The sequence below is a fragment of the Hyaena hyaena genome, unplaced genomic scaffold, assembly GCF_003009895.1.
Source record: "Hyaena hyaena isolate Hyena2069 unplaced genomic scaffold, ASM300989v1 scaffold_40, whole genome shotgun sequence".
Classification (NCBI taxonomy): domain Eukaryota; kingdom Metazoa; phylum Chordata; class Mammalia; order Carnivora; family Hyaenidae; genus Hyaena; species Hyaena hyaena.
Window position 1 is genome coordinate 983,795 of NW_024080672.1, and position 143,493 is coordinate 1,127,287.

General features: G+C 43.0%; 4 protein-coding genes and 2 long non-coding RNA genes across 14 annotated transcripts in view; 3 read left to right on the forward strand and 3 right to left on the reverse strand.

Moving 5' to 3' along the window:
- The first annotated feature begins 27,879 nt into the window (after positions 1-27,879).
- On the forward strand, positions 27,880-58,163 carry NFE2L3 (nuclear factor, erythroid 2 like 3). The gene is made up of 4 exons (XM_039229917.1): positions 27,880-28,474; positions 52,298-52,471; positions 55,809-55,892; positions 56,582-58,163. The coding sequence occupies exons 1-4, from the start codon at positions 27,914-27,916 to the stop codon at positions 57,821-57,823; spliced, it is 2,061 nt and encodes a 686-aa protein (XP_039085848.1). The 5' UTR covers positions 27,880-27,913; the 3' UTR covers positions 57,824-58,163.
- A 4,060-nt stretch (positions 58,164-62,223) lies between these two features.
- On the reverse strand, positions 62,224-72,370 carry HNRNPA2B1 (heterogeneous nuclear ribonucleoprotein A2/B1). Of its 6 annotated transcripts, XM_039229865.1 has the most exons (14): positions 70,154-70,180; positions 69,293-69,328; positions 69,085-69,195; positions 68,765-68,911; positions 68,239-68,449; positions 68,014-68,115; positions 67,852-67,932; positions 67,128-67,190; positions 65,760-65,879; positions 65,387-65,509; positions 64,619-64,701; positions 63,546-64,462; positions 63,111-63,248; positions 62,226-62,569 (listed from the first exon to the last, which is right to left on the reverse strand). In XM_039229865.1, the coding sequence occupies exons 1-11, from the start codon at positions 70,163-70,165 to the stop codon at positions 64,640-64,642; spliced, it is 1,068 nt and encodes a 355-aa protein (XP_039085796.1). In that variant the 5' UTR covers positions 70,166-70,180; the 3' UTR covers positions 62,226-62,569; positions 63,111-63,248; positions 63,546-64,462; positions 64,619-64,639. The 6 variants fall into 6 exon arrangements, with proteins under 6 accessions (XP_039085799.1, XP_039085796.1, XP_039085800.1 ...); XM_039229869.1 differs by lacking the exon at positions 70,154-70,180 and adding an exon at positions 72,153-72,370 and having other exon boundaries at positions 63,111-64,462; XM_039229866.1 differs by lacking the exon at positions 63,546-64,462.
- A 488-nt stretch (positions 72,371-72,858) lies between these two features.
- On the forward strand, positions 72,859-84,548 carry CBX3 (chromobox 3). Of its 2 annotated transcripts, none has more exons than XM_039229872.1 (6): positions 72,859-73,184; positions 74,656-74,707; positions 77,472-77,614; positions 80,304-80,466; positions 82,562-82,656; positions 83,217-84,548. In XM_039229872.1, the coding sequence occupies exons 2-6, from the start codon at positions 74,684-74,686 to the stop codon at positions 83,341-83,343; spliced, it is 552 nt and encodes a 183-aa protein (XP_039085803.1). In that variant the 5' UTR covers positions 72,859-73,184; positions 74,656-74,683; the 3' UTR covers positions 83,344-84,548. The 2 variants fall into 2 exon arrangements, with proteins under 2 accessions (XP_039085803.1, XP_039085802.1); XM_039229871.1 differs by lacking the exon at positions 72,859-73,184 and adding an exon at positions 73,347-73,458.
- Positions 74,146-106,578, reverse strand: LOC120230305. 2 transcript variants are annotated; one of them, XR_005527970.1, is made up of 4 exons: positions 106,556-106,578; positions 102,617-102,738; positions 74,607-74,671; positions 74,146-74,186 (listed from the first exon to the last, which is right to left on the reverse strand). It is a non-coding gene; the product is annotated as an uncharacterized LOC120230305 (long non-coding RNA). The 2 variants fall into 2 exon arrangements; XR_005527971.1 differs by lacking the exon at positions 106,556-106,578 and adding an exon at positions 103,403-103,456.
- A 17,554-nt stretch (positions 106,579-124,132) lies between these two features.
- On the reverse strand, positions 124,133-126,926 carry LOC120230325. Its single transcript, XR_005527977.1, has 2 exons — positions 126,693-126,926; positions 124,133-124,330 (listed from the first exon to the last, which is right to left on the reverse strand). It is a non-coding gene; the product is annotated as an uncharacterized LOC120230325 (long non-coding RNA).
- A 169-nt stretch (positions 126,927-127,095) lies between these two features.
- SNX10 (sorting nexin 10) overlaps positions 127,096-143,493 on the forward strand; it is a 71,253-nt gene continuing 54,855 nt past the window's right edge. The window contains exon 1 of one of the 2 annotated variants that reach the window (XM_039229891.1): positions 127,096-127,253. The gene's annotated coding sequence lies outside the window, so the exon portion shown is untranslated. The remainder of the gene's footprint in view (positions 127,254-143,493) is intronic. The other variant, XM_039229889.1, reaches the window with a different exon arrangement.

A 143,493-nucleotide genomic window follows, 5' to 3' on the forward strand; every position in this document is an offset into this window, starting at 1 on the left:
TATTTCTGATTTTTTTTAATTCTCAGAAAAGAAAAAAAGTGTTTTCCTATTTAATGAGGATTTACTAAGGAGATAATGGAAGCTTTTCCATTAGAGTCAGGAAAAAGACAAAGATCCCCACTCTCTCCCACTGTTCTTTAGCATTACTTTAGAGTTACTAGCCAATGTAAAAGAAATATAGAAGTACTAAAATTGGAAATAAGGAGGTAAAATTATCTTTATCTGCAACGATGTGTTATAAAATTGGAAAAGCACACAGAAAATCAACAGAAGAACTATTAGAAGTAATAAGAACATTCAGTAAGATGACTCTCATACACTCTTGGTGACTGGTACATGGCTCAACCCCTTGTGGGGGAGTAGGGGGAGGGCAGGGATTTGGACCCTCTCTAAAAACTAAGTGTGCACCTAGTCACTGAGTCTGTGAATTTCACTTCCAGAAACGCACCCTTCAGATACACGACCCCATAGACTGAGAGACTGATGGCACAGGTACGTATAAATACTTGGATATTTTATTAGAGTATTTTTCACAATAGCCAAAAGGCCAGAAACCACTTGCTTTTCAAGAAGCTGCCTATACATGTATGAGGTGGTATATGATATAAGCATAAAATGCTTTTCAAAGAATAGCCAAGGAATCGGCCTCCATGAATATCTCTAAGGAACAAAACCCAGAAAGGATAAGACAGCTTTATTTTTCATCGCATGCCTTTTATATGGTTGGAATGTGCCATGGGTCCACCCCCCCCACAAATGTACGCCTTTACATGATTTACCTTTTGTACTATGTGTAAGGCGTTTCCAGTAGATACGTTTATTTTCACGAAATCCTTGATCAAACCCAGAGACTGATTTCCGGTTCAAATAGGAGGATGGCCTTTGTGCAGCTAAGGAAACCTCCTCGTTGACACGAGGGGGAGGGAAACACACTTTAGTTTTTTAGTGTTGTGTTGTCCTGGTTGGGGTTGCACTTGCTACGGTTTAGTTTTGTTGCGGATATAGAATTGAGTGTTTTCATCTTGATAGCTTGGAAATGGTATGACTGTGTTTCTACTCAAGGGACCTTACAGGTGAGTCTTCCTTCAGTGCCGTGTCCAGATACCAATTCACATCACTGAACATGCAGGATTCTGCTGGCACGGGACCCAGGACCAACCCGCTTCCCTGAAGGTCTTCAGGGACCCAGCCAAACAGAGTGACATCACCCAGAGAACTTAGTCCAGACCAGGCTGGCAGAGGGGCGGGGGAGGAGCTCCTCCGGTGGCTGTCCCACTTCATCTGGCTGGCTCCTTAGTTCACAGTGATGACTTCTCTGAAGTTCACATCTAATGTAGAGAGAGGCAGCAAAGATTTAAGGACATGTGTCCTTAAAAAAATGTACCTTTAACGGCAGTAACATTTTAACCTTAGAATTACTCAAGATTTAACTACACTGATCAGTTCCCAAACCCCAGTCGGCCAGAGAGAAGATGGGTTGCACCTTTAAATGGGAAAATTCCCAGGCCACACCCCCAGGAACTCTGCTTCTCTGGATCTGGGGTGAGACCTGGGAGTCTGTATTTTTAAGACACTCCCCGTGTAATTCTGAGGGGCAGCCAGGCTTGGCAAACACAGATATAAATTATTCAGTTACACCCAAATTACTGTGAATCGTTTAACTGTCTAATAAATTTTGATGTGACCCTTTCGGGGGGAAAAAAACATCCTAAGACGAATTGTTTTCGTAAAAGAATTAAAGTAATCCTCAAGAGTGAGTAAATTAATCCCAGTAAACACATTGTAGTTACTGCATTAAGTAAAACTTTTGTCTGCCAAATCAATAATGAAATAAGCAGAGAGAGGACATTTTAAAGCCTGCAGGAGATATAATTCAAACACTAGCCTAGATCTGATAAATATTTTATAGACAGTCAATTTTACTTCATTCTACTTGAGAAATGAGTAAGGGCCTACGAGCCTGTTTGGCAACATCAGGTTTTTAAAATCGAATTGGAAGCAGATAGGGTTAGTTACACTAATGTGAATTTCTCCCTCAAGGTAACTGTTAGCAACCCGGTAGCTAAGAAACACCTGGTCACTTTCTGTCCTCCGGGTTGGTCGCTTCACCTGGTCTTTTGGCTCTGCCTCTGAACTTCGGAGTGAGGACCATCTTTCACCGGGTTGTGGCGGGGAGAAACCTCTCCGCTCTCCAGCGGTTTTCTGGTACCTGCAAAACCAGTTCCTGGTCCTCCCTGACTTCCTCCTGCTGAGAACCTCGCAAAACCTCGGGGTCTCTTCATTCATCAACTGACTGAACCACAACAAACGTGTCTGCTAACAGTGGGTGAGTTTGTGGGTTCACATCCACGGAGGGTGAAAGTTGGTTTGGGTTTTGTGTTTGTTTTTGTTTTTTCTCACCCTGAATTTCCTCTCCTAATGAGTCAGGTGTTTTGTAAAGGATAAAATCAAGCCAGCCTACAAGGCCTTCAGGGGTTGACAAACATAGGGAGAGATTCTCTGGGTTACAAACAAGGAATAGAGTCTGTGAAAATTTAGGTGTTTCCGGGTCTCAGAAAGTTGCAGGACAGGGCTGTCCAGCTTCATGTGAAAATGTACTCGAGAAACTGGTCGTCAGAGTTAAAGCTGAGATTTTTCTTCTAAGGGAAACAGTAACTTGAAAAGAATGGTTCCCCCATTTCCCTGACTCGCGTCACTGCCCGCTGCTTGCAACGGGTGATTGAGTTGGGTGTCCAGAACCTCCGCGGGATTTAACTGGGATTCCACAGCCGGCCTCTAGAGGTCGCACTTCCTAAAAGAACTTGGACTCTCCCGGAGGCAAGGGGAAGAGTTGGCGATGTGCCCAGACCCCAAGGTTAAACCCTCTGAAAGCCACCCTTTTGGAAAGAGTGTCCCTAGAAGAGAGGAGAGGAGGGCCGTGTGCTTTATTTCAAGACGAAACTGGAAGGTGAGGACAACTGCACAGGGGTGTGTCCCGCCACTGTCCCCAGCCCACCCTCCCTCTACCCGCGCCCCCCCTCAGTGTAGACTGTCCCCTGCTGGCTAGAAAGAGCACTGTGGCTTGAAGAGCATTTCATATTGCGGGTGGAAAGAGAAGGGTCTTTACGCAGGAGGTTTAAAGAACAGGGTGAGGAGGCTCAGTGTCTGACTGGGACCAAGGAGCGCAGGGACGCAAAAAGCCCAGCAGCCTTCAGATCTACCCACCACCAACCAGAAACGGGTTGGGACGGAGGGTTAGGACGCCCTGCTCAGCACATTTGCACCTAAGAGGAGAGAGGAAACCAACTAAGAGGGGGAACCGCGGAATCCGCTCTCAGTACCAATACCTTTATTATTATGATCTCGGTTCTCAATTGTCCCTCCTTGGGCAGAGGGGGTACCGAGAAGAAACGGGTAGATACAGGTTACTAATGCATTTCTCATATTTCTGTATTTATCATGCACAGGAATACATGACTGAATAGATTGGATACAAAGAGTGCATGATTCTCTGAGATTCATATGAGAATTCTTGTGTGCAAATTATGTGAAAACCATATGAAAATTCAGAGCCTTGGCTCTTTAATAAGCAAAACACATTACTGCAAGTTGGTCAATGCAACGTATATCTCCCTTTCACGCATACGGGTTTTTTTGTGCAGTTACTGGAAGTAGAATATTTACGCTGACCTCCAAGAGTTTTATTTTAGATGAGATGACAAAACACGCCCATCTAAAAATTTCAGATCAATGTGAGGTAGAGGGGAATTGGAACCTGATGTGCAGATGTGGATGAAAATCAGGATGGTGATCTAGAGAAGGAAGGCATCAGTGGGAGCTGGGGCTTCCGCTCCAGTAAAAGATTTCATGGAGAAGAAGCAGAACTTCCAATGAACTCTGAAAATAATTTGGTTAAGTGTATATGGGCATGGTGATGGAGGAAGGTTGTTGGAGAAGCAACTACAAAAGTACAGAGGGCAAAGTATGGAGGTTCCTTAAAGATTTAAAAATAGAACTACCATATGACCCAGCAACTCCATGTCTGAGTATTTATCTGGAGAAATGAAAGCACCAATTCTAAAAGATGTATGCACCCTCATATTCATAGTGGCATTATTTACAGTAGCCAAGATATGGAAATAACCTAAGTGTCCATCGATGGATGAATAGATAAAGAAAAGTGGTGTACCTATATATAAAGCAATGTTATTCAACCATAAAAAAAAAAAAAAGAGTGAAATCTTGCCATTTGCGACATCATGGACCTCAAGGGCATTATGCTAAGTGAAAGAAGTCAAACAGAGAAAGACAAATACTGAATGATCTCATTTATACGTGGAATCTTTTATTTCATGTTTATTTATTTATTTTGAGAGAGAAAAGCCAAGCATGAGCAGGGGAGGGGCAGAAAGAGAAGAAAGAGAGAATCCCAAGCAGGGTCCGATCAGCACAAAGCCCATTGCGTGGCTTAGTCTCACGAACCATGAGATCATGACCTCAGACGAAATCAAGAGTCAGCCACCTAACCACCACCTGACCCACCCACACACCCCTTATATGTGGAATCTTAAAAAAATAAAATAAATAAATCAAGCACATAGATTTGTGGTTGTCAGAAGTGGGCGGTTGTGGGTGAGCCAAATGGGTGAAGGGAATCAAAATGCACATGCTTCAATTTATAACATAAAGGTACCACATGGTGACTATAGTTAATAATACTGTATTGCATAATTGAAAATTGCTAAAAGAATAGATCTTAAAAGTTCTCATCACAAGAAAAAAAGTTCCGTAACTATGGATGATGCCAGATGGTAACTAGACTCCTTACGGCTATCGTTTTGCAATATATACAAGTATAAACTCATTATTTGCACATCTGAAATTACCATAATATCATATGTCAACTGTACCTCAATTTAAAAAGAAAGTACAGGAGCGCCTGGGTGGCTCGGCTGGTTAAGCGTCCAACTTCAGCCTTGGCCTTGATCTCAGTTTGTGGTTTGGGCTTCTCGTTGGGCTCCATGCTGAAAGCTAAGAGCCTGGAGCCTGATTCAGATTCTGTGTCTCCCTCTCTCTATGCCCCTGCCCTACTCACACTCTGTCTCTCTCATTCTCAAAAATAAAAATAAATATTTGAGGGGCGCCTGGGTGGCTTAGTCGGTTAAGCGTCCGACTTTCGCTTAGGTCATGATCTCGCGGTTCGTGGGTTCAAGCCCCGCGTCGGGCTCTGTGCTGACTGCCAGCTCAGAGCCTGGAGCCTGTTTCAGTCTGTGACTCCCTCTCTCTCTGACCCTCCCCTGCTCACGCTGTCTCTCTCTCTCTCTCCTAGAAATAAATAAAAAACATTAAAAAATTAAAATTTAAAATAAATAAATAAATAGATATTTGAAAAAAATTATTAAAAAAAATAAAAAGAAAGTATAGAAGCAGAATGAGAGGGGCTGTGCACGGGGCAGTGAAATAGGTGTCTGCGTGTTGCTCTCCATAGTCCGTGACAATGACAAGACTACCCCCTGCTCACTTTACTTCGTCATTTAAGTTAATCTCCCTTGCTTAATCTTAATCCCCCAAATTCCCAACCCCTTAATCCCTTAATCCCCCAAATTGCCATCCCATGTCCTTAACATACTCACGTGTTATCCTTTTACGTCCTCAAAAAGCCCTATGAGCCAAGAATAGAACAGCTCAAAGGGGATCCATAACATGTCCAAGGTTATGGAACCCCATTCGACGTTGGCTGAGTCCGGAGCCTGTACCACTAACTTCTACGCAGTTGTATACACCAGTGGCCAGGTGATGGGCAGCACCGAGCTGCATGAAGCTCTCAGATATGTGTCCTTGGCCTGCACAGTGTTTAGAAAAGCAAAGTGGCCAGACGGATAGGCTGCCTGCCCAACCAGCCTAATTTCTATTCTCCTCCTCTCCTTGCTTCACACATTTGTGAGACCTTGCCAGGCAGTTGTACTTGGGATCCTGGGTGACACAGAGGCAGGGGAAGGGGGGAGGGAAAAAAGCCTATTCTTGAAACTCTTCTAAAAGAAGACATTGCAAACAAAAGACAAAAGAAAGGAAAGAGAGATGACAAGTCTATAAGGTTTTTTGAAGGCTGTCCTTCACCATCAGAATCCCCTGGGGAACTTGTTAGAAATACAGAGCCCTGGGTCCAGGGAACACCTACTGAATCTTGGAGACGGCCAAGGAGTCTAAATTTTTTAAAATTTCTTTCAATCTTTATTTATTTTTGAGAGACACAGAGCATGAGTAGGGAAGGGGCAGAGAGAGAGAGGGAGACACAGAATCTGAAGCAGGCTCCAGACTCTGCACCATCAGCACAGAGCCCTGACGCAGGTCTTGAACCCACACACTGTGAGATCATGACCTGAGCCAAAGTCGAATGCTTAACCGACTGAGCCACCCAGGTGCCCCAAGGGGTCTAAATTTTTAATGAGCTCCCAGGGGTTTCTGATACACATTTGTGACTTGAGAACTATGGAATTATACTCGTTCCAGAAAAATTTCTCATGTTCATCTATTTTTCTGTTCTTGCAAATACAACTCTTTGCCATATCTACTAGAAAATAGTATTCACCAGTCAGTTTCACATATGCCCTAGAAAAACCTTCAATCATTTAACTTTCCTTTCTCTGAGCACTTTATCTTTGAGCTTCTCCCCTGCCAGACTGAAGTCAGCCCCAAATCCTTTCTTGACCTGCCCTAACATCAAAGGGCTTCATTGTAATCCAGCTCATCTGAGCCATTGTCACCATTGATTTCCGGTCTGTCCTTGCCAAGGAGCTGGGCAGTGGCACCGAGAATAATTTTTTCACACTGACCAAAGATCAGGGTTCATGAGCCACGAGACATTTCTGGGGGCCACAGGCAGTAACTTAACCGCCTCCTGCTCATCTCCTGGGAAAGGTGGGCAAGAGAAATCTCTCCAAGGCCCCTGGGCAGTGGGGGTACCTATTCCCTTGCCCCTGACTTTGGGGGAAAAAACTTTCCATCTCCATACATTTCCTTTGAAGTTCAGTATGCCTGCAGAAACCTTCCCTGCCCGCCACACCCATAAACTCCTATCCATCCTTCAAGCTCCGGCTCAGAAGTAGTGACCGTCAAAATAATAATCATAATTCAGTGTTGCCCCTTCTATTCAGTCCTACCTTGCTGTCATTTCCCCTTACGGCACTCATGAAAATCTTTAATGATGTATTTCGTGTTTATTTCATGCACATCTATGCATCCTACTTGACTGAAGGCCACATGAAGGCAGAGACCGTTTGCTTTGCCCGTCCTTGTATTTATAACCCATTACTATGTGTGGCTCATAGTAGGTACTCAATTTTAATATTATTGAATGAATGAATGGATTTACATTTATTGACTGTTTTCAATGTTGTCCGCCTCTGGGCTAAGTGCTACTGATACCTGGTCTGTTTTAATCTTCCTGACAACCTCCTGAGGTAGGTATTATCATTACCCTTTGCGAATAGATAAGGAAATTGAGGTTCAATGAGGTCTCAAGAATTTGCCACACAGCTAATAAGTGGGGACCCTTGGATTCAAATATGGCTTTGTCTACATCTACAGTGCAGCTCTCAGTCACAATCCCATACACTTTGAGTAACTGCAAATGGTGAGGGGGATAATTAAGACTAGGATAAGATAAGCATTTAAAAACCTCTAAATGAGCAAAAAAAATTTTCAAAAAAGGATAATACTCAGTGTCGGTGAAGATGTAGATCACTAGGCATTCCTGATACACGGCTGGTAGGCATATATATTAGCAAATCACTTTGGGAAAAAGGTTGGCAATATCTAATAAATTACATGATACTTACACGATAGCACAGTATATATAGTAACACATGAATAAGCTGGTGCGGCTACTGTGGAAAACAGTGTAACAAATCCTCAAAACATGGAATTACCATATGATGCGGCAGTTCCATTTTGGGGTATGGACTTGAAGAGATATTTGCACACCCATGTTCACAGTAGCATATATTCACAAGCGCCAGAAAGTGGAAGCAATTCAAGGATCCCTCAATGGATGGATGGATAAACAAAACGTGCTGTGTGCATATGCATCAGTGGGTATGATTTAGCTTTGAAAAGACAGCTGTGACACAGGCCACAATATGAATGAACTTTGACAACATCGTGCTAAATAAAACAAGCCAGACACGAAAGGCCAAGTATTGTGATTCCGCTTATATGAAGTTTCTAGAGTAGGCAAACTCAGAGACAAAAAGTAGAATGGAGGGTTGCCAGGGGCCGGGGGCAGAAAGGACTGGGGAGTTAGTATTTAATAGTTACAGAGTTTCAGCTGGGAAGATGGAAAGTTCTGGAGCAAGATGGTGGTGACTGTTACACAATTATGTGAACGTGCTTAATGCAAGGGAACTCTACACTGAAAAATGGTTTCAGGGTTGGGCCACGTGGGTAGCTCAGTTGGGTAAGCATCTGACTCAATATCATCTCAGGTCACGCTCTTACAGTTTGTGGGATCAAGCCCACATCAGTCTCCGACAGCACAGAGCCTGTTTGGGATTCTCTCTCACCCGCTCTCTCTGCCCCGCTCTTGCTCACTCTCTCTCTCTCAGAAATAAATAGGGGCTCCTGGGTGGCTCAGTCGGTTAAGCATCCAACTCTTGGTTTCGGCTCAGGTCATGATCTCATGGTTTGTGAGATTGAGCCCCACATCAGGCTCTGGGCTGACAGTTCAAAGCCTGCTTGGGATTCTCTCTTTCTCTCTCTCAAAATAAATAAAATTTAAAAAAAATAATAAATAAACTTTAAAATGGTTTAAAGGTAAATTCTATGTTAGTAAATTTTACTACAATAAAAAGAAAAGTGAATGAGCTGTATATTTACTCATTCTCCTGTCGATGGACTTTTTGGCTATTTCCAGTTTTGTTTGTTCATTTGTTTCCGTTGCTATTGCTGACAATGCTACAACGAGCATCCTTTGACACATCTCATGTGAAGAAAGTGTGTAGAGTGTATACCTAAAACAAGAAATCACTGGGTCAACTTTTCTATGCCACACTGTTTTCCAAAATGGTTGTACTACATTTTGCATATATGTCATAAAACTAATGGGTAAAAGATGCTCAGGAAATGTTAAATAACAGTCAAAAGGAGATAGGTGAATCTCTCAACTTACCCATCTATCTAGAGGTATACTGCCCAGATGGGGTGCCTGGGGGGCTCAGTCAGTTAAGCGCCTGTCTTTGGCCAGGTCATGATCTCGTGATTTGTGAGTCTGAGCCCCGCATTGGGCTTTGTGCTGACAGCTCAGAGCCTGGGGACTGCTTCATATTCTGTGTCTCCCTCTTTCTCTGAACCTGCCTCCCCAACTCACACTCTGTCTCTCTCTCAAAAAATTAACATTAAAAAAATTTTTAGAGGTATACTGTCCAGAAAAGGGGGCTCCAACCAGACTATCTGTGCTGCATTTTAATCCTTTGCTGGGCATCCCTTTTAAGACCATTGGCTGATTGATGCTAGCTGGTGGTGGACCGCCAGGCTGGCCAGAGGTCTGGAAACTTTGAAAGTGTGGAAAGGTTGAATGAGAGGCGTGCTGGTCTGGAAAGCACTCATGGGCATGTTGGAGAGTGTGATTGAGAAGTCCAGCTACTCTGTGCTTCGCTAAACCACTGCTCTCTTCTCTCTAGGAAATTCATCCTCTTTGATTAAGTGAGTAACCTCAGAAGGAGTCACATCCACAGAATCAGCCTGGAAAAAGGAAAGGGCAAGTTAGGGGGCACAAGAAACCTAACATCAACTAGCAGAAAACCTGTCTTATAAACATGGATTCATTCTGGGAAGTTCCAGAGAGTAGGTCCAGTGGTTAGGTGCCACAGGGGAACTGTGTAAACAGAGCTGGGTAAGCACCTGCGAGATAGCTTCCCTGTGAGGTCTTGGGCAGGTCCAACCATCTAGATTGTCAGAGATTCCAGAACAAAAGGCCGGGGAGGCCAAAGAAGATGACAGTGGTCCTCTCCTGCTCTGTGATAATGATTAAAATGCATCCAAATGCTAGGCAGCCTGCCCGCCAGCAATAGCATTTGGTTTTAGATCCACTCAGTCAATATTGGAGTTGGGTGTTCTAACCCGTTCTGATGTAAAATCACGTACCAGATTAGCCCTTTTAACAGAAGTTGTGGTCCCTGGAGAATTAAAACTGCTGCCCAGGCTTGGGTTTTACTACTGATAAAGTAACCCATGCACTCCACTAATAAAAAGCAGTTTAAAAGCAGATGCATATAGTTTTTTTCTATTCTGCAGACATGTCATCATCTGCCACCTCCCCTATAAACAGTCTACCGTCTTTTCAAGTTTTTTTCCCCACACACACTTTAAAGCACTTCCATATTCTGCAACCAAAGTGTTTCAGTGGCCTCTTATGGAAGCCCACAAGATACTGAACTTAAGGATTCATATAAACAGCCACCGACAGTTGCCTTTTGATACCGTACAATTAACAGTCATGAAGAAGAGACTGCAAATAAGTCAGCCAATTTCACGTCACTTTAAAACCGCTGAATGTAGATTAAAGGCCGCTGAAAGGTTTTAATCGATAACTGACTCCAGCTCACGAACAGCATGAGAAACGTCACCATGATGCTGATGCTTTTCCTAAATCTGGCAATTTCTTTACAAAGCAATAATTAGATCAGTGAAAATTAGCTAGATTTATGTGAGTTGCCCCAATCTTTTCAGCAGCCATCACGAACCCCAAACCCCACCAATACACTTTAAAACGTCTGCAATTGGCAAATGTTGAAAGGTCGGGTCCACGCTCATTTATTTTGCAGGGAAGCCAGCTATTGGCCCAAGCGTCCCCTGCCGGTAGGAGAATGGCTTCAGAGAGTCTTCCAGAGCTGAGGTGAGGGCCCTGTGGGCTCTCTTTGTCCCTTTGCTGACACCATGTGAGGTCACCGTGAAATTCTCTGCTTCTGCTGCCGGCACTGGCATCAGGTCAAACGTGGCTCCAGTGCTTCAGTGTGTGCTGAGTCAAAACAGGTGCAGGGATGAAGTGACCACTTTGTACCCACATTTGAATAGTTCGGCTCCTGAGCAAGCTGGCTCAGGTGTACTTCCTCCTTTCATTTGCCACCGGTTTGCTCAGCCCAGGACCGGTTGTCTGCCCAGCATGGCCTGAACCGGTTGCTTCACTTCATCCTTGTCATCTGACGAGTTACTTACTGACAGCGTGTTTGAAGCTGACTTCTCCTTCTTAACAGGCAACGTCTTTCTGCTATGGAATCACTTCTCCCTTCCGAGCAAAGGGCCTGGGGCACCAACGAGCCGTGGCCCTGAGCTTATAACCGGAGACTGTCATGAAAGAAAGGCCATAGGAGCATCTCTCCAGCTTGCTTTCTTTCAGAGAGGAAGCCCAGGGAACGGAGATGGGCAGGCCTCCCTTAGAGACCCAGTAAGGGAAATAAGAAGCTGATTCAGAATCGAAGAACTTAGCAAGGAAAAGTGAGATTGTCCGCATTTCCTGCTTTCCAAGTGGGCAGTACCAAATGCATACCTCTTTTTTAAGGTTAATAGTGATTATGAATTAGGGGCTGGCTTGCAGACTGACCTGGGCTGAGGCCGCTGCCGACGAGGGAAATCCAAGCAGTCCGTTAGGGACATCAAGGTCTCCTAGACGCCAAGGAGCTTTGCCTTTAACACACCAGACAGCTATGTGGCCTCACAATGGAGAAGTCTGAGTCCAGGGCCGGGATCCACGAGGCTGGTCCGGAGGTGGTGCTGAGAGAAGGCAGAGGCAGAAAGGACTAGAGGCCCAAGATCCCGGAACCCTCTCATACACCAGCACGGGGCTGAGGACGGGCTCTAGAGAGGACATGAAGGGGAGGATGAGGCACTGGCAGAGTTAGGAAGCGGTTGCTTCGACATTCTCAAAATAATTTTTTTAACAAGAGCCAAAAGCGTATTTCTGCAGCCCAAAGTGGAAAGGATTTTTGTTTCTTCCAAAACAAAAAAAAAGGAGGGGGTAGGTAGATGAAGGAGACAAAGGAGTCTTGGTCTGGTATTAGCCAGTTCTGTAAGGAGATGAAATGGACCCCCAAGTCACCATGGGGGTATGGAGCTAGAGCCCTGGGCTGGGCAGGCAGGGGAGGGTGGGTGCTGAAGGGCCATTTTCCTCCCCAGGAAAGCTGGGCCCATGGAAGAGCAGAGCCTCCAGCTGTGGGAAGCCAGGCAGCCCGTTGGCCTGAAGGCCCCTGGACCACGTGATGTGTGGACACTCAAGCTGCCTATGCCTGGCAGTTTCCAGCACACTCCCTACCCCACCTTCCCCAAGTTATTATCAAGAGAAAGGAAAGATATGCTTAATAGTCCTAGGGAAGGTTTTCTCTAGAAGGAGCCAAATTTTCTTTTCTCATGTAGAAAAGAAGAAAAAACAAGCTGATGGGGAGCCTAGGTGGCTCAGTTGGTTAAGCGTCTGACTTTGGCTCAGGTCATGATCTTGCGGTTCGTGGGTTTGAGCCCCGTGTTGGTCTCTGTGCTGACAGCTCAGAGCCTGAAGCCTGCTTCCAATTCTGTGTCTCTCTCTCTGCCCCTCTCCTGCTCCTGCTCTCTCTCTCTCTCTCTCAAAAATAAATATTTTTTTACATTTTTTTAAGAAAGAAAAAACAAGCTGAGTCATCAGGAAAAAAGTTATAATCTTATACTTAGTTGAAACTGTAGTGATTATTCTAAAGAAAACAGGGGAGAGACACACAGGAATCACTAGAGATGGAGGCCAGGAGGGGCAATTGTCAACATCAACTTGGCCACCACCCCCTTAGAACCAAGACCACAGCAAACCATGATCTGGGCCGATTGCCACCGAACTGTAACCCTCTCTGTTGCAAACTGCTGGGGTGTCTGGTGAGGGCGGGCACCATCTTCTGCTTGTGACCTCAAAAGTGTGGAGCACATGGTCCGCACCCTGTGTGGCTAGTTGACTGGTAAGGGTCTTTTACAAGCAAATGTATGGGTGAGATGTACTAAAGTGGACAGTTCTTCCTAAAAGCCACATGAATGGAACACTGTCAAACCTCTGACCCTCAGAAAGTCATGCAAGGAATCTTCTAGATTCTCCCTCCCTATATCCTCCCTTGTCTAACCAGTCTGACTGTGCCAATGGTGAGACAGCATCCGTGGCAGTGTGACCCGGGGAAACACAACAGGGGACCACCCTGCCCAGGGCCGGGGGCCGTGTGGAGTAAAGTCGCCAGGGACAGAAAGAGGGACCGTGAGTGGCCCTGGAACCCTCGGGTCACCTCAATGCAGCATTGTCCTGAGGTTTATCCTGACGGGAGGCACCCCAAGGCTCCCACAAACACTCTAGGCAGGAGGCGATAGTGACATTGATATTGTCTTGCTTGGTTTTAGTTTCCATTCCCAGGGACGTAATCTCAATGTAGAGTTTCCAGGGGGATGTTCTGCTAGAAATCTTGCCAGTTCTGCCATCCAGGGCTTTTACAAGAATTCAGTCAGCCTGTGGCCCCTGAGGGAGGCTGCCTAAAGATTAAACAGGCTTCTTTGCCGCAGAACTTCCGGCGGGGGGTGAGGGGGACGCCATTTGAGTGGGTGCCGGAATTTGCAGCAAGAGGGTCTGTTGCATGTAGACTTTCCCACCCTTCTTGGCCACCAACCCCTCTCTCCCCCACTATCTTCTCCTCAAAGAACCACATGAACTCAGTTGCCCAGCACAGAGTTGCTTTAATATTAACTGAAAATAAAGGATGAGACCACCTCGACCTCTATGAAAAGCATGCTGTTGGAACCCTATTAGAATAGGCAGTGATCATCAGTGGTGCCTAAATTCCATAAAGGTAAAAGCCGACAGGCAATGTTACTGTGTATGGATCGGGCTGATGCCCACTGAGCCCACAGATGCACCCGAATATCACAAAAAGAGGCACGTCTAGGTGTGTACGTCACAGAAGGAAAACAGGCGTTCAAGCAAAAGCTGGTACGCGAGTGTTCACAGCATTGCTATTCACAAAAGTCAAAAGGTGAAGACACCCGAACGCCCATCAACTGAGGGATAAATAAATACAATGTGGCCTATCTGCTCCTCCCAACTGGATTCAGCCCTGAAGAGGAAGGAAGAACTGACACTTGCTACAAAGTGGACGAACCTTGAGAATACCATCCTAAGTGAAAGAAGCTATTCTAAAAGCTCACATATTATACGATTCCATTAGTATGAAACACCCAAAATGGAAAAATCCCTGGACACAAAAAGCAATTCGTGGTTGCCAGGGGAGGGCGGAGGGAGCGATTGGAGAGCGGGTAAAGGGTTTCTTCTGGGGATTGATGGAAAAGTTCTGGCATTAGTGATGGTTGTACAACATTGTGCACGTCCTAAATGCCACTGGATCGCACACTTTAATATGGCTTAAGTGGTAAGCTTGATGTTAGATGTATTTTACTACAAAGAGCGAAGGAGGGAAGGAGGGAGAGAATGCAGCGAAGGAAGGCATACCTTTTACACGGGGTACAGCGGGCAGTCCACAGCACCTCCTATGAGATAGCCTTGCCAAAAAAATCCAACTTGATTATGCCTCTGGGCTACCAGCTTATAGGAAAACAGGAGAGGGGGACATTCAACAACTCCATGCAGATGCATTCAGCAAAATACAAAATGAGGGCTGTCTAAGGAATAAATCCCCAGGTATCTTCAACAAATAAAAGATAAGGGGGGAAAAAGTAGGAGGGTGGACAGGCAGAGTATAAAAGATTTACAAAACGCAGCAGCCGAAAGCAATGTGTGAATCATGTTTGGGTTCTGATTTAAACAAGTTAAGTATTTTTTAAATTTTTTTAATGTTTTATTTATTTCTGAGAGAAAGAGAGACAGCGTGAGCAGGGGAGGGTCAGAGAGAGAGGGAGACACAGAATCTGAAGCAGGCTCCAGGCTCTGAGCTGGCAGCACAGAGCCTGACGCGGGGCTCATACCCATGATCCGTGAGATCATGACCTGAGCCAAAGTCGGACCCTTAACTGACTGAGCCACCCAGGCGCACCAAGTATTTTTTTTTTTTAAGTATTAAGGGACATTTGATTACTGACTGCATTTTTTTTAATGATATTAAGGAAGTATTGTTAAGCTTGTAGCTATGATAATGACATTATGGTGATGCCAAAGAAAGATTTTATTTTTAGAAATACATACGGAAGCATTCATGGATGAAAATATATGTTTGGGATTTGTCATAAAGGAATTCTGTACAAGGAAAGGGAAGAAAATGGATGGCAGTTTAGAAGAAACAAGATTATCCATGAATTGATCATTGCTGGAAGCTGGGTGTTCTAATTTTGTATTAAGTTTGAAAATGTCCATACAAGAAGTATTTTAAAAATACGTTGCTGAGCAACGAATGAAAAGAAGGACCTAGGGGCGCCTGGGTGGCTTAGTCGGTTAAGCGTCCGACTTTCGCTTAGGTCATGATCTCGCGGTTCGTGGGTTCGAGCCCCGCGTCGGGCTCTGTGCTGACTGCCAGCTCAGAGCCTGGAGCCTGTTTCAGTCTGTGACTCCCTCTCTCTCTGACCCTCCCCTGCTCACGCTGTCTATCTCTCTCTCTCTCCTAGAAATAAATAAAAATTAAAAAAAAAAAAAAAAAGAAGGACCTAAGTCTTGGACATGGGGTAATTTTCTAATGATCAACTCTCTGGTAGATGTAGGATGTTCAGATTAGACCCAGAAATTGTATTACTGGGATATTTATATTTGCTTTCCATCCTTCCTGTCATATTTGGGGGGGGAAATACCATTCTTGTAGAGCAGGGTGGTGTCAAGGAAAACAAAAATAAAAGCATTTTTTGAGGGTTTGCTCCATCCATGTATTAATTTCTTTTTTTTTTCTTTTCTAGGAGCACCTGGGTGGCTCAGTTGGTTAAGCGGCCAACTCTTTTTTTTAAAATTTTTTTTAATGTTTATTTAGTTTTGATAGAACACCAGGGGGAGAGGAGAAGAGAGAGAGGGAGACACAGAATCTGAAGCAGGCTCCAGGCTCTGAGCTGTCAGCACAGAACCCAACACCAGGCTCAAACCCATGAACCGTGAGATCATGACCTGAGCCAAAGGTGGTCACCCAACTGACAGAGCCAACCAGGCACCCGAGTTTTGCAATATTTAATGGAAAATTGAAGTAACTTAAAATGTCCATCCAAAGAAAACATACCAGCATCTTTTTCTTCATTTATTTTTTATTTACTTAGTTTTTGAAGAGAGAGAGCACACACAAGCAGGGGAGGGGCAGAGAGAGAGAAGGAGACACAGAATCCAAAGCAGGCTCTCTAGGCTCTAAGCTGTCAGCACAGAGCCCAACGTGGGGCTCAAACCCACAAACCATGAGATCATGATCTGAGCTGAAGTCAGTCGCTCAACTGACTGAGCCACCCAGGGGCCCCTTAAGAAGCCGACTCATGATTCATGATCTTACTATTGGTGAGTTCAAGCCCGGAGTCAGGTTCTATGCTGACAGCACTGCTCCTGCTTGGAATTCTCTCTCTAAACAGACAAACAAACAAACAAAAATGTATTTATTTTGAGAGAGAGAGAGCATGAGTGGGGCATGGGCAGAGAGAGAGAATTCCAAGCAGGCTCAGTGCTGTCAGCACAGAACCCGACACAGGGCTCGAACTCACCAACAGTGAGATCATGACCTGAGCCCAAATCAAGAATTGGAGGTCTAACTGACTGAGCCACCCAGGCGCCCCTGCATGTATTAATTTCTTATTTACAATCCTCTAATAGCTTCCCATCCCACTCAGATTAAATACAAATTCTTTACCATGGTCCATGTTGTCCAGTATGATTTGGCACCAAATGCCATTTTCCCTTCCTACTACACGGGCTTCCCCGTTATTTTTTAAAAAAACAGTTGGTACTCTCCTGCCTCAGGGCCTTTGCACTCACTATTCTCACAACCTGGAATACCCTTTCCCCCAGCTGTGTGGTTCTCTCCTTTATCCCCTTCAAGTCAGACTTTCCCTAGGCACTTCCTTAGGTAACACAGGCATGTGCTCTCACGCATATAGCACCACTCACCTCTCCTTTATCTCTTTTCCCCTGCTTTATTTATATCTTTTAGCATTGATCACCCTCCCTGACAAATTACTTGTTGATCGTCTGTCTGGCCCCAGTGGACTGCAAACTCCAACAGATCTGGGCATTGTTTTATTCATGAAAGAGTGCCTGGCACATAGTAGGCGCTCCTGGATTGGCTGGATCTAGTTAAACTGGGCCAAGATGTCAGCAGGGCAGCCAAATGCCTTGTGGTGAGAGAAGACATAGTCCGTTCCAGCGTACAGCAGGGATGGCGGGAGGGTGCTGGGATGACTCTTTTTGAGAAGAGTGAGATTAGATGAAGGCCCAGCTGAGGGGTGGCAGCCTCTACTGGGGGATCGGGGGGAAGAACTTGGAAGAGAGCTCAGGGGTCAAAAGAATGCTACGGACTCATTTGCTACAGATGGCTCCAGGCTCTTAAATGAATTTGTTTCCAGGGGCGAGCCAGCCAATGCACAGATGAATAAGCCATTCTGAGTGGTAAATAATCCACTGGGCAATCATGTGTGGGAGGAGAACTGGGCCCTGCTAGCTGTCGAATGTATTTTGAAGAATCTCACTCCTGCCCACAGTGACCTCTTGAATTGCTCTACAGGCTGCTGTCCAGAGGAATCTGGGTTTTTCTCTAAAGGAATCCAGGTAGCTGATACCCGCCCCCGTCCCCCTTTAGCATCCAGGTCAGACAACTCACACTTCAGAGGCTGGGCTTGGTGGGTTATGCCTCCACCCTAAACTGCCAAGGAACTGAATTTCCATTTGTCATAGAAGAGAGCCGTGACCTTATCTGCTTGAGAGACAGCATGGCTGAAGTCGCAGAGCTAGGAGAGGGACCCGTGTCTTCTCAGCCTCTCACTTCCTAGAAAGCCCTGTGGCAAAATAGCGTGTTAGTGATCTGAGTATTTAAATCAACAAGGTGGTCCTGCTGATTACAAAGTAGGAAATACTTTGGGAAAATAAATAACCCTTAATTTACAGTTTTGAAAATGAAACACAGCTCTATACTTCCAGTTTTTTCTTTAATTTTTTTTTTAATGTTTGTTTATTTTTGAAGGAGAGAGAGACAGAGTGTGAGCAGGGAAGGAGGCAGAGAAAGGGAGACACAGAATCGGAAGCAGGCTCCAGGCTCTGAATTGTCAGCACAGAGCCTGATGCGGGGCTCAACCCCACAAGCCGTGGGATCATGACCTGAGCCGAAGTCGGATGCTTAACAGACTGAGCCACACAGGCGCCCCTCTATACTTCTAGTTCTTACATGGCAAAGTGTTGCTTGCCATCAGCCAGTTTCTGATCTGTAAGCCACCTCGCGGAATTTCAGTGTCAGCTATGCCAAATAACATCCCTTGGCTGTGAAAAGATTTCCTGGCAGGCTCTCAGAGACAAGGACAGATGGCATTCCGTTGGGGGTACTCCCAGCTCTTTGTTTTAGCAAATATTGACACTTTTGTGGGAAACAGATCCAGATCCTAGTTCTTCCTAACTCATCTTGGCAATCCTGAAGGTTTGGAGCCAGATACGTCCATAAAATTGGGACAGTGCACTTGCCACATTAAAAAAGGCATCTATCAAGGAGGGTAAAGTTCATGGTTAATCAATGCTCATAAAAGTCACAAACCAGTAAGCAATATTCTGTGATCACAAATCACTTTCGAACAGAAAAGAGAGGGGATAGGTGGGGAGAGGGAAGACAAGTGAAGAAAAAGCCTTTCCGAAAAAAATTCCCATTACTGTAGAAAACGTTTTTTTAGGATCCCCAAAATATGTATAAAAAAGGGTTTATTGTGAAGTTATAAAAGTGGAACTATAACAACAATTCTTCAGTAGCAAACTGTTCGACTAAATCAAGATACATTCATATTAGAGGATATTTTGCAGAATATAAAGATGATGGTGTGGAGCTATATTTGTTTCATAGGGTAGATGTAATCAATAGAAGTGTTGTTTTTTTTTTCCAGGCATGGAAACCAGTTTGTTACAAAAGCAACTTATCTTCACAAAATTCTAGAACTCACATAAGTTCTATAAATTATAAAAATAATTTTTATAAAAAATATCTTATAAAAGCAATTTTTATAAAATATATTTTAAAATATAAAATATATTTTATAAAAATTGCGAGTGTGTGTGTGACAGAGAAAAAGAGACACCTAACAAATAGTTATTATCTTTGGGTGGTGAAACTCTAAGTGATTTTAAGTTCCTGTTTCCTTTCTGTATTATCTGTCTGTGTTGTTTTTACCAGGGGCGTATATTGCTTCTATCATTAGGAAGCCACAGAGCAACTTCTCCGGTAAAAAGCCTGAGGCTTTTAGGGGTGCCTGGGTGGCTCAGTCAGTTGGGTGTCCGACTTCAGCTCAGGTCAGGATCTCACAGCTTGTGGGTTCAAGACCCGCGTCGGGCTCTGTGCTGGCAGCTCAGAGCCTGGAGCCTGCTTTGGATTCTGTGTCTCCCTCTCTCTCTGACCCTCCCCTGCTCATGCTGTCTCTCTCTCTCTCAGAAATAAATAAAACCTAAAAAAAAAAAATTAAAAAAAAAAAAAGCCTGAGGCTTTTGCTGGAGCCTCGCTGCAGGACTGAGGCAAAGGACAAAGGTCAGTGCAGAGGGAGCCTGAAGGTGAGACATGGGGACGGAGTAAAAAGGGTTCAACTGGCTTCCAAGCCAAGGCTCCCACCGCCCATCTGTCCTTACCTGAGCAGGCCTCCTGAGAACCAATGTCAAACCTCTCTGTTCCAGCGTCACCCGCTTCCATACGCTGGCTCTCAGGTTACCATGAACTTGGTGCTACCCAGAGTCTCCTGATCTTTACTCAGGAAAAATTCCTTCCTATACAATAGCAAGAACAACGCCAAAAAGAAGGCAAATAGTAAACTTCCCTGCATTCGTTTTCTAGAACTGCAATGGCAAATTACCGCACAAAAAGCTTGGTGACTTGAAACGGAAACGGAAATGCACCTCATATGTGGTTCAGAGGTGAGATGTCCAGAAACCAAGGTCCTGGCAGGGCTGTACTTCCCCTGAAGGTTCTAGGGGAGAATCCTTCTCGCCCCTTCTGCCTCCTGGTGGCTCCTGGCAGCTCCTGGCTTGTGGCGGCCTTGCTCCCATCCCTGCCTCTGTCTTCACACCGCTTCCCCTACTCCGTGTGTCCTTTTCTGTCTCTTGTAAGGACACGCTCAGAGGATTCAGGGCCCACCCTAATCTGGTATGATCTCGTCTCCATCCTCACCTTATTATATCTGCAGACACCCTATTTCCAACTTAGGTCACAGTCTGAGGTTTGGGGCGGAGGTGAATTTTGGGGGGACCCTATTCAGCCCACTCCAGTATCATAGACAACATTTGTTCAGCACGCAATGACTCGGACTAGAATTTACCTTTTTAAAAAGGAGGCGGAAGGCAGGTAGGGATTGGCAGGAGGCTCAGAGTCGGTTCTCTATGGCCCAGAAAACCCTGCCTCCGTCTTGTAGTGTGACAGTCAGGGTGCCGCCTAGGAATTAAGATCAGATAGAGATTCTGGAGTACGGGACAATCGAACTAGGCATCAGAGAAAACTAGCAAAGACAAAGAAATGCAGGAATGGTTAATGATGTGCATTCGCAAAGAGAACATTATCACTGCTATCAAAAGTACAAATATCCTTGAAGGAGATGATCAAGTAAGTGAGAGAATTCAGGTGCTAAACTAACCATCAGTTCAGATAATTAAAAAACCCCATCAACTTTACTAAATAATGATCAGGGTCATTGGCCTCAAAACTAGTTTCTTAGTGTAAAGGGGCACCAAATGGGGTCTCTAGAATCTGGATTTAGATTGATCTCCAATCGGGGATTCTTAGGCTTTCCATGTTCTGGATGATCAGTGACTTTCCCCACAACCCAAGTTGTGTGCAGTTTCCCTATCATCAAACCATGTGAAGTTATAGACTGAATATCAATGCATTAGATTTTCCAGATGTCATTACCCAGTCACGTGCACTAACAAACAAACAAAAAAGTAAGGAAGATGCATCACAAAGTCAGAGAGACACATGTACACGTTCCCCTTCCCGTCGGAGATTTAACCAAGAGGAGAGTGGTTGCTTCTCCAAAGCTACGTGGTGGTGCTTTTAGGACCAGAGACCTCCCAGTCAAATGAGAACATGAGTTTGATAGTAACCAAACATAGCTCTCCGTTCATTGCCAAGACTTTCAGAGACATTGATGGCAAGAAAGGAACTTAGAAACCTGTCAGGTTCAAGTTCTCTCTCTGTGCAGGTAAGAGACCCAAGGTCCAGATATGTAGGTTCCCCCTTCCAAAATGACTTGTGTGGGCCAAACTAGGATTAGAGTCAGGACCCCCAAGCTCTCTTCATGATATGCTGTGAACATTCTCACCGAGTAGCATTTCTTAAACACCTAGACTGTCAGGGTAAAGTGCTGCCCTACTTTGAACAAGCCACTCTAGGTTTGTGTTAGTGTATTAAGCCACTGTGAGTGGCTAAAATAATATCTTCAGTCAAAAAGAGCTAGATACCAAGGAGGTACTGAATGAGGGGTTTCTAAATGAATAGAATGCAGAATAAGACCAAGGGTCAGTGGCTCTCCAGAGGTGCCAACCACAGACAGTAACGCTCCCCTCTTATCTTGGAAACGCCACAGGGCCCCACCTTCCACCTTCCAGCTTCCTCTGCTGCTAAGTTGGCCATGTGGCTGAGTTCTGGCCAATGGAATGTGAGTGGAAGTCCTGGGTGCCACTCCCAGGCCTGGCCCATAACCCCCCCCCCCAACACACACACACACACACACACACACACTTAGTCTTCACTCTCTTTCTTCATCACCAGCTAAATGGTGAAGATGCTGAGGACTGGGAAGAAGACAGAGCCACAATAAGGAAATGGCCTGAGTCCCCAAGTGACCCAAAAAAGTACAGATGCCCCTTACCCCAAACACTTTTTTGAACAGTGAAATACAATGTCAACTTTCATTGGGTTATGCCACTGAGATTTGGGGGTCATTTATTGGAGTGGTTAGCCACCCTGATTATGTTTGTGTGGGTGTTAACCAGAACCAGGCCCACAATATTTTGGGGCTAGGCACTTCGGGTGTGATGGACAGGACCAAGGTTGGCAGTGCTAACTCCCTTTGCTCCCAAATGTGAATTGGTGCGAATTCGTAGATTTCTCATTCCGGGCTGATCAGCCTCACTCTGTCCCCTATACCTCGCTTCATGATTCCCTTTCTATTGTCTGAGTGTCTTAAACACACACACACACACACACACACACACACACACACACACAGCAACTATCAAACTCTGAAACTTTAACCTGAATATAAGAATTCTCATTCACACTACAGAGATGAGGTGGGAGGAAGCAGAGCTCCTTAGATTCTGAGTTTCCTGGCATCGGCCTAGTCTTAAACAAACCTATTTCTCGCATGAGGAGTCTTAGCTTCCCCAATCAGCGGTGTGCATTTCATCCTAACAAGCCTGTAAGTTAGAAATCAAAACTGCCTTACATGCAGGATTGGTTACTTTTGTGTAATAGATCAAAAGGGAAGAGCATTATACAATTAGGTATCAGTTGATGCATCATCACCAAGTCTCGTACAGATAGCAAATGAGGCCATTCATATATCTACTTTGCAGAAGCCTTTGGTAAAATGTCTTAACTGCAGAATCATTTAAATTCTAGTGACTATTATCTGTTTGGAAACTAGCTATGCTCAATTCTTCCTCCCAGATAAAATGACTTCTACCTTAACTCATGTCTTGGACTTTTATATTTTTTTAACGTGTATTTATTTTTGAGATGAGGGGGAGAGCACAAGCAGGGGAGGGGCAGAGATAGAGACACAGAATCTGAAACAGGATCCAGGCCCCAGCTGTCAGCACAGAGCCTGACGTGGGGCTCGAACCCACAAGCTGTGAGATCATGATGTGAGCCAAAGTCGGAGGCTTAATTAACCGAGCCACCCAGGCACCTGTCCTGGATTTTTAATAGGCTATTTTGCTTAATCCTGGAATTTCTACTACTAATTTAAATTTCCTGTGGCTAATATTAGCGAAACTTTCAAAAGAAGGATTGCAAAGTTGTAAACTGGTTTCTTTTTTGCTGATTCTGGATAGATACTTACAAGGAGTTGCCACAGAAGACAACACTGGAGCTCAATTCACAGCAGCTCTTGACGGCTACGTTTTCATAGTAACTATCCTCCATGCCAGGTTACAATCTTACATTTAAGATTGGGGTAAACTAGTGCATCTAAAGACCAGGATGTGCTACTGCAATGCTACTTAGTAGTTATAAATTATTCATTGACTATATAACTTAGTAGTTATAGATTATTCCATTGGCCAGAACATTAACCACATAGCACAATTACAGTTGCATTTTCAGTGTTTCTTTCCCCTTGTCTGATGTCCTCTTCTGACACAAGGTGTATTAGTTATCTAGGCTGTGTAACAAACTACCCCAAGATTTAGTGGCTGGAAAGAACATTTGTTATCTCAGAGGTTTTTTTTTCTGGGTCAGAATGTCCCACTTTGCTACATCCTTTGGCTTGAGGGTCTTTCACAAGGTGCAATTGAGATGTCATCTCCGACATCAACTGGGATAAAACCCGTTTCAAAGCTTTTTCAAGAGACTGTTGGCAGGCCTCAGGTTCTCCCTGGCTATGGGGTGAAGATGTGAGTGCCTTGCCACATGAGCTTGTATATAAGATACTCACAACATGGTGGCCCTCTCCAAGAAGGAGAGAGTAAGAGACGGAGAGAGAAGGTAAGTGCTATGGTCTGAATTTTTGTGTGCTTCCAAAATTCATGGGTTGAAACCTACCCCCCAAGATGATGTTATTAGGGGGCATGACCTTTGGGAGGTGGTTAGTCATGAGGATGGAACCATCATGGATGAGATTAGTGCCCTCATAAGAGCCGCTGAGAAAGTTTCCTTGCCCCTTCCACCAGGAACTTGGCCAAAACCCACTTGGCCAAAACCCACCCATGTTGGCACCTTGATATTGGATTCCCAGGCTCTACAACAATAGACTTATGAGTCACCCAGTCCTATGTTATTTTTTTTTTTTATATATAGCAGCCAGAACAAACTCAGCAAGCAAGAAAGAAGCCACTGAGTCTTTTTATAACCTAACCTCGAGGGTGACATCCCATCATTTTTGCCATGTTCTATTTGTTAGAAGTAAACACTAGGCTCAGCCCACACACAAGGCAAGGGGAGCATGGAGAGTCATCTTAGAACCTGCCTACCTCACAAGAATGCCATTTAAGGCAGTGCTTTGCAAACTAATCCTGGTGAAGGAGCACCTATCTCCACCCCACCACCCCCACAACCAATCTGTTGTATGTCAATACTTTTTGAAAATAAATACTCATTTCTTTTTCTTAATGTTTTATTTATTTCCGAGAGAGAGAGAGAGAGAGAGAGAGGGAGAGGGAGAGAGACAGCGTGAGGAGCCGAGGGTCAGAAAGAGAGGGAGACACAGAATCTGAAGCAGGCTCCAGGCTCTGAGCTAGCTGTCAGCACAGAGCCCGACACGGGGCTTGAACCCGCGAACTGTGAGATCATGACCTGAACCGAAGTCGTACGCTTAACCAACTGAGCCAACCAGGTGCCCCTAAATACTCATTTCTAAAACAAAACAAAACAAAACCAAAAAACCAAAAAACAAAGTTATGAAAAAGCAAACCCATTTATCATGTGTTAGATGTTGCAAAGTGTCAAACTGCTATAAAAACTTCTAAATCCTCTCGATTCTATTACTTACCTCATCTGGACTGGGAACAAATCATTTTGGGGACCGGTGCCAGTCTTGGACCATCCTTTGAGTAGCACCAGTTTTAGGGTTTTAATAAATGCAGGTGACTTTTCAAGGCTTTTACAAGACAATCGTTTGCACTTCTCACTTGGCTATTTCTGGATGGTGGGATTCTCGAAGTTTTAAAAATTCTCAGTAGAAGTCATTCCTTCTGATCTCCACTCTCTCTGCAAACCTAAAAGTGGGGTCTTTTGTTTTGATTAAATTTAAGAATATGTAGGATTGATTCTGAGTTTCCTGTTGAAGATTTTAACTGCAGGGCCCTTTAGGGGCCCTCGTCTTCACCAGTTTGTAAGCAGGAATTAAGCCATTTTTGAATGAAGCCATCTGACAGATAATATGATTATCCATGCACTTATTTATTTATTTAAAAAAAATTTTTATTAAGTAATCCCTATACCCAACTCGGGCGTCAAACCCACAACCCCCAAGATCAAGACTTGCATGATCCACCGAGTGAGCCAGCCAGGCACACCTCCATACACATTTTTGAAAATGAGGGATCAACCCTTTTCCCAACTAATGTTAGAAAGTTTGAGGGCCCTTCTGGATGCTAGTCTGTTACTCAGATCCCTGAAAACACTTCTTGAGTGTAAATTCTCAATTCTACGGCAAAAAAAATTTTTTTTGGAGCACCAATTCTGTGTGGAAGGTTCTGGAAGATATGACTTTGAAGAAAGCCCCATCCCTGTTCTCCCCTGGCTTATAGCACTTCCTTAATGGTCATGTACATCTCAATATTTTCACACGTGAGTACATCCTTTTTCTTGTTTCTAGGTGTGTCACACATCTATATCTAATCGCCCTAATGAAATCATAGACTCACCAAGCATAAGTACCAATTTCATGTCCTTCAGTCTTCAGTACAGCATCAGGTAATTTAGTAGGTCCTTGAAAAAACTGGAATTCAGACATTAACTGAGCCCAGAACCTGAATCCCCTGCCCAGGGGACTAAGTGCTGTGAACAAGGCTTCTCTCCCAAACCTCACTAACTTGGCGATCATCTTTATTCTTGCCTCTTTGTCATCCCCCAACCAATCCTTCAAGTCTTAAAGCAACTTTTAAAAACATTTTTTTAAACATTTATTTATTTTTGAGAGACAGAGCACAAAGAGGGGAGGAGCAGACAGAGAGGGAGACACAGAATCCGAAGCAGGCTCCCAGCTCTGAGCTGTCAGCACGGAGCCCGACGTGGGGCTTGAACCCACAAACTGTGAGATCATAACCTGAGCCGAAGTTGGACACAACCTACTGAGCCACCCAGGTGCCCCAAAGCAGAAGCAACTTTAAGAAGTCTGCTTCTGCCTCCCCGCCCCCCCCACCCCGTTCTCGGTGGGATAAATGAAATCTAGTGTGAATTTTTCCACACTGGGCCCAGAAGAAAGAACCATGTTGAGAAAGGGGCTTTTAAAAACAAGTCTTTCTTGCTCAACTCCTTACACAATTGCTAAATCTCAGTTGGTCATCCCCTTCTTCTCCCTCCCCGCTCCAAGGAAGGGAGTGAGGGTTAGCCAAAGCTACATTTGCAGGGCCCAGTACTGAACACCACGTGGGCACAGAAGTGAGCCAAACAGGTGTGTTTGTTTGTGCTTTTTATCCTCAAAAATTTACAATGGGCAAATGAGACATCTCCTCCACTATAATACAAAGTGGAATGGGCCCAGCGTCGCAGTGTGGGAGATTAAACGGGGGAAGAGACTAATTCCAAATGGTGAAAATTCAGAGGATAGATCTTTGACATAAGCCTTGGAGGCTGGGTAACATAAATAATGGGTAACACACTCACAGAACACTTCCTATACCAAGTGCTGTGGTTAATGGTCCACATGCATCTCATTTAGGGTTCACAACAAGTCTCCTGGGGAAGGGCTATTATTAATCCCACTTCACAGTGAGGAAACTGAGGCACGGACAGAGGCGAGAAATTTGTCCAAGGTCCAGGCTAGTGAGCGGTGGAGGGGGTGGATTTGAACTCATACAAGGTAATTCTAGGGCTGGTGCTCTTAACCCTCACTTAAGGAACAAAGGAGACCGAGTGGGAAGGTCTAGCAGTGTACAGGGCTTGCTCAGGGAACAGTGAGGAGTTGTGAGGCTGGAGCACAGGGCCTGGAGGGGTGAGGTGGGGGGTGGGGAGGAACAAAGGTTTGGATGGAGAGCTGCTTGATCTCAATGGCAGCTGCGGAATCTATATGTCAAACTCTGGGCTTTACAAAGACTATTTCATCTGACTTCACCACGTCCCTATTGGACAGGTACTATTATTCCCATTTTACAGAGAAGAGAACTGAGGTACAGACAAGCTAAGTAACTTATCCAAGGTCATACGACTGACTGGCTGATCCTGGGGCCAGGATATGAAAGCAAGTGTCGTACTCCCAAACCCACTGTGCCAGCCCAGTGTTCTCACGTGGATGGAAGCCCTTTGCATGCCGCCCAGTGTCTGCTTTTCCCCTCGTTTACATATCCTGTCTCTTCCCACCCACTTTACCCCTGCCCCCGTACCCCCAACCCGCGCACTCAGCTACAGCAGCCAGGCCCACGGGCGCTGGGTTGGGGCCACCTGGTGCCCAGAACAACTTCTACTCCCAGAAAGCTTTGCGTTCCCCTCACCCGAATAAAGAACCTTTGAGCTGGGGAGCCCCGCCCCATCCAGGCCCCTCCCACGGGCGCGGGCCCGGGGACGGCCGTGGGCGTGTCCCCGGCGGCTGCGCCCGCGGCCCGGGGCGGAGCCTAGCTGGGGGGCGGGGTCTGGTCGCAGCTCTGGGCTGCGGGGACGCCGGGCGGGTTGGCTCTCCCGGCAGGTGGCTCCTCTTCCGCCTCTCCTGAGCCCCAGGCACAGCGCCTGCTGCCGAGGGAGCGTCTTTGTGCCCGGCTCCGGGAGCCCACGACGGCCCCTGTGCGCCCGCGTCCATTGTTTCGCTTCTTGGCCTCTTCCGGGCAGGTGCCCGCAGAGCGCGGGGCCCGCACGTGCCAAAGCCGCGGCCGCAGCAGCGCAGGAACCCGCGGGCGCCTACAGGGGCGTCCCGGGGCGCGCAGCGGGAGATGAAGTACCTGAAGCCTTGGTGGTCGGACGGCGGCGGCCTCCTGCACCTCACCATCCTGCTGAGCTTGGCGGGGCTCCACCTGGATCTGGACCTGGACCTCTACCTGCTACTCCCGCCGCCTACCCTGCTCTGGGATGAGCTGCTGCTCGCCAGCGGCCCGACGAACTCCGCTTATGCACTCAGCCCCTTCCCGGCCTCGGGAGTGTGGGGGCGCGCGGACCAGTTGCACCCCAAAGGCCGCGAGCCGGACCCCGCGGCGGAGCCCGCCGGCCGGCTGCTCCGGGAGGTGCGCGCGCTGGGGGTCCCCTTCATCCCGCGCACCCGCGTGGATGCATGGCTGGTGCACAGCGTGGCGGCTGGGGACGCCGACGGTGCCCACGGGCTGCTCGGCGCCGCCTCCGCCGGGGGAGTCGGCGCCAGCGTGGACGACAGTAGCCAGGCTGCGCCGGGGCATGGCGGGGACCCCCGAGTGGCTGCGAGTAGCCCCTTGGCCGCCGGGGAAGAGGAGAAGGCACCGGCAGAATCGACGGCTCAAGTGCTGGACGCCGCAGCGAGCCAGGTAACCGGAGAGCTGGGACTCGGGCACGGTGCTGGGGGAGCTGGCCAGGAGCCCTGGAGTGTTGTGACGGACCCAGGGAGGGAACGCATCCGCTCTTCTGCCACCCTCGGTCCCTGGGTGGTTGCAGTTTCGAGACCACTCTCGCCTCCCCCTTTTGTGAATCCGAACAAAAGCTTGTTAGGGCCGTGGCTTTTGGGTTTTTTGAGAAAGTGGGTGAAATCATCTGTTTGTTTGCAGGGGATACCTTTCCTGTGTATGATGGCTGTCAGGGCTAGTTCGGGGCAGTGGAGGGGGGAAGGGGTACTGGTCATTTTCTTGCCCACGGTCTTCGTTCAGTACCTCGTGTACACGGAGATGTTTTTCCGGAACCTGGTTCCGACCCGGGTGATCCAAAAGTGGCCTTGGCCACCAGGAGGACACGTTTCTCTTAAGAACTCCTGCTCTCGCCTAACGTGATGGGCCCTGCCCGGATTTTAACCCCGTTGCAGTTCGTTTTTGCTGCTTCCCTGAATGAAGAAGCCGAGGTCAGTGTCAGTGTCAGACGGTTCTGCAGTGACCTGACCATCCTGGCGCCTAAAAACCCTCCCCCTCCTGGAACATGTGTAAAGAAAGCTGGTACGCTGCCGGTCACCTAGTGACTTAAGTGCTCTTTGGTGTATGGGTTCAGATCCCTTGGATTAACTTCCTTTTGAAATAGAGTTCACCGAGCTGGATTGATGCAAGTATCTATGTGGTGCTCCCACTAGCTGCTGGAGTCTAAGGACGCTCAATACCAATTTTCACGAAACCACCTTGCCCAAAGTTCCTTCAAAGGGACCTTTTTAACAACCGCTTGGCCCAAATCTTAGTGTTAGTATTTGGTATCGATCAACAGGTGTTCCCTGGAGGTTGTTTTTGTGGCGTGCAATCTCAGGCGCAGTGGGAACTGGGGTAGACAGGTTTGTTTGCTGCGCTTCAGAATTGCCCTATTTGTGTAGGCAGTTGCCAGACGAGCTTAGCTTCTCCACCCTCTCCCGGAGGGGTCATTGTGCCGAAGTGCCTGTGATTCACTGTTATGCAGATCCGATCCCTTCCTCTTCCTGAGGCCGGAACTTATGGGGTGGGGGTTAGTGCAAGTCTGAGTGGGCTCCTGTCGAAAACAAAACGTGGAAGGTTCTTCCCACTCACTCATCCAGGCTCGGCCTTCACCTGAATCCTCTGCCTCCTAAGGGGTGGTGCAGGGGCCTTTCCTGTAGCGGGGGTCGTGGGGATGGGGAGGGAAACCCAGTACTCCCTCCTGTAGCAGATGGCACCAATCCCTCCCCTGCTTAATGTCACCCGCCTGGCAACGCAAACCGGGGCCCGGAGGGAGGTGAAGCTGTTCGCTGTGCGCCGGCTCCCCTCGCCAGCATTGCCTTATTTAGTCTAGGCAAACCTGCATTAGGGAAAGCTGTGGGGGGCTGAGGCTTGGCTGCACCTCCACGAAGGCCTGGAGCCCAGCATTCCTAGCGGGGAGAATGACGTTCATATGGGGCCATCCTGGTGCTGCCTTCCCCAGCCAGCACGTATGGACCTGCTGGCCCGCGGCCGCTGCCAAGGTGCCCAGCGAAGCTCATCCGGGTGATGATCAGGTGTTGAACACCTTACGTTTTCACAGCCAATTCACCGTGATTAGTAATGCTTTATAAAAACAAAATGAAAACGCAAGGAGCTTCTATTTGGTTGTAAATTTGTATGTTGTCGGTAATACCTCTTTATTAGTAGTAGTAGTATTTTGAGACAGAGACAGAGCATGAGCAGGGGAGGAGCAGAGGGGAGACACAGAGCCTGAAGCAGGCCCCAGGCTCTGAGCCGTCAGCACAGAGCCTGACGCGGGGCTTGAACCCACAAATCGTGAGATCATGACCTGAGCCGAGGTCGGACGCTCAACTGACTGAGCCACCCAGGCTGCCCCTATTATTATTATTTTTTTTTAATCAACCTTGTGAGGCAGGCAGGCGGGGCATCCTTCTAAATGATTTGTTCTAAAGGAAAATAGAGGTCCAGCAATGTTAGGGGACTTGGGTAAAGCCACACGGTTAATTGGTGCCAGGAGTGCAACCAGAGCCTGAGCTCCCTGGCCCCCAGACTAGCATTTTACTTAAGCACCTGTGTGTCTGCACCCAGGTTCTCCGAACAAGCACACAGCTGGGATGGGGTGGTGCCGCCCACTCCTGACCTCAGCACCAGCGCTCTCCAGTGCTGGATTGACTTTTTTTTCTTTCTTTTAATGTTTACTTATTTATTTTGAGAGAGAGCACAAGCAGGGGAGGGCAGAAAGAGAGAGGGAGAGAGAGAATCCCAAGCAGGCTCCTTGCTCTCAGCGCAGAGCCCAATGCAGGGCTCCATCCCATGTACCTCGAGATCATGACCTGAACTGCGAGCAAGAGTTGGATGCTTAACCGACTGAGCCCCCCAGGGGGCCCTAGATTGGCTTTTCAAAGCAGATTGTACCATGCATAACACTGAGGTTACAATTTTGAAACCACCACTCTGTGGAAAATGGGCTGGGAAAACGGCGTGGGGTTTTCGCAGTCAGAAACCTGGGGTTAGGGATATTGCTTCCTAATATGGCCTCCTCCAGGTTCCTTTAATCATTCGAAGCCTCAGCGTTTCCCCTCTCAAGTGGGAGAGTAACACTTCAAGGTTTGTGCGAATTAAACGGGAACAGCATGTGGGAGGGGCCAGCGCCATGCCTGGAATATAATTGCTGTTCTTTTCTTTCTGCCTCCGTTCTCAACCCACCCTCCTTAGCCAGTCCCCACTCACTTTATTTCCTTGTGTCTTGTTTATAAGTCTGACCTGGTTGTTTGTTGGCTTGTTGTTAGGAGGGTGTGGTGGTGTTACGGCCACACTGCCTGGTTTTGAATCACAGCTCTACCACTTACAGCTCTGTGACCTTGGGCCAGCTTCTTTGCCTGTCTGTGCTTCACTTTCCTCACCTGCACAGTGGGAATAATAAAGGTGCCCACCACACAGGATTGGGAGAATCCATTCATTCCATGTAATTGGCTTAGACGTGTGGGGGTGCCTGGGTGCCTCGGTTGAGCGTCCAACTTTGGCTCTGGTCATGATCCCTGGTTCATCAGATCGAGCCCCACATCGGGCTTGCTGCTGTCAGTGTGGAGCCCGCTTTAGATCCTCTGTCCTCCCCTCTCTGCCCTTCCCCCACCCTCGCAAGTTGGCTACTGTTAACTTCGAAAAGAGGGAGTGTTTTGTCCTACAGGAACATCATAAGTTTGTTTTGTTTGTTTTCAGTATTTTTTAAAGTTTACTTATTTTTGAGAGAGACAGGGAAAAAGGGAGAACACCAAGCAGGCTTCCCTCGGTCAGTGCGTAGAACCTGATGTGGGGCTTGAACTCACGAACTGTGAGATCATGACTTGAGCCAAAATCAAGAGTTGGATGCTCAACCGACTGAGCAACCCTGGTGCCCAGTTTTGTTTGTTTTTAAGTAGATAATTCCAGTGGCTTATTTGACTCGTAGGAGATTCTGGTCTTACAGTATAACTTTCCATAATTTTTGTACATATGCAAAAATGTTTTGGAGTAGGGGGTTTTCCAAGTATCAGAAGAAGTACTGCTTTGGTTTCACTTCTTAGTGGGGCTAATCATTATCTGAAAACAGAACCCGGAATTCCCCAGGGCAGACCTGCTTCCCTTCATAACCACAGCCATTCACTCACAACCCATGATGCACGTGTTTTCAAAGTAATGCACAGGTTAAGCAAAGAATGGAACAGTTTTTGCAGAATTGAGCATATAGTTGGCCTATGCTCAGCCATCAGTATTTCAGAGAGCTGTCTCCACTTTGAAGCTTGAGAGGCTTGTGGTCATCTTGATAATGGGTTTCAAGCCCCCAGGATAGGGACCCTGTACTGGGTGAGGGATCCAGCGGGACCTCGTGGGTTGGACTGCCTTTCTTTGGGTCACAGGAAGAATCTGATATAATCAATCCTTGCTTTTAAGGGTAAAGAAAGAGAAAGAAGCTCCTTGATTGTTAAAGTAAAATGTGTTTTTCATCTCAAAAGCAGAGTTAATCAAACTCCGGTGCCTCGGCAGTCGCAGAGAGATGAAATCTCAAACACTTGGCTTGGTTTCAACTCACACGTATGATACAGAAATAGTCTTATACCTTCATACATCACGGTATAATCAAGTCTCAGAGGAGGCTCTTTGCTTAAGGATGCAAAATTCATCTTAAAAATTCATCTTCACAAGGCAGTCTCCCTATATGCACACCTGGAGCCAGACTTCCGCTTTTATGAGGACACCGGGCACATTGGCTTGGGGTCCACCCTACTCACCTTAACTAATTGCATCTGCATTGACCCAATTTCCAAATAAAAGCACACTCTTAGGTACAGAGTTATGACTTCACCATGTGAATTTTGAGGGACACAATTCAATCCATTACACAGTCACCACCCCTGTTTTCCCGGCAACTCTTGGGGTGCTCAGCTTGCTAAACAAGTAGGCTGCCACAGTTCCTGGAAGCAGCTGGTCTCTGTATAGGATCATTTGCTGCAGGACTTGGTGGAAGCCCATAAGCAAACCGGGGGTGCTTTTGCTGGCTTCATGCGCGACCAACCCCCAGGAATCTTACTTCAAACTTTTCCTAGTCAATTTTTCACCTCAGTGTGTGGTTTATAGAAATATCACCTCTTCAGTATCCCTTGTACGATTTCTCTGCTTCTCAGCTCAAATCAGAGCGCACGGCCTGGGGTTGAGACTCCGAGGCAGGCTGGGCTAGTGGTCAAGTGTACTTGATTGTGGAGTTGGACCTGAGGCTGGGCTGGCTGTAGATCTCGGCTCACTGCTGGCGGGTTGTATGATCTGGGGCACACTTCTTAACCTCTCTGTGCCTTGGGGTCCCCTTATCTGTAAAGTGAGGTTGTGAGAGTACCTTAGGGAGTTGTGAGGGTTACATGAGGTCATACAAATTAGGGTTGGTACACAGTACGCTTCGGTCATGTCTGCTACTGCTGTTAATTCAGCTGGGGCTGTAATGCCCCGGTCCCAATTTATTCCTATTCCTTCTCTTGCCAGGGACAGGTTTCCAAAGCTCACAGTCATCTCTTCACTTTCATCTGGGGAAGCCTCCACCCTCTCATTACCTACCCACCAATTCCATCTTTTGTCATTCGAGGCTCCCCATTAGGCTAGTGTGACCCAACTCCCCTGACTGCCCTGGCTGAGCTCATCTCCCACTTAGGCTCTACCTGTGGCCTACTTTCCACCAAAAACTTTCTCCCTTTGCCCCGGCCTGCCCCGTGCTCTCCTGCACCTCACTCTGTCACCTTTGACCAGACTGGGGCCTTTCATCCTGTCCAAGTCTTTTACTGGACTCCTCTCAAGTATCCTCACCCCCCCTGCAAGCATTTCCTGTCCTTTCCTTTGAGCCTGGTTGCACTGTGCCATGTTTCACATCTGGGCCTTGGCATCCTCTCCTTGGAACCTCAGTGTCTTGAGCTTGGAAACTGAATCTTCGCTAGAACCCGCAGGTAGCACCAAGGACAGGGTTAAGGGCAGAGGCCGGTACAGCCTGCGTCTGGATGTTCAAGCCTCCAGCACTTCCAGGAGGCCGTGAGCTTGACCGGGTCTCAGGCCATTCAAGGCTAGATAGAGTCCTGATGAGAAAGTAGGTCAGATCTGAAAACCCAGTTGGCCATCTGACCATGTAATGCCACTTTGAGTGGATGGGGGCTATAGAAAGCAGACTTTCAGGTTGGCATTATAATTAATCAGGTGGTGAAATTTAGGATTGCCTAAAGTGATAGAGCAAGTTAGTGACCTTGCTCGGAATAGAACAAGTCACAACTGTCAAGCGCTGAGTAAACCATCCCTCCCACACACTACAAACCTTCGAACTTGGGAAAACAAGCTTCCCCCGTTTGCAGCAGCCTTTCGATAGGAATACTCTCAAAATCTAGTTGTTAAGGATCTGTGTTAATACTCAAATCCACTTCTGGGCAGCCGAAGCTGGTTGAGGCTCGGGCACACCCCCGGGTTGGGTTGGTTTGAGTTGCAGATGGTGGCTGGCGGAGTACGGACAGTGACACAGAGGCAAGGCATGGCCTTGTGAGGTTGGATACAACTGGCTTCCCACCAGCATCAGCATTCTTCAGAGAACAGAAACAGTAGGATAAATATCTGTGTACCCATGTGTATACATCTATTTTAGTTTCTTAGGTTTATTGATTTATTTTGAGAAGGGGAAGGGCACAGAGAAAGAGAGAGAATCCCAAGCAGGCTGCTGTCAGCACAGAGCCTGATGTGGGACTTGAACCCACAAACTGGAGATCATGACCTGAGCCGAAATAAAGAGTCAGATGCTTACCCGACTGAGCCACCCCCTCTATATGTTTTAGAGATTTGTTTCAATTGGCTGATGCTGTCGTGGAAGCCGGCAAGTCCCAGCTCTGGGGTAGCTGGAAACTTTGAGCAGGCGCTCATGCGGCAGGTTCGAGACATGAGGCAGCATGTCGTCTTCCTCAGGGAAACCTCAGTTTTGCTCTCAAGGTCATCCTCCAGCTGGTTGGGTGAGGCTTACTCAGATTATCAAGGTAATCTTAAAGCCACTTGGTTGATTGTAGGTGTAGCCACAAGTGCTGAATACTCTGACAGCATCACCTCTGTTAGCGTATAGTTGCATAACTGAGTACAAGAGCGTAGCCACTCCGACACCTGAAACTAACCATCACACCATCCCAGCTCTGGCTCTTCCTGGGCAGCCTATGGGAGCCTTACTTTCCAGATTGTGGAAGGAGGATATTAACCTCTTTCTTGGAGTGTTCTTATGAAGATTAAGAACCCTGTATGTTAAAGGGCTAGTATAGTTCCTGGCATGCTAATAGATGTTGAACAGATGATTTGTTCTTATTGCCCCGAGCTGGGGGTCAGATCTCCAGGAAACTCCTGTCCTCTGGAGGCCAGTGGCAGACTGCTAGGACATGTGGGGACCCTGCTCTGCTGGAAATGGTTGAATGGATTGGAGATGTTCCAAACTGAGCAGATCAGACTGAGGGAGGACAGTGATGGGCAACTCAGACATTTGAAGAGCTGTTATTCTAAGGGAGGTCTTGGAATTGTTGAGGATGCAGACCCTGAACCTGAAGGCTCATCTAAAGGGAGAACTTTTGGGGGGCGCCTGGGGGGCTCAGTTGGTTAAGCGTACTACTCTTGGTTTTGGTTCAGGTCATGATCTCATTGTTCATGAGATTGAGCCTGGCATCGGGCTCTGTGCTGACAGTGTGGAGCCTGCTTGGGATTCTCTCTCCCTTTCTCTCTGCTTCTCACTTGCGTGCCCTCTCTCTTGCTCTCTCTCTCTCTCTCTCTCTCAAAAATTAATTAATTAATTAATTAAAATAAATAAATAAAGGAAGAACTTTTGTTTGTTTTAGGTAGGCTCCATGGCCCATGGGAGGCTTGGACTCACAACCTGGAGATTAAGAGTCACCTGCTCTACCAACTGAGGCAACCGAGCACACTTTTCTTAGCCTTTCTTTAGAGTGGAGTTCCTCCAAGGGCCATCCAGAGACTGTGTCATTTACTAAGTTGTATGTTAAAATGTAGATTTGGGGGGCCCACCTGACCGGCTGAATTAGAGCCTCTCAAGTGGGGCCTGGGAATCTGCAGTTCATGAGACCTCCTGATGATTCTTGGGCTTCTCTCCCATGGCTTTCCAATATCCCCCCCCCACCCCCCACAGTGGAAGGGGTGCCTGACCGAAAGCCTGCCTTTCTATGAATTGAAGGCCCAGAATGGCTAAAGGAATGGGCAGCAGGACCTGGGATGCTGTTTCAAAGCTGAAGCCAGATCTCTAGTTCCTTGCTGGAGGATGGGGGACTGGCTTGACAAAAAGCTAATAATGAATGCAGAACGACAATGGACCCTTGAACAATCAGCTTAGGAGTCCTCGCCCCACTCACAGGCGAAATTCCACGTGTAACTTTGACTCCCCCAAAACTTAACTACTGCTAGCCTATTGATAACATGAAGGGTTGATGACACATATTCTGTAAATTACGTGCCTGACATTCTGTATTCTTACGGGAAAGGAGGCTAGAGCAAAGTGTTAAGAAACTCATGGGGAAAAGAAAGTATTTACAGTACAATCCCGTTAAAAACTCCATGTATCAGTGGATGTGTGCCATTCAAGCCTGTGTTGTTCAAGGGGCAAATATAGCTTGCACATGAATGCAGTTTAAAGCTGGTGCTTGAGTTCTAAAGCAGGCAAAGCCAAGGTAGAAGTACGAGAGTGGGCAGGCGAAGATGTTCGTGTGGCAGTTGAGATGTGAGTTAAGTGGGTGCCTCCATTTATCCAAATTATACAGCGAAGTTTCATGCATACCTGCCAGTGTAAATCCTAGCTAAAAACTGTGGTAGAATACTTCTGCATGGAGGCATGGAGGGACTGACGATAGAGAATGGCAGAGTGCTGACAGTCGCTGAAACTGGGTGAGGGCTACATGGAGCGTTTACTGTGTTCTCTTTTCTGCTTATTTTATGCGTTTGAAATTTTCAATAGTAAAAAAAATACAAAAACATCATGCATTTGGAGGCCCACTTGGCCTGTCTTGTCTGCTGGGGTAATCCAACATTAAATAAATGAATCGGAAATGAATTTCTTTTTTTTCTAATGTTTATTTACTGGGGGGGGAGATCATGGGGCAGGGGCAGAAGAGAGGGAGAGAGAATCCCAAGCAGCCTTAGCGCTGCCAGCGCAGAGCCCGATGTGGGGCTCAAACCCATGAACCATGAGATCATGACTTGAGCCGAAATCAAGAGTCGGGTGTTCAACCGAGTGAGTGCCCAGGCGCCTCTAAATGAATTCTACCGCCTACCTCGCCACTCCCCCCAGGGGGAGGTGCTGCTTGCATGGGAAACAGCTCCTCTTAAAAATCAGCTTGTGGGGGCGCCTGGGTGGCTTAGTCGGTTAAGCGTCCGACTTTCGCTTAGGTCATGATCTCGCGGTTCGTGGGTTCAAGCCCCGCGTCGGGCTCTGTGCTGACTGCCAGCTCAGAGCCTGGAGCCTGTTTCAGAGTCTGTCACTCCCTCTCTCTCTGACCCTCCCCTGCTCACACTGTCTCTCTCTCTCTCTCTCCTAGAAATAAATAAAACATTAAAAAAAATTTAAAAAAAAATCAGCTTGTGAGTTGGAGCTCACACCCCAGTGTCGTAGGCGTGGAAACACTGTTATTTTTACCCCCAACTTCTCCTAGTGGGCATTCGCAGCACATAACTTCGTTTCAGCCTTGGGGAGCATTCCTGCCAATTGTATCACAATTCTATCACATGTTCTCATGGAAGAGTTTCAAACGTATATGACACGTGGAGAGAGCGGCTATCACAGACCAGGGTGATGAGACTTCCTGTCTCTGTTATCTGGCTTTAGCAGTTGCAGTTCCGGGTTGGGCTTGTTTTGTCTATTTCAGCCTCCACCCTACCCCCCGACTTTGTGTCTGGTGATTCCCGTGCCAGTTCTCCGCAGAGACTTCTCAAGAGAGGAGAAAAAGCCCAACCTTGTTCCTGTCTGACTCTTCCCACTACCGTCACTGACTCAGAAAACCTTCTGTAAATATTTCCACGTATATCCCTAAAATCTAAGGACCCTTCTAAACATAACCAGTGCATGACCATTAACACACCTAAAAAAAAATCTATAATTTTTAATAGTCTCCAAATTTCCAGTTGGTATTCAGGTTCCCGCAAACATCTCATGAGGAGTTTTTCCATAGTTGGTTTGTTGGACTCATGATCCGAACGAGATCCGCACACCTCCCACACCTCGCATTGTAGCCAGCCGTGTTGGTGCAGGGGAAGGTGATAGACAGACGGGAGTGTCACTTCCGGGTCTGGAGTGAGTCCTCCTCTGCGTGGCGCAGTGTGGAGCAAGTGGACGCCAGCATGGGCAGTGGGGGTGCAGTCGGGGCTCCAGCAGGAAGCACAGTTTACCCTGGGTGGCTCAGAAGAAGGGACTTAATGAATGACTTATGGGAACAGATGGGGACGTTAGACGACCCAGAGACTTCCAAAGGAGAGGGGTTGAAAGAGTTGCTGAAGCCAAGTGAGGAGGGGGGCATCCTCAAAGGTCAAGGTGGGGAGAAATGCTCTCACCTTTCCTTTTTTTGCGCTCTCCAGTCTCGTACTTCTGCACCCCGCCCCCCGCCCCCACTGCTGAACCCAGCTGGAAGCCAGCCAGTCTGCTCAAAGCCCAGAGTTTGCAGGGGACAGCTTCTGTGGGCACACACTGATCTGGGGGGACAAACGAGAACTGGTAAAGTGGCCACGAGCCGGCCATGAAGGACAAATGCCTGCAGCCACATCCTGGTTCTGTCACTTAAAAGCTGTGTGACTGAAAGCAAGTTGGTTACCCTCTCTGGGCCTTAGCTTCTCTGTAACAGGAGATAACAAGAGTACCCACCTCTGAGCAACTTAAATGAGATCAGGTATGTGGTGCCTGGCCCACAGCGAGTGCTCAATAAATGTGAACTATTATTATCATAAACTGCTATTAAAAACCACCCAGGCCAAATAGAACACAGCCTGTCTTTATCTGGCCCCTCCATTCTCTCTAGACCTGATGACTCCAGCTTGCCTCCAGCCTAGAGATGGGCCTCAGAATTCTTTGGCCTTCACCCCTCTCCCTCTGATGTCATCCTTCTCATAGGCACCACACTGTTCTTTGTCTTTGAAGGTCCATCCAACCCTAAAGGTCAAAGCAGGTCTCAGTCGTTCCTCCCCCGGAAGCATAAATGAAAGGCCCAGCAAAGCCAGCTGCAGCTGTTCACAAAGGCCTTTTTCAGGGTCAGGCTCTGCATCTCAGTATTGAGGTCCTAATACATTATAGTAAGTATGGGCTTGGGATCACGCGGCCAGTTATTAGGAATTTCAGGGACTGAGAAAGAAGAGAAAAGCCCAGCTCTGCTCCTCTCTTCCCTTTCCCACTGCCTGCACTGACTCAGAAAATCTGCACGCAAGGCTCTGCAGCTTGACACTGGTGGCAGAGGGGGGCTCCTCAGTGGTTTAGTCAGTTAAGCGTCCTACTTCGGCCCCCTGTCATAATCTCACAGTCCGTGGGTTCGAGCCCCATATCGGGCTCTGTGCTGACAGCTCGGAGCCTGGAGCCTGCTTCAGAGTCTGTGTCTCCCTCTCTCTCTTTTTTTTTTTTTTTTTAAATTTTTTTTTTTAATGTTTTATTTATTTCTAGGACAGAGAGAGAGAGAGACAGCGTGAGCAGGGGAGGGTCAGAGAGGGAGGGAGTCACAGACTCTGAAACAGGCTCCAGGCTCTGAGCTGGCAGTCAACACAGAGCCCGACGCGGGGCTTGAACCCACGAACCGCGAGATCATGACCTGAGCGAAAGTCGGATGCTTAACCGACTAAGCCACCCAGGCGCCCCTTCTCCCTCTCTCTCTTGACCCTCCCATTTTCTCTCTCTCTCTCAATATAAAAAAATTTAGAAAGAAAACATGGGTGGCAGGTAAATTACAGCTGGAAGACAGGTATCGTAAGTTTACAGCCCATCAGGAAAGAAAAAAACCCAAAGACTAGGTTAAGTGTGAAAAAAGAAAACCCAGAAGCCATGGCATTTTAGAAACAGGAGGACTGTTAGCTTAGAGGCCCAGGTGACATGGTTGTGGACCCAGGGGGAGGAAGAGAAGAGCCATCTCCTGGCGGAGGACTGTGGTGGGGAGGACCTTTCTGGCAGGCGCCGATTTGGTCCGAGTCGTTGGACTTGGAGCTGTGATGAAGTACTCCAGCTCACAAGTTTACGATGGCTTCCTAAGGCAAGCGTGGAAACCTTCTTTTTTCTTTCTTTCTTTTTTTTTTAATTGAATCCCAGCCCCACAAGAGTAAAAATCACCTGCACACAAATAAAAAGTAACTTAATGACGGGTTTGACGTACCCACTCTTTAAATGAAGAGCACGGACCATAAATCTCCAGTACCTACAATAGTACTCGTAAAACACATATGCTCTGTGTCTCAGCGCCATGTCACTGAGTTGAGAAAAACAGGAAGAGAAGAGAGCAAAGATCATAATTACTGGCACCAGGGTCTGGTACTGCTTTCTCTTGACATTCTGATGGAGTTGCCAGTAGTTAGTCATCAGTGGCAACTCTTGAGAATGAAAAAGCTGTAGAAAGGAGTAGGGATTAGTGTAACATCTTAAATGTACAAAGTGCTTTTTCTCAGCTAACTCCTTAAAATGTGAGTTAGTATATATCCTTCCATTTCACAGACAAGGAAACTGAGGGTCATGCAGCTGATAGGAGTGGGATGAGCCTTTTTCACTCGGCCATTTTTGGATCCGAGCCCTCCATCGGGCTTTTGAGGTGCCTCGTAGGCTGTGCAAATTAGGACACGTGCTGTAAGGCCTTTTTGCTTTCTAAATAGAAATGTTATATCGAACCCTCTACCCCTCCCTGCCTTGAGATCCCACCAGGATAAAATTGCTAACTGTGCTGACACAAATTGGGACCTCTGGGGAGGGGACTCCGAGGCCAAGTTCAGTGTGCAGGATGATGATAAGGGAGTGACTCTGGGCCCTACAACTAGGGAAGGGAGGACAAGAAAGCGCGGCAAGCAGAGGTCAAGATTCTTTATTCGTCCCTGGTCAGTCGTGGGCTGTGGGCGCCCAGGGAAGGGTGTGACCCTAGGGGAAGGGGCTGTCAGCCGTCGGGGCGTTCTTAAAGGCACAGCTGGACACTGTCTGCCCGCCAGCCCTTTTTTGAGAGCAGTCTGGGTTATACAACCCCATGTGTATCACCCCGACCCCGGGGAAGATTCTTCTCATTCATCACTTCTCATAACACGTTTCCGTTCACTTTATTATAATAGCTCGCAGCAAATGATGGCTGAATGTATAAGTGAATGAGCAGCTAAGAAAATACTGAGCACCTAAGGCAGTGCGTGTTCAAGTGTCTCTCTTCGCCAGGTCTTTGGAGTTATATTTGCCATCAACATTCTTGATAGTTAGCCGTCTCCTCCGTCCCTGGCGGCCTCACAGATAGGGTGGCCATTTGGGACAGTCTTGGTGCCTGTTGTCCAGCTTAATTGTTAGTAGCACCCTCTTACCCTTTCAAAAAATGGACTGGTTTGGGTGATAAATTGTATAGCCACTTACTGATAGACCCTCAGAGGGGCAGAACTGGAAAGGGTCCTCTTGGGAGATGAGGTGGGTACTCAGCACTGAAATGAAGCGTCCCAGGTCTCACCACCTGCCTCTCCTGCCTCCCTCTGTGGCCAGAGAGGAAGAGAAAGTACCTGCAGGAAGCACAGCTCAGATTCCGGCTCCGACCGTGACCTTTCCTGCTATGGCTCCCCTGGCTAGCTCCAAACGCCTCCATCCTTACTTGGAGTACTTGGGAATCCTTTCACACATAGACTCTGCCACCAACCTGGATCTAGAGCCCTGCCTCGACTGTCTTCCTGTCACCACTTGCTTCATGGGGACATTGAAAGCTCCATGACTATTGCTGCTAATGAGCTGCATTTTTAACCTTTTAGGTAGCAAGATATTTTTTAAATGTTTGTTTATTGAGAGAGAGAGAGAAAGTGAGAATGCAAGCAGGGGAGGAGCAGAGAGAGAGAATCCCAAGCAGGCTCTGTGCTCTGAGCACAGAGCTTGATGTGGGCCTCGATCTCCTGAACCATGAGATCATGACCTGAGCTGAAATCCAGAATCGGATGCTTAACCGACCAAGCCACTCAGGCACCCCACCGTTTAATTAGCAAAATATTAAGAAAGAAATCCAGAGTAAGTGGGGGGTGTGGAAGTGGATACATTCAAATACCTCTGATGATGATGTAAATCAGCCCTTTTTGGAGCGTTGGTTGGCATACCCCACGAAGGAAGCTGCAGACGTCATCAGCATGATTTCTTTAAAAACTTAAAAACTATAGGGGTGCCCCCCTGCTTGGGATTTTCTCTCTTCCTCTCTTGCTCTCTCTCAAAATAAGTAAAGTTTAAAAAAAGTAAAAGAATATAAACTGTGGGCAAAATTCAAGAATTCTTTTCAACTTCCCAACAGTGAATTCTGTTACATAAAGCTTCCTAATTCTTTTTTCAAAACCAGCACAGCAGTGATACCAAGACCCCAAAAAATACATCAGAGAAATCTAAGAATCACTCTTCTGCACGTTCATGCAGAGTATTGAATAAAATATTAGCAAGGGATACAAAAAATGTAGATGTAAAAAGCACTTTTTTCAATGTATATATTAATTATCCATTGTCGCATAACAAATTGTCCCAAATTTAATGGCTTACCACAGCAGAGAGTCACTATCCCACAGTATCTATGGGTTAGACGTTCCGGAGCCGCTTGGCTGGGTGGTTCACATTCAGGATCTCATGAGGTCATAATCAGGGTGTTGGCTGGGTTGTACTTACAACGTGGAGGCTTGATCGAAGCTGGACGATACACTTCCGAGATGGGTCCGTTGTGGCTGTGGCAAGAAGCCTCAGTTCTTTGCCAGATAGGGCTTGCCATAGAGAGCGGGCAAGGAAAAGCCAGTGCCTTCACCATCACTTCCCCCGTACTTGTTAGAAGCAGTTCACTAGGTGCGGCCCCCATTCAAGCAGAAGGGAATTAAGCTCTACCTCTTGGAGGAAAGAGTGTCCAATGATTTATGGGTACAATTTTTAAATCCCTTAATTTTTTAAAATTAATAATTTATTTTTTAATTTACATCCAAGTTAGCATAGAGTGCAATAGTGATTTCAGGAGTAGATTCCTTAATGCCCCTCACCCATTTAGCCCATCTCCCCTCCCACAACCCCTCCAGTAACCATCTGCTTGTTCTCCATATTTAAGAGTCTCTTATGTTTTGTCCCCCTCTGTTTTTATTTTATTTTTGCGTCTCTTCCCTTTATGTTCATCTGTTCAGAGTCTTAAAATCCTCATATGAGTGAAGTCATATGATATTTGTGTTTCTCCAACTGATTTTACTTAGCATGATACCCTCTAGTTTCATCCACGTAGTTGCAAATGGCAAGATTTTATCCTTTTTGATTGCTGAGTAATACTCCATTGTGTGTGTGTGTGTGTGTGTGTGTGTGTGTGTGTGTGTGTACCACATCTTCTTTATCCATTCATCCATTGATAGACATTTGGGGTCTTTCCATACTTTGGCTATTGTCGATAGTGCTGCTATAAACATTGGGGTACATGTGCTCCTTCGAAACAGCACACCTGTATCCCCTGGATAAATACCTAGAAGTGCAGTTGCTGGGTCATAGGGTAGTTCTGTTTTTCCGACCTGGGCAGGTTCACCGCTCCTTAGGCAGCCTGGTTGGTCTCCCGCTCCCGGGAAGTCACCATATTGACGCTGAACTTAGTGCGGACACCCGATTGGCATAGTGCACTACAGCCCAGAACTCCTCGTCTCAAGCGGTCCTCCTGCCTCAGCCTCCCAAATAGCTGGGACTACAGGCGCGTGCCACCGTGCCTGGCGGGTAGTTCTATTACTGTCTTCCAGAGTGGCTGCACCAGTTTGCATTCCCACCAGCAGTGCAAAAGGGATCCTCTTTCTCCCCATCTGCACCAACATCTGTTGTTGCCTGAGTTGTTAATGTAGCCATTCTGACAGGTGTGAGGTGGTATCTCATTGTGATTTTGATTTGTATTTCCCTTATGATGAGGGACGTTGAGCATCGTTTCATGTGTCTGTTGGCCATCTGGATGTCTTCTTTGGAGAAGTGTCTGTTCATGTTTTTTGCCCATTTCTTCACTAGGTTATTTGTTTTTTTGGGTTTTGAGTTTGATAAGTTCTCTACAGATTTTGGGTACTAGCCCTTTACCCGATATGTCATTTGCAAATATCTTCTCCTGTTCTGTTGGTTGCCTTTTACTTTTGTTGACTGTTTCCTTCGCCGTGCAGCAGCTTTTTATTTTGTTGAGGTCCCAATAGTTCATTTTTGCTTTGGTTTCCCTTGCCTCTGGAGACTTGTTGAACAAGAAGTTGCTGCAACCAAGGTCAAAGAGGTTTTTGCCTGCTTTCTCAAGGATTTTGATGGCTTCCTGTCTTATGTTTAGGTCTTTCATCCATTTTGAGTTTATTTTTGTGTATGGTGTAAGAAAGTGGTTCAGGTTCGTTTTCCTGCATGTTACTGTCCAGGTTTCCCAGGACCATTTGCTGAAGAGACTGTCTTTATTCCATTGGATATTCTTTCCTGCTTTATCAAAGATTAGTTGGCCTTTAAATCCCTTTAATACTCAATATCCATTTCTACTTTTTTTTTTTTAAATGTTTTATTTATTTCTAGGAAAGAGAGAGAGAGACAGCGTGAGCAGGGGAGGGTCAGAGAGAGAGGGAGTGACAGACTCTGAAACAGGCTCCAGGCTCTGAGCTGGCGGTCAGCACAGAGTCCGACGCGGGGCCCGAACCCACGAACCGCGAGATCATGACCTAAGTGAAAGTCGGACGCTTAACCGACTAAGCCACCCAGGCGCCCCTCCATTTCTACCTTTTAAAAAATACCCTTCAGGGATGCCTGGGTGGCTCAGTTGGTTGAGCATCCAACTTTGGCTCAGGTCATGATCTCACGGTTCATGTGTTCGAGCCCCGCGTGAGGCTCTATGCTGACAGCTAGCTCAGAGCCTGGAACCTGTCTTCGAATTCTGTGTGTGTGTCTCTCTCTCTGACCCTTCCCTGCTCATGCTATCTCTGTCTCTCAGAAATAAATAAAACATTTTAAAAATTTTTAAAAAATACCCTTCAAAAATAAGGATAGATCTTCCCACCACTAAATCCTTAAGTATGTTCTTGTATCTACTTACTCCTTCAGATCTTGAACTAAAGGCTCTAATTTTACTTCTTTCTGAATCAGCCCCACCCCACCACTTGTACTTCTGTAGTCCGTCCTCTCTTGCCTTCGGTGGGACCTTGCTTTATTTACTGTTACCCTCCCTCCTAAACCATTCCCTTACAAAGTTACTATGGTTTCTATCATCTCTAAAACCAAACAAAACACTGCTCCATCCATTTCTCCACTCATTTCATAGCCAACATTCCTGAAGAATTGTCTGGATGCCGTTTCTAATTTGTCAGCTCCCATTTACTCTTCTATACAGTATCACTGGTTTCGACCCTAAATTGATTTATTTAGATTTATTTATTTATTGAGAGAGACAGAGAAACAGAGAGAGACAGAATCTCAAGCAGGCTCCACGTTGTCAACACAGAGCCCAACTCAGGGCTCAAACTCAACGAACCGTGAGCTCATGACCTGAGCCAAAATTAAGAGTCAGATGCTGAGCCACCCAGGCATCCATCCCCTAAACTGATTTTTCGAAGGCCGCTAACAACTTTCTTATTGCTAAGTCCACTAAAGACTTTTCCTTCCTTACCTTGTGCAGCTCGCAAGCAGCATTCAACACCATCAACCACTCCATTCTTCTTGAAGCACTTTCAGATTCTGAGGCATTGCTGTCCTTCGGGCACCCTACATCTCGCTTCCTGTCCCGCTCAGCATCTCTGCTGGCTCCTCTGCCTGACCTCGGGATGTTGCAGTTCCTCTGGACCCAGAGCCTAACCCCTTCCTCTTGCTGGAATCTCGCTAGTTCCCGTAGGGTTTTGTCATCGCTGCTGGTGTGGATGTGTTCCCAGTTCTATAACTCCAGTTCAAACCTTCGCTGTAAATTCCAGATTCTCATCTCCCCTTTGTAATGAGGCATTTCTACCTGACTTTTCCTGTCTCAAATTTAAACATGTCCAAATTTAACAAGAACTCACTGTTTCCGCAGCTCTTTCCATAACTGTCCACCAAGTTTTTCAAGCCAGAAATCTAGGAGTTATTCTTTTTTTTTTTTTTTTAAATGTTTATTTCTGAGAGCAAGAGAGTGCACATGAGCTGAGGAAGAACAGAAAGATCTGAAGTGGGTTTCACGGTGACAGCAGTGAGCCCGATGCTCACTCCCAAACCTTGAGATCATGACCTGAGCTGAAGTCGAATGCTTAACCCAGGCGCCCCTAGGGGTCATTCTTAATTCTTCTCTTTTCTTGATCTTCCCTTTCTAGTCCATCAACAAGTCCTGCAAATTCTCTCTGCACAATATAGCATGGATTGTTTTTCTCTTTCTTCACCACCACCTTCTTCCAGATTGTCATCCACTTTCCCTTAAATTATTGCGGAAACCTCTCCCCTGGTCTCCCCACTTCTGCTCTTGTGCTTCTGTAGAGACTGGATGGGAGGATGGGAGTAGCGCCAGCATCTAGTACAGTGTTCGGCACTCCATATGTATTGATTGAATGAATGGCTAAAAAAAATGATTGCTGAGTCTCAAATAAAAGTCCATATGTTATCCTCACTGGTGAGTCATTAAAAGCATTCCCACTAGGGGTGCCCATCTGACTCTTGATCTCCGCTCATGTCTTGATCTCAGGGTTGTGAGTTCAAGCCCCAAATTGGGCTCCATGCTGGGCATGAAGCCCACTTAAAAAAAAAAAAAAAAAAAAGCATTCCTATTAAAGTCATGAGCAGGATGAGAATGTCAGGTATGGTGGGCTGATTTAAATGTGTATTTGATCTCCACCCCCCTTTCTAGCCCAGAGCTCCCCAAACTCTTGGTTTCCTAAAAGTTAAGAGCAACGGGAGCAGCTTTTGTTACGATATTTGGTCTTTTGCCCTTGGTTCTTAAAATAGTTCCAGAGCCATAAAGGTAAAAGGAATGTCTTGTTATTGATCACAAGCCCCTTGCAACCACTCTTGATTTATAATGAGGTGGCTTTTGTAAAGTCCCTGAAAGTGGGGTGCCAAGGTGACCACCCCCTACCCCTCAGACCCCTGGGGAAGCAAGAGCAACTGGAGATTCGGCCGTCACCAGTCATCAATGATTCAGTCAATCACCGATGATTTAATCTATCATGCCTACCCAGTGAAGCGTGCATAAAAGCCCTGAGGTATGGCATTCAGAGACCTTCCGAGTTGGTGGACATGGGGAGTTGCTGGAAGAGTGGCACGCCCTGGGTGTGGAACCTGTGTGCCCCTTCCCGCATACCTTGCTCTGTGTACCTGGTGGTTCCTGACTTATATTCTTTTATAATAAAATGGTCACTTAATAAGTAAAATTTTTTCCTGAGATCTGTGAGCCCCTCTAGCAAATTAATCAAACCCAAGGAGGTGATTGGGGGTGGTTCTGAAGCACCGGTGACAACCAGGACTTGCACTTGGCATCTGAAGGAAGGTGAGTGGGCAGTCTTGTGAGACCTAGCCTTTAACCAGTGGCATCTGGCACTCTCTTCAGTTAGGTAGCATCAGAATTGAGTTAAATTGTAGGACACGCTGCTGTGTTGCAGAATTGCTTGATGTATGGAAGCACACATCGAGTGTCACATGAAGTAGTGTTGTAGTTTGTATCAAGAGTAGATACACTGAGTGTGCTTTCCTTGAATCGGCTGTCACCATTATTATTAAACATACTAGAAGCATAACAAAAGTAATTAGGCAAGAAAATGAAAACATGGGGGCGCCTGGGTGGCTCAGTTGGTTTAGCGTCTGACTTCAGCTCTGGTCATGATCTCTCGGTTCATGGGTTCGAGCCCCGCATCGGGTTCTGTGCCGACAGCTCAGCGCCTGGAGCTTGTTTCAGATTCTGTGTCTCCCTCTCTCTCTGCCCCTCCCTTGCTCGCACTCTCTCTCTCTGTCTCAAAAATAAACATTAAAATTTTTTTTAATTAAAAAAGAAAATGAAAATATGAAATTTAAATATTGGAAAGGATGGAGTGAAAATAATAAAGCAATTGATACGGCTACTGTATACTTCAGGAGGCAAATACAGACTAACAGAAGAATTAACGGAAGAATAATTCTGGGTCAACTCTTTGCTGTTGCATTGACCAAAGTGATTTTGCCATGTATGGATTTTTAGGGTAACTCTTTAGTGAGATACAATCTCAGACTTTAAAAAAGTCACAAGAATAGCACATATCCTTTACTCAGATTTACCTGTTGTTTGCACTTTGCCCCATTTGACTTCTCTGTTTTATAACTATTGCTAGCTCTCTCTACAGAATTCTTTTTGTGGTGAAACAATGAAGAGTGAATTGAAGCTGTTTTGTCCCTCTGGACCCAAATGCTTGTGGATATTTATCAAAATCAGGAAATGAATCTAACTCGAAGACCATTATCTAATCTGTCCATATTCACATTTTATCTCTGATCACAGAAATGTCCTGTATAATACTTTTTCCCCCTGGATCAACATCTCACCCAGGGTCACACATTGTATTTAGTTGCCAAGTCTCTGAGGCACCTTTCATCTGGAAAAGTTCCTGTCTTGGATTTCTTTAACTCTAGATTTTGGAAGAGCATCAGTCAGTCATTTTGTAATATGGCCCCAATTTTTATTTGATGTTTCTTCATGACCATGTTGAGATTTAATACCACAGGAATACCACAGAAGTGGTCATTTATACTTCTCCGTATCATATCAGAAAGCATATGATGTCATGTCAGCTTATTTCCATCTTGTGATGATGGATTCTACCACTTGGCTTAGGTGGTGTCTGCCATGTTTCTCCTGTAGTGTTATTTTTCTCTTTGTAATTAAGTAATCTGTGAAGTGATACTTGAGACTATTTAAATACCTTGTTTCTTGTCAAAGTTTTACTCTTTCATTTTAGCATCCATTGATGATTTTCTAACCCTGTATTAGTTGCATTCTACTGTAAGAGGTCCTTTTTCCCCTCATTTACTTGTTTATATTCAAATGGACTTGATTCTTGTATTTAACTCTTTATTTAATGAGTTATTCATTATTATAGGATTTTTTTTTTCCTGCTTCTTATAACATGAGTAGTGACCATACAGAATTTCTCTACCTTCAGTTTTTCTCTTCTGGAGGTTTTAGGCAGGCCATTACTACTCTGAGTTTTCCCCACCAAAAAAAAAAAAAAAAAAATTAAAAAAAAAGCCTTCACAGACTAAAGTCGGCTTGGTTTCTTTATGGGCTTCCCCCAGGCCTGTATTTGCTACCTGTTGCATCTCTTTTGTTTGTAGAACTTTAGACTTAACATATTCTTCTGTTTGCAAGTCCACATGTGTCTATACATGTTGTATTAACTCACATACTACAGATTAATGAAAAGAACCTTGATCATGCAATTTAGAGTTTAGAAGTTCCTAAGTCCAAACAGCAAATTTGTAAGCAAAGTAAGCTGCCTTAGGAATCCATAATCTTGAATTAGATGATCTTCAGGCTTAACTCTCCCTCAAAATAGACATTTCAAAAAATGGCAAGAGCCATTAAAAGGATCATGACCGATCACCTTTTCCTTCGTTCCTCAAATTTAGATAGGACTCAGCATTGTAATTGCAGGAAAGAGCAAGCCAGTAACAGTTCACCAACTGGAAGTGGATCCCTACCAACCTCTTCAGATTCTGTGTCTAGGAATTCATCCATCCAACAAAATATCTACTAAGGGTCTGCCATGTGGCAGGCTCTGAGGTAGGCAGTGGGCATGCAGAAACCAAAACCAACCTCTGCCCTCAAGAAATTAGCATTCTGGTGAGATAGATGGCAAGTAAATGTGGGAATGTATCCACTGGTACTAAATGCTATGAAAAAAATCATAAAGCAAGGGAAATTGATATTGATGGGAGAGGAAAGGTGCTATATGCATATATACACGTGTATATATACATATGTGTATATATACACAAAGTATGTATGTATGTATATATGTATGTATATAATAGAGACCTGAACTTCAAAGCCATGTTTGGGAAGTGGGGGAGGGAGCAGAGGGAGATCCCTACAAGCAGAAGGAACAGCAAACACAAGCTAGCAAATGGGAAGGTACCCAGTGGGCCTGAGACTGGGCCTCAGGGTACTGCCGTGTTTAGAGATGGTGAAGATGAAGACTCAGCCAACGAGAAGTAGTTGGTGTGGAATAGAGAAGCTACTTGGATTCCAGGTGAAGAACTTGTTTCCAGGAGGAAGTATTGATGTTTCCAGGAGAAAATGTTGATGGGGTCTGGTAAGGAGAGCGTGGAGAACTGACTGGGGGAGCCTCAAAAGGTCAGAGCTCAGTCCACTGAACAGAGAAGCCAGTACACCAGTGGGCCACTAGCACATCAGCTTCCTAAAATTTTCTTCTCATTTTGATTTCTCTCCTTGCTTCTGGCATGTGTAGATCTTACATTCCTTTGATCTTCATGTGTTTTTATTTGCTTGCTTTTTAAAATTAGCATTTCTGTGCATTAGAGTATGGGAGTGGTGCTGCTGTCCTTGAGTTAGACCAGTGTACTATGCCTGCTGAAAGAGAAAAATTAAAAACCGATCCTTTGATGGGGCACCTGGGTGGCTCAGTCCATTGTGTCCTGTTGTTGATCTTGGCTCAGGTCATGATCTCCCAGCTCGGTAGATCAAGCCCCAAGAATTGAGCCCATCGAGCTGCCAAGAGCCAGAAGCCTGCTTGGGATCCTCTCCTGTCTCTCCCCATCTCTCTCAAATACACTTTAAAAATAGGAGTGCCTGGGTGGCTCAGTTGGTTAAGTGTCTCACTCTTGATTTTTGCTGAGGTCATGGACAATCTGTTTCATGGGCTCAAGCCCCACTTCGGCTCTGTGCTGATAGCAATGAATCTGCTCGAGATTCTCCTGCCCTCCCTTTCTGGTGCTTCCCTATTCGCACTTTCTCAAAAAGAAAGTTTTTTAAGACTGGATCCTTTGAAAGAGTTTGAAAAGCTTTGATGTAATGTTAGAAGAGGGGAAATTGTAAGCTTTTAACATAATGAAAAGTATCAGTACACATGTTAATAGTTAACTCTTCGGTCTCCAGTTAAATTGAAAAGTAGGACTCATGTGAATAAGCAAGCGTAGTTGAAGATATCTATGGAGGGGTGCCTGGGTGGCTCAGTCGGTTTTAGCTTGGGTCTTGATCTCACAGTTCATGGGTTCAAGTCCTGAGTCAAGCAGGCTCTGTGCTGACACTTCAGAACCAGCCTGGAGATTCAGATTCTGCTTCTCCCTCTCTCTCTGTCCCTCCCTCCCCTGCTCATGTGGTGTCTCTCAAAAATAAAAATTTAAAATATTTAATCTCTGCAAGTTCTACAGAAAGGTAGTAGTGCCTACGGTATTAGTGAGGGTAGATGTTATAATGAACAATGCCAATATCTCACTGAGTTAACATGAAGTATCTATGGAGATGTTAGTCTAAGCTTTGTTGTTAACTTCTAAATTTTTCAAAATAAAAATGTTTACCAATTTTTCTCCAAAAATTCTTAACGTTTATTTTTTTGAGAGAGACACAGCATGAGCAAGGGAGGGGCAGAGAGAAGTCACAGACTCTGAAACAGGCTCTAGGCTCTGAACTATCAGCACAGAGCCTGATGCAGGGCTTCAACACACGAACTATGATATGAGATCATGACCTGAGCTGAAGCCGGCCGCTCAACCGACTGAGCCACCCAGGTGCCCCGTTTTTTCCCTAATTTTAAAAGAAATGTTTATTGTAGGGCACCTGGATGGCCCAGTCATTTGAGAGCCACAGTCTTGATTTCAGTTCATGAAATCATAAACTGAGGTCATGATCTCACAGTTGGTGGGTTCGAGCCTGGTGTCAGGCTTGCTGCTGACAGTGTGTAGCCTGCTTGGGAGTTTCTCCCACCCTCTGTCACTGCCCCTCCTCCCCTTCTCAAAATAAACTTAAAAAAATAAATTCTTTGATACTGAAATAATGCAATGCCAAACTTACTTTTTTTTTTAATTATCAGAGTATTATGCAGTTTTAAAGGTTTGACTTATTTGGGGAAATAGATTTCTACTTGGCACACTTTTGGCTACTTTCACAGGAAAACGAGGTACTCAGAGAGAGACCTCAAGAAGCAGATCACATCTCCCAGAATGAGGAAAATGAGCAAAGACTATCAGCCCAGGAGAAAAAACAGTATAAGAATGAGAATGCAAGTGAACTTGCAGATAAACCTGACTGGGAGGCAGAAAAGACTACTGAATCTAGAAATGAGGTAAGCATGAATATCCAAGCCTGTTTTGGCTGTAAGGTATATTTTATGGCTTTGACAGTGTGTCTCAATAATGAATTCTGCATGTAATGCCCCCTAGTATAAGCAAATCAGATATATGAAACGATGTATTTTTTATGATTGTAGAAGTGGTTGTTTGATTCACAAAGGAACCAGCCTGTAGAATCAGTTCTCTCATTAAACTCAAGATTGTGTATACACACACACACACACACACACACACACACACAGACACACCTGTCCAGGAAGTTGACAGCACGTTTTGGGTCTGCCATAGCCAGGAACAGTAGCCTAGCATGCTAATCTAGCAATCCTCGGCCAACGATCTGCAGAGGCACCCAAGCTGGCTAGGTGTGGACACTCAGAACTTGAAGGCAGATCACCCCTCAGTACCAGGTGGGCCTTGGGCTCAAATCCTCACTTGGTGTGCTAGTATGCCACGCTGAATTCAGAAGCCCACTTTGTACCTCTAGCCTGGCCCAGTAAGAGCGCCTCTGGCTGTTTTTTAACCATACCCGTTCGCTTTGAGTTTATGTAAAGATGAATCCCAGAGGCCAGCCTCAGGGTGGGTTCTTCCTACAGCCTGTGGCCTCGCAGTGGGACCTACTCATTTCTGCTCAGCCCTCCTGGGGCTCTCGTCCATGAGCCTGGCAAATACTCCAAAGACAGGCCTGGAGGGGCCTCAGACCCCACAGCACTTTCAGAAGGCGTACCTTTGCGGGTCTTGCTCTGATGGCCCGCTCAGCCAGGTGTTGCCCCAGACAAGGAGCCATGTTTGTATTTAACATGGAAATTTAAGGAGAATTCTTGCACTTAAAGTATGGAATGTGTCTATTGTGCAAAATCTATACGCAGTTATACAAAAAAATTAACCAAGTCCTTTGAAACCAAATGTCTCAAAATTGGTCTTGATGATTTCTTAAGTGTTGTATACAGGAAGACTGTTGCATGGATTTCAAATGGATTTAAGGCCTTCAAATAGAAGGCATGTGTCAGCACAACTGATGCGATTCTGAAGAGAAGTGAGGGTGTCTTATTTTTAGAGGTGAGGGCAGGCTTAAGGGAAACACCACAGAACAGGGAGACTCCTAAGGACAAGCCACATGAAACCATTATCCCCATCAGGGCAGAAGGGAACCTGGGGAGAAAGAGCTCAGTTGTCTCTAAGGCACAGTTGTCACTCCTTCCATCTCAGATCTTTGTCTCCTGTGGGTCCAGGAGGGGTTAACCCCTCTGTGCCATCTCCAGGGGGCAGTGAAGAAGAGGGAACAAGCAAAAGTTTATAGAAACAGCTTACTAGCCTGAAGGGTCAGTCCATAATTCATTTTAAGCAGAATGGGCTTCATACCCTTCCCTCACTGTTCTAAATATTAAGGCTTTTCTGTTAAGTAAATAGCATTATTTACTAACCATAAAGGATTTTCACAGGAATGCAGATTTGTGGTAAGACTCTTTCTCACACACTCGTGACCATCTGTAAATTTTGGTTAGTAGCTAGGCAGGACACAAGGCCCAAGTTTGGGGTCATTAACAGAATAGGACACTCCTAAAATTTCTTAAGAAATGAATCATCTTAATAGTCACGTTAGCAAAGTCTTCTCCCCACAAAGAATGTGTAATTTGATAGTAAAAAGAAATCTTTTCTACCAATTTAGCCTAAGCGGTCATATAGCATCCATAGAAAGACACAAAGCCTTGTATTTGTTATGTTATGGACCTTGAAAACAAGGTATTTGGTAGAAAAGGAAACCAAGTATTTTGTATAGACTTAAAACACTTCAGTCTAACTAGTCTGAACCCTCAAAAAGGGAAAACTGTAAGTAAATATTTTTCAGGTGCATAGCAGAACTCAAAAGCAGGAAAAGAAATTCTAGATATATGCAGTCAAAGAAGGGACTCAAATCCAGAGCTTAAGAGGTAGTAAGACCCCAAAGCCTCCCCCAAGGAGGAAATGGATACAAATTTTAGGACCAGAGTTGTTTAGGTGGGAAATGCATTCAAGTCCATACCTGGGTGTACCTAAGTTCCCCACCTAGAGCCCAGAATTTATAAAGGCTCTTATGTTCAAGAGATACGGTCTAGGACAATCCTAGCCACCACCAAGGAGACAGCAAGAAAGCAGACTATCCGTCCTTAGAAATCAGAACCCCAAATGGGCCCCAAGGTTTGATTTGGAGCCTGAGTGCACTACCATTGCTGTCAGGAATACTGAGCCAAGAAAGCAAAGGATACCAAAAATGATCCTTGCAGAAAAAAGTTAAAATTAACAGGAAGTTGGTAACAACTCTTGGTGTGTGGGATTCCCACAGAAACCAGTCACAACAAAGATAAATATAAATATAAAAGGGGTACCGGGGAGGCTCAGTTGGTGAAGCACTGGACTCGCTGTTCATGGGTCCCACATCAGGCTCTGCCCTGACAGTACAGGCTACTTGGGAGAGTCTCTCCTTCTCTGCCCCACTCTTCAGTTCTCTCAAAGATAAACATTTTAAAAGATCTTAATTTTTAAACGAGAGACAGCATGAGCAGCGGAGGGTCAGAGAGAGGGAGATACAGAATCCGAAGCAGGCTCCAGGCTCTGAGTGGGGCTCGAACCCATGATCCAAATCAGTCTGAGGTGAAATCGGCCACCTAACTGACTGAGCCACCCAGGCGCCCCTAAAAATTATTTTTAAAAATAAAAAGCCCCAGAAAAGACTAGAAGCATGAAGGTGAAGCAGCATTCAGAGTGTTTATGGCAAAATATTTTAAAAATTAAAATGTTAGGACTCAGATTAAATCCCAAGCAGAGTAAATAAATGAATTAAAAGCATTACAACAGCAATTTTAAAGGGAAAAAATCTTTTCACAAAATGACAGACAGCAAACCTATCAGTAGCAATACATGCCTTAGTGCAGAACATTAAACCTGATCTTAACATAAATCACTGTCAAAAATTGAACTGTCAAAGGAGTTATTTCAGTTATAAACTTGAAGGCAGAGGATGAAGCAGTGACGAGTGAAGTTGGCAAAAGCATTTGGATTAAGTCTAAATATGTATTTGACTTGTAAAAAATTACATTAAGAATACGAGGCAAAAGATTATATGGAAGGTGGTTAGGGAAAGAATCGGTGAAGTTGAGTTCAAGGTGCTTGTTTAAGGATATTAAAATACTGAGTACTGAAAGAGTCCGCTCTAAAAATTCCAAAATAGGGAGCAAAACCCAGAATGGAGAGGAGACCTGATTATCCTTTCAAGATTGAGCCCAAAGCCCCATGCAACCTCCTCCTTCAAGCTCTGTAATTTAAATGAATGGTGCACCTTCATTTTTTTCCTAGAGATATCTAAATGGGACAGACACTGCTTTCTCTCTGGAAGACTTTTTTCAGTTGCTTTCATCACAGCCTGAAAATTCACTGGAGGTAATTGGAAACTTGACTTTTATCCTTGTAGGAAAATCTGCACTGATCTGTGAGTACATTTAACCTCTTTAAGCTGGATGACAGAGTTTAGAGTAATAGCACAATAGGATCTATTGCTTTTTTATTAAATGCAGATTTAGGATTACTTTTCATAGTAATACTTCAATTTTGGAGAATTAGCTAAATCATGTATGCTGTTCCTCCTTCTAAATGGTCACAAGGGTAAGTGAATCAGAATGGCAGTAAACATCAGACATACCAAGGCATATATTACTTTTCTGGTAGCATTTATGTCTTGATTGTACTATATACTAGGATAGTCTACTTTACCTTAAAAACTATAAAACCTAGCACCCACCAGACTTCACTGTTAACATCCATGATGTCCCAGTGTAGATTTATTACCAACAGCTAGGTTGTTGCATCTAAAAAGCAGCAAATTACAGTTAAGACTATAATTAACATCAAGACTGGCTTTTAGTACTATATAATCAAATGTTCTATTTACAAGATATTAGAAAAAGCAAATCTTTCCCCAAATATAGCATCAGTCATGTTTTTTGAGCTCATATTGCATTTTTATCTGCCTGGATTTAGTAACAGGTTTCTTATAGAGAAGTTAGGTACTAGAACTGCTATTGATATAGGGTATGTGTGGTATGTTTAAAGTTTTTCTCCCCCCTTTTCAGGGCCTCTCACTTGGAGACATTCCTCCAGTAAGTATCAATGATGGCATGAATTCAACATATCATAATGTAAATTTTAGCCAGGCTATAAGTCATGATGTGAATCTACATGAGGCCATGTTGCTGTGTCCTGACAATACGTTCAGAAGAAATCCAGTAGCAAGGACTTCACAACCACAAGAATCATCTCTGCACTTAAATTCTCATATTACCAGTTCTGAACAGACCCTTTCTGGGACTAATGGGACAGGATTTCTTCCCATTGTTGGCAACCAGATTCCTCATCTAACAAGTGAGGATCTTCTACATGACCTTGATATGAACATATTTGATGAGATAAGTTTAATGTCTTTCGCCACAGAAGGTTTTGATCCAATGGAGGTTTCTCAGCTTTTTCAAGAACCAGATTCTGATTCTGGGCTTTCCTTAAATTCAAGCCACAATGGTACCTCTGTCACCAAATCTAATTCCTCCCACTCAACGGGTGAAGGAGGTGCTACAGGTTCCAGTAGCGACCCTGACTCTCTTTCCCACCATGACTTAGAAGGGGCTGTTGGAGGCTACTACCCAGAATCCAGTAAGATTTGTCACATGGATCATAGAAGGGTTTCTGGTTTTCATGGGGATCTTGCATTTCAACACCTATTTCATAACCACACTTACCACTTACAGCCAAGTGGTCTAGAATCCACTCCTGTATCTTTATCACAGTATGGGAAGTCACAGAAAATACGGGGCAAATACCTCAATGACACAGAGAGAAACTTAAGCCGTGATGAGAGGCGTGCTAAGGCTCTGCATATCCCTTTTTCTGTAGATGAAATTGTTCGTATGCCTGTTGAGTCTTTCAACAACATGCTCAGCAGGCACTGTCTGACAGATTTACAAATGTCACTCATCCGTGATATAAGAAGAAGAGGGAAAAATAAAGTTGCTGCTCAGAACTGTCGTAAGCGCAAGCTGGACATAATTTTGAATCTCGAAGATGATGTGTGTAATTTGCACGCAAAGAAGGAAATTCTTAAGAGAGAACAAGCGCAGTATAACAAAGCTATCAACATGACGAAACAGAAACTGCATAACCTGTACCATGATATTTTTAGTAGGCTAAGAGATGATGAAGGTAGACCTGTCAATCCAAACCAATACACTCTTCAGTGCAGCCAAGATGGAAGCGTTTTGATTGTACCCAAGGAACTGGTGACCTCAGACCACAAAAAAAACCAGAAGGGAAAAAGAAAGTGAAGAGAAGAAATTTGAAAGCGATCTATTAATATACTTCACACACAGAGTATCAGCAACGGATACAGTCACAAACCATTAAAACTGCTACAAATTTTAGCACAAGTGTTCTATCTTAAGTACTGCTACTTGACACTCAGGGCTTCAATTTTGTCAAAGTCCCAACTTCTCATGAAGTCCTACTATGTCAAGTGAGGTTCTTAAATACTATTTACGAAGAACAGGGTAATGAATACTGTCCAGTCATTTGGTTGCTTTTTCTTTTTCAGTAAGCTGATCACTTCAAGGAGCTAACACTGGATGTGTTTCTTTTTAAATGTATTTTGGTTTTTATAAAGGACTTGAAATGCAACCTAGCCTTAATGTTTTCATTTAGTTAGCTGCTTTTGCTTGACTTTTATGAAGACAAACTGTTGTAAAAATCTTACTTGAATTTATGAGAAATTAGATAAGCAAACTTACCTTAGATATTCTCCACAATATCCACATATATAGCCAACAGAGCATTTTGTTTTTGAAATTAGCACATATTTATCAGAATCGGGCCAAATTAAAGTCTGTATAGTATACTAGCTGGCCTCTCAAGTCACCACTTCAGCCTAACAGCCACAATCTCTAAACCAACATGCCAAGAACAAAAATGTAGCTTCAAAATCCTAGATTACATTAGGCTTCAGTGCCTAAAGATTTTAAGCATACATAGAGCAGAGCTATACCTGCATACAGAGAAACAGAGCTACCTGGGCAAGTGAGGCCAGCCGATAGAAATGGCTGCACATAGAACATGGCTGTCTCCCTGCAAAAGGCTCCCGTGTGAAAACATGAAGTCACACAATTCAAATCCAATGTAGGGGAAGTCCATAGAGTATGGGCTTCATAACCAAAAAAACCAGAAATACCAGAGTCACAGAACTTCTCACCAATCCTATAGATTTTAAGAGCAGATTTTAAGGGCAAGAACCCCAATCAGGCTACAATTAAGTGCAGAGCCAAGAAAGAGTTTTAAACTCACAACTGGTGAGATCACCACTTGAGCTGGAATAAAGAGTCCCAAGCTGCCCCCATCCCTAGAAATTTAAATGGCATTTGAACTGAAAACTCAATGAGCTTATTTCATCAGTGAAATGTTCAATTCAAGGTTTAGGAAAATCAAGATTAGTAATTTACCAGAGTACAAGTAGAGTACTACCTTGGTTTGCAGAAATGCTTCTAGGTCTGGTCAGTTTTGTACAGTAACTTAAAATCTCTTTATAGACTGGCTTTTTACAAGGGAGCACACCTCTGATTGTAACTTGATCCTTGAGTTCAGCTGTAGGGCACATTTCCTCAAAAATGATGTCAAATCTTCAATCTGAACTTCCACATTACCAATTTACCTGTGGGTTTTGAAACTACAAGTACCATTATACACTTAACAACAGACTGGGCATGGTCCTCAAACAACTGAAAATACCAAACATGACAAAACTACACTGGAACATCAAATGTGGGTAAATAAGGAACCTAAAGGACTCAAGGTATTCCCGAACTGAAACTTTATATGCTAGTTTGATCTGGAAGGTAATTGTAACCAAAAGGTAAAAGCATCAAACTTCCGACAGTTTTATCTAATTTTTCATTGGTTCCTAATCAACTCAAACGAAAGTTACAATGGCTTCAAAGCATGTAAGTTTTGAGTTGCTTACTGTCCCACAACATGCCAGTTTCAGCAATGGAAATCCTACACCAAGATTTCAGCCTAAACTCCCTTGTAGATTAAGACCTGGATACCCAAAATTTGACTACAATGTTCCTGCTACCTAGTCTTAAAATGTAGGTTAACCTGGAGTTCAGAGAAAAAAAAAAAAAGTTGGAGAAAAGGAGCAATCTGACCTACTTAAATATGTCAAGTTGTAACAAACTACGTTTACTGGGTATAACTTGATGCAAAGAAGTTATAGCCAATTAATCTGATCCATTTCCTGTTTATTAGTCCAGTAAATCTAACAAGCTATGGCTCAGGAGACAGAACTCAGTTAAACTGAAAAACTACATGAAAAAATTTTAAGGGAGGGGGTTTATGAACGTTATACCTCTCAACATATTTGCAAATGTTTGGTACAGGGCTTATGAATGCAAACTTTAAGGAGATCAGCAAGGCCCACACAGTTGAGAGGAGTAATATTTACTCTTAAACATCTGGTAGTTTGTATGGTTTACCCTTGGCTGCTATGAAATACAAGTTTTGGTAAGCACATCTGGATACGGCCCAGCTCACACCCCAGCCTGACTTGGATGTAAGGTTACCTTCTTTACCTAATGAGAGAAAAACAAACTCAAGTCATTCCTTCAATTATAAAGCTGTAAGAAATCTTATCAACCAGATTCTCATCTTGTTTTCAGAATAAAAGCTACCCCATTTCAAAAGTAGCCAGAAACAGGCTGCCTTATTGATTGAACACCTTAGAGGAGAAATTAGATTCTCAATAGTATAGTGCTAAACCAGAGAGTCTGGATTTGGGTCCCGTGTCAAGGGTGGCTCCTGTTTGGCAGTAACCAGAAGTCAGAACACAATTTGCATGCACACAAGTCCCAGAATAGAGAATGTTGGCCTATACAGTACCCATTATTAGGACTTACGTGCTTTAATGTCTTCAGTGTTGCCTAAATTTGCTCATTACTTGGGATAGTGTGCTTACCTCACTAGTTTGACCAGTCACCAAAAAAGACGACCTGTTACAGCTAGTAAGTTATCAATGCAATCATAGTGGTATGGTACTCAAACGGGATGGGGAATATCAACCATCTAAGCATTCATTCCAAAGACCACAGACATACCTAAAATGTTGGCAAGAGTGTATGTATGTGCTTTTTGGTATATCGCGAGGTGTTTACTACTTGGCAAGAAACCCATACTTATGAACTAGTAATTGTCATTACTAAGGTACCATTATAAGGTTCTTTTAAAGCTTCCTTGAATTAACTCAGTCCCTAACCACTTAATACAAATGTTAAAATCACTCAACCTGCCTTTGTACACCAGACTAGGTTGATAAAAACTTTATACACAGTAGTAAAATCCAGTTTCAAAAGCTTCCAGTCAAGAGAAACACTCTAGTGTGGGAGCCAGCCCTCAATCTGGCTCCCAATGTCAGCCTCTTCATAACCCTAGAAATAAAACCCTTCAAACCACGTTATGACCATTAAAATGCAAGGCAGCATTACTTCCCAACAGTGATCTTATTTGGAGGCTTTTGGTTGCTCTTGGGAGAACTCACTACCGGGAAAGGGAACAGCTTGTATCCACATGCCAGTCGTCAGTTATGCCCTAATCAAAATTTTCCTAACTGCAACCTTGAGCTTCTGACAGTCACAGCTAGTTTCCAAGTTGACCTGCAAATACTGTGTAAAGTTCGTTGTCGCTCTAAAATACGGAGATTAAGGGTTAATGAAGCCTGATTTAGGAATATGATATACAACATGTATGAAAGATTGTGATTTCCCTTAGGTAGAAAACTTACACAAAAACTGCCGTAATTCTTAAGGTTCTTCTAAAAGTAAACCGCTCAATCAACACAAAACATGGGGGAAATGACCACTGATTATTCAACTTCACCTACTTAGTTGCAGTAAGCCAGTTTGAGCTTGAGGTGCAATTTTTTCCCCTACTTAAGCGGATTAAGGGTTGGGTACTCAAGTTTGTGTTACCATACCAACTTGATTTACCTTCAAAATTCCACTTCCTGGTAGACTTGGGCTTTTCTAAAATCTTCAAAAACATTTGCCTAATTTTGAAGTATTCTGACAAGTTTAGTCGATGAACGCAGCTACGGTTTTAAACAAAACAGCTCATCTTCTGTTGGCCATCAGTTTGACTTACCTGTGGGATACCTCATTATCAAAACCAAAAAAAAGTTAAACCAATCTTCCTAGGTACCTTTCCTGTTATCTTTGTTATTTCCGGTAAATATCCAAGGCACTGCTTGTTAAATTCCATCCACCATGTTTAACCCTTAAAAAAGACAACCACTGAAACTAAGTTTAAAATGCATATAAAGCTAATTGACATCTGAGAAGCTAGAATGACAGATTTTTGTCTCAGCGCCTTGCACTTATTTGGGACCACTCTAGTTTAAAATGTTTGTAAAAACGCCACCAGCAATATTAAACATACAAGGTTAAAGCGAGAAAACTAGAGCAGTATTCAAACGCTGAATGTACAGTGTAAAAGAATGGCATTTTATTAGGGACAGCCAATAATGTCCACAACGCTTTTCTTATGTAACTATTAATACTGAAATAAAAATGGCAATATGCATAACTTTGTGAAACTGCTTTAAAACTCTAGGGGATGGCAAGCTTTTAAACAACTGTACGTTTATAGAACAAGATTCACACATTTTATGTGTAAACATTACACCAAATATTTGAATACAAAAGTGTTTATTTTATAAACTTTATATTTAAAATAGAATTTTAATCTGTCTACTCACAAAACCTAATTTAAAACATGATACATTTCTCTCTCTAGCTTATTTGATGTAACTCTTTTACAAACAATACTCAATTTATAATGGTTTTGTATTAAGAACCTGTGCTAAATGAACTTTGTATTTTATCAGAAAACATTTCCCTTTAATCTTAAAGTGCTTTTTTTTTTTAAATGAAGGCACCAACAAGAACTACTTTCAGATGGTACAGTATTTCTTATTTCTTGAAGACTCTGTGGTTGACCACTTCTTCATTAGTTACCTGCAGCAAGACACCTTCCTGCCAAAGGAAAAAAAAAGTATCTGAAGAAGTTTATCATGTTTGTCCAAAGAACCTAAATAACTTCAGTGGTGGTCTTAGGATCAAAGAAGACTCACTGGTGCATACAGTAGAATAAGCCCTGATTATCACATTCCTGAAAAGGCAATAAAGCCAGGCAAATCAAACTCTTGACATTTAAGAAATGAATTTCAGCAGCCAACCTACATCTCTCCTATAAGGTAGGGGATTGGAAAGAATTACATTTAAACCTAAATATTTAGTACTTGATACATACAGGATTTATAATGTAGACACTTCATAAATATAAACTATCATCTGAAAAGTTTCAACCATTTTACCCTACCTTCTCCTGAGCCTGATCCTGATAAGCACGTAAAACTAGGAACAACCATATAACAGAAGAATAAAAATGTCTTTATTTTTAATAAAAACCACTAGAGTTCACTCAAAATGCTTGATCCAAGAAATGTGAATACACATGGGTGTAATGATGGGTAATTTCATGATTTATTGAACTTGCAGCCTAACTTTTACCTACCATTTTACTACCAACACCACTGAAGGAACCAAGAAAAGCTTTATTAATGATCACTTGGCTTGCGCCTCAGCTGTTGAAATGAAGCACTTTACAGTCTTTGTGGCAGCAGAATATACTTGTCCATGGTTCATATCAATGCTAAATTCCAGCAGGGAAAAAAATAATATGTTAAGCACCTGAATCTTCATAGAGGGAGAAGGGGGTGGGAAAGAAGGGAAAAAAGGGGGAAAAAAACAACCAAAATAATTTAAGTAAATGACAGATTGGAAAACAGGGTTTATAAGATTATTGTCTTGAGTTTATAAATTGTTAAACTCAAATTTATAGCTATGTTAAACTACATAAGAACCACTATACTGAAAGACCATTGAAGAGCAGTATTAGTTTATCTTTTGGGGAGGAAAATTAAGAAAGGAAAAGTAAATAAGATCTTACCTAAAGAAGTTTAACTGATGCTTAGAACTATTTTGCTCTACACCCTCAGCTTTCGTTGTCATCCTTATAAACTACTGTAGTTAAAGCTTTGTAGAAACAGCACAGTTTTTTAAGACTGGCTGAACTTAGTAGCCGTCAAGAGTTCTCTTGTACTAGACCTGTATCCCTGAAGAGTACCTCGCTGGGGTTATTTCCTTTCCTTGCATTGAAGAAGCAGCATCTAAAAGATCTAAAAAGGTGTTTCTCTTTGCAGAGATATCCCTTAAGTTATCTAGATAATTTAATCCTGATGAATTGCAGACAACACACTTATATCTGACCAGCATTTATCTTACACAAATATAACAACAGCTTTGCAATGGACCTTAATTATACTACCCACTCCTTAACTTATTTAAAATAAAAAGTCTATAATTACACAATTTCCTTTAGAATTATTTTATTAAATCATAAATGTACAACAGCTTCTTAACTCTACACACGCACTTAAATTTTTTTAAAGGAAAAACGTTATGTCTTATTACACCATGATCCTGGCTAATAGCTTTTCAAAACTTTGAGAAAAATCTTAAAAAAGGTTTCACATGTCACCTGAAACTTACAAATTTAACATTATCAAAGAAGGAATGCTTCTACACTCTTACAAAGACCACTAGAAAGAAACAACAATTAAAAAGCTAAGAAACTGTCTCAAAGGCATTTTTTTTTACAATCCTTCCTCCACAGTAAGGTAATGTTATTAAATAATCCAATCCATTCACAAAATGGCTCTCTGCATCTGCTCTGGTGTCTTCTGCCATATCACTGCATATTTATGCATGACTGAGATAAGAGTTTCCTTAACATTGTTATTTCGATAACCTGAAGCTGTTCTGTTACCTCTGGGCTCTCATCCTCTCCTATTTATACAGTGAAGCCTGTTTCAACAGAAGTAAAGAGTAAAAAAAAAATAGGTTATGAAATTATTCATCTAACCAGATTTTAAGGAAAGATAACATGATCCTAAAAAGCTTTTACTCCTGGCAGCTAGATCTCCCAAGACAATAATAAGATAAAACTCAAAAACTACTTACCCATGGCAAATAGGAAGAAGCTCAATATCGGCTTCTCCCTCCATAACCCCCACTTCCTCCACTGCCTCCAGGACCATAGTTTCCTAGAATTGTTAAAAACAGCAAGAGAAAGCAAATTTACTCCCATTTTCTGTGATCTGCCTAATAACTATCTGCAGTTGTATTCTATTTTATGGACATATACTTCTTGAAACAAGCAGCTCATAACCTGTTATCTGCTTGTAGTCAACCTATTATTTGGCCAACTTTATCCCAATTTATCCAGACTCAAGTAGTTTTATGTTGCCCTTTATAGTTGAAAACATCATACTGCTGCTTAGTCATTATAATTAGATAGTCATTATAATTCTATCTACCACAATCATTTGGTGTCAGTACGGGATTAAAAAAAAAAAGGCATATCAAGCATAAGAGGCATAAACTAATTGGTTTGGTCCTACTGAAAGCTTTCTGAAGAGCTTAATACTGTGAAATAAAGATTTGTGACTTAACTTTCAAAAAGAGACATAAAATTTTATGTAACTTGCAATATGCTCAATTTTATTTGGCTTTTTACAAAGTAATCAGCCAAAGACAAAAGCCCTACCTGCAACGTTTAACCTACTTCCCTATATCCTCAATAGTTTATGCCAGTGAACATCCAACCCACCATTTTAGTTAACACTCTAATAATGGAAATGTTACTCAAACTAGCAATTAAAGTATCTTCCATTACGATAAACTACTCTTTTAATCCCACAAAATAATTTGAACAATCTTATAAATTACCTCCACCATATGGTCCCCCCATGTTCCTGCTACCACCAAAGTTTCCACTCTTCATTGGACCATAGTTAGAAGGTTGTTGGTTATAATTTCCAAAATCATTGTAATTTCCACTTCCATAATTTCCTGTGGTAAAAAAATCAGGAAAGTAGGCTTTGCATAATGACTTTCAAAATAACACAAACATTAAACTAGCAATATATGCTAAACACTTTAAATTTCCGATAGAAACAATCAGAATAAATGCAAAACACCTATCTACAACTCTACATTTAAGGCAACTATTGACAACATTGAAATGAAAAATCTTGCTTGTTAAAAGTCATTATAATTCCAATCCAAATACCCACATAAAGGTTGCAGGTGAATTTATTACCTCCTCCATAGTTGTCATAACCACCTCCGTAGCCCCCACCCTGGTTGCCATATCCAGGTCCTCCACCACCATATCCTCCTCTTCCTCCTCCATAACCAGGGCTACCTCCAAAATTGCCACCTATTATAAAATAAGCCTTTAAGTAATTACTTAATACTTTCAATGCCATTTGAACTGTCTTATCACACCCATTTCCAACTTTCCAAAACACACTCTTATAAGCAAGATATTTCTTCTATGAAATCTCTTCTGTTAATAGCCTCAAGGGCAGAATAGAATAACTATGCCTAGTAAATATTTAGAGGCAGGGAGCACCTGCTCACAACCAACAAGGTAAAAACCTTTATAGAGGCCAATACTGCAATGCTACAGCTGTTCTCCCCTAACACTAAAGATACTAAAAATTCTTACAGGTATTTTCAAACATTTGTATTTTGTGTAAGGGTTGTGGGAGCAGGCGCAAACAATAGGCACAGGGCAAGCAAGATTTAAAAAAAAAAAAGCCACACTGGTCCAAAATCTAAGTTCCAAACATGCTTCCTAATAATTGTCATGTGTCTTAAATATGCCCACTACATCCTTCTGAGTAGAAATGGGGGGAGGACCAGAAATTAGCAAATTTGCATCAATTTCACAAACTTACAATGACTTCAAATTATTTAAAAGAACTCCTCTTTCTCATAATAGCAATTAATATTTGGACTTCAAAGCAGAATTAAAACAGTTGAGATGTTCCAGTACTCTATTACGCTTAAGGGATGGCAAAAGAGCAATTAGGTCTATTACCAGCTAAAGTTTTACTATCTCATTCTTGACAGGATTATTTGTGAGCAAATGGGAACATTCCCGTACTCCAACAAAACAATCTAATGCATCACTTGTCATGTAGCAATGGCTCACAACTTTAGCTAGGCCCGAGAAAAAAACTGTATTTTAAGAAGTTCTTTTGGTAACTTTTTACAAATTATCCCAGGGGACTTAAACTTGCTAAAGGACTAATTAAAACAACGCAACTGCTCTTACATAATCTTCCTTTTACATACCGATCATGTTTACATCTAGTGGTCTGCAGTTTTTCAGGAAAATAGCATATACCCAGTTATTGTACTTGAGGAACAAGATACAGTATGACAGCAGCTTTAAATTCTGATTTAAAATCCACATAATAATTTTGCAACCTGTAGTACCACCTACAAGCAAAAATATCCTTTCCATGAGGTAAACCAAGATGCAAATTATAGAATAGCCAAATAATTGAAACACTATCACCTAAACCCTTTAGAAAACGCAAAACATTAAAATTTCATGTTCATACTTAACTGTAAATAGGGTTTTAAGTCACATAAACCAAATGTGAAAGAAACTGACCTCCAGGTCCTCCTCCATACCCATTATAGCCATCCCCAAATCCACGACCACTTCCATATCCATCTGTTAGAAACAGGAAAAGTATTATTACTATATCTGATTTCTCTTCCTGCTTCCCTCTACTCTTTATTGCCTCTGAATGAAACTAGGAACCAACCCTCCTTGTGGCACAACACTGGTGCTTACTAGTTTATTCTTAAAATACAAAACGTGTACTGAGATCTCAGGAGAATAATGGTCTAAACAAGGGGCTCAGATCTGGCAGGTCTCAATTTAAGAGACCTTGGATGGGAGCAGCAACTGTTTTTCTGTTGACACCTCATCACATTAGTAATTCAAATAAATGAATTTGAAACCTAAAGCCAAAAATCAAAAAAACCAACTGAAAAAACTTTTTAAAGCTATACACAAAAGCCTCCACAATACTTTCACTGCCGACTCAGGGGGTCCCTCACTTTTTAAAGTAGTTGCAGTTATCTATCTTTTTAAAAAAGTTGATCACCCTAAAAAAGATCTCTGCTATGGACTGTTCTGGATTAGGATATAAAAAATTATGTTTCTAGAGATCTCTTACCTGACGAATTCAAAATATCCTACCATAATACAATCTACTTAAGCCTTAAAGAGAATTTTAAAAACTTAAGTTGGATTTCCTGAATCTAATTAAAACTTGTTTTTTTAAACAAGCACATTCACCCTTCTAACACTTAAAACTTGAACTTACCAGATCCTCCTCTAAAGTTACTTCCTGGTCCTGGTCCAAAATTTCCACCACCACCACGAGAATCTCCAAAACCGAAGTTGCCTGCAATAAATCACCAGGTCAGTAACAAGCATCTAATCAAATAATTCTTAAAAATACATAAATAAATGAGTTAGAAGTTACCTCCTCTTCCACTTCTAGAACTTTGGACTTCCTGCATTTCTTGTCTAGACAAAGCCTTTCTTACTTCTGCATTATGACCATTGATGGTGTGATATTTCTGCACTGGAATAAAAAGTTCATACTCATATCAACATTCTTTAACAATTTGCACATTTTATCTTTTAATAACTAAACCCAAAATTTAATACAAAGAGAGCCATACACCTAAAGCTTATAGACACTTACACACAATCTTATCCACAGGATCATGATCATCAAAAGTAACAAATCCAAAGCCTCTTTTCTTTCCAGACTGTCTATCAGTGATTATCTCAATTGTATCAATCTTTCCATACTCCTCGAAATAATCTCTAAGATGATGCTCCTCAGTATCTTCTTTAATTCCACCAACAAACAGCTTCTTCACAGTTACATGAGCCCCTGGTTTTCCAGATTCCTGGAATGGGGGGAAAAAAAAACTTACCAAAAAAAACAAAAAAAAAAAACCCCCCAAAACATGATTTAAAGCACATCATCTAGGTACTAAAGATAACTTCTAGCCCATGATAAAATGCCACATAAAGCAATAGATTAGGACTAAGAACTTATTTTTTACAAAAACAGATGAATCTGGGAAAAGAGAAGACCAACAGCTTTAAGAAAGCAGTTAACAATTTAAGTTACATATTAATGTTATTTCAAAAGTTCCTCTACACTTCGGTGAGAACAGAGAGACCGGAGTATCTTATTTATTAAGTTCTGTTTTGCTCACCTCTCTTGCAACAGCACGTTTTGGCTCAACCACTCTCCCATCAATTGAATGGGGTCTTGCGGCCATGGCGGCATCAACCTCAGCCATGGATGAAAAAGTTACAAAACCAAATCCTCTTGATCTTTTGCTTGCAGGATCTCTCATGACCTTAAAAAAAACAAAAACAATAAGAGAGAGCTTAATCATTTCCTCTCACTACCTGCGTTATGAACTAGCAGTTTGAATGACCAGCAATTTTCATAAACACGGTTTTAAAAATGATGTACTCAACATGTTAAACCTTGTAGCCCAAGAGTTGAAAGACTAGCATCTAAACGTACCACACAGTCTGTAAGTTTTCCCCATTGTTCGTAGTAGTTCCTCAAACTTTCTTCTGTGGTTTCAAAGCTCAAGCCACCAATAAAGAGTTTACGGAACTGTTCCTTTTCTCTCTGCAAAGGAAAACATCATTTCAATTTTTATTTACATTTCCTCTTTGTATGCAGGAAATTAAATTCTTAAATATGAGGTGACCTGCTGGCAGAGTACCTTTTTCCTCTCCAAAGGAACAGTTTCTAAAGTTTTCTGGGGGGGGAAAAAAAAAACTTACATCAAATTTAAACCATATGTTAAACTGCATATTAGTTGTGTTACACCAAAAAAAATTTCGTCAGCTGAACTACACAAGTTTCAAAGTCATTAATGCTTGATCCAAATTTACTTGACATTTAATTACTTTAACATGCCTTAACCTTAAAAGAAAAAAAACTTTCTGAAAAGAGGAGCAAACCTAAACCTAAGTCATTGCAACTTTAAACAATTGTTACCAAATTTAGATTCAACCCTATTGTCCAGAACAAATAAATTTCCTTTTAAATACTCACTGTAAATAGTTTCTTTTAAAAAAAACACAAAAACTGTTGATTCTTTACCTAAAACTCAAAATTCAGTTTCAGGATTCAGTTCTCTAGAACTGTGACATTTGTTTTCCCTTTACTGCTCCCTCTGGTGGTGGTTCTTCCGAACTTCAGTTAAAAAAAAACCACTTTTAAAAATTCTTCTTTCCCCACACACCAACTCTCCATGAGTAACAAAAACCTTAAACATTCAATGTATTTACCAACACATCCTTATAAAATCTGCCTCTCCTCTGACCAAAGGAGAAATATCTTATGACCAACAGTGTTTAGAGCTTCAAAAGTTTTTAACTTTTTTTGGGGCATGCTTATATTTGGTATTTATAGGACAACACAATACACTACTGAACCATAAATGCAGTAAAATGTTTCTATAATCTCCCTTTTCAAGAACCATAAAAGCTTAGATGACCACTGTTAACTACTTAATTTCATATTATCACAATTTATACTTAATCCAGGAAAAGAAAAAAAAAAAAGTCAAGTTATTGACCTTAATGGCCATCTGGCACACTACACAGCACAAGTGTCTCCAATTTTACATGGGGGGGGGAAGAACCTGGGCTTAAAAATTTTTATCCTATAAACCAAGCAAATTTGTTCCATTAACAGCCCATATCTTTGGCTCTCAAATTAAATAGGTCGTTATGCTTCATTCAGATAACTAGAATAAAAAAATAGATATTCAGAAACCATAATAATTCATAATGTCCAGGAACAACTGCTGAGTTTATAATACAAATCAAAGGTCAAATATAATTTTCCATGCAACGATTACCAGCTAGTACTACATACAGCTCAAGTTCTGTGGAAGTTTTACTTCCTCCAAGCATGAAAATTCCCCAACAGCTCAAAAAATAGTGGTTAAGTATTCAACTAGAGATTTTTCTGTTCTTAGAATTGTAAAAATTTTTACAGGCTCAACGAATTATCAAACTGCCTCCTAGAACACCCAAAAAACCAGTTAGATGATTATCTACACATTGGCATTTAAAGTAATTCTCCTTAATTTAGTCTAATTTAGCATAAATCCATCTTTTTAACAACCCAAATAAGTTACGCAGATATAAAAGCATTATTTACAATAAGTTTTACACATGACTAACAAAAGGCAAAAACTCATTACTTACCTCAGTTTTTTCCAAACTTACCCGATGTCCTCTATCGATTACAAAGTTATTTTATAAGCGTGCTTAAGGTCAAAGAAAATACCCAACCAGGCCCCCTTCGCTGGAGACCTTTTGCTTATCAATGTAATGATCAACCATCATAGCAAACATAAATGAGAAAAGCAAATGACAAAGTTCAAATACATAGTGGCCCAGCCTGAAAAGTTTTCTATGTAGCCGTTAAAAGTCTAAGACTGAGCCACGTTTTAACCAAGTACTGAAGTTTTTATTTCACTTCCCTCTTTATTTCTGGTTTATCACAAGTCTCTAGTCTTTCCTAATAAAGACTACATTTCCCAGCAAAAATGTTAATTTAATGGGATTTTAAAATTCAAGGAATCCTTAGAAAAAGAATCGTGAAACCACCCCCCACCTCCGTCCCCACGGCCACCCACAGTCGGTCCTAACTTGACGGCTCCCATTTTTATTTCCAAAGTTTCCTGCAATTCAACTAGCTTTTAAGTCACTGCAGCCTCGGAAAAACCGTTACCCCAAAAAACGAGGGCCGGAAAACAAAATGTTCTCTTTGTCGCATGGTTTGCCTTAAAACTAGGCCCGACACCCTAGGTCGTTTTCCCTCCTCTTACCCCGGTGTGAGCCAGCCCCGGGGAACCGACTCCCCCACCCGCCCGCTCTTCCGTGTGGCTTCTGAGCGCAATGGCGCCATTTCATCGAGGGGAAAGCAAAGAGCCTCTAACGAGGTGCGCAGAACTTTAAAGATCCAAGCTCCCCAAACCCTCGGAATCCACCTCGAAAAGGCATGAGAACAACCCGAGCACAAAGAAGAACAGTTAACCACTTCTGTTCTCCCATAAAGGAATCAAACTATCAGTATCCAAACACTGAAGAGAAAAACGCTGCGAGGAAGGAAAGGAATGAAAATGGCGGCCGCCAAATCCGGTTCCCGGGAGGGGGGGGAGGGGAAGCTCCGCAGCCTCGCTCCGGAGGATCCCAAACCCGCCGAAAAGCTCAAACGCGGGGACACGGGAGCCCCCAAATCAGCGTGCTTTGAAAAGGGAGTTAAGAATTTCCGCCTCCGCGCCCCACTCTTCGCCAAAGCAGGGCTGCGTCCGCCATGTGGAAGTTCCCCCTCCCCCACCCCCAGCAAAGGGAAATGGCGCCGGCAGGCTGAGGGTGGGGAAGGTGCTGTTCAATCAGGCCTCGGCTAACGACCTCTCCTCAAAAATATCCTGAAACGAACCGCTTGTGAAGTGGCCCAGTTTCACCGCCGCTCTCCCACGGAGGCGGATGGCCGACTTCCACCGAGGCGCCAACGGCCTCGCTATGCCCTTTTCAATAACTCATTGATTTCAAACCCGTTACCTCCATCGCGGACTCAGTCGCCTCAGCCCGATTTCCCGCAGCCGAGCGAGATGAGAGAGATCTCCGCGGACGAACACGAACCGGACTCGTCCTGGCGCTGTAGTGAGAGCTGCTGCTGCTCGAGAAACAACACCGCTAAGAGCACCTCCACACGGGAGCCGGCGCTGCTGCTACTGCCGCTAGAGCCGCTGCCGCCGCTTTTCTAGAACCTTCCCCCCGACTAACGCGTCTTCCCCTACGTCAGGCCGTTGCGTAAACGCCCTAACCGCCGCCAATGGCGGGAATGCTCTACGCCCTCCTTACGCCAGGTACGTACTCCTCCCCTCCTTGCAGCCAGTGGCAGTGCTTGACGTCACTTGCGCAAATGGGCTCAGTGAATTGCGGAAGGCTCGAGTCCTGCGTAGCTCTCTCTAATGGAATTGGGTCCAGCCCCCGCCTTAGCGCAGGGCAGGTGAGAAACGGTCGCGCAGTTTGAAATTAACGCCGTCGGGAGGAGCTTAATCCGCAGCCCTAAAGCCCAGCCCCCTCAACCCGGGAGGTGGTCCCTGCCGCAAAGCCTCTCTTATTCACTACCCCGCCCTTCATCTCCCGCCAGATTAATCTTTGTAGCCTCCCCCTAGCGATTTCCCTCCCCCAACTCTCCCCTCCAGCGCTGAGCACTGACTCGGCCCCTTCCGGAAACACCCGAAGCGGCTCCTAGTCAACACGTTACACTTCACACTCCACCAACCCTGGCCAATGTCTTTGGGAGTCGGCCCCTTGGGTTCAAGAGAAGTCTTTGGAGAGAGTGGTTTGATAGGGGCGCTCCTTCCTAGTGCCGATTCTCCCCGCCCAAGTTTTTCTTAAATCCCTCACCCCTAGCGTTTGGAGGCACCCACTTCCATGGGCGAGGAAGTGGGCGGAGCCCGGTTTTGGCGCCAGGCGCTGCTACTGCAAAACAGAAACGCCTCGGTCTAGAAGATCAGCCACTGTCCTCGCCCCTGCTTCCCTTTCCCTCCCCTTCGGGGACCACCAGGCACCACGCCGCGAACGGTAAGTGCCGCGTCACCGCCGCCCTCCACCTGTCCCGGGCTCGGGCTCCCAGCGGGCGCGGCGCGCGGCCCCTCCCCCGCCGGGCGCGCGCTCCCGCCCGCCCCGCCCCTCTCGGCCGCCCGGCGTGGGCGGTGCCACCCCCACCCCCACCCCCCAGCGGCTGCCCGGCGCGCAGCTCCCCAGCCCCCTCCCCCTCGGATGTGGCTGGAGCTTGAGGCGCGCAGGGCTGGAGACGCCGCAGACCCGGGACCAGGAGCAGCTCGGAGGCGGTGAAGTCGGTGTCTTTCTTTCTCTTTCTCTACTCGTTGGTGGTGCTCACGACACCACCTGCGCCCCAGGGATTCTCACCGTGCACCCCAGTTCCTTGCTTCCCGCCCTTCCCCGCCCGACCCCGAGTCAGGAGCTGGCGGGAAGCAGCGGAGAGTCGAGCGGAGACCCCGCGCCTGGCCTGGCGCTGGCCCGCCGCCTGGAGTTAGTTGGGGGAGAGGGGAAAACGAGACAGACCTCGAGAGGGTAGAGAGCCGTGGCGAAAGCCGCCTTATTTCTAGACAAAGCGCATTTCCTTTTCCCCTCCCCCATCCGCGATCAAGATGAGGGGCCCTCCTCCCCTTCGCGGCCTCGGTCGGCTACTTGGGCCTCCCGTGAGGGCGGTGCGTTCTCCCGCATCGGCACGGCCGCGCCGTCCTGAGGCTGCGGCGGGCGTTCCGTTACGTGGCTGCCGCCGGGTGGGGACGAACACGGGCCCGGTGGTGCAGTGCCCTTGAGCCCCCGGGCCGCGCGCGGCCTTTGTTTCTCCCCGCGGATGCGCTGACCACGAGGCCCGCGCTCCTGGGTGGGGGGCGGGGGCCGGGCGTTGAGGCCTGGGTAAGCAGGGTGGGGCTCGTGGGGAGCGGACAGAAGAGGTGGCTTGTCTCAGAAGTGGCACGAAATGGGACTGAGGCATCTCAGTATGTTTTTTTTCCTTCAGTATTTGAAACTAGTGATTGGAAAGGGGGAGGGTTTCTGAAAAGAAACGAAGTTGGGGTTATATAGACGCCTCTTTGGACTGTTAAAAGGTCACGTGGGAAAATTCAGGGTAGTTTAATAATTGTGATAGGGTTTTCATGTTAAATTTTGAGACCAGTTATTTGACCTTTTTTTAAAAAATTCTGGATATGACTGTTACAAATGGCATTTAGATTGGGAAAAAATAACGTCTGTCTGCCTACTATTTTTTCCTTTGTAAAACTGTCTCAGATACCAGGGTACCCAGTAAGGTTTTCTAAACCCACTTGGTTACAACACTGATATACTCTGCAAGCATAGGTCACTAATAACTTAGGCAGGAGCTCAGACCTGCGTCTCAGGATTTGAGTACAAGTTTTAAATATACGGTACATAAGTGGGGGTTTGGGATTCCAAACAAAACTTGTGTTTACCTACCTTTTCTGTGTCGTGCAAACTTCTTTTTAACTGTCATGCATTTTTCTAGTAATAGCTCTTCAAGTCTGCAATAAAAAATGGCCTCCAATAAAACTACATTGGTAAGTTAATGAAAACTAAAATATAAGGATGTAACTCAAATTTTTTCTCCGAAAATTATAACTTTGCATCTCTGCGGTTGAGATATTTACATCCACATGTATTTCCTAGTCCCATGTCCCCCAGTGTTACGGGAGAATGAGGGGCAGAAACGAAATCATTGTATTGAGATACTTATAGAATTGACTTAATAATGTCTTAATCCATTGAAAGAAACCTAATCTTGGGAGGATAGCAACATGAATTTTACACAGTATTTTTATCTTGAAATAAAGTTTTGCAACATGGAATAATATTGACAGGGAATGCTGTAAAGCTCTGGCTTGTTGCATAACGTCCCTAAATCACTCTATACTGTATTCTAGAGAAAGCAGGTATTTTCAGTGTTCATTAGTTTAAAGGACTTGTTCCTCATACACCTAGGATGGGACAAAAGTCAATCTCTGGAATTACTTAAGTCATATTGTCATATTTCAAACTTGGTTATTCTAAAATATATTAAGGCCTTAAAATCACCTCATTGCCTTGTGGTTTTTTTAAATACAAAATGAACCAAACCATACGTATGTCCAGGAAAGAGAGAAGTGTACGTCTGGATGTTTTGAGCAATTAAATTTTTTCACTTCACTTTCTTAAATCCAGAGTTTGCATCCATTCCAACACTTCATTAAAAATTCTAGGAATGTGTAAAGATGTGTGTTTGGTCATATTACCGTTTTTTTTTTAAACATTGAAGTATTCACATAAAAATCTCAAAATTCAGAGTTACAGTTCTCACAGTAATTCTAACATATTGCATTAATAATTGTAATCCTATTAACGGTGAGTGCTAATATGTAAATAAGGTGAACATTTGGTTTTGGTTTGTACATTCTTCCCTTGGGTTTCACACTACAAAGGCAAGTTGGTGATTTTTAATTTTTACCATTAGGTTGCATGTTAAACTCTGATATCTTGGGAAGCATTGAAACATAAAGTGTGGCATAAATGATTCCCATCTACTATGTCCCCTGAGGATTGAACTGCCTTTACAAGTTCCATAACCAGTAAACCAAAGTGTAAATAATTGAATTGGCTATATGGTTACCTGTGACCTTTTAAGTATTGGAAGGAGAAGGAACCTACTATCCCTGAGGCTTGGAGGATGAAGGCAAACACAGATGCTTCTGTTGCTTTGGCACAGTTTTGATAGTCTTCAGTGTCTGTAACTTAATGATAGTTAAGCATTGTATTTCTGTTAAGGGATCATAAATTGACAGTCTTGAAAAAAATTTTAATCTAATTTTTCATTTCAAGAGATGAGGTGTGCTTTTAATTTTGATGGGAAAGTGGTTGAATTTTCTTTTGAAAAGAAAAATGAAAACTTGTAACTAGCTTATGAGTGCCATAGAAGTAAATAGTTCATTTTTTGTGCCAGGTTGTATTTCATTAGTGTTTATTGTTTTCACTTTTTGTGCTTATTTTTGTTACCCTCTTTATTCTGTTAACCTTGTATTCATGAAGATGGCTATTTTATCATTTAGGATCACTGTGTGATCACTTTTGTCGACATCAGTTCATTTCTCTCACTGCCATTCCTAAAGTTGTTAAGTCCTGACTTGAAGATGGTATCCAACAAAATCAGGTGTTTGCTGGGTTATTTTAAATTCCAGAGGAGTTTTAATTCTTATATGTGTGTACATTTCTGAATAATTGCATATTTTTAGTGTACTTTTGCAATCTTGAGGTATTGCTGTTAACTTTTCTGCTTGTATGCTATAAGGGGTGACTTCAGTGACTAGCAGTTAAGGGTTTTTTTTTTTTTAATAGCAACACTGAAATGAATTTAAAATTAACATAACATTTGAGGTTTCTTTCCCACAGTGCCTTCTAATTAACCATTTAAGTTTTTTGTTTTATTTGTTTTCAATACTAATATCTCTGAGTTCTTGGGAAATAGTGTGGGGTTTAGCATGGTGTCTCGGCTTCTGTTGTAGCATTATGTAAAGAAAAAAACTAACCTAAAAATTTCTCTATGTAAATTTTGTTGGATACCAGTTTGGACTCTTGAGAAATCAAGAATGAAAGGATTTTTTCACATTGGAGAATTAAAATGACCCAGCATTTCGGCAACTTCATGTGACAACATTAGAGCTTTGTGCCACATGATCTGTAATAATCATCTATAGAATTTATGGGAAAATATTAGCATCCCTTTTAACTTCTTCAAGATCTCCTTAGTTGAGTCTGTAATTGATACCAGGATTTTGAACCATGTTTTCATTCTTCGGTTACCTCTTTTCTGTATAATCAAGGCTTTTAACTTCGGTGTTTGCTTTGATAAAGAGGATTTTAGGGTTTGGGGGCTATAGTTTTAATGGGACTGTGGCTCAATAAGACCTGTTAATAGTAGTTACTCTCTTCTTTGTGTCATCTTCTAATACTTTCTAGTTGTCTGTTGCCTATTGCAGTTAAAATAAGTGCAAACTCTAGTAAACTTGGTCTTGTAGACTAGATGAGACATTAGATTTGGAAAAGATAACAGTATTTTCCAGTGTTTTTATTGTATTATTTCAGTGAAGGGAGTGGGTGATAGGTTTGAACTAAAATGGAATTAAGTATTCCTTTTGTTGACTTTGATCTTTTCAGAAGGGTCTCCTCTGGGATATAGAAGTAAAAATCTAGGTGTTGAATGCAACAATAATATAAACAATTTAGTTTTTACAGTGTACGCAAAAATTTAAAAAGAAGAGATGTCTCTTAAATCTCTGTTTTGTTTTATTTTAGCAAAAAATGGGAAAGAAACAGAATGGAAAGAGTAAAAAAGTAGAAGAGGCAGAGCCTGAAGAATTTGTGGTGGAGAAAGTACTGGACCGACGTGTAGTGAATGGGAAGGTGGAGTATTTCTTGAAGTGGAAGGGATTTACAGAGTAAGAAACCTGGTGCTTTTATTAGATGTTTAACTGCATTTAAGTGACATTTAAAATCTGCTTTTGGTCTGAAGTTTTTAAAATCAGTTTCCCCATAGATTTCTTTAAATGTAAAGACACCTTTAATCCAGGGTACCTTGCTGGAGATCTGTTTAAAACAAGCCAAGTTTTAGCCTACAGTAATAACCAAGCATATTTGAAACTAGTTGATTGCCTTAAAGAGTCCCATTTACAGGAGTGCCGTTCACCCTGTAATGCATTTTAATGAAGTTAGGTAGTGTATCAATTAGAACATCTAGTTGATATAGTTTCCTTATATAAAGAGGACACTAAAACATTGAAGCTGTATATAAGGTGGACTGGTGGGTGTTGAACAGAAGTGCTTATCATAATCCAGGACCTGAATCATAAACTAGGTTTACTGTATTCTAATCTCTAAGAAGCAGTTGGGGCATTTTTTAAGCTCCTTAGTTCTTTATATTCCCTGTTACTAATCATTTTTATAATGTTAGTTGTAGTGTGAATAACTCATGCAGAAATTCGACTCTTAAATTTATCTCCTGCTAAATCTACTTGGAATCTTCTGCCGAAGACCACAAAACCAGCAAGGTTCCATGGCCAGTAACTCATAAAAAATGGATAGGTGAAGATAGTCAACAATTTTCTGAACATGGTGGATATGGGGGAGTGTGCTAGTCAAATAATTAGGCTTCAGGTATCCATTACCAACTACATGCCCCACCATTTACCTTTAAAGTATATGTCATAAAGTTGTAATTTGCCACTAGAAAAATTTCCAGCAGGTAGGAGAACAAAGTAAAATAAGTCTGAACTTTTTACATTATGTTAGGTTATGCTGTTATTTGTTACGTTATTTTTTGAGAGAACGTGTATAGAGTGGGGGTGAGGTGTAGAGAGGGAGCTGCCATCCATCGAGCCCAACTTGGAGCTTGTTCTTACAAAGCGTGAGATCATGACCTGAGCCAAAATCAAGAGCCGAATGCTTAAATGACTGAGCTACCAAAGTGCCCAAGTCCGAACTATTTTAAAATTAGATTTTAACCAGTGTGCCAAAAAACTGATTACCTTCATGTGGTAGGTTTTTTGTTGTTTGTTTTGGAATATTGTGAGACATTAAGTACTGTTTGTTTCTGTCCAGCTCATTAAAATGTTAAGAAATTTAACTCCTTTTTTCCTTCTTTCTCTGAAACTTAAGGCCATTAGTATAACTGAGACTTGCTAAATGTGTACAATTTAATTAGGTAATATAGAAGTCTATAATATCTACATACGTATATACAGAAAGGGTTAGGGTTATATATATCTGTATTAAATGGAGGCTCTGCTACAACTTTTGTCCTTCTCTGTTTTCAGATTCAGGTTTGCCAATTTTAGAGTCTCAGCATATCAAAAAACCCAAGTTACAATCAGAAGTTAACAATTACTTGGGATACCTGGGTGGCTCAGTCGGTTAAGCATCCAACTTTGGCTCAGGTCATGATCTCATGGTTTGTGACTTTGAGCCCACATCAGGCTCTGTGCTGGACAGCTCAGAGCCTGGAGCCTGCTTCGCATTCTGTCTCCCTCTCTCTCTGCCTCTCCCCTGCTCGCACTGTTTCTCTCTGTTTCAAAAACAAATAATGTTTAAAAAAAAAAAAGTTAACATTACCTTTGTTTTCCAACATCTCCAAAATGATAATTTCATCCTATCTTGTTCTGTAAAGGCTTTTTGGATCAGAGCACACAAGACTAGTTAGCAAGACTAGGGGGGGGTGCCTGGCTGGTTCAGTTTGTAAAGCATACTACTCATGATCTCACAGTTTTGAGTTCCACCTCCACATTGGGGATAGTATTTACCAAAAAGAAAAACACACGCAAAAAAACAAAAGTTAGCAAGGCTATCACTAGTATTATCTAACTTTCACATTTGGTAATTGGTATTCATTTTTCTTCCTTAAAGAATCATATAGTAAATACTTGAGGCGTTGTGAGTCATAGGTCTCACAATTACACAACTCTGCAAATATAGTACAAAGCAGCAGTAGACACTACATTGAACAAATGAGCATGGCTGTGTTTTAATGACACTTTATGGGCCCTAAAGTTTGAATTTCGTTTAACTGTCATTTTGAAATTTTTTCCTAACCAATTAAAAATGTGAAAACCATTCTTAGTTTGCCCAACATAAAAAAAGCTGGATTTGACTTTTGGGTTGCCAACCCCTATTCTTCATCATTCCCCAATTTGAGGACCCAGCAGAAATTGAAAATTGTGTCTCACATTTGAGAATGCCTTAGAATTGTGTTTTCAAACACCGTGTTGGAGATCCCAACTTGAGGCATAGTCTGATTGATCTGGTAAAGTAATTTGAGGTGGGAATAAGAAATCCACATTTTTAAAGCCTTTTCAAAGAAATTCTGAAGTGGGTACTGGTGTAACTTAGAAAAATATTAGCTCTAATTATTCTGCTAGAGTCAGGTACAGTTAACTTGAGTAATACAGCAGATTGCCCACTTAGTAGGTGCTGAGAAAGTAGACACAGGAAATATAAGTAGATTTTCTCAAAAGAATGTGGAGATAGGGAAGAAGCATCTGCAGTACAGCAGACTTTTTTTTTAGATAAATACTAAATGGATGTGGATGATGCTGATGAATTGTATTTAATTGTATTTTTTTTAACCGAACCCAGTGCTGACAATACTTGGGAACCTGAAGAAAATTTAGATTGTCCAGAGTTAATTGAAGCATTTCTTAATTCTCAAAAAGCTGGTAAAGAAAAAGATGGTACAAAAAGAAAATCTTTATCTGACAGTGAATCTGATGATAGCAAATCCAAGAAGAAAAGAGATGCTGTAAGTATAAAATATTGCCGACCAGACTGACTTTGTAAAAGGTTGAAAGCTTGATTTTGAAAGTACATTTAAGATATTTAAAATAGAAATGCTTTAAAGTCCGTGAAAAACTTTTTTAAAATGTTAATATTTAGGTCAGAAAGGATAGGCATGATTTAGCCTGCATCATATATAAACATGTAGCAAGTGTTTATACCACATAAATTGCTGTGCTAGTGTTATTTTGAGTAGATTTGTGGATTTGATCCTTAATAAGACCATTTCCTGTGTCCTGGGACTGGGAGTGTTAAATACAACAGAGCACAAAGATGATCATTGCAGCCCTTTACAATGCAGTAAAAACAATTCATAGTATATCCTGATTAGGGACCGTTAGTAGCGTTAACTACCAGAAAGTAAGTACTTCCTCATGAGATCTTTGTTTTGTCAAAGTATTGCCAAATAACACTTTGATTTTGAAGTATATAATCACTGGTAATGGAAATAATTTTTATGGTTTTGGTTTTGGTGGGGGGGCGGGGGGGCGGAGGGGTGAGAATGAAATGAGATAGTTGGTTCATTCATTACATAGGTATTTTGATCCAGTCTTTGCTTCTTTAATGTTTCTGTGGCTTTGGGCAAAACACGGAACCACTTGCTTATCTCCTCAACTCCTAAACAGATTATACTGACTTGTGTCTACTGACCTAACATCAATTTGAGAAGAGGTCTTGATTCTGAATTAGCATTCAAGTTTGGGAACTAAACATAAAATACAGATGCATTGATAAGGTCTTTGGAGTTAAAAGTTTGTACTAGATGCCAAGTGCTTCACAGATAATCTGTTAAATCTTCATGACAGGTTTATTAAGATTATAGGTATTATCCCCATTTTCCAAATGAGAAACAGGTTGACAACAAATTTGGTTCTGGATGCTTTTAGCAGCCAAAGCAAAAAGGAAATGTGTTAAGAATCCATATGCATAAATTGAAAGTCAACCATATACTGATAAGAAGCACTGTTTAATAACAATAGTTATCCTACTTTGAGCCCTTACAGTGTGCCCAGCAGTGTTCTGTGTAACTTATTTTGCACTTTGTATACTGCAAAATATCTATGAGACAGAGTATTCCTATTTTCTAGAAAACCTGAACCACAGAGAGGTTAACTTGCCCAAAGCCACACAGTAAAGGTTAGAGTCATCAAACATTTTCGGTCTCAGAACCCTTGAGAATATTATTGAGAATCCCCAAGAACTTTTGTTCATGTGTGTTAGGACTATCAATACTAACTATATTAGAAATTAAAGCAAATTCCTAAAATTCTTGTATATTCAGTTAACAATGACAAAACCTATTCCATGTTCATAACTTAATGAAAAATAACGTAAAACGAGAAGAGTCATTTTACATTTTTGCAAATCTTTTCAATGTCTGGCTTAAGATAGTTTACTTCTGCATCTGATTTGCTATCTTAATGTTTGGAGATACACGAACACAATCTGAAGTCAGAGATACATGAAAAGAGGGGACTTGCAGATAAACAGACACCTACCAATGGTCTCAGGAATTTCCAGGGGTCCTCAGACCACACTTTTAGAAGCACTGGTTTATGCTAAGTATTTTATAAGGTTTCCTATAATTCAGATTGATGACAGTGCTCACTAGTGTGAGTTTTGGAGTTTTTACTATTTTCCTATTTGTATTTTGTGTGTGGTTTAAAAATATATAGGTAATTTAGACTACTACGTAAAAGTGATAACTTTAAAGAATTTATGATTATTAATGGATGAGTTACTAAAAGGGATTGATTTTTTTGTGTGCCCATACAGTTCTGCCTTTTGATGTATTAGGATAAAGAAAGGTATTTGTTTTCTTGAGATTTAGAATACTTTTAGATATCCAGATTTGTTGTAGCTTCTTGTAAGGTTAAGGGAAATCGCAGTATGTTTTAGTACTAAATAAAGGTGCTTACCCTTGCCATTTCTTTTTCACTATTGGAAGATTTTTATTTGAAAGCTATATTCATGAAAGCACATTGAAAGTTATATTATTAGTTTGCTATATGAAAAGTAAGTGAAACATTTATATAGTCAATTAATGTCTTTTTAATCAGGCTGATAAACCAAGAGGCTTTGCCAGAGGTCTTGATCCTGAACGAATAATTGGTGCCACAGACAGCAGTGGAGAATTAATGTTTCTCATGAAATGGTAAGAGTGCAGATGATGGCTGTTATATTTTAAAGTAAGAATAGATTTTTTTAAATTTGTGAAGCCTTAACTAGAAAATGTTTTATAGTTTTTATCATTAGATAATAATATATACTGAAAGGATGATTCTAGTTTCTTTTGCTATGATGCTTTAAAACAAAGATTGGCAGGGGCGCCTGGGTGGCTCAGTTGGTTAAGCGTCCGACTTAGGCTCAGGTCGTGATCTCGCGGTTTGTGGGTTCGAGCCCCGCATCAGGCAGGCTGTGTGCTGACAGCCAGCTCAGAGCCTGGAGCCTGCTTCGGATTCTGTGTCTCCCTCTGTCTCTGACCCTCCCCTGCTCACACTGTGTGTGTGTCTCTCTCTCAGAAATAAATAAAAAACAGTTAAAAAAAATTAAAGATTGGCAAACTGTGGCCTGTTTTGGAACATAGCCACAAGTACCACATAATCCTTCAGAAGCACTTGAACACCTTTTGGTTGAATTAGGATTTAAGTAAAAGATTTTCATTTGACAAAAACAGTTGAGACTTTTTACTGAACATTTTTTTCCTCACAACAGGAAAGATTCAGATGAGGCTGACTTGGTGCTGGCAAAAGAGGCAAATATGAAGTGTCCTCAGATTGTAATTGCTTTTTATGAAGAGAGACTAACTTGGCATTCTTGTCCAGAAGATGAAGCTCAATAATTGTTTGTGTTGCTTTTTATATATATTTATATATATATATAAAATCTGGGTCTTGGTTTTTTGATTTATTAGTGTGAAGAAATAACATTCTAATGAAAATCAAGTTTGATAATGTTTGTTTTGAAGTAGTATTGGGGGAGTTGTTGGGGGTTTTTGCATCTATAGCACTGGTTACTTTGAACAAATAAAAGCTTTCTGTAGTTGCTTCCTTCATCGAAAAGACTATTTGAGACCATAGTATATTATTCCCCTGCTTTAGAGAACACGTTTTCTAAATGTTGGAGGAAATCTTCATAGTTGTTACTCAATCAGGATTTGTGTTTAGCTCCTATATGCCTAAGGACCATTCTGGGATTTTTGTTTATTTGGGGGTTTTTTGTGTATATACTTAAAATACATACTTAAATGGTTTTCTTTTTTCTTTTTCTTTTTCTTTCTCTTTTTTTTTTTTTTTTTTTTTTTTACATTCCCCATAATAATAACAGCATTTTAAAACCATGGATAAGCCCATGTTTCTGGGATGCCATCATTTTCATCAACCTAAGAAATAATCACTTAAAATTTTTCATGAAGCCTTAACCTTTCAAATTTTGTAAGTAATTGGACAATTTACATATAATGTAAGCAATTTAAATTGGACTCTTTGAAAGCAGCCATATCAGAACCCATGTCTATAGTCACACAAATGCAAATTTGTTTGCAAGATCCCTGAAAGGAAAATGTTATCACTACCAACAACCTCCCCACCCAAATGAGAAAACCAGACAAGTCCTGGTGTGTTTTAATTAGGTAAGCAAAACTTAGCTAAATAGACATTTGAAGGTTCTTTCTGGTGAACCATTCCTTTTCAAGAAATTGAAATCCCTGTGCTGCATTGACTAAAAGGACATGATTCATAGAGTGTCTGAAGATTTGTTCATGGAAACCTGATCATAATCATATGGTTAGAGATGTTGGCAATTTAGCACCTGCTGAAATAGATACGGGGACAAACCTGTCATCTAAATTATTGACCTGCATGTTTTTTCTTGACCCCAACTTATTCCTTACATGTAGGCTCAATCTTCTCAGTATTTGAGTTACTGGTTCAGCAGAAACCAGGAAAAATAATAACTTTGTAGTCAGAATGTTATCCAACTGTATATTGTTTACTTTATTGTAAATACTGGTAAACAGTGGTCAATAAATAGTTTTATATTCCTTTATGTGGTTAGACTTTTTCTTTATCTGATTGTCTTTCTAGTAGGAGTAGAACATTCACATACCTTTGAATCACCTTCATGTTTATAATATAGCATTAGAGCACATGTCTTAGACCTTTTGAGTTTAGGAGTTGCAGACATACTAGAATGTATATTTCTGCAAAAATGAAAATTAGTTTCTTGTGATGCTTAAGAGGAATCTGCATCATTAAAGTGAAATTTTGATACTTAAAATCTAGGATGTTGAAACTGCTATCTGAAAAAGTTACTCTGATAGGACTGATCCTGTTGTGATAGACACATTTCTACTAATTTCTAAAATCCATACAGAGAAGAAGAAATCATTTTGCAACACATACAAATATTTAATCCTGTCGTATACCTGGGACTGATAGTTCTATGTCAAATTATATCTCAATAAAAAAATAAGTTAAAATCATATGTATACTAAGCTATTATTTATTCTATTGTTTATCATCTCTTTATGGATCTAGCACAGCTCTCGGCAATGGGTTTGTAGATGATACGGAACTTCCTGTTTGTACCAGAAGGTGATGACCCCTCCGTTAAACTTTAGTAAAGGTATTTCTGGAAACCATGTTGTCAACATAGTACTTTTATTATCCTTTATCATGTTGTATTAGTTTCTTATTGGTGTTTTAAAAGAATTGCATTTAGGCTTAATGGCTTGAAACAACACAAACTTACTAATCAGTTTTGGAGGTCAGAAGTCTGAAATTTGTCTCACTGAGCTGAAAAGGTATCATCAGGGCTGTTCCCTTCTCAAGGCTCTGGTAACAAAATCTGTTTTCCTTGTCTTTTTCTGTTTCTAAAAGCCATCTATATTTCTTCATTTCTGGCCCCCTCCATCTTTAAAACCAGCAGTGTAACATAGTCTCTCAAGTTCTCTCTGTGTGCCTCAGTTACCTATAAACAGAAATCATGGGCTTCTGTAAAGATAAAATATATGCGTATGAGTCCCTTAGTACCTTGTACTTAACTAATCAAAATGGCTTTTATGTATTATTTTTAATAGCATAGTAGGCTGTTGTATGACGTTTCCTCAGTTCAACTGCCATAGGTACGTTAGTTTATTTGTAGTTTTTGCTATTAACATAGTGGACATTCTTAGACATAAAATGATGGTGGCACTTAAGTAGAGAAAGATGGATTCTCATTTATTAGTGAAGTCAAGCTTACAGTGATTTTCTCTTCCCATCAGTCACCTTTATCTTCTATGCTCACTTGTACTGCAGATTAATAATACTGATCTTAATTTTTTAGCCAGTCCAATAGTTTTCATGGTTTAATTTGGCAGTCTATGATCTTTTTGAGTATTCTTTTCATGCTTAATGAGAATTCCATTTCCTCACCTAAAATCAATTGCCAATTTTACAAAATTTTTAATTGGTAGGAATAGTAAGAATATTAAGTTTTTTGGATTGCAAATTTCACCATTGTTTTTTGAAATGGTTTATGATATATTTTGGTTGTACCATTTTTTTTTTTAATGTGGCCAACTCTTACAGGTTTAACATCTTTTGGGTTTTCTGTCTTGTTTGAAGCTACTCCCAATCCTGAAGTTGATGTTCAATGGATATTTTTTTTAAATTTCCTCATTTACATTGTCATTTTTATAGTAAGGTCTTTCTTTGATTAGAGATTTTGATGGATATTGTGATGCAGGTTTCAGGTTCTTTTGCTCCCCAAGATGGACATCAGTACCTTTGAAGAAGTGAGATGTGTGGCTAACAAAGTTTACCTAGTCCTGTGGATCAAAGAAAACCATATGCCACTAGAAAAAAGTTAGCAGATAAAACTGAAGTTTTTCTTTCTCATAAAGGGCCTGGAATCTGTTCAAATACCTGGACAAGTATTAGTGTGGCAAAATCTCCCAAGTTTAATATCATTTAGAACAGGAGACACTTGGACCTGGAGTTTATTACCAACAAGCTACCAATAAAACCTCTGAAGTTACTGTGATTCCTCACTACTGTTTCCCTTCTGGGTGCTTTATTTTTGTGTTTGAAAACAAATTATATATCTCTTGTTTATAAACCAGAAATCTGGTTCCTGGTAATTCTAACAGGACCTGATACTGCTCAGGTTTTAATGTAGTAAACAACATGGATAGTGATGGAAAGGTATGAAAACCAGTAAGGGAAAGTACCTTAACTTTAGGGTAATTAAGACATTTAAAAATACTGGGGCACCTGGGTGGCTTAGTCAGTTAGGCGTCCGACTTTTGCTTAGTTCATGATCTCGCGGTTCGTGGGTTGGAGCCCCGCGTCGGGCTCTGTGCTGACTGCCAGCTCAGAGCCTGGAGCCTGTTTCAGAGTCTGTCACTCCTTCTCTCTCTGACCCTCCCCTGCTCACGCTGTCTCTCTCTCTCTCCTAGAAATAAATAAAACCTTAAGAAAAAAATTAAAAAAAAAAAAGACATTTAAAAATACTATCTTCTGTTTCAGGTTTGAACCTTTAGGCAATGAAGATATATGTTGGAAAGAAAAATGTAAGGAAATCATGAGTTTGAGCTTGATCATAATGTTTTCTTGCTCTCACACAAAGATCAATTCAAGTTTGGTTTTTTCTGATGCTCAGTATCCCTCCTCATCAGGGAAATACAAATCAAAACCACACTGAGATACCACCTCACGCCAGTCAGAGTGGCTAAAATGAGCAAATCAGAGAACTCTAGATGCTGGCGAGGATGTGGAGAAACGGGCACCCTCCTACACTGTTGGTGGGAATGTAAACTGGTACAGCCCCTCTGGAAAACAGTGTGGAGGTTCCTCAGGAAACTAACAATAGAACTCCCTTATGACCCAGCAATAGCACTGCTAGGAATTTACCCAAGGGATACAGAAATGCTGAGGCATAGGAGCACATGTACCCCAATGTTCATAGCAGCACTCTCCACAATAGCTAAAACATGGAAAGAGCCTAAGTGTCCATCAACAGATGAATGGATCAAGAAGATGTGGTTTATCTATACCATGGAATACTACATGGCAATGAGAAACCATGAAATCTGGCCATGTGTAGCAACATGGATGGACCTTGAGGGTGTTATGCTGAGCGAAATAAGTCAGGCAGAGAAGGACAAATATCATATGTTTGCACGTCTAGGAGGATTAGGAGGAACTTGACGGAGGAACAAGGGGGAGAAGAAGGGCGGAAATGGTGGGGGAAAGGGAGAGAGGCAAACCATGAGAGACTCTTGAATGCTGACAAAAACAGGACTGATGGATGTGGGGGGGAGGGGGGATGGGCATGGAGGAGGGCACTTTGGGGATGAGCACTGAGTGTTATGTAGAAACTAATTTGACAATAAACTATTTGTAAAAAAAAAAAAAAAAAGTTTGGTTTTTTCTTTTGTCTTAAACACCCCACCTACAGGCTCCTAGTTTGGTTCAAATGTTGGCTAATTAGAAAGCTAATAAAGACAAGTGCTTAATTTTACTTAAAAATTTGTGTGTGTGTTAATGGATAAGGCTAAATGGCTGTCTCAAATTATATTTGATCTTTACAGTATGCATTTCTATGCTTTATTAATCCAATCTGAAAACTGGGTATCAGGCAAAAGAATCTAATATGAAGTAGAATATGAATAATGAATTTGTGTATAACCTGTATGACACATAGGCCCTTCTGTGTTCTGATGAATGTGTGAATTTATATTTTATTTTTTGAATATTCACTGAACAAGGGGAACAACTTAAAGCTCTAGTAGTTGATTTAATATAATCAAGGAAGTTGATTTTGAATGTAGTATATATCTGATGAGTGTGCTGTACTTATCAGATACATGGCAATCCCTAACATATCTGCTAATAGAGCATAGTTAAGGAGTGGGGGTTGAAAGTTGTTGGGTTTTGGGGGGTGGGTTTTGTGTGTGTGTGTGCTAAGAATTTATATTCTGTTGAAAAATGCAGGCAATCTTACAGGTCACTTGAAGTGCAAAAATATGAAATCGTATTCATTTGAAGAATTTTTTCATTACAGTTCATATTTTGATATAATAGCAAACAATGAAAATCTCCATGAACACATATAAGAACTTTTTTAGTTCTTAAAAGAAATACCTTAACAGTTGTTGAATACTGTGCTAAGTGGTTCTCATACTCTATCTTACTTAGTCCTCAAATGCCTTATGGGGTAGGTATGATTGACCCCATCTTACCCATCGAGGCCACTAACACGTTAAAGAAGGTTAAAGCCATTTGTATGAATTAGAGCATCAAATGTGGGAATAAAGAAGTGGGGCATGCCTGGGTGGCTTAGTCAGTTTAGCGTCTGACTCTTGATCTCAACTCAGGTCTTGATCTCAGGGCTGTGAATTCAAGCTCCATGCTGGGTGCATAGCCTACTTTAAAAAATGAAAATAAAAATAAATAAAAGGGGACTGGTTTCAGGATCAGGTTTTGTCCATTACAACTGCCCAGTTTGTGTTTGTAGAATAAAGAGGCTTGGGATGTGAAATGAGGTGATGTGGGTGAGAAGAAAGGGATCCAGAATGATTCCCAAGATTTCATTTCATCTTGTATGGATGAAAGTGTCATTTTGTGAGAAAGGGAAGAGAAACAAGTTTGGGGAGGAACATAATGTGGCTTTGGACATAGTTAGATTGAGGTATTCCTTTGACTGCTTTGATTAGTGTATTAGTATACATACAGTACATACTACATAATTTGGCGAAAGTGCAAGACACTCAACTCAAACTTGCTTTGATAAGGGAAATTGCTTACTGGCTTAGAGATAGAGTACCAATGTGTTTCAGAGCACTGTCTCTGGAGTTTGACCCCGTGGATTTGAATCCAGCTCAGCTTTTGTAGTTACTTAACCTCCCTATGCCTCAGAATGTTCTATAAAGCTGAGAGGACGTGATGGTATTTATCTCAAGGGATTTTCAGGATTAAAAGAGAAACATGAAAAATACCTAGAGCTGAATGTCTGGTACTTAGTAAGAACCAGTTAAATCATTGCCAGCTGTAATGTAATGTAATGTAAGCCTCAGGATGACTGGGACCGTGGACTGGCACAATCCCAAGACTCACCAACTCTGGTTGTTGGCTCTCCCTTTTGGAGCCAGTCTCCACAGATCAAAACCAGAAGGGCTGGGAGCACCTGGGTGGCTCAGTTGGTTAAGCATCCCACTCTTGTTTTTGGCTCAGATCATGATCTCACAGTTTGTGAGTTCCAGCCCCACATCAGGCTCCAAGCCTGCTGCAAGGAGCCTGCTTGGGATTCTCTGTCTTTCTGCCCCTCCCTTGTCTGCTTGCACTCCCGCTCACTCGCTCGCTCTCAAAATAAACGTTAAAATAAAAAAAAAGGGGGGGCTGGCAGCACACGAATCCCCAAGTCTGCCTCTAAAGTGACATGGGGGCTTTTTCTCTCTTCTGTTCAAGAGTCCTTTACAGGATCAGCCTGAGCTGGCTTGGGTCAGATGCCCTCCCTGGAACTGTCAACTGTAAACAGATGTGTGGAGAAATATGGATCAATCACCAGAAGAGAACTTTCCAGAAAAGGTGGATACTATTTAAACAAAATGTATAACTAATGCAAAGAATTTCAGCCAATCTGAAAGCACATTCTTCTAAAAAAAATTTTTTTTAATGTTTATTTTTGAGATACAAAGAGACCAAGCATGAGTGGGGAGGGGCAGAGAGAGGAGACCCGAGATCTGAGGCAGGCTCCAGGCTCTGAGTTGTCAGCACAGAGCCCAACACAGGGCTTGAACCCACAAATCATGAGATCATGACCTGAGCAGAAGTCAGTACTTAACCAACTGAGCCACCCAGGTGCCCCACCACTGAAAGTGCCTTCTTGAAAATACCCTTTGTGGGACGCCTGGGTGGCTCAGTTGGTTAAGCGTCTTGACTTCAGCTCAGGTCATAACCTCACAGTCTGTGGGTTCAAGCCCCACGGCGGGCTCTGTGTTGACAACTCAGAGGCTGAAGCCTGCTTCAGAATGTGTCTTCCCCTCTCTGTCTGTCCCTCCCCCACTTGCACTCTCTCAGAAATGAATAAATGTTAAAGAAAAAATTTCTTAAAAAAAAGAAAATACCCTTTGTCTTTGCTTTTAAGAAAACTTCTAATGTGAATATTTTCAGTATCCTGAAACATTGTAGAACTTTGTACCAACTCTCGTCTTTTTTCAAATGGAGATTGAAATCTGCCCTTTTCCTTAAATATGAGTGTTTGAGAAAATAATGACTTGGAAGAGCAGAACAAGGCCATTGATATTTAAAACTGCTCTTGTAGCACCATGAATGTGTAGGAGAATTTTCACTTTTTAAAAATGAGATCTTCTATCCTTATTCAGAAGTTCTGCCTATTAGCTTCCTAAAAGAAAAATGACACTGAAACTAATACTTAGTGACCTTTCACAGTAACCTTTTCCCTTATCATATTTCATTGCCTACTATAAGGATCAAGCTCAATGGTATCCACCATCTTCTACCTATTCCCCTTGATGTATTTATTGGATCCTGACAACACCCTAATTTAATATCCTGAATTGGTTGTTCTGGTATATTAAGCTGATATTTTTAGAGCTCCAAAGCCAATTTTGGTGTCTCAAAGCCCTAAGCCATTTTGCTGGGGAACAGTAGAGAAGTGGGAAGAGAAATGAGAGGCAATTATCCAGGGGGTGAGTCTGGATGAGAATGGGCACTGGGGAATTCAAGAGTGATTAGTAAGCCAAAGAAGACACGTATTACATTCAGGATTCATGCCATCACTTCACAAGGCCTTTTGGTAGTTCCAGAACTGAACACCTTTGGATAGATTCCAAGATGGACTCCCTTAAAGTGAATTCATTTCTAGCATAGTGTCAAAATATACTTTCTCACTCCTCGGGTCGCTTTGTTTCCCATTCAGGGATATCTGATTCCTCTGCACTAGGAAAATGTCCTGAATACAGAAATAGAAACGTATCTGATGTGCTGAAAAGGTATAAATGTTTGGACACTTTGCTGTGGGGATGTAGCTTTCTTGCAGTTTTAGAGCAGCAACACAAGGGAAAACTCAGTTTTACTCTGAAATCCCACTTGTTCTCCACTGAAAGTCAGGCTCAGCAAGTTTGTAGCACCAGACTTGACATCTAATCAGAGAGGATTCTTGAATTACAATGCCCTCTTATCTTGTCATAAATAAACAGGACACTCCATCTCTCTGCAGGTGCTTGTGATGCAAATGAGGGTAGGAAAGGACTCTGAACCTTTGTTTTCTCCCTCTTCTAGACTGTAAGGTCATTGGAGCAAGTATTTGTCTTTTTCAGTAGTGTATCCCTGGCACCTAGAAGGCCTGGTATCAATTTGAGGATGAGAGCAATGGAGGAAAGAAAGGGCCCTGGGTTTAAATTTGGATTAGGGGGGCACCTGGGTGGTTTAGTTGGTTGAGTGTCTGACTCTTTGATTTTGGCTCAGACCATGATCCTAGGGATATGGGGGAATAAACTTTTTTTTTTTTTTAAGAGAGAGAGAATGTGCAAGTAGGGGAGAGAAGCAGAGGGAGAGAGAATCTTAAGTAGGCTCCATGACTAGCACAGAGCCTAATGCACGGCTTTATCTCATGACCTGTGCTGAAATCAAGAGTCGGATGCTTAACCAACTGAGCCACCCAGGCGCCCCCAATTTACTGCACATGATTTGAAATAATCCCCTTTTGCCTATCCTTGTTTGCTAAAACTGTTGATAATTTCTCCTTCCATTCTCAATTTGTCTTATTAAAAGTGTTGTCTTTAGTAGCAAATATGTGTTCCCCATTTGACATATATGTATATAGGAAAAGTAGACTAGTAGAATTGTCCTGTTTTGCTATTTTGACCTGAAAGGAGTGAAAGGAAGGAGAAAGTGAGAAGAACCTAGAGATTGTGAACACATGTTCATTTTCAGGGATGAATTATATAAATCCATGATGGAAATTACCACCATTCCTTTTAACAGTCTCAAATTTAAAATGATACAATTATTATGAAATAAGGGTTGACCGTGTGCCCTTTGTTCAGCCAGTCCAAAGAAAGAATATGCCACATTTAAGAGCCATACCTCTGGTTACACAAACCTATGACTATATTCAAAGCCATTGAATTATACACTTTGAATGGAATGAGTTATATAATGTGTAAATTATATCTCAATAAAACTTAAAAAAAATTTTTTTTTGAGAGACAGAGTATGCACAGGGGAGGGTCAGAGAGAGAGGGAGACACAGAATCCAAAGCAGGCTCCAATCTCCAAACTGTCAACACAGAGCATGATGTGGGGCTCGAGCACACAAATCCATGCGATCATGACCTGAGCCAAAGTCAGATACTTAACCCAATGAGTCTCCCTCTCTGACCCTCCCCTACGCTCGCTCGCTCTCTCTCAGAAATAAATAAAACATTTAAAATTTCACAAAAAAAGAAAAAAAGAAAAGAAAAAGCTGAGGCACCAGAAGGCTCTTGTCTGAAAAAAAATCACTTAAAAAGAAAATCATGCCTCTTATTTTTCCTTCTTCAGAAATTCTTCAATTTGATCATGCCATAATTTTCTGTCACCTCTTTGAAATGTTCACTTCTACTCTTGCCTCCATGTCATCCTATCCTCATACTTGTTTGGTGTCACAATGATAAAACAAGTCATGATATTATCTTGCAGAGTTAACAAAATGCTTATGAAAGTGTTTGGCACACAGTGACCTGAACTGAGGAAACACGTCAATCTTGGAATGCCCTCAGCTCCACAAAGCTGACCTGGGGATGAGGGAAATTCTTAGAGGCAGATTCCCTAGTCAACTCGTGGGGACATGAAGTGTCCGCTGTCCAGTGGCTTAGAGCACAGAGAACACACATGCTGCGTATGCTGCTGGCAAGAGGACTCAACTCTGTTGCCCATTCACAGTCACATGCTTGGCTACTGACTCAGTACTCAGTACTACGACTTCCAGCTTATATCTTTTGGGGCCCCCTTTAGATTGTTCTGACCATCCCGGGGCTCCAGTGGTTTCCTACAGACTAGAAACCCGAGTGCCAGTCAAGAGAGAGAAAATCAAGATGAAATGCACCTTCCAAACAATTCCTAGACTTTAGCAAACTTTCCAGGTTGCCAACAGAAAATTTAAAAATAACCCATTTTTCACTGTTTGTTTATGGGTTGATTTTTATGATTTTCTCCTTGCCTGCCAGAAAACAAATCCCAAAATCAAAATCGAAGCAACATCTAAGCTAACCCAAAGAAACACCTTGAAATAAATTACTAAAACAAGCTGGTGAATTTTAAGAATAACCATTACCAATTTCTTCCTTTGCAGGCAAAGACTCTAGTTAGCAGACTGTAAGTCATAATAGTCCTTAGACTTTGATAGAAATTTTCTTGAAAAGTCCTCCCATTTCATGCTCACTGAAAGGACCCTTGTACTAAAGTGGTCAACTAAATTTAGAAGAAAAAAAATTACTGTGATTGTCACAGTACTCTGACTTGTAGCATAGAAGATACTAGAGATGCTAAAATAAATATAACCCCACCAGAGTCTGACAGAATGGCACATGCCCTCTCATTCTATGACCTCTTTTACTTAATCTTCCCCCCATTTCTTCTTTCTGCCTTCAGTTGCCCTCTATCTACTAATTTACATTTTTCCCCTAAATATACATTTATGAGTTAGACTTCCTGCCATGAGCTTCCTGCCTCGACCCCATCACACCCCCTACCTCTCACAATACTGTATTTGCTAGTTCGTTTTCCTGTCTTCATATGACAAACCCCAGGGGGCAAGAACTGTGTCTCGTTCACTGTTTGAGCCTCTATTCCTGGCATACACTGAACTGGTTCTGATTAACCATTTGCCAAAGATAATGAATAAAATCTCAGTCAGCACCATACATATCCGTGTGCTCCCAGAGCCTAAAAACAGTTCTGCCTAAGTTTATAGGCTCATGCTTTGCAAAGTCTTTGCCAGCCATGGGGCAGAAATTCGACTGACTTCACAAAACACACTTTCAGCCCTAGATTGATGCAGTTCATGTATGTATATGAAATCTCGTAAAATCCCAAATACTGTCTCTAACAATACATGTATATCACACAGTGTTACCGTATCATAGCAACAAAGGAAGCACTACACTGATTATTTATTGACTCCATATCAATAATTCATAGCTCATTTGTCCCTACATACAGAATCCATTGTTCAGGAAGAGTCATCATCTATGAACATGAGATGGATGCCCAAAAAGCTATAAACAAAGCCACTCATCCAGAAAAGAAAAGAAACAGGAGAAAGGACAAATTGTTTGAATTTATTATATTTTTAACTAGAGGGCTAAAAGGTCTTTGACTTATCCTCTTCTGACGGCAGTTCTGAAGAATCTTAATATTTTTTTATTTCTTTAAAATTTTTTTTATTGTTTATTTATTTTTGAGACAGAGAGAGACAGAACATGAGTGGGGGAGGGGCAGAGAGAGAGGGAGACACAGAATCTGAAGCAGGCTCCAGGCTCTGAGCTGTCAGCACAGAGCCCGACGCGAGGCTCGAACCCACGAACCACAAGATCAGGACCTGAGCCGAAGTCGGACGCTTAACCAACTGAGCCACCCAGGTGCCCCTTAACAATATTTTTAAAACTCTAGTAAATAGTAAGGTTTGGGGATTACATTACCTGATCTCTGTCTCATTCTGAGCCTTTTTTCCTTATTTTTTCCTGTTTGTAAGTTTCATGTGTGCTGAGGTTGATCCCTGCACTGATTCTGAAGGGAGACATGAATTAGAAACCCGTGTAGCCTGTGAATGGGATGGCCCTCTGGAATGTTGGGGGAGGAAGTGCCCATGAAGACAGTAGCCACAGTGGCCACAGTCTCCAACAGGCAGGGACTTTTCCACTCTGTCTACTTACCTGTTATAGTCTTACCCCACCAGAAGGTGAGCTCCATTTGAGCTTAACTGTTTTGTTTCCCCACTAAATCTTTACTGCCTAGAATAGGTCCAAGTAGAGCAGATGCTTAGTAAGTATTTAATGAATGAATGATAACTGGAGACAGTGTCTCCAGGACATAACCCAATTTTTATCTTTTCCTTCCTGTCCTCCGTGGCTTGGATTGAGTTGGCCTCAGAATACAGAAAATCATATATCCTCAGGGATCATAGCTAAGGGTTTCTTAATGGATTATAACCACAACTCAGCAACTCTACAGAGCAGATTTATCAAACATTTCACAGTAAGAAATACATTTTACATTAGGATACAGTATTATACACACCCACCTGCACACGTCTGAAACTGAAGTGTCACAAAATAATATATCTACGTGTTTTCTGATCTGTTTTGTCTTTTATTACTATGGTGATGATTGTTTTGCTAGTCCCAGACCACCACTAATATTATGCACAACCCACTAACAGATGGGACCTATCAGTTTGAACAACACTGGCCTGAGCCCTCTCAGTCCTGCCCCAGCGCTTCCTGATTGCCAGTCGGTGGAGACCTGCTCCCTACAGGAGGGAGCAGAAAACAGGCCATAGCTTTTCTAAGCTGAGAGACTTGAGTGCAAACTCACATCCCATCAAAGGCGCAACTAGGGCAATAACTCTTCTCAGCTTCAGTTCCTGGAAAGGAGGGCAAGGAAAAGTCTCCTTCTCTGGAAAAGGAGGATGATATCCTTCTGAGGCTTCTTTAAGGACTACATGAGACTGTGTAGAAGGGTTTCTCAGCCTCGGCACTACTGACACTTGGACCTCACAGCTCTTTTCGGTAGGGCCTGTTGCAGGCAGCATAGAGACCAGTAGCATGCCTCCAGGTCTGGCAACCAATGATATCTCCACAAATTGCCAGTTCTCCTCTTGGGGGCAAATCACCCCTGGCCGAGCATCACTGGTCTATACAAAGAGCCTGCCACAGTCTCTGCCACTCTTATTCCCTTAATACCTCCTACTTTAAAGAGACTATGGAATAGTCTATGGGAGAGGACATACAGAAAACAGCACCAAGCTGTGTATCTGTCATCGTAAGTGAGGACATGAGCACTATGGTGGCCAGAAGACAGGCATAAACCCATGTCATCCTTGCTGTCATGAGGGGCCAGACTGAGTTTGGAGTTGGTAGAACATTCCACAGTGAGAACACTGCATTGCAGGTGGTTGAATTAAATGGAGGTTGTGGGCAGAGGGAAAGAGAATCTGAATTGGACTCAGAAGGGCTGATGACTGGATATGGAGGACATAAAGACCAAAGCAACAGGCCGGCAGGTGTCCCCCACCTGGAAGACTTGGTGAGGCAGAGCTATGGTAGCTGAAGTTGTTAATGGGAAAAGTAGGAAACGGGACAGAAGAAAGGTCAAAGCGCAATGATGAGTTTGGATGTTTCAGATTTCAGAGGACTTTCAGATTTCGGAGGATGTTTCAGATTTCAGAACATCACACTAGACATCCCATGCAGAAAGCAGCACATTCTCAGCTCTATAAGACAGAACTCCAAGGGACCTGGTTGGCCTAGTCAGTTAAGTGTCAAACTCTAGATTTTGGCTCAGATCATGATCTCATGGTTCGTGAGATCAAGCCCCACATCAGGCTCTGCATTTACTAGCTGACCATGAAGCCTGCTTAACATTCTCTCCCGCCCTCTCCCTCTGCCCTTCCCATGCTTGTGTGTATGCTCCCTTTCTTAAAAGAAAAAGGAAGGAAGGAAGGAAGGAAGGAAGGAAAAGAAGAGAAGAAAAAAGAAAAGAAAAAAGAAACCCCCCCCCAAAAAACTCCAGAATGAGGACAGCTGATTGGGGGGGAAAATGTAGCAGTCATTTCTCTATTTGCATAACAGCTCAGAAAGAAGTCCCCTGAGTACTGCAACAGGGGATGTACTTCTTTGGACAGTGTGCAGTAATACTTGAATTGTACTAAGTTCTAGTAAGCAAAAGAAACTATTGAACACCATTGAACAAATAAAATGTCAGTTTGTACTTTCAGTTCCTTTTTAACTATAAAGAGCAATTACCCAAGATTGCATTATTACCATCATACTTAATATCCTTTATTTAAGGGCATTTGTATCTTTTAGGAGAAACAAAATCTTAGGACTACAGAATACAAGGTGAAAAGAAAAATGTTAATATTTTTTCCATGAATTTTCATTCCTGTTTATAGAATATTAGTTGTAAATACTTTTCATCCACAGATTTTTAAGTTATGTTGTAGGTTACATCATAGATGCATTTATTTAGACACAGGCAAATTTAAGAGTCCATTCTACAGCTGCATTTTTATAGTTATGCAAATGTCCACAATGGTATGTATATTTCTTTTCTAAAACAAGTTGGAGCAAGTGAATTGGAGCCCACAGTAAAACAAAGACTCTATGAAAAGATGTCATATTTATTAATAATGTTAGGGCCTATTAACATTACCTTCAGCGGGGCACCTGAGTGGCTCTGTTGGTTAAGCGTCTGACTTTGGCTCAGGTCATGATCTCATGGTTCATGGGTTCGAGCCCCATGTCGGGCTCTGTGCTGACAGCTAGCTCAGAGCTTGGAGCCTGTCTTCAGATTCTGTATCTACTTCTCTCTCTGACCCACCCCCTGCTCACCCTGTCTCTATCTCTCTCTCATAATTAAATAAAACATCAAAAAAAATTTAACAGTACCTTCAGGAAAAAGAAAAATGATGTTAAAAAAACACACCAGTAATCTTACAAGTAGAGAGCTGGTATATAACGTTAGTTACTACAGTAAGAAAATAGAGACCTATAATGAAGTAACTAATAGACCAATCGTACATCGTATACAATGTCCCAATGTCAAATAAGCACAACAGAAAACATAGTAAAATGCAAAATCACCAAAACAGCAAGGAACAACTCTCTGCACTGTCTCCGTAAACCACGTAGGGTTTGGCAGACCATGGATAAGTTTACAATTCTCAGTGACTGAGTAGAAAGCTTATTGTTTAAAAATGAAATTGTGTTCCCCTATTTCTATTGATGTTCAGGAGGCAGGAGGTCTTGGTTAGATGCTATCTGAGCCAGCGTCCAAGATGGCCTCTGAGGACTCAACCTCCCGGCATGCACGCCCTTAGGTAGTTCTCCACCTCCGACTAGCCTTGGTCTGTGTGATCAAAAGCATACAACAGAAAAGATGGTATGTCACCTCCAAGATTGGGCTGTAAAAGGTGGCAACTTCTGTCTGGGTGCTTTCCATCACCTGACCCCAACTTCAGATCAGTTGCCCTGGGGGACAGAAGCAAGCTGCCAGGCGGTGAGCTGTCCTAAGAGAGGCCCACCCTCTCTGAAGGTGAGGAACTGAAGCCAGTGAGGAACTGAGGGCTCCCAACAACTTCATGAGTGGGCTCAGAAGTGGGTTCTTTGGCCATGGTGGGCCCCCAAGATGATTGCCGCTCCAGCCAACAGTTTGACAGCAACCTCACAAAGGACCCTCAGCCCCTCTCAGCCTGGATCTTTGACATTCAGTAATGTTTGTTTTAAGTGGCTAAATTTTGGAGTAATATATTTTGCAGTGACAGATAACTAATATAAATGTCTTCCTTGTCTTTCACAGAGACAACTCTTAGAAAACTGGATGAAACTAGTTTTACTAATCTGACAGACTACCAACATGGGAAAAATAAACTCAGGAGAGAGAATTAAGGAAGTGACTAATCCTTTAAGGAGGAATGGTACTTCATTAGAGAGCTCCTACAGTGCTTATCCCTTTATTAGAGAAGTAGTAACACCCACATCATCTTCAGAAGATTTTTGTTATATCCATGACACTATGCTAGGTTGAGGATGTCTGTTGAGAAAGATGAGAGAGAAAACACTTGAGCACCTCCTCTCATCTGTCTTTAAGAGGATGGTGACTCAGTCAGTAATTGTCTACTGAACGCCTACTTCTATAAAACTAGTAAATGATGGATAAAAATGGCACGTGCCTAGCAAAATGTCAAACCCCAGGGAAATGGTTAATTAGGGCACAGATATACTATAGACTCTTAATGCAGCCATTGAAAGAATTCTAATGACAAACACTGAAATTGGGAAATGTTATGAATCATTGCCAATATAGAATTACACTTACATAGTAGTACACTATTTGTGTATAATAGATGTAATGTAATACTAGGAAAAATGCAATTAAAAGAGAAAGGGCATGAATAAAATTTATCATTCTCACTGGGTTGGGCGATAATAAAAGTTTTTGTTGGGGCAGATAGAGTAAGAGGTGGTTCCTCATAGGATAGCAGCATCAGTAGGTTTGGGAGGTAAGCATCCTAACTGTGTCACTTAATAACCATATAACTTTGGAAGGTTAATTAACTGTTACCATTCCATGCTATAGCTTCCTTATTTATTAAATGGGGATAATGTTAATAATGTTAGTGCCTACTTCATAAGCTTGATGTAAAGATTAAGTGAAAAAAATGAGTTAACAGATATTTACTGGGGTCCATCATATGTTAAACAAGCAACAAGCTAATAACTATATTGTTTTGTTGTGTCTTCTGTATTGCACATATCACTTCTATAATAAAAAGAAACAAAACAAAAAAGACATGTTTCTCTGCCCAGTAAGTCATCACAATGGCAAAACACAGACAATTGACAGAATGCTGTCTGTGACAAGCCAAACCTATAATACTACAGTCCCCTTCAACTGTGGTTTGCTTCCTAAGGTTTCGGTTACCTATGGTCAGCTGCGGTCAGGAAGCAGATGATCCTCCTTCTGACGTATATAGTAGCCTGACTCCATCACAATGCCTGTTATTCATCTCACTTCACCTCATCATGTAGGCACTTTATCATCTCACATCATCACAAGAAGAAGAAAAGTCTAATATTCTAAGACCATATTCTGAGAGAAAGACCATATTCACATAAATTTTATTATAGCATATTATTATACTTGTTCTATTTTACTATTGTTATTAATCTTATTGTGCCTAATTTATAAATTAAACTTTATCATAGATGTGTATACATAGGAAAATATATATAGAGTTCAGTACTATCCTACTACACTCCTACTCATGACTGCATTTTTTAAACTTTCAAATGATTTGTATTTTTTTTTTTTTTGCAAAGTAGGGGCCATAGAGAAAACATATGAGTTCATGACTATTTTTCTTTTTAAATGTTTTGATTTATTTTGAGAGTGAGCAGGGGAGATACAGAGAGGGTGGGGACAGAGGATCTGAAAGGGCTTTGCACTGACAACGAAGAGCCCAACTGGGGACTCAAACTTAACCATGAGATCACGATCTGAGCAAAAGGCAGACACTCAACCAACTGAGCCACCTAGGCAGTGACTCCCCCACCCCCCACCTCCAAGTTCATGACTGTTTCTGAGTTTGGGATTGGATTTGTGATAAGAATAGGGATAGGATACCATAGTATGGCGCCCCCTAGGGTGGTGCTGAGCAGAATCCTTACAACCATGTATGTCAGTGAAAAGACTGCTAGGGTATTGGTATTTTGGAAAGTGAGATCATTTCTTTGGATTAATTTAGTGAAATGTGTTATGATCTAAAAATGTTACTGAACCCAGTAATATCACCTTGGAGAAATTACACATAAAGAAATCATTCTAAAAAAGAAAAAAAGCTAAATGTACCAGATATTTATAGCACTCTAAAATTAAAGAATTGAAAACAATCTGAATGCCCAACAATAAGAAATTGTAAATAGTGTTTCAAGTTGATAAACTAGTATACAGTCATTAAAAATCAAAATTATAAAAAGTAGGTGCTAATAACTTATAATAAAGAAAGTTATAATGGGAGTGCCTGGCTGGCTGAGTCAGTAGAATATGTGACTCTTTTTATTTCTTTAATGTTTTATTTATTTCTGAGAAAGAGAGAAGAGAGACAGCATGAGCAGGGGAGGGTCAGGGAGATACAGAATCCGAAAGAGGCTCCAGGCTCTGAGCTGGCAGCACAGAGCCAGACGTGGGACTCAAACCCACGAACCGTGAGATCATGACCTTAGCCAAAGTCGGAGGCTTATTAACCAACTGAGCCACCCAGGCACCCCTAGAATATGTGACTCTTGATCTCGGGGTGGTAAGTTAGAGCCCTACATTGAGCACAGAAATTACTTTTTAAAAAGTTAAAATAAAAAAGACAAACAGTAAGTATGTTGTAACTATATAAATCACTTATGCTTATGGACAATATTTAAAAAGAAAAAATCGGAAAAGTTTGTTAGGGTGGTGGAATGAAAATGACTTCTTTATTTCATGAATTGTTTTTATTATTGATATAATACTTAGTGTAATTTTAAATTGTTAAAAAAAATTTTAAACTAGAAATTTGACTCAGCAATTCTATTTCTAGAAATGTATCCCAAGAAAAAAATCAAACAGGAAAAAATTTACACTTAAGATTATTCAAAAGAATGGGGCACCTGGGTGGCTCTGTCAGTTAAGCGTCCGACTTCAGCTCAGGTCATGATCTCACGGTTCATGGGTTTGAGCCCCGCGTCGGGCTCTGTGCTGACAGTCAGCTCAAAGCCTGAAGCCTGCTTCAGATTCTGTATCTCCCTCTCTCTCTGACCCTCATCTGCTCACACTGTGTGTGTGTGTGTGTCTCTCTCAGAAATAAATAAGAACATTAAACAAAAAATTAAAAAATAAAAAAAAATTTTTAAAAAAGGGAGTGACTTGCAAGTGTGATAAATTTGGGTGGTTCACCCAGTTCTATGGAGGGGAGAAAGAACCCGGGCCTGATGCTCATAAATGAATGAAAATCTGCCCCAGTGCACCTATGGGTGGAGCTGGAGAGTTCATTTGAATCTATCATGACTGGATTTTCTTTTTAAATTCAGCATAATGATAATAATAACAATAAGATTACTAGTGTTTATACAGTGAAAAGTAAGTGTCCTTGTCTTAAGATTGCCAAAGTTAGAGACTGTTTTCCTTCCCTTGCTGGTTTTAATACTACTACTAATAATTGCTCACTTTTTTTTAGTGGTTACTATGTCTCAGAAACTAGATTTCCTGCATATATTTACTCACTCAAATCACCTACAACCCTCTGAATATGTTCAGCTGACAATCCTCATATTTCTAGACAACACTGTATCACAGAGAAGTTCAATATCTTACCCAACGTTGCACGATTTATGAGCGATGGAACTGGAATTCAAACGCAGACAGTCTGGCTTTCCAGCCTGTTTGATTAATCTAATCATGCTGCTCTAATTTCCGTGGTAGTAGGATGGAATTCTCTAGACATAAAGAGAAGGGCCAAAGGACAGCATTATTTCCTAGCATAGGTGATGCTAAGCAGATTTCATCCACCTGACTCCTGAGCTGCTCTGGCCCCCACAGCAGTAGAGGCAGACTCAAGTGGTTTATCCACGGCTGCCTACTACTACCATTTCTTAGATGTCCTTCCTGGGATATATAAATACAGGGGTAGTTTTTCTGTATTACTTTTAAACAAATGGTTAAAAATTCACCTCAGAAGTCATTCTTTTTTGGTTCATAACTAACTCGTTCTCATTCTTTTTTATCAGCTGATATTCCATTTGTTTAACAAATCCCCTGGTAATAGATTCTTTCTAAATGATACTACAATTAGTATCTTTGGATATTAGTCCTTTGCATAAGTGAAAGCCACACTATATTCCTAGTAGTGAAATTATTATATCAAAAGGTATGGGCATTTTAAAGTTTACTAGATTGTACTTAATTTACCTCCAAGGCATACCAATCTGTATTCCTACCAAACATGTGCCTCCACTTCGCGGATTAAATAAATGCATGTTCAGTCTGACACCCCCTCACCATTACAACCCATTCCCTAATTCCATTTTTCAAGGAAGTCTTTGGTCAGTGATTCTGTCCTCTGGGAAGAAAAGCAATACAGTGCATAGAGGACATGCCAACCTTCACTGGGAAGTTCTGTCCTCTCCATTCTCCATGAGAAGTGACTGATTCCAGGGCTGCGGTAGAGAAACTAGAATGAGTCTTGAACATCCTATTGTGCAATGCAGTGCTCAAAGAATTATGGGGGAATGTCAGTGAGGTCATAGAAACTGTCAAGTACTGAGGTGCCTGCGTGGCTCAGTCGGTTAAGCGTCCAACTTCGGTTCAGGTCAAATCTCGCAGTTCGTGGGTTCGAGTCCCGCATCGGGCTCTGTGCTGACAGCTCGGAGCCTGCTTCGGATTCTGTCTCCCTCTCTCTCTGCTCCTCCCCCACTCATGCTCTGTCTCTCTCTCACTCAAAAATAATAAACATTAAAAAAAATTAAAAAACACTGTCAAGTATGGAATAATTAGTGCTATAAAAGCAATTTTGACTTATATAAGTCATTGCATCAGATTAGAACCTACTGAATAAAATAAAAATCTATGAGTCTATTGTGATAAAAATAAATATATAAACAAATGGGAGTGAAAGTAAAGCTCTATCTTTTAGTAGTATGCTAACAAATAAATGTAGAAGGAATGACAGAATTAGAATATCACCAATCGGGGGCACCTGAGCGGCTCAGTTGGTTAAGCATACAACTTCGGTTATGGTCATGATCTCATGGTTCGGGAGTTCGAGCCCCGCGTCGGGCTCTGTGCCGACAGCTAGCTCAGAGCCTGGAGCCTGTTTCGGATTCTGTGTCTCCCTCTCTCTCTGACCGTCCCCTGCTCACGCTGTCTCTCTCACTCTCTCTGGGAAATAAATAAAACATTAAAAATTTAAAAAAAATAGAAAAGAAAATCACCAATCGGGAACCACCATAATAGTAATAAATGATTCAGACAAGACCATCAATAAATTCTAAAATGATGAGTGAAAGTTGGCTAGAGAACAAGATATTCATAGAGTCTAAAGTATCTCTTCACAAAGAATAGTCATTGATTGCTTATTAATTGATAGTACTACATACTCATTAACTTATCAGTGGGAAAACATGGGGGACATTAGCTTAATCATAAGACAAAAGTTAACATCACCAGTAATGGAACAAATCGACATTATGTGCTTTCTGTTATGTTATACTGAAAAAAACCCCACAACATCTGCTTGTGGGTTTTTTGTGGGTTGTTGTTTTTTTTTTTTTGCTTTTTTGGTTTTTGGTTTTTGCCAACAACACACAGCTTGAATCTAATCATAAATGATCATCAGGCAAACCCAAATTTCAACACAATCTACAAAGTAACTGGCCTGTTCTTTTCAAAAATGTCAAGGTCATGAAAGACGAACAAACTGTTCCAGACTGAAAAGAATAAAGAGATATAACAACTATGTACAATTCTGAGGTTGGCTTGGATCCCAGACCAATAAAGGACATCATTGGGGCTAACAGTAAAATGTGGAAAAGGGGTCTGTGGATAGGTGAAAATATAATATCTGTTCCTTTGTTTCATTGGTTATATATAATCATGCAGGAGAGTGTTTTTGTTTTTAAGTGCTATACACTGAAGTAGTAAGAAGTAATGGGAACTTCAAGTCTACAACGTATTCTCAAGTTCAGAAAAATACTATGTACTGTAATGAGAATAACAGGCAAATATGATAAAATGTTAACAACTGGAAAATCTGGGTAAAGTATATATGGGAGTTCTTTGTAATATATACCTTTTCCTATATGCTGAAAGTATTTAAAAACAAATAGTTAAGACAATGTTTTAAGTATAAAACTAATCATCATACCTACAAGAAAATTTACTAAACTTTCAAGGAACGGATAATTCTAATTTAATACCAGACTTCCAAAGAATGCAAAATGACAAAACACTCCTCAATTCATTCTATGAGGCTACTGCAAACTCAGTAACTAAACTAGATATAACAGATACTAGAAGAAAAAATTACAGTCTCATGCACGAACACACATGCAAAATCCCAGAGTATGAGTAAAGTATACCCAGAAATGTGTAAAAAAGATAATACACTGTAACTAAGTTCAGCTTATCCCTAGAATACAAGTTTCATCTAACATTAAATTTTGTAAACGTAAGTCATAACATTAATAGATTTAAAAAGAAAAAACATATATTCTCAAGAAGTGTATAAAAAGCATTTGTGGAAAAAACCCTTGGCAAACTAAGAATGGAGAGAAATTTCTTTAACCAGATAAATAGTAGCCACAAAAAAAAAAAAAAAAAAAAAAGATGCTCCCTTATCACCTCTATTCTACACTGTACGAGTGGTTGTAGCCAGCCCAGCAAGACAAGGAAGAAAAGGAACTGGGGAGAAGAAACGGAGAGAAGATATATAGGCATTAGGAGTGAAAAGGCAGAAACAAAATTGGTTTTATCCACAGATGATACAAATGTTTACTAGAAAACTCAAGATTCTTCAGACTAATCATCAATTAATAAATTTAGTACGATGGCCAGATATAAAGTCAGTATACAAAAAATCAATTATATTTAGATACTCTGGCCATAAAGGAAACTTAATTTCCAAAATGACACCATTAACCAGAGCAACATAGAGACCCTAGTAATAGGTTTACTAAAAGATGTACAAGGAATTAAAGAAGACCTAAATAAATGCAAGCATTTAGCGTGTTCCTGAATAGAAAGATGTTATTTTAAAAATGTGGCTTAAGGGACGCCTGGGTGGCTCAGCCCATTAAGCCTCTGAGTTCGGCTCAAGTCATGGTCTCACTGTTCCTGAATTCGAGTCCCGCGTCGGGCTCTGTGCTGACAGCTCAGAGCCTGGAGCCTGCTTCGGATTCGTCTCCCTCTCTCTAGCTCTCTCTCTGCCCCTTCCCTGCCTATGCACTTGCGCTCGCACTCTCTCACTTTCTCTCTCTTTCTCTCTCTCTCTCTCGACCTTTCCCCACTGTGTCTTCTCTTTCTCTCTCAAAATTAAACAAATAAAAATAAAAATCAACCACTCGTTTGCAGTTACCCCTTCCCCCACTCACCCTCTGTATCTCTCGAAAATGAATAAACATTAAAAATATTAAAACAGAAAAAGAAACAAACACTCGCGTTTGCAGGTTTCCTTCCCTCGTAGCTGAGCTTAATCCAAACAAACACACTGGCTAACCCACCGCCTGCCAAAACCACGCTTCCGAATCCCTCACTCACCTTCCACAGGTGCTGGCTCCTCAGGCCCGGCCTACGGGGGGCACGTGACCCAGTTTCGGCCAATAGGCTGCAACGGGCGTCCGCAAAGGGCTTCTGGGAAAATCCCCGGTCTCGGGCTGGGCAGAGGAGACTCAGGCGCGCGTCTCGCGAGCTGCTTGCCCTAGTTCGAGCTCCTCCAGGAGCCGGCTCTGAAACAAGCATTCGAGCACCAGTAGTTTGTCTGGGAGATGGGAGGGGAGTGGGAAAGTGAGACCGGAAAAGGCAAAAAGCCAATAAAAGATGAGTTATCAAAGCAAGTTCCCATGCGAGTTACTGAGGCCTAATCCACCTGGGAAGCAATGTGGAACATGACTTCAAAGTGAGCCTCCCGCACCAAGGGCGAGGAGCAGGCCTTACTTGACTATTGCCATCAGCTATTGCTTGAGTGCTGGTTCCCAGAGGTTCCAGTGGCCAGAGACCCCTCAGCTAGGAGTGTGGGTGGGATGCGTTGCTAGCAGTTTGAAGCTGGGTCAGCATCCATGAAAATGGTACATGCCAAGACGGTATGGGCAGGGTACTGACGGCATTTGTTACATCCAACTTGCTCGCCCTGTTGAAATGTTTGTGAGAGAACGTGACATGGGGGGACGGAGGCGGGGGGGGGGGGGGGGGGGGGGACTCCAGTCACATTCAGCTGTGATGGGAAGGCAGAGAAAACTGAGTCCAGGCCCTAGNTCCATGAAAATGGTACATGCCAAGACGGTATGGGCAGGGTACTGACGGCATTTGTTACATCCAACTTGCTCGCCCTGTTGAAATGTTTGTGAGAGGGCGTGACAGGGGGGGGGGGGGGGGGGGGGGGGGGGGGGGGGGGGGGGGGGGGGGGGGGGGGGGGGGGCGGCTGCAGCTGTGATGGGAAGGCAGAGAAAACTGAGTCCAGGCCCTAGAACTTGGGCATCAGAGAGCCACTGAACCCAAAGAACAAAGTCCTACCCCAGGACCTGCTGTGCGAAAAAAAGAGAAACTCCTCTTTATTAAACCACTGATTGTTGAGATAAATGCATTTTAAAAACCCGTATAATCTTTCTCTTGATGCTTTGCTCAGGGACATTTATTTAGCTTAATCTCCGTGGGCTTAGAGTTTTGGAAACCAAAGCCAGGAGACTTAGTGATATTTCTGATTTTTAAAAAAAAATTTTTTAAATGTTTTATTTATTTCTGAGAAAGAGACAGGCAGCGTGAGCAGGGGAGGGTCAGAGAGAGAGAGGGAGACACAGAATCGGAAGCAGGCTCCAGGCTCTGAGCTATCTGTCAGCACAGAGCTCGACGCAGGGCTCGAACCCACGAACCGTGAGATCATGACCTGAGCCGCCGTCGGACACTTAACCGACTGAGCCACCCAGGAGCCCTGTGATATTTCTGATTTTTGTTTGATTGAGGGAAAGAGAGAGAGAGAGAGGGAAAGGAAGAACACAAGATAATACCTTGAAAATACAATCTTGCCACAGTGGTTCATGACGGCTGTAGCTTCGAGTTGGGAAGCCAGCCCTTAATTCCCAGGCCGGGTCCTCACCCAGTGTGCAGTTCCATTGCCTCCCCGGCTGTTCTCTCTCCGCCACCACCCCCCCCCCACTTCCCCCGCCACGGAGAGAACTGAGAACTGACCAGAACATCCAGAATTCAAAACCAGTCTTGAAAAAAATGTTTGTTTCCCTAACTATACATGTTGGGTTCAAACTGCCGTGAAGCAAACTGACTAGATATTGGAGTGTAGGAAGGGACACTCGGAGACCCAAGGGCGGAGTGGTACTTACTGGAAAGAAATTACACAGATGTGCTTTTTTCTTCCTTACCCCTACCTTGGCTTCTTGGATTTCTCTGTCAGGATTCACCTTAAGTTTGCCTGACTCAGGCCTTATTGCACTTCCTCTCTTAACAACTGCTCCCTCACCAACTGTTAGAAATGAACCTCAGCCTTAACAGGATCCTTTCCACTCAGTTCTCGTGGTTCTCTCCCACAATACTGGGTCCACGTGGCCATTGTGTTCAGCTGAGGTTGGCAGAGATATAACTTCCCTCTGCACCTTCTAGATCCTATCTGCAGGACATTGTTCTGCCTTGAACACTTTTTTTTCCTGAGTTTTGAAACATATCACCTTTCCAGAATCTTAAGGGAAGTGACAGTGTGTCAGATTTCTAGCTGGATTTACTCATGTCACCCTCCCTTCATCCCTGAGATGGTGTTCTCCTCATTGCGAGATCATTTATGGAGAGACTATTGGAGTGTTCCAGAAGGATCGAAAGAAGGAGGTGCCTTTGACGAGGTCGAGAGTGTTCAGGGTGTTATGGCCATAGACAGAAGGAGGTGCCTTTGGGATGTCATGCAATGGACAGGAAGGTTTCCTCAGATGAAAGGCTTGTCAGTCCTCTGAGAAGGACCATCAGAACTTTGTTCTGACGAGTAGAAACTATTCTTCCTTTCTGAAATTACTGCCAAGCAGTCTACATACAGTTAACCAAGACTGCCAATTTTGCTTTCTAAATACTTCTCAACACTTTCTGTGCTCTCCACAGTTATTGCCAAGAATCTAGGCCATTATCTCTTACCTAAACATTCGTAATCGTTTCTTAACTAGTCTCCTTGCATTCACTCTTCTCCTTCCCACTCCCATTCCTATTCTAAATATAATCCAGAGTGATCTTCTCAAAGTAGAAAGCAGATTGTATTTTTGTTCTATCTTAAGCTCCTCACTGGCTTTATGATGTTTTAGTGTTTGACCCCAAATCCCAAACCTGCTTACCTATCTCTGCATCTTTGCAACTTCCTCTTCTGTTGTCATTCGAGGCCCTGTGCTTTAGCCACGGTGCCTTTGCACATGCTGTTCCAAACACTCGGGAACAATCTCCTGCATTTTTTCCCTATCCTTCCAGATTTTGTGTCAAATTCCATTTTCTCAGAAAACTTCTGTGATTCCTCCAGGTCAGTTCTGTTGGTTTTTACTATTGTAACATTTAGCACTTTAACTTCACAGCACTTAACACAGGTTATACTTAATTATCAATATTTGTTAATAATAGATTAATAATGACCATCTCTGTTATTAGACTGTTAGCTCCATGATGAGAGGGACAATACCTAATGAATAAGCTACCTTCTGGACTGACACATGGTAGGTGCTCAATAAATACCTGTTGAATGAATGAACTAACTTTAAGAAGATAAGCAGAAACCAAAGCAGGGGCAAAGAAGAGAGTTTTGATCATCTGTGTTTCTGGGTTTACTCTGATGGCCTTTCTTACACAGAGGGAATTGTAGAAAACAGAAAAAAGAAATTTCAATATCATATTAAAAATTAGGTAGGGAAGTAGTGTTTTCTAACTATGGTTTTGATATATAGCTGAAATATATTAACGTCTGAATAGGAAAATGACTCTAGGACAGCTTGTAACTGGCTTCATCTGGTCCACACTCATTTCCAGGAAAACTGAATCACAAACAGTGAGACTAAAGAAAGAGAAATATTCCAAATGAGCTCCTGGAACAGTACAAACTGTAATTAACTTTGTCTCATTGCTGCCTCACACAATTAAATGCTACTTGTATTGATCACAAAAGGAACAATCGTTTCTATTGTTAATTTCTTTTCCTCGCAACTGGAAACTGAAACAGGCTTGCTGGATAGTAAAGGGTTGTTTTTGTTTTTTTTTAATTCCAGAAAATAAAATAAAATTCCAGAATCAAGCTAAAAATTTTTTAGGGCTTGACCAAGGCATATCTGAGGAAGAAAAGAAGAGATGCTCTCTTTGAATGACTCTATCTTTGGCTGGATGCAAAGGATATGGCTCTGTTTGTCTTCATCTCATAAAATTTGTGGAGTTTTCCCCCTCAAGTTTCCCTTTGCTTTATGGAATAGAATAAAAATGGATATAACCTACCTGTCTTCTCCATACAATTCTGTTATGTAGCTGGAGATATATTTCTGTGAAAAAAGGGTTGCCTTGCTATGTTAAAAAGGTCAGCAGACATGGACATGGCTGTCATGAAGGAACAAGTTTATACTCACAGGTCCCTAGAAACAGGAGGCACACCATGCCATGCAGGGCCACATGGGGAAGGACCAGGGATGGTCAGGACGCAGAAGAGTGGGAGAGGGCAGAGTATGGCCCAGAACCTTTCTTGGTGTTCTCTTGGGAAAGAACCGGCAAGGGAGGGTAGATACAATGAGTAGGCTTAGGATTGGATGGTTTGAATAATTTGGGCAGACTCTGGGCTATAGGGCTGGTCTTTAGTTGTCCAGCACCCAGCCCTGAGCTGATTTAGGGCTAGAAGAATACAGCTTAGTGTGGGAGAGTTTGATAAACGAGAGGGTTGAGGGCGTGAGCTCTGGATTGGTTGGTTCATGTATCAAAGGCACGCTTGCAGGGAAGTCCTTTCCTATCTGTGGGAACGAGCTAGCCCTGCGAGGAGCAGTCTCTCTAGCATCAAGAATACAGAAAATAAGAAAATGTAGTCAACACACTTTGGGAGGAGCCAACTGGGACTTTCTTGGGATTCTTCAAGGTGTTTCCTTCAGCTTGCTTGCTCCTTTCTTCTCCTTCCTTGTCTCCTTGCCCTTTTATCCTAATGATTATTCATTGAGGACCTAGTGCCTGTGTGTCAGGCACTGTCTGGAATTAGCGAAGTCTACTGTGTACAAGCACTGTCCCTGCCCTCAGGAAGCTCACAGTCCATGGGAAAAGGTGGGCATCAGCCTTGTGGTGGTGTTGGAACCTTAGGGACCTTGTCAGACTTGCTTTTAAAATGTTTTCTCTTGGGGCACCATGTGGCTCAGTTGGTTAAACGTCTGACTTTGGCTCAGGTCATGATCTCACAGTCCGTGAGTCTGAGGTTTGCATCAGGCTCTGTGCTGACAGCTCAGAGCCTGGACCCTGCTTCAGATTCTGTGTCTCCCTCTCTCTCTCTCTCTCTGCCCTTCCCTCTTTGTGCCTCTGTCTCTCTCTCTCAAAAGCAAATAAGCATTTTTAATATTTTTTAAAATTTATTTATTTCTGAGAGAGAGAGAGAGAGAGAGAGAGAGAGGCAGTGTGAGCAGTGGAGGGTCAGAGAGAGGGAGACAAAGAATCCGAAGCAGGCTCCTGGCTCTGAGCTAGCTGTCAGCACAGAGCCCGATGCGGGGCTCGAACCCACGACAGTGAGTTCATGACCTGAGCTGAAGTCAGAGGCTTAACCGACTGAGCCACCCAAGCGCCCCATATTTTTAATATTTTTAACAAAATCTAATGTTTTTCTCTCTCCTTTCTCATGTTCTCATATCTTCCTCTGCCATTTCCTGCCCTTCTGTTGTCTGGGCTACTATTTAGTCAAGAATTACAGTAAATAAAAGAAAAAGGAGTCTGACTGAGTTTTAAGGGTCTCCTACCTGTGAGGTGTTGGGCTTTAGTAATAGGGCTTGTACTTCCTTTATAATAACAGTGGGGCTTTATTGCAGACAATTGTGCTGGCCAGAATCCTCTAGGTGAGAGGGGTGTGATTCTCTCTTATTCCACCTCATCTGGAAAACATGTAACACGTTTTTCTCCGAAGATGTCAAGCAAAGGAGTTATTATAGAGGCAAAGTAACATAAAACAGGGAATACCTGTATTTCCCCCTATTTGACATTCATGTACTTTGACCACTTGCACGACACGCACGCATGTTAAAGGATTAAGTAAGATTGTTTACAAGGATGCCTGGCACCCGGGATACTGAGTTATGGCAACTGTTTTCAGAATCAGCGCACTTTTGGGGCGCCTGGGTGGCTTAGTTGGTTGAGCGTCCAATTTCGGCTCAGGTCATGATCTCACAGTCTGTGAGTTCAAGTCCCGTGTCAGCCTCTGTGCTGACAGGCTCAGAGCCTGAAGCCTGCTTTGGATTCTGTGTCCCCCCCTTCTCTCTATGCCCCTCCCCTGCTTGCACTCTTTCTCCCTCTCTCTCTCTGTCTCTCAAAATTGAAATAAAAAAAAATTTAAAAATTAAAAAAAAATCAGTGCACTTTCTCAGCAACACCTGATCTCACTGTGGGTCAGAGCTGGACTTGCCTGGAGAGCCCTGGTATTTTTGTCTGGGGGGGGCAGTAAAATCTCTGAGTCTTTATGTGCCTCAATTTAAAAAAATTAATATTTTATCTATTTCTGAGAGAGAGAGAGACAGCATGAGCAGGGGAGGGTCAGAGAAAGAGGGAGACACAGAATCCGAAACAGGCTCCAGGCTCTGAGCTAGCTGTCAGCACAGAGCCCGACGCCGGGATTGAACCCACAATCCATGAGATTGTGACCTGAGCCGAAGTCGGACACTCAACCGACTGAGCCACCCAGGCACCCCATGTGTGCCTCAAATTTTGACCTCACTCTTGAATGGCAGCTTAGCTAAATACAAACTTTTAGGTTGTCCGTTGTTTTCCCTAAGCATGTCTGGTATCTGCTGCCTCTGAGAAGCCTACAGCCATTATAGATCATTCCCACCATCTGCTTCTTCTCTCTGGTAGCTTCACAGATCATCGTTTGTCTCGGATGTTCTGCAATATCACTTATATAAGTCGAAGTGTAGGTTTATTTTTATTTTTCCTTCTTGTATTTTAAAGCACAGTTTATATCTCAAGAATCATGCCTTTCAATAATTCTGGTTAATTTTCAAGTCATTGCCTTAAACATTGCTTCTGTGCCATTCAATCCAGCACCACTTGTATGTATTTTGGAGTCTCTTGATCTCTTATCCGCCTCTCTTAACTGTCCCTGTGATACATTCTGGGCAAATGCTGCAATGACGTTTTCCAGTTTAGCAGCCCTCTCTTCACCTGTGTCCAGACTAGAGTTTATCTTATATGTTGAGTCTTAGATTTCATTGACTCTAATTTTTCTTCCTAAGAGTGTCAATTGGTAATTTTGTATAACCAAGTATTCTCATTTCTCTTCTGCCTATTTTGGATTTATAATTTTTTCCTTCAATGGATATTGTTCATTTGTCTCTTTTAGCTTCCTAAGTACATGCAACACCTTTTCCAGAGAGCTTCCTCAAGTTTCCATGGGATAGAAGTAACATTAAAAGACTGCAAGTTTGGGCAATGGCATCTCAGTGGAGACTGAAGATTTGAAGCTTCTTTAAATACTGAGCTCAGAGTAAGACCTCTTGTTCCTTTTTAGCCTGTTATGGTAGCAGGATTTGGGTTGTGGGAAAGGGCATTAAGCAGCCTTTAGTAAATGCCTGAACTAGACTTTCTCACTGACCCAGTGCAGTAGAATTTAGGGTCTGATTTATTGTCATAGACGAAATATAGAAATGGGTCATTTCTTGAAAAAAATGAGGTTGTGGCTGCCACTTTATATCTACCTGTATGTGCCTCCTTTAGGGAAATAAAAATAAAAGTATAATTCACATACCCTTTATAACCTGCCTTTTTTCACTAGCTTTTATATCATGAACTTCTTCCCATCCTGACGTATTTTCTCTTACTTTTGTTAACTTCATTTTGTTCACTGCCCAGATTAATTGCTCCTTCGTTTACTCCATTTTCTCTTTATCTAATTATCTTTGTTTCCGTGGTGCACTTACACGTGAGCACCCTAATTTTGTCCTCTGGAGGGAAGCAGGAGAGTGGCCTCCTTCAGACCTGCCTGTTGCCATGGAGACGACCAGGTGTGCTGGCAGAAAGTCTGTCAAGTACTGCTCCTGCCGCCAGGGTATGGAGAGGAAACCATGGGCGGGGGGTAAAGCTCACTGGAAACCATTCTGAAGCTGTTAAGTTGTCTGAGTCCCTGAAATGCTTGTATTGAGGAAAGGACTTTCTCCTGAGCAGTGACACAGCAGCGGGTGGGTTTGATTGGGGTAATCTGTCTCCTCCCCTGGAGAGCAACGTGGCAGAACATCTGGGCTGGGTCAGGGCTCAAGTTCACATGAGAAAGAAAGAGATAAAGCTTCTCTCCCAATTTGCCTCTACCACAGCAACCAACAGGAACTTCCTGGAAGTAACTTTATGGACGGAGCGCAGCAACATGAGAGTGTTGGAGCAGGAGAGAAAGAACGGGCAAATCCAGGTGGAGACTGAGGCTTGGAAGGTTTTTAGTTGCACATAAGGACCTGTTAGGGGGCTTCCAAAGACAGCCGGGGCGGGGGTGGGGTCTGGGAAGGGAGGAGCTGAAGTTCTGCTCTCAAGTAGGGGACAAACCAAAGCATTATGATGTGGGCATAATATAGGTGCACCATTTTTTATACTTATAGATGGAGCTCCTTTGAGGACCTTCATCTTGGGGTTGTTTTATTATTGTTTATTTATTTTTTATTAGAGAGAGAGAAAGACAGCATGAGCAGGGGAAAGGGAGGGAGAGAGAGAGAATCTTTTTTTTTAAGTTTATTTATTTTGAGAGAGAGAGAGACAGAGAGAAAGAGAGAGAGAGAGAGAGAGACAAAGAACAAGCTGGGGAGTGGCAGAGAGGGAGACCGAGGATCCAAAGTGGGGTCTGTGTTGAGAGCAGACAGCCCGATGCGGGGCTCGAACTCAGAATCAAGAATCACAAGATCATGATCTGAGCCAAAGTTCAATGCTTAACCAACTGAGCCACCCAGGCGCCCTGAGACAGAGAGAATCTTAAGCAGTCTTCACACATGGAGAGTGCGACAGGGCTCAATTTCATGACCCTGAGATCATGACATGAACTGAAATCGAATCAACTGCTCTATCTACTGAGCCACCCAGGGGCCCCTCCTGGGGATATTTTAAACCCTAGTGTATCTGTAGCACATCTGTACAAATTAATTACCTAAGAATCTGGTTGGGATGTAGAGACTGATTGTGGCACACGTTCCCCCAAAAGGGTATGGAAAGGTTTGCTACTTACTGGGCAGAGTAGGGTGTCTCCCTAGCAGGTGTCAAAATGGTTTGAGAGAGCAGAGAAAAGAGATTGGCTTGAGGGTATTATGTTTGGGGTAAGGCCAAGTAAGGATTCCGTGTGTGTCTGAACTTCCTGTTGGTGCCAAAAGAGGGGGAGCACCATACTTTCTTATCAGCTTGCCAGGATGTGGCAAGGGGGAGAGCAAGGTATGGGACTTAAAAGCTATCAGAAAACATAACAAAAGAAAAGAAAAGAAAAGAAAAGGAAAGGAAAGGAAAAGAAAAGAAAAGAAAAGAAAAGAAAAGAAAAGAAAAGAAAAGAAAAGAAATCAGGCTCTTTAATATAGTATGTGACCTTGTTGACATAATTATCTTGAAGCAAACTAGTTGAAGCCGATGCTGATGTTTTGACATAACATGTGTTCATACAGATAAAATAACAAACCATTAAATTTGAGCTAACTTTTTTTTAAGTTTATTTATTTATCGTGAGAGAGGGAGAGAGAGAGAATCCCAAGCAGGCTCTGCACCATCAACGTGGAGCCCGACGCATGGCTTGAGCTCATGAACTATGATATCATGACCTGAGCTGAAATCAAGAGTCAGACACTCAACCGACTGAGCTCCCCAGGTGCCCCGAGTTTTCTTTTTAAAAAAAGATTGAGTCATATTCACAAAATACACTGCACTCTAACTCACCCATCCCTGAGCCTTGCTCCATCCTACATTCTTTTTCTTTTGATTTGCTCCAGGCCCCCGCTCCTGCTACTGCTTTTACTAATAATGATAACGATGCCTCCATGGCCCGTAGTAGGTTATCAATTGTGTCCCTGGATCAGGAGAGCAGAGTGGCTTGGCAGCATCCAGGAAGCTGCATTTAAAGTGTACATATGAGAAGATGAGGGGGAAAAAAGCATCACTCCGCAGGAATTAATGCAATAGTCATATCTAGTTTGGATTGCAGAATGATTGCTCACGAAAGCCATTTATTCCACTTTGATGGATTATAAAATCATTTGCTGTTGGCTCAAGCATGCTTCACAGGACTGGAAAGCAAGGCCATGTTAGCCCGGGGAGAATTCTACCTGCAGTGAATGAAGACCTTCATGGAAGTCCTATTGCTCAAGTTCTTATGGTTGCAATTTATGCTTATGTAGATGTTGAGCAGGGAAATTCTTGAAGCACCATCTGTGTCTTCCAATGATGCTTATCAGAACACTCAGGAGGCAGGGAAAAGAAAATTGCCAAACACTGAAGTAATGAAAACATACTCTCATGAATGGGAGGCTAGGTCACCTGTCAGGTCCAACAAAACCACAGACTTGACTTCAGCAATGTCTCCGGGGTGCTATAAGGTGTAAGGGGAGGACATCTCACACAGCGGACCACTGTTTGGTATGTGATCCTCCCTGGGGACCTAGTTCTGGAGAATTACCAAAGTGCTTCACTAGGAGCCAGCAGTTTCCCATTCCTAGAGAGAATCCTGGGAAGAACATTTATAAGGAGTAAAAGACTTTACAGAAGGGATATTATAAGCAAGAGTCTATTGGCTGGGCAGGGGCTGAGCCACAAGATGTGCAAGGGGAGTCACATTAGACCCTTTGTCTCCCTGTATACATCCATTCTGCATATGCACCAGTGTGAACACTAGCTACATCAAGAAATAGAATATTAGGTCACGTGCCTTCCAGTCACGACTGCCCGCTGTCATGACTAATAATGGTGCAGCTGACTTTTGCCTGGTTTGTATTTTATATACTCTTGTATTTGGCTTCTTTCACTGAACATGATGCTATAAGAGTCATCCACATTGTTGCACATGGCAGTGGTGAATTCACTGTCAGTATAGTGTGAATATGCCACAGTTTCGCTCTCCTGATGGTGATGGTCATCTGGGTTGTTGACAGTTTGGGGATATTATGAATAGTGTTGCTATGAACATTCCTGTACATATTCCGTGAATGCATCTGTGCATTTATGTTGGGCATATATCCAGGAATGCATTTGCGTGGCCATATAGTATGTGTATGTTCAGCTTTATTACATGATACCAAAGGATTTTCCAAAATGGGTCATGAGAGTTGCAGCTGGTTTTCATCTGCAACAAAATTTTACTATTGTCTGTTTTACTCCAGTAAAACAGTAGTTTTAATGTATATTTCTCTGAAAACTTACGAGGCTGAACACCTTGTTATATCTTTATGTTAATTGTTCATTTGAATATTATCTTTTGGGAAGTTCAGACTTTGCCCAATTTCTTATTGGGCTGTTTGGCCTTTAAAAAATTGGTTTGAAGCAGTTGTTTATATATTCTGGACACAAATCTGTTGTTAGATTTCATATATCAAATATCTTCTACTCTGGTTAATTTCTCCACTCTTTTAGTGGTATCCTTTGAGGAAAAGAACTTCTTAATGTTAAGGTAGTCCAATTTATCAAATTGTGTTCTTGATGGTTAATGCTTTTTGTGTCCTGTTTTAAGACCAACAAATAGTATCCTAAATGTTCATCTACAAACTTAAGAGTTTTACCTTTCACCTTTAGGTCTATGATGCATCTTGAAATAATATTTATATATGGTGTGATGTTAATTTTATTATGCATTATATATATACACTGTAAATATATATATTTTTTTCATAAATGTGCCTCTTATGTCTTTAGATCCCACGCCAAGTGTATAATGGAGACATACATATCATATATCTAAATTTTTACAAATTATAAATCATGCTGGAAAACTGTTAAATGAAATACAATTCTTCTACCTTGATAGATCTACTTTTATAATGTCAAAGTTAAAAAATGTGTTCATGGTTGGGTTTTTATGTGATTGGCATTTGATAAAATGCCCAAGATGACCAAATAATAATTATTGGGCATGTCTCGTATTCTGTTGATGGACTGGTGATGTTTGTATAAGGATAAAATAAACATCCACAATTCATAAATTATTGCATATTTATCCCATAGTTATTTTTTTAAATTTTGTCTAAATCATTAATTTTATTACTATCATAAAAATTTTTTGCACAATTTGACTTTCCTATTGTCACAAATGATCTAAGGAATTAAAAATAAGATGTAACTATAGTCAAAAAAAGAAAAAAGGAAAACAAAACAAAGAAAGTTGTAACTACAGTCAAAATGGCCAAAATTTGAATATATTTTTGTTGAAAGTTTCATTTGTTTTCCAGAAATTATTCTTCTTCTAAAACATTCACTGAGCATGGGTGGCTCAGTCAGTTAAGTGTCAGTTCTTGATTTGGGCTCAGGTCATGATCTCATGGTTTAGGAGTTCGAGCCCTGTGCAGAGCCTGCTTAGGATTCTCTCTCTCTCTCTCTCTCTCTCTCTCTCTCTCTCTCTCTCTCCCCCCCTCTCTCTCTCCCCTTGTCTTTCTACCCCTCCCCCATTCACACGCACATGCTCGTGTGTGCTCTCTCTCCCTTTCTCTAAATAAATAAACTTAAGAAAAATAAATAAAAAGCAAAACTAGACCTTGAGAAGCTGGCGGGATCAGTGGCAGAAATGTCCAGCACAGCTTGCAAAGCTGAGTTCCCTGTGATGGGCAGACAGGTCCTGGCTGCAGAGATGCACATTGGCTGCCTTAAGACCTGTCTGCCCCACATCAAGGACAAGTTCTTCCTGGGAGACTCCGTGGTTTCTCCTGGAAATGACCTGAGCAGACTCCTAGGACCCCCATGTGCTGCAGCTTGCAACGGGGAACACTCTAGATGGGAAGAAATGCAACCAGTTTAAAGAGGCTAAGTGACTTGAGACCTACATGAGAGAGAGAGAGAGAGAGACCAGCCAAGCCACCAGCCAAATACAATCAAGTGAATGCCAACACATGTGGAAGAGCCACCTAGCTGAGTCCTACTTGAATTCCTGACCCACAGAAGCCCCCAGAAACATAACACACACCTGAAGAACCAAAAAAGCAAAAGTGAAGTGTATATACTAAACATAAAATTTGTTAAATAAATTACTTAAAATAAACCAACACTTTTTTATTTGATTTTTTGAAAAATTAATGATACACTATTTAATATTTTCATGCAAACAAAATTCTTCACAATTTTACGTTCAGTGCCAATTTTGTTGCCGCTATAAATAACCAGTAACACATTTTACCCTTGAGTATCTAAACCCACATAGAAATTTACCAGTAATTTGAATTGTTTCATATTGCAAAAACATTCTAAGCTGCCATGAGCAATTGCCGCAAATACTTTACCAATTCCTGGTGCCTCCAAAACATATATAATATGTTTGAAATATAAAGAGAAGCAAGGAAATGGCTACCTGGTGCCACTGAGAATTGATACTTTGCTATGCAAGATTTAGTGCACTCCTATCATCTAAAAGGAAGGAGTTGAGAGGTAATTAACTTATCTCATCTGATACCCAAGGTTGCTCCTGCTCAAATCCTCCTTGCACTTGGAAGCAGTCAGTCTCTGATGTTGGCAATGACATTAACCCACAGACCTCACCACATTGCCACTTAACTGCCTTTGCACACTGAAATGCATTACCTGTTAAATTTTAACACATTGAAAACGACCTAATGTTTATCTATGTGGCCGAGGTAACTGTTAACGTATTTTGTATAGAACTCAGAATAGAACTTGATCTCAGTCTCACTGCAAAAAAGCTCAGTTCTTACACATAAAGGGAATGTCCTCTATAGGCACAGAGCAGGATCATGCACGTTGTACCCTTGAACAACCCTAGGGGGCGATCCTCATGGGGTAGTAAGTTTTCACGTATTTTTAATGATGGCTTTGCAGCAGACAGCAATAAAGTGTCCTGATGGAAGAGAGCTTTTAATACAATTTCACAAAAGGCTAGCAGCCACGTTGGGTCATTCCTTTCCCCAGAGGAAACCTCTGTAAACGTTTAACGCTCTCCTAGACCATATATACATATCTATCTATCTATCTATCTATCTATCTATCTATCTACCAACAGAAGAAGTTTTATAAGCTTAAAACTTCTACAGAAATGGTAGCACACTAGATAATTTTTCACTTTTCTTTTTTCACTTAATATGTCTTGAAAATCTTTTGATGTCAATGCATATAGACATTGCTGTGCATGTGCTCTGGATTATTTAAACATTCCCTTATTGGTGGACATTGAACTTGCTGCCAGTGTCTTGCCGTTACAATGGTGAAGTACCCATTCTTGCACGTGTGTATTCTCAATCACACAAGTACGGGTGTCTAGGAAAGATGCTGGGGAGTGGTATTGCTGACCTATAGGGTATGCATGACGGGATCCTGGTCACTCTCCACAATTGTTTTTCCTATTTCCACTCATGAACAGAGCATGAAAATATCTGTTGTCACCATGTGATATTCTCTATTGCAGTTTTTTAACTAAGCTAACTGTTATAAAATGGATTCTCCTTTTATGGTCTATTAGCTGTTGGTACTTGTTTTGTGGAATTGCCTGTTCATGTGTCTTGTCCTTGTCTCTTACTTTGTTAATACATTTGTGAATGTGCTCTCTAATATTTGAAAGGTTCAGAAGGATATAGAGTGAAGAGTAATCTTCCTCCCATCTTGGCCCCAACTCACTCTTTCTCCTCATCCAAGTGTGTCCTTTCAGAGATATTTCATGCATATACACGGACTGGTTATTTTAAAAAGTGTAGGGGTGTGTATGCCTGTTCACAGAAAACTATATACATGAGGATAATCATATCGTCTTCTGCAAGAGTTATCACAAAGAGATTTACATATTAGGCAACCATTTATTCAGCAAAGATGAGGTGGGCATTAGAAGCAATAGTATCTAAGTAATGCTTATAAAGCTTTTTTTTTTTTTTTTACTCCATTGCAGTACTGGACTAAGTTACGTTTATCTATTATCTTTTCATTCCAACCCTTAGGTAGATACTATCATAGATAAGAAAAGTGAGATTTGGAAGGGCACCTGGGCAGCTCAGTCGGTTAAGCGTCCGACTTCGGCTCAGGTCATGATCTCATGGTTCATGGGTTCAAGCCCTGTGTCAGGCTCTATGGTGACAGCTCAGCGCCAGATCCCTGTCTTCAGATTCTGTGTCTCCCTCTCTCTTTGACCCTCCCTTGCTCATGCTCTCTCTCTCTCGAAAATAAATTTAAAAATTTTAAAGAAAAAAGAAAAGTGAGATTTGGAAATGAAGTGATTTGCCAGGTCATGAGGCTACTAAGTGAAAGCTTTGGGAAGAGAACAGAGGTTTTGGCTCAGGAACCATAACCACTGCACTCTATTACCTCCACCTGGCTGTGGACTGTAATGCACCCATATTCTAGAACTAGTATCGTGTGTACAAAATAAAGGCCAGAACATCGGCAGAGTAGGAACCTCTACTAGCTCCTCTATGCAAGAGGGTGGCTTCTCCATTGCTCTCTTGCTCTTCGGTTGATTGTTGGTGCTAATTATACCGTATTACACTTTATAGCAAAGGCCTGGAAATTAGACGTCTTGGGACTGGATTTAAGTACAAGATACGCTCAGTGATGCTAAGTTTTGTTACTCGGTTTCAGTCGGTTTTAGCAAACCAATTTATTCTTTTTGGTTTATAATAATAAAATCTGCCATTAAAACCGATGCTTTTAAAATGGAATTTTTAATAATGCAAAACTTTTTTTTTCTTTCCTTTTAGGGAATGAAGCTATTGGCTATCTTGATAGAGGAGAATGACCGAACATCACTGCAGAATGCATCCATGGGTGGGTCCTGTGGAGGACTAGCCCACCCCTCTGCCTGGTGTGTGCTTCTGTTGGTTGTTGTGAACTAATACAAAAAATAATTACACACACACACACACACACACACGTATGCCCCAGGTTCCTGGAACAGCGGTCCTAAGAACCTTGTAATTTCCTAAGAGATAAGAACATTGGGGGAGCTTCTGTTCTAATACTTGGTTTTGAGCCTGGTTTGTGACACAGAGCTCCTAAATCCCCTGGAATTTCCAAGAGGCTTTGGAGTGTCTTTTGTTCTAATTATGCAACCCCGGGTGGGCTCCTGGATAGCTTCAAGATGGAAGCTGGTCACCAGAAAGACCAAACCGTGGTTGAAAGCTTGGAAATTTCCACTGCACCTCCTAACCTTTAGCAAGGGGAAAGGGACCAACATCACAGAAGAAGTTCATACCATTTACCCCTAGCCCAGGAAAAGATCCACATTCAAAATTGGAAGTATAGCTTCCACTGCAGATGTATCCCTTTCATGCTGTTGTGAAGTTGAAAAATCCTAAACTGAATCACCATAAATCAGGAACTATCCAGAAGCATCTGACGTGCAGACAGTCTTATGGGAGTGAATACTTACCCTATGGGATCTGACACTGACTTCAGGTGGATAGTGTCAGGATGGAATGGAACTGTAGGACACACATCTGGTGTTGCTTGGAAACCCCACACATCTGGTGTCAGAAGTGCTGTGGACGTGGTAGTCGTGTGAGAGCAAAGGAGAAACACAGGAGGGTTTTTTTTTTACACTGTTGTATAAAGACATGTGGACACACAGCTGTCATCTGGCGATAATTCCCATTATATACATGTTAACATCTACTGTAACTACTGGTCTTCTGACCTGCATATTCTTTCCTTTTTTAAAAGTTTATTTATTTTTTTTAGTAATCTACACCCAACTTGGGACTGAAACTCACAACCCAGAGATCAAAAGTCACATGCTCTTCTGACTAAGCCAGCCAGGCGCCCCCCTGACCCACATTTTCTATTTGCAATAAAGCACCAGAATATGTTACATATTCTTAGTGCTTTATCTTTGAAACAAAAATTTTCATTATTCCTCTTTCAAACTTCTGAATAGTTTATATTGAGGAAAATCTCAAACTGTTTACAAACTGTGACTATTTGCAAACGCCTCTCTCAGTGGATTAGGTTTTTTTCAATAGTGAGCCATCAAATACAGGAATAAATTATATGTTGGTGCTGATAGTAGATTCCAACAATCATTCACAAAACCCTGATTTCAAACGTTGCTGTTCACCAAAGCAGCTTCCAGTGGTCTCGAGTTCTTTATAATAGATCAATGTTACAAAATCAAATTTTTCAAGTAATGTATAGCAATGCAATACTGTTTATTGCTGTTTTATGAAGGGGGTTCATCTTTAAGAAAGGATCCCTTGCTAAACACATTTGAAAACCACTATCTTGGACCACCGAAAAGAGGGTGCTGTAGGATTCTGAGAGAGTGGAGAGCTGGGTAAGAGAATGGAAAGCAGAGAGAGGGTGAGTGATGCCAGGATCTGACCACAGGGAAATGCATGGAACTTGGGTCTCTGTACATCGGGGAAGGGACCAGGCCCAAGCCAGTGCCAAAGTTGGGAGGATTGTGGCGTTAACTGAGAGAAAGGTAGTAGGAAGATGAAGCGGTGGGTAGATGGATGAGAAGTCTAAACCCCTTTATCTTAGAAACAGGTAATCAGGCTCAAAACTTTCCTGTAGTCATAGTGTGACAGGGGTGCGTTAGAGAGGTATTTCAAAAAAACAGGTTAGATTGATGGTCAGGAGTGGTTATTTTTACTCATGTTAATCTGTCTTCATACTATTGGAAACAGATTATGATTGTAAGGTCAGAAACCAAAATCAGAATTATTTGCAATTTGTTTCATTTTTTTTTATTGTTGATGGTCTTATTGTTGGATGCATCACAAAAACCATCTTCTGTATATCATATCACAGTGCTTCTCAAAAAGACAGCACAACTCAATATAAATTTAAAGACCTTTTAATGTAATGTTCTGTATAGTATCAACCAATCATAATTTCTGAACACGGAGTCCAGGCAACTTCCATTTGTACCGTCTGTAGTTTTTGCAATTTTCCCAGGGAATGGAGTAAGCACTCAGTGTCTTCTTACTGACTTCTGAGATCTAGGCAGTGTGTTGGAGGTGGCTTCCTTATGGGCAGCTTGGAGATGTAAGAGATTAGAGAAGACGATCAAATTATAGTACCAGTTATAATAAAGTTATAATAATAAATATAATTTATTGAGCACTTGCTATGTACCCAGCACAGTCCCAAGACATTTACCTGTATTACTTTAAAAACACTTTTTTTAAGTATTTTACTTTTTTTCTTAAAGTAATCTCTATACCCAATGTGGGGCTCAAACCCATGACCCCAAGATCAAGAGTCACATGCTCTACCAACCGGGTCTCATACCAACTGGCACCCCATACCTGGGTTATTTCACTTAACCCCCACAACAACCCTATGTGGCTGGTGCTAATCTTACCATCCTCCTTTTTCAAATAGGAAATTGAGGCCCAGAAACTTTAAGTTATTCTCCCAAGATCACATAATGAGAGGTGATAAAGCTGGGTTTGAATTCATTGAACTGGGCCCTAGTAACCACCATTGAGGCCGGCCGGATGTGACAGTTAAAAGAATTTCTTCCTAAAAGCAATTTTATGGGGCCACCTGGGTGGTTCAGTGGGTAAAGCGTCAGACTCGTGACTTCAGCTCAGGTCGTGATCTCACAGTTTGTGGGTTCGTGAGCCACGTTGACAATGCAGAGCCTGCTTGGGACTCTCTCTCCTTCTCTGTGTCACTCCCCTGCTCACTCTTCTTGTCTAAAGTATATAAATAAAAAACATTTTTTAAAGCAATTTTATGGTAACTTTCTCAGCTGGCTAGAATTTCTTAAGCACCGGAAAGTCCTAAGTTTTTTAGCTGCCTACTGATGGTATAACAAAAAGTCAGAACCTAAAAAGGTGGAGTCACTTAGCTCAGTCCCCTAGATTCAGGCTACACATAATTCTTTTTTATTTTTTTTTATTTTTTAAATGTTTTATTTATTTCCAGGAGAGAGAGAGAGAGACAGCGAGAGCAGGGGAGGGTCAGAGAGAGAGGGAGTCACAGACTGAAACAGGCTCCAGGCTCTGAGCTGGCAGTCAGCACAGGGCCCGACACGGGGCTCGAACCCACGAACCGCGAGATCATGACCTAAGCGAAAGTCGGACGCTTAACCGACTAAGCCACCCAGGCGCCCCAGGCTACACATAATTCTTAAACTGGTGACACCACCCAGGTGCTACATCCATGGGAGTGGACTGAAATACCCCATTATTGCTTCATTCTATTCTGAATTCTTTCCACAGTCTTCCTCTTTGTTAGGACCATACTTCTAACAGATATTTAAATGACCTCCTGTAGACTCTCCAAAGTTGTGAATTTTTTTGTTTTTGTTTTTATTTTTGTTTTGCTGCTGTCTACAGTTGTAAAGTTGTGCTTTGACAACAATAAGTTTAGAAAGATTTTAATTTTCCAGAATCTTTTGGGATCTAGATGTACGCAGCATTTTGTTTTCCAGTCAACACTCTCTTTGTGGGGCAAAGGAACAAGAATCTGAAAAATAAACTTCAGTTTGATTTTCAAAAGTGATCGTGTTTACATTACTTGTGTATTAGGACCTGGGTGCAGTTTTAAGGATTAAATAGCAACATTAAAAACAAGACAAAGGGCCCCAAATGGGCCCTACCTCACCAAACTGAGACTTCATTACAGTTTCAGGATCTCCCAGAAATGGAATCTTAAACCAGTCAATCAGGAATAACCTGGTCAGCACAGACCGGGTAATCTGCCTGATAGACCCCTGCTGAACCCTCCAGGAAAAGAACCTGGCCACAACCAACCTGCTTTTTGCTAGTATCACTTGTTCGACTCTCTTCTGCCTATAAAATCCTTCACATTGTCCAGCTCCTCAGAGCTCCTTTCTATCTGCTACGTAGAAATCATACTGCCAGATTCATGAATAGCTGAATAAAGCCAATGAGATCTTTTAAATTTGATTCTGTTAAATTTTGCTTAACACCAGTTGTTTCAAGGCTCAGAGCTCCAAGTTCAGGATGCAAGCTAAGACATTACATTGTGGATTTAGACGTTTTGTTAGCAAAGTTAGTTTAGGTGTAGCAGACAGACATTCACATTTTCAGGTGGGCCCGGAATGGCCCTGAATGATAATCTGCAGCTGGCTGTGTCTAATGGGAAAATTCATGCTGGAAAAATGAAGTGTTAGGCTACGTTTATTATTCTGGCCTGTAGTCATCCAGGAGCTGTTTCAGCGAATCTTGGGGTTTTCCATGTAAACAGGTGGGTGAGACGCAGCCCAAGGTGCCATTGGAGACAGGATTCAGGCCCCTTGGCCGATCTCATTTCGCTTTCCCAGAAGTTTTATTATGAAAAATTTCAAACATACAGCAAACTTGAAAGAATTTTCCAGTAAACACTCCATGTGCCCATCCCCTAGATTCTACCACTAACAATTTACCTTTCTTGTCGGTCACACCAGCTATCCCCTCTCTCCCCATTCATCAATCCTCCTATCACTAACGGGGCAGGATTGGCAAACCCCAGGTGGCTTTCACGTGGTGATTCCAAAGGGTGCCGCTTGCACACCTTCAGCTCCGGAGCCCCGGCAGGCGCGGGTGTTGCCTTCCTAGCCGGATCTGGCGGACAGGGGAAGCAGAAGCAGAACCCGGGCCCCGGGGCGCCGTGGCGCACCCGGGTGGCCGTACCGTTCGCTGCAGCCCAGCGGGAGGAGGGTGCGTCTCATCTTCCGCGGCGGCGGGGCGGGGCTCCCCGGCGGCTGCGGGCTGCACCTGGGCTGGGCTGTGCGGTGGCGCCCCAGGGCGGCGGAAGCGGGAGGCCGGGCGGCCCCACGAGGTCTGCGGATGCTGAGCGCGGGCGCGGGCCGCTACGTGCGCGGGGCGCGCGGGGCTGCGCTCGGGTGCGCTCCTGGGCGCTCGCCGCCGCCGCCGCCGTGCCTTTGAGTCAGCAAACTCCGCCGCCTGCCAGCCCGCTCGCTTGGCCCTGCCGGGAGGAACAGTCTGTAAGTGACAGGAGCCCTGCGGGGGAGGCTTCCCCGAGCCGCCGGGGTGGGGACCGCGGCCGCGGGCGAGCCGGCCACCCTATTCTTTCCTGGGGGGCCCCATGCGCCCAGGTGCCGTTCCCTGCGGGCCGGGAAGAGCTTGCCTGGGTCTCCCGGGATTGGAGCGGGGAGCTGCCACCTTTCCAGCCGGGATGTGCAGGGGAGGAAGAAATGGTCGGCTTCTTTGCCAGGGAAGGGCATGGAGCGTATTATGTATCGATCCCGGGGTTCAGGGCTAAACAGACACCCCAGCGAGAGGGTGGGGCGGAGATGGAATCCTGGTTGCCCGAAAAAGTGCTGTGGCATCTTACTCGAGGCCCGGTTTGGGTGGGTATATATATTTTTTTAACCCATGAAAGGGTAGCTTTGAGTTTAAAAATTGGGGGTGGGGGGTGGGCAGGGGTCTTCGTGGGATTGCGGGATTGAGGGAAGAGGCCGAGAGAAAAATCCACGGTGACCTGATGACCAGGTTTGGTACCACGAGAAAGCAACAGCCTGTTTTTCAGTTCTGATGCATCATACTTCTGTGAGATTACACGGGTTATTGAGGGGAATGGTCACGGGGACGCAAGGCAACGTGTCCTGCCTGAAAGGAAGGGCGTCTATTTCTGCAGGAAACGTTTACTTGTAAGAATGATGGAATTAGAAGTTTAGAGCAGGAACGAGGCTTTCACGTGATCGCCTTCAAACCTTTCATTTTAGGGACGGGGAAACTAAGGCCCGGAGAGCGGAGCCCTTCAGCCAGAAGGAAGCTGAAACAGGCCTAGATTCTAGTGGGCTTCTGATTCTGACTCTCAGGGGACGTGGAGGGGGGCAGGGGCGGGCTTGGAATGCAGAACTCCCTGTCCTCCTTTGGGGGGGGAGGGAGGAGGAGGGGGAGCTGGGCCGCGGTGTAAGGTGGACGCCCGGGAGAGAGCCAGTGAGAACCTCCGGCTCCGCGATCCGTGTATGGGAGGTACCAGGCACGTGAGGTGAGCGCTCTGGCCCTGTCTGCCATCACTTCCAGGGATGGCTATTCCTGAGGCCTTTTTTGTTCTAAGGATTGGTAGATTTCAGGTTGATTACGGGGATGTTTTGGAGAAAGGTACAAAAATAAAATACATTTAGAAGTAAATAGGGGAAGATGTGAAGAACGTGATTACAAGCCCTGATCAGTACTTAACTCATCGTCCTGTTTCTTCTGCCAGTGCATTTCATTCTCGCTTCCCACGTTACCAGTTACTGGTTTCAGCCGTGAGCAAGTTGGTGCTGAAAGAGTTGGGGCGAGCTCAGGTGACACTGCTCTGCACCAGGGGTCTCTTGACTAGCACTCCACTTCTCTCCCCACCGCTCTGGGCTGTGGTGAGAACTTCCTCTTATTTTACTTTAGGGGAAGGCCTCCTGCAGCTTGGTATCCAAAAAATAGATATAAATTGTCATTCTTTCCTAAATAAAAAATGTATTCATTAATGGCCGACGTTTGTGTCCTAGACGCAATTTTCCGTGGCTTTGGAACCCTCTTGGGTATCTCCTTTCAGCTTTCGGGTCTCTGCTTTCATTTTAAAGGGTTCACTTTGTTAGTGAAGCTACTTTGTGAAATGGCTTCTTTTTCTACCCCCTCTTTTGGTGTCACTGCTGTGGTTTGAGAACCAAGTTTGCGAAAGGCTTAGGACTGGTTGAGATGAAAGGCCAGCCTCTCGAGCCTTTTAGTTCTAAGAGTGGCAAAGAAAGGCTTTTTGCCAAAGTCAGGGCTGACCTCCATGGAGAATAGCCCAAATTTTAGACTTTTAGCACCCACCTCTTTTCTTTCTCTTAGTTAACGCAGTATGAATCAGCATTTATGCTCTCTTAGCCCTGTTCAAGTAAAAGTATGGGATAGTGGTTACAGATTCTGGTTTCAGACTCACCTGCGTTGAAGTCTTGGCACAGTCATTTGCTAGCTGAAGCACAGTCAGCAGGCCACTTAACCGGTCTGACTTATCCTTTATTCAGAAATTTAAAAAAAAAGGAATGGTCATCCTTGCCTCCCAGAATTGTAAATAACAGCAGCTGACATTTATTGAGCACTCACTATGTGCTAGGCATTGTGAGAGAGTTTTTATGTGGCAGCCTCATTAATCGTCACAACAAACTTATGAATCGATCCTTTTTATATCTGGAGAGACTAAGGCAACAAGGCATTTAAGACTTCCCTAAACTTCACAGCTCACAATTTTAGCCACTCTGCAAATGGATCCCATCTTTCTATAATAGCTGATAATAATTTAGGGCTTACTGTACGCCAGGCCTGTTTCAAATACCCAGTGTGTGTGTGTGTGTGTGTGTGTGTGTGCGCGCGCGCGCGCGCGCCCACGCACGCACGTGCACATAAATATATATATTTATATGTGTATATGTTTATATATATATACATATGAATAGTCCTTTCCCTTTTTTTTTAAAGTTTTATTTATTTATTTATTTAGAGAGAAATAGAGAAGACACAAGCAGGGGAGGGGCAGAGAGAAGGAGAGACAGAATCCCAAGCAAGCTCCATACCATTAGCCCTATATGGGGCCCAGTGTGGGGCTCCAACTCTGGAACTGTGAGATCATGGCCTGAGCCAAAACCAAGAGTCGATCGCTTAACCAACTGCACCACCCAGGTGCCCCGCGCCCTTTTTTTTTGTTGTTACAGATGGAGAAATTGTGGCACAGAGCCCAGGGCAGATAACTAGTAAATGATGGAGACAAGATTTGACCTGGGCAGCCTGGCTTTGAAACGGATGCTCTCACCCATTGTGAGAACATGTGATAGTATGCGAAGGGCTGAGGCAGGTCTCATTCAAGGGCAAGTCTTATTTGCACTTTCATTTATTCTTCCCTAAGTAACTACTTACTTCCTCCTCCCAGTTACCTACAGAGGAGATGCTTTTAATTCTGCAAAGGATTCAACTTGGCGTAAGGTTTTGTGATTCTATATATGTTTATTGTATTCTCTGGTATATTTAACAGCTTGTGGAAGGTCTCAGAGATCTTGATCCTAGGGATACACACATAGGCTTTCGGGATCTCTGAACCCCCTGAAAATGTCTGATTTTATACCCATGTGCAGAAGTGCATTATTAAGCTTACTTCCAGTTCTTAAAGGGTCACCCATGGCCGAAAGAAAGATTAGAAATGACTGTTCTGTTCTAATAATCTCATCTTACAAGTGAGGCAAACGGAGACCCAGAGGAGAGGCAGCATAGCTGAATCACACAGCTAATTAGGAGTCGAAAGGGGACCAAAACTCAGGTCTCCTGGTCTCATATTCTTCCATCACACTCCTGTATTTCCCTTTGGAATAAGTGATGCCAGGCGAATAAATTGAGACGTCAAAAGACTTGCTCCTCACCTGCCAGGCTCCCACAGCGTGGGGGCCAGCAAAGCTTCCTAGAGGTGCCTATCAAAATACAGCGTTGTTTTGCATAGCCTGTTGTAAGCTGACCCGCTTTACTGTGATTCAGGATGGGCATCAGCAACTCAGAAAGGTATGAGCAGGAGTATAAACACTGGGGAGAAGGTGAGGAAAGAGTCAGAAGATGCATCGGTTGAGTCGCAAGGAGGCCATTCAGGCCTCTTAGTAGAATTGTTGGGTTTGAATATTTTCGCTGAGCCGTTTGTAAATTCAAATAGAATTCCGTGAAGCCTGAGATTTCTGTGTCGTGTGTGAGTCACTAGGACGTCAGGCCACCTCCTGGCCAAAGGCTGATGCCCCAGTGACTAAGCAAGACTAAAAGGTCATGAGATCTTTATGAGCTTAGGCCAGTCCTTTAACTTCTCTTCATTTTGACAAACTGATAAAGTTTACCTGGAAAAATAGAGTTGGCCTAATAGGTAATACATTTTGAAATGTATTGTCCAGCCAAGATTTCAAAATTTATCATGTAGGACCAGGGATGGGGAGTCCAGAAATGGTTCTGTTGTGAAGACAGGAATTGAAAGTGACATCAAATCAACTACAGTGAAGTCTGTTGAGATGGTTGCCTTGTACCATTCATAAAAGCACATTCCATTTAGAGTAAAGATTAAATGTCAAAAACAAATTATAGACATTAAAATACATACATATGTGAGATGGTTTTCAAAAATAACTTTGGAGTAGGAAAGACCTTGCCAACTTTAATGAAACTCAGAAGTCATGAAGGAAAATATTGACTTAACTTTATGAAACATTATACTTCTATAAGGACAAAGATGTCGTAAAGAGAGTTGAAAGGCAGATGACAGATTAGTAAACCAAATAATTGCAATATCTCTAAGAGGCATGGAGTTTTAAAAATGAATAGAAAAAAGAAAATAATCCAATAAAAATACGGGTAAAGGCTATTAATAGGTAATTCACATATGTATAATTGTTTAGCCTTATTCATAATCAGATAAGTGATATCAGATATCATCATCATAATAATCAGATAAGTTCCCTTGCCTGTTCTTCCACTCTCCCACTGACCCTTCCATTTGGTGCCTCAGCCTGTCCTGATGCTTTTTTATTTCCTCACACTTTCTCCGCAGGTCTGTGGTTTTCAAATGTTTCTGTGCATAAGAATTCTCTGGGAAATTTGTTAAAGCAGCCCTCTGGGCCTTCCTCCCAAATATTCGAATTCAGTAGGTCTGGGACAAGACCAGGGAATCTGTATTTTGATTCCCATGTGATCCAGATGCAATGACAAACACCGGACAAGCTGGTTTAATTTGTTTCTGAGACTTTGAACCGCTAATTCCTTGATGCAGATGGCTGGCTCTCTTGTGAGCTCCAAAATTATGTGGTTAACAGCAAATCTGACTCCTTGGATGTGTTACGGACACTTTAAATGAACTTGCCCAACAGTATTGATCATCCCCTCCCCGGTTTGGTGAGGCCCGACGCTTAAGCAGTTTGGGGGCCCTCTTTGAGAAAAGGAACACTGCACTGTGAATGCAAAATGCAGTATAAATCCACAAAGATGTCTGTGCAGATGGTGGCTCAGAAACTGGAGCTGCTTTAACTTCTTGGTGATTCTTCATCTGCTCCCCACTCTCACCCAACCCTTCCTCCTCCGTTGCCCATCCGAAGAAATTATTACTGCCCTCCATTCGTGCGTCCAGGCTAGCACCGGGGAGGCCATTCTCCACCCCACATCCGAGCCGGCTCAACATCTTGGTTGATTTTCCCATCTGTCTATGCTCCACCCCCTGCCCCAGCACCCCCACCCCCCACCCCCTTAGCTCAGGCTGCTGCCACACACATTCATATTAGCTCCTGATCACATCTCTTGTTCCACTCTGCTCCCATCTGATCCCGTTTCCTAAAACGGCCAGAGCAATCTTTTTAAGAACATACACTGAAACGTGTGCCACCCCGTGGTGTAGACCGGATTGTCCCTGCGGATGCCTGAGACCCGTGGCAGGGCCATAGTGTGGGGTGGATGGGGGAGGGTTGGCCTGGGGTCACACTGCACGAGCCTGACCTTCCCGGGGACTGGTTTCAAAGTGGGATGCATTTGGGGAGACACACCCGCATCGTCCACTACGGCTTGTCGCTTTCCCTCCCAGTCTGCTGCCTTTTCCTGTTAGATCTTGGGGGCCTCGTAAGGCCTGTGGAGTGCGAGCCAAGTAGGGGTGGATGTCCATTCTTTGCCTTTTGGCGCATTCCTGTGGTGATTCGATGTTAGGCAGCAAAATCAGATCGTTGAGTTAGTTTTGGGGAAGAAAGGCACATTCTGCTTTAACCCAGGTCGCACTCTGTTCCTTAGAGAACTAACAAACCTCGGTGAGAACCCACAAGCCCATGGCCCAGGGAAGCCCACAGCCCTCTCAGGTTTTCTGCTGATTCCCTAGGGTGCGAGTAGGAGAAAGGCTCAGCTGCTCTCTCTGTTTTACCTTGGTGGCAACCCTGACACGCTGATAGAGCAGTCTGCCACCCTGTGCGTTGCTGGGTCAGTGGACTTAACCAGGTTGGGGGAAGTCAGCGTGCGGGGCTCCTGGACTACTGTCTTTTGTGTCCTTCCCTCTCCTCTTAGCCCGCCCTTCGCTCCCTCCCCACTTTCGTCTGAGCTGCAGTCTTCTCCCTCCATGACTCTGGATTCTTCCCAGCTCTTTCCTCAGACTTCCAAACCCAAACAGTTCAAAGGGCAGAGCACAAGGAGCTTTGTATGTTGGAGACCTGTGCTTCTTAGAAATTAGAAATATAAACACGCAAAGAAGAGGTTTCTATCAAATGACAATTTTCTTCCCCCCTTTTTTAATTAAAAAATTCTTTTAATCTTTTATCTAATGTTTATTTATTTTGAGGGAGAGACAGAGTGTGAGCGGGGTAGGGGCAGAGAGAGAGGGAGACACAGAACTTGAAGCAGGCTCCAGGCTCCATGCTTTCAGCGCAGAGCCCAATATGGGACTCGAACTCACAAATTGTGAGATCGTGATCTGAGTGGAAGTCAGACACTTAACCAATTGAGCCATCCAGGTGCCCCTAAAATTTTTTAAAAAATATTTATTCATTTATTCATTTTTCGGGACACCTGGGTGGCTCAGTTGGTTAAGCATCCAACTTTGCTCAGGTCATGATTTCACAGTTTGTGAGTTCGAGCCCCGTGTCAGGCTCTGTGCTGACATTTCAGAGCCTGGAGCCTGCTTCAGATTCTGTCTCCCTCTCTCTCTGCCCTCCCCCCACGCCCCATGCTCTGTCTCCTTCTGTCTCAAAAATAAACACTAAAAAAATTAAAAAATATATTTATTCATTTTTGAGAGACAGAGTATGAGCAAGAGAGAGGACATAGACTCTGAAGCAAGCTCCAGGCTCTGAGCTGTCAGCACAGAGCCCAATGCGGGGCTCGAACCCATGAATCGTGAGATCATGACCTAAGCTGAAGTCAGACACTTAACCAACTGAGCCACCCAGGCGCCCCTCTTCCTCTTTCTTATTGACATAGCAGCTCTCCTTATTGTAGAGTGGCATTTGGAAGAGCTGGGGAGAGGGGGGAAAGGGGAGAAGGCAGTCATCCTTGCAGCATTCTGGGATCACCCGCTAGGTTGGGGGAGATGGTGTCACCATAGCTCTGGGTTCTGGTATCTCAGCAGGAGGCAGAGACTTTTTATCAGCTACCTATGGATGATCAGACCCTGAGAATCTGGGCTCCCGCTCAAACACACATGAAAACTCCTATGCCAGGAAATCAATTCAGTGATTTACAAGGAGATGCAGACTGGATGCTGGTTTTTTTCTAGTCAGCTCATTTCCCTGACAGTTGAGAAACCTTGAAAAACTGACCTCTGTTTGCAGAACTTTGCTAAACTGAGTCGGTAAACAAACACATGTCAAATGCCCTTGGATTACAGTCAGTGCTCTGGCAAGTAATTTAAGGAATAATAACTTTGGTATTTTACTCACTTTAAAAGGACTTTCTGTATGGCTTATCTTCACCTTCTTGGATCAAAGTCAGGCATTGGACATCCCCGGGTGAATGATTTGCTGCACGCGGTGGCCAAGCTATGCATTTCACAGACGTGAGCGGAGTTTCAGAGCATATATAAAGATCTAAGATTTTCTACTTCTGTCAATATTACTGTTCTATCTGACAAAACAGATACTTGAAAAGAACATTTTTTAAAGGAACGGGTGCTTCGTGATATTGAGGAAGAGACTTCAGCATTTTTACTCTGGGGTCTTGGTGAAGTCTAGGACTGTAATGAACAGTGACAGTGGCTGACATAGTGCCTCCTCGGCATATTCCTCCATGTTTGTTTCTTCAGCCTTTGCAGCAGATTCACAAAGCAGGCAGGTGTCCTGTTTTTTTTTGTTTTTTTTTTTACAGATGAGGAAACTGAGGCATAGAAAGGTTAAATACTTTCTCTTGGCAAAGGGCAGAGTAAGAATTCACAGCCAGCCTGCTTGGCATTGAACAGCTACACTGTTTTCCCATCCACTGTGCCCTTCCTACTCTTCTTAGGGGAAGTCAAAAGTGAAATCTTGCTCAAACGTGAAATCTCCCTTCTTTCTTGTCCCTCACATTACTTGTGAGTTCTTCCTATCTGGACTGATGTCATTTTGGGCAAATTTGAACTTGACCAGTAGATCACAGTTCCTTGGGTTGCTCTTCTTGCAAGTAACTGAAGTTGCCTTCCTAGTTGCAGTTCTTCACAACAGAGGCCTCGAGCTTGTTGGAAAGATTGTTATGCTAGTGTGTTGTAATGCATTTCCTTTTTGAAAGAGAACTTATGGTTCGTACAAAAGAGGAACATTTAATGCTCACTTCTGTCTCTAATTTGCATACCTGTACCCTTTTCTTCTCTCAGTCCCAACCTGTTCTCCAAAACAAGATCATTTTGTGTGGATGTCCTACATAATCCTGGCTTGTTCCCACCCGACCTCATCTTTCTCTCTTAACTCTCAAAATGCCCCCCCACTCCAACTTCTTCATTCTACTGGTGACCAGTCCTTTTTCCAGTCACCTGATTGGTGAGTCACCACTGACTCCCTTTTCTCCATCATACTCTTCTCCAAGTTTTTTTCATGATGTGTATATATATATATATATATATTTATTTATTTATTAAAACTTTTTAATGTTTATTTTTGAGACAGAGAGAGAGAGAGACAGAGTGTGAGTGGGGGAAGGTACAGAGAGAGAGTGAAAGAGACACAGAATCTGTAGCAGGCTCCAGGCTCTGAGCTGTCAGCACCAGAGCCCCATTCAGGGCTCGAACTCAGGAGAACTGTGAGATCATGACCTGAGCCAAAGTCAGACACTTAACCGACTGAGCCATCCAGGTACCCCTGTGTGTGTGTTTTTTAAGAGCGGTTTTAGGTTCACAGCAGAATTTAGGGAAGGCACAGAGAAATTCTATACACTGCCTGCTTCCTCTCCTCTATTATCACCCAAGTCCATACTTTACATCAAGGTCCACTCATGGTGTTCTACACTCTGTGGGTTTTGACAAAAGTCTGACATGTGTCCACCATTAGAGTATCATACAGAATAGTTTCACTGCCCCTCTGTGTTCTGCTTCTTGGTATTTTCTAGGGCGTTTCCATCCCCCGCCCACCTTGAGTACCCCGTTGTCTTCTGCTGGCTGGAGCATGCCAGCAAGCCCCTGATGAAGCTCACAGCCTGTAATTCCTCTCCCTGTCAATCCTCCCCCCACCTTTCCCCCATGAGTTGTTGCTCTCATGTCATGGCAACTTACGCAGTCATCCCTGCCTTCCAGCAGGATCGAAGTTCAATCTGCCTCTTTTTTAAATATATAATTTAAAAACTTTTTAAAATTTATTTGAGAGAGAGAGAGAGAGAGGCAGAGGGGGAGAGAGGGAGAATCCTAACCAGGCTCTACACTGAGCATGGAGCCTGATGCAGGGCTCCATCTCATGACCCCGAGACATGACCTGAGGCGAAACCAGACGCTTGTCCCACTTAGCTGCCCCAGCGCCCCATCAAATTCCTCCTCTTATCGAGGAACTTAACAGAGGACCATGGGGGAGAAGAAGGGAGGAAATGGCGGGGGAGAGGGAGAGAGGCAAACCATGAGAGACTCTTGAATGCTGCGAACACACTGAGGACTGATGGATGTGGGGGGGATGGGCACGGAGAGGGGCACTTGTGGGGATGAGCACTGGGTGTTATATGGAAACCAACTTGACAATAAACTATTTGTAAAAAAAATAAAATAAAAAAAAATTCCTCCTCTTATCATGCAGGGACATCCCCCCTCCTAGATGCCCTTTGGAGCCCTTCCAGACTTACCTCCTTGCAGTATTCTGCCAGCACAGGTCTTCCACTCCTGGGGGGCCAGGTCCCAGGCTCTCTGAAAGTGGGATGACTGCTGAATCACCTGGTCCCGTGTTTTGTGCTTGTTCTGATGCAAGCAGCGAGGCCGTATCAAGCCCTGTCTTCTCCAGGAAGCCTCTACCCCTCCATTCTTCCTGTGGCCCTGGTGTCAGTGCCATTTTGGGGGGAGGGTGACATACGGCGAGCTCTGCATTATAAGTGGACAGTCTCATATTTGTGCCTGGGCATCTTTAGGTCGTAGAAGTGAGAAAGTGTCACTTAACCATTGAAAATCATACCCGTCACCAGGACCAGACCTGTAACTATCACACAGTGGATGCTCATCGATTACATATTGAACTGACTTGTGCTTGTCCTCTGTAATGGTTAGAGGGTCCTTTATAGCCAGGGACACTAGAGGTCTGTCATGTGAATGCGGCACACTTCTCTAAGTATTACTTCTTTCAGAAGATGAGAACATCATGTCTGGGTGTTTGGCTGCACGTTTTCCCAGGTTCACAGACAGAACTCTGCCCCCACCTCATCTCCCTAAAGCATTTGAGACATTAATAAGTCAGAGTATTGGTTGCTATCTTTTAAGCATTTATTTCTAAGGAGGTGGTGCAGGTACCATGCTGGACGTCGGGGGCACCATGTGGCGGGTAAGGGGGAGGGCCGGTCACCTGGCTTTGGATCCTGGCTCCTCCACTCACTAGCTACACGACCTTGGACACAATTTCCTTATTTGTAAAATGAAAGTACTGATACTTGGCTATCTTGGGGCTTAGATGAGATCATTCATCCTACCAGCTCTTCACAGGGTCTGGCACACCGTTAGCAATCTGCTCTTTTTTACTTTGATTACTGTTTCTGATTATTAGCGGCCTAACTTTAACATTATTCTCCCTTCTCCTCTTTTACAGTCCCATGGAGTTAGGTCCGGAGGAAAGATAGAAAACGATAGAGGAAGACACGTGGTGGTTCAGACAGTCCCCTCTGGGCTCTTGCTGGCTGAAAGCTTTCTTCTCTCCCAAGGTGAATGATTAACAACCATGAGTGAGAAGGGAGAGGGCTGGCCAGAGAGGCAGAAAGTGTTCGTATGCCCCTCCTCCCAGCCCACGTGGCTGAGCTGCTTAGAAACTTGATGGCGATGCAGACCTGCATGAGAAAATTAGTTGGGACTAATCCAGTCAAATCGAATTGACCCGATATTTATTGGGCACTTACTATATGCCAGGCACTCTGCTAAGTGCTTAGGTTATAAAGCCTGAATGATTTGGACAAGGTCCCCGCCCTCGTGGGACCTTTGAGGGGACAGATAATAAACAACCAAATAGATTAGTAGATAAAGTGATACAGATTGTGATAAATTCTAAACAGAAAATAAAAGGGTAGAACATTACTGGTGGGGTGGGGGGGAGTTTGCTTTAGTGGGTGGTCAAGGGAGGCTCCTCTGAGGAGGTAGCATTGAAATCAAGACCTGCAGGATAGGAAGGAGCCTCTGTGGGGGGTTGGGTGGGGGGATTGGGTGGGGAGGTGCGGGTGGGAGGGGCTTCAGAGGGAACATGAGGCACAAAGGGCCTGAGGTGGGAGTTTCAGAATTGACCTGTAGGGCAGCTGGACACGATGAGTGTGCAGAATTGAGACAAGGGGTTGGTTGGAGAACCAGAGGAATGTGCTTTACAGGAGTCGTGCAGGTATAGACCCTGTCCACTGAAGCAGTGGCTTTCAAAAATTGTCATCAGTACACTTGGGGGGTCAGGGAATGACCTTCTGGGGTGGGCGGGGGGTGGTTGGTGATGGGGAAGCCGGGGATATGTGTGATTTGAAAAGAGCCCTCTGTGATTGGAATATCCCTCCTTCTCCCCTTCCCCAAATGGAGGCGCTCTCCTCTTCGGGATCCACTCAGAAGCTGTGAGATCTGGGAACTTTTTACATCTCTTATTTTTCAATTAAACGTGTGAGGTGTATAGGCGCGCTGTAGAATGTGGAATCCTGTCAACTGGTGAGAACATTGGCATGGGCATTGGAGGATGAGTTACTGTTTTTAATTGGATCGCTGTGTGACCCACTTCAATACATACTGTTTTAGAATAGGAAAAATTATTCACTTTCTTTTGAAATTATTTAGAACTGACTTTGGAGCTGTCCTTTAAGATTCAGTGCACGTGAATGTTGGCCTTTTGTTAGGAGAGGTGGTCGAGGGGAGAAAAGAGACAAGCTGCTGGCATTTAGGAGCCTCAGTTTGAGTCTGCACCACAGAGCGTGGCTTTCAGCGGCCGTGTATTCCCTGTGAGTACTGGTATCCTCTTGTGTAAAATGAGACAAATAAAGTTGCCTGTGTCACCACCTGTCATGGGACAGTGCATTTATAAAGTGCAGAATGTCAGAAAAGAAAAGTTAACTTTCAAAAGCTTAAATTCTGGGGACACCTGGTGGCTCAGTTAGTGGAACATCCAACTTGATTTTGGCTCCTCAGGTCATGATCCCAGGCTCATGGGATCAAGCCTGCATTGAGCTCCTCACAGAGCATGGAGCCTGCTTGGGATTCTCTCTCTCTCTCTCTCTCTCTCTCTCTCTCTCTCTCTCTGTGTCTCTTTCTCCCCCTCTTCCCTCCTCATGCTCTCTCACTTTCTCTGTCTCTAAAAAAACAAACAGAAAACCCCAAAGAACTTAAATTTTGTTTGTGTACATTATGGCCAAGATATAATTTATGACATAGAAGATAACTTTTGACTGCTTATAGATGATTGGTTTCTGGAATAATTTAAAGGGGAATGTTTTTGTAACTTTACAGTAGGAATGGGCTTTCTAAGTATGGGGCAAAAATTAAAAAGCCATAAGGGAAATGACTGATAAAATTCATTACCTGAAAACAATTGGCATAGCAAAGCCCCCATAAGCAAAAAAAAAAAAAATGTTTACAAACCAGAAAAATATATTTGCATTTCATTTCATGTTACGCATTAAGGATTAATTTTCCTAATACATAGAGAACGGCTGCACATCAGTAAGGAAAAGAACAAGCATACTATAGGAAAATGGTCAAAGGATATGAATAAACAATCCATAGAAAATAACATAGCGGCTCCTAAACACATAAAAGTACCGACCTCACAAATAATTTTTAAAATTCTAGTTAAATTGCACTGAGGTACACAACATTTCACCTATCTGGGGTTGACAAAGATAAAAACATTTTGAAAGCCATCCGTGTTAGGGAGGCTGTGGGAAAACAGAACTCGCACATATGTGCTTGGTGAATGTGTATTAGTTTCCTAGTGGGCCATCTTGCCAGTATCTGTCAGAGTTAGTCATTCACGTGGTCATGCTTGACTCAGAATTTCCACGTACAGAAATTTAGCCTTCAGATAAGTTCACCGTATTCACTGTTTATTATAGCAAGAGTGTCTATTGGTGCAGGCTGGTGAGCATGAATTAGGGCACATCTGCACCGTGGAGTAGTATGCAGCCACAAAAAGAGAACAAGGCTCTATGTATAGCTGTGGAGCAATCTGTATTGTTAAGTATGGAGTGAGGCGTAGGAAGGGCCATATGTGAGTCTACCATTTAGAGAAAAGGAAGGGGGGGAATCATATGTATATGTACTTGCATGTGCATAAAATAGCTCTAGAAGTTATATTAAAAATGACGAAGAGGTACGGAAAAGAGGGAGAGTTTTTATTCTGTACTCTTTTGTATTTTTTTTTAGTATTTTGAAATAAGTGTTAGGTTTTAAAAATTAATATGGAACAAAAAATAGAAAATAAAACTGTAGTCGAGGTAGGGATTGAACCTATGTATCGATTTAGCGTCGTGTTTGATCTCCAGATTATTAAATGTCTTTATGTGTTCACCACTATCACAGTTTGGGGCCATGAAAAGGGAGGATACTCTTCAAAGAGCTGTTGGCCATTCTGGGGACATAAGACTCATGCACACTACAGTCAGAGGCCAGTGGAAGGACCATCTAATCAAACATTCAGGGGCTGCTGCAGCTGATGTCTGATGGAGAGTCAGTTCCATACTTGTCAGAACGCTGTGTCCAAGGTTTATATACAAAGATTGTAGTAGATTCGTGGCCTCCCAAAAGGTCCATGTTCTAATCCCCAGAACCCGTGAATGGTTCCTTGGAGTCAAGGGTGGCTGTGATTAAATTAAGGGCCTGGAGATGAGATAATCCTGGGTTTTCTAGGTGGGCCCGGTCCAATTACATGGATCCCTAAAGGCAGAGAACCTTTCTTGGCTGTGGTCAGGGGGAGATGTGCCCCCAGAAGAAAGGTCAGAGAGACGATAGGTTGCTGGCTTTGAAGATGAAGAAAGGGGCCAGGAGCCCAGGAATGCTGGCAGCCTCTAGAAACTGGAAAAGGCAAGGGAGCAGTCTCTCCCTTAAAGCCGCCAGCCCCACAGATGCCTTGATTTTAGCCGAGAGAGATCAGTGTTGGATTTCCAATCAACAGAGCTGTACAGTACTACATTTGTGTTGTTTTAAGCCATGAAATTGATGGCAGTTTGTTACAGCAGTTATAGGAAATGAATGCAAAGATGATGTAGAAAGGGCCCGAAGCCTTGCTCTCATGGGCTTTCTTTCTTTCTTTTTTTTTTTTTTTTAAATGTTTTATTTATTTCTAGGAGAGAGAGAGAGCGACGGCGTGAGCAGGGGAGGGTCAGAGAGAGAGGGAGTCACAGACTAAAACAGGCTCCAGACTTTGAGCTGGCAGTCAGCACAGAGCCTGACGCGGGGCTTGAACCCACCAACCGCGAGATCATGACCTGAGCAAAAGTCGGACGCTTAACCGACTAAGCCACCCGGGCGCCCCTCTCATGGGCTTTCTAACTTAGGAGGGAAGAGAAGACAAGAAATTGGTCAATTACCATGCCAAGCAAACATGAAGTGGCAGGAAGATTTGCATGGAGCTCTCCTCGAAGGAGTCAGGGAAGGCTTGGGGAGGAGGTGTAGGTGAGTTGTGCTGTGAGAGGCAGTGTGGCCTTGCTGGTTGGGAGGAGGGACTCTGGCGCTGACTGCGGGTTTGAATATTGGCTCTGCCTCTTATTTATGGGCCCTGGAGAAAGTCAATCTCTCTGTGCCTCAGTTTTCTCATCTGTAAGGTGGGGATACTAATAACACCTCTTCAAAAGGCTGTTGTGCAAAGTCAGTAAGTTAATGTGTGTCAAGTGCTTGGAGTAGTTTCTGGCCATTCTAAGGGCTGTTGGAGGTGTTTGCTTTTGGTATTTTGCCCTAACGAACGGGTAAGGCAGAGACAGGCAGAGAGAGGTGGTGGAGGACCTGGGGACAGCAAGCCCACCGCTGGGGAGAGGAAGGCTCTCAGCTGAATGGTGGGATCACTGGTGGGGAGAAGGAGCAGAAATTAACACTGTTTCAGAGCATGGAGGCAGACGATGGTGGCCTTGGAAGTTGGACTGAAGAGCATCCACTTAGTGCCCTAGGGGATTCAGTAGGTAGGATGACAATGAGTTTAGTGAGGGTGCTGATCAGGTCTCTCTAAGAGGGGAGGCGGCTGTGGTTTTCGGGCCCTGACTCCACGGTCTTCTTCTCGTTCACCTCTACTCCATTCCCTCACTCTGGTGGCCTGACCTCTAGACCAAGGACCAAGGGACCATCTTGGTCCCTCTTCATTCCCCTCTCCGCTCCCAGTGCCACCCTACAGGGTTTGGATTCGGGGCCATGACCTGGTCTCTTGTCAGTACTGCATCACTAGGGCTCACTGTCTGCAGAACACTCTGGTATGCGTAGCTGGCTCTCATGTGTGTACAGACTCAGGGTCACCTGCTTCTTCAAAGCCAGCTTTCAGCCTCTTCTGTGTCCCCACAGACAGAGGAGCAGGGACCTGAGCTCTGTGGCTTCGGCAGGTCCCCACAGGCTGATGCCTGGGCCCGGTGGTGAGCGTGGGCCTATCCCTGTTGTCTTGCAGAAGCCAGCTCCCTTCTGGCCATTTGGGGGTCTGTGTCCTCCCAACATGTAGAGCTGATTCTTGCACAGGCGAGCCACCAGAACCTTCAGAGTTTGGGAGAGAATGATCCCGAGGTGGGGCATGGTAAGCAGAAATGGGAATCTGGATTTTCCAGACCCGGCGGCCTAGTCCCCGTGTGTTTAGCCTCAGCCTTTTGGAAATCCCTCTTTCCTCACAGCTGCTCACAGTCCTCTTGCTGACTCAGGTTTGCCCGGGGCCTCTCAGGGAGCTGTCCCTGAAATACGGGCTCTCCATCCCCCAAGGACTCTGTGTGGCTCATCGCATCTTTCTGCCCCTCCTCTCCCTCCTGCTCTTCTCTCCTGAGAATCGAGATGCTACAGTGTCAGTCTTTCAAAGCCTCTTCTCTACTACATCATCTGGTACGTGAACTTGTGCCAACCGACAGGTAGGGGCTGATGAGTGAATTTATTACGATCATGTGGGAAAATGCCCAGGCCTGCCTATTCGGGGATAAGTCACCACCTTC

Coding starts and splice junctions, on each gene's coding strand:
- HNRNPA2B1 (XM_039229868.1), bottom strand. Junction 68,450..68,764: donor AACGTGCTGTTGCAAGAGAG/GTGAGCAAAACA, acceptor CCCCCATTCCAG/GAATCTGGAAAACCAGGGGC. Junction 65,510..65,759: donor TTATGACAACTATGGAGGAG/GTAATAAATTCA, acceptor TTTTTACCACAG/GAAATTATGGAAGTGGAAAT.
- CBX3 (XM_039229872.1), top strand. CDS start 74,684: ATGGCCTCCAATAAAACTACATTG. Junction 74,708..77,471: donor CCTCCAATAAAACTACATTG/GTAAGTTAATGA, acceptor GTTTTATTTTAG/CAAAAAATGGGAAAGAAACA. Junction 80,467..82,561: donor CCAAGAAGAAAAGAGATGCT/GTAAGTATAAAA, acceptor CTTTTTAATCAG/GCTGATAAACCAAGAGGCTT.
- NFE2L3 (XM_039229917.1), top strand. CDS start 27,914: ATGAAGTACCTGAAGCCTTGGTGGTCGGACGGCGGCGGCCTCCTGCAC. Junction 28,475..52,297: donor TGGACGCCGCAGCGAGCCAG/GTAACCGGAGAG, acceptor CTACTTTCACAG/GAAAACGAGGTACTCAGAGA. Junction 52,472..55,808: donor CTACTGAATCTAGAAATGAG/GTAAGCATGAAT, acceptor TTTTTTTCCTAG/AGATATCTAAATGGGACAGA.